The sequence below is a fragment of the Oncorhynchus gorbuscha genome, linkage group LG22 (assembly GCF_021184085.1).
Source record: "Oncorhynchus gorbuscha isolate QuinsamMale2020 ecotype Even-year linkage group LG22, OgorEven_v1.0, whole genome shotgun sequence".
Taxonomy (NCBI): Eukaryota; Metazoa; Chordata; class Actinopteri; order Salmoniformes; family Salmonidae; genus Oncorhynchus; species Oncorhynchus gorbuscha.
The window spans coordinates 14,562,687-14,692,738 of record NC_060194.1 but is presented as its reverse complement, the minus strand read 5'-3'; the positions used below and the strand labels follow the sequence as shown (position 1 = coordinate 14,692,738).

General features: G+C 44.6%; 3 protein-coding genes, 1 non-coding gene and 2 pseudogenes across 7 annotated transcripts; 1 reads left to right on the top strand and 5 right to left on the bottom strand.

Moving 5' to 3' along the window:
- Positions 1–17,749: 17,749 nt before the first annotated feature.
- Positions 17,750–83,776, top strand: LOC124009557 (chloride channel protein 2-like). The gene is given in 26 exon segments (XM_046321448.1): positions 17,750–18,325; positions 46,849–47,002; positions 62,550–62,681; positions 63,800–63,928; positions 64,460–64,593; positions 64,915–64,995; positions 65,575–65,598; positions 65,923–66,001; positions 66,220–66,345; positions 66,477–66,561; positions 66,790–66,891; positions 74,205–74,307; positions 74,606–74,761; positions 75,002–75,071; positions 75,167–75,277; positions 76,777–76,793; positions 76,795–76,991; positions 77,201–77,334; positions 77,703–77,962; positions 78,514–78,622; positions 78,677–78,726; positions 79,114–79,179; positions 79,620–79,655; positions 79,781–79,885; positions 80,588–80,674; positions 81,238–83,776. Coding segments are annotated over 26 exon segments (3,237 nt in total). The 5' UTR covers positions 17,750–18,184; the 3' UTR covers positions 81,787–83,776.
- LOC124009556 (zona pellucida sperm-binding protein 4-like) lies at positions 42,062–45,633 on the bottom strand. Its single transcript, XM_046321447.1, is given in 9 exon segments — positions 42,062–42,269; positions 42,520–42,595; positions 43,324–43,462; positions 43,651–43,843; positions 44,107–44,264; positions 44,501–44,598; positions 44,870–44,950; positions 44,952–45,058; positions 45,201–45,633. Coding segments are annotated over 9 exon segments (1,314 nt in total). The 5' UTR covers positions 45,574–45,633; the 3' UTR covers positions 42,062–42,180.
- A 131-nt stretch (positions 83,777–83,907) lies between the features above and the next one.
- On the bottom strand, positions 83,908–92,200 carry LOC124010061 (protein FAM131A-like). Of its 3 annotated transcripts, none has more exons than XM_046322393.1 (5): positions 91,945–92,200; positions 86,728–86,836; positions 86,181–86,366; positions 85,300–85,440; positions 83,908–84,882 (listed from the first exon to the last, which is right to left on the bottom strand). In XM_046322393.1, exons 2-5 carry the CDS (start codon positions 86,813–86,815, stop codon positions 84,383–84,385), a joined length of 915 nt encoding a protein of 304 aa, XP_046178349.1. In that variant the 5' UTR covers positions 86,816–86,836; positions 91,945–92,200; the 3' UTR covers positions 83,908–84,382. The 3 variants fall into 3 exon arrangements, with proteins under 3 accessions (XP_046178349.1, XP_046178350.1, XP_046178348.1); XM_046322394.1 differs by lacking the exon at positions 91,945–92,200 and adding an exon at positions 89,345–89,497 and having other exon boundaries at positions 83,908–84,910; XM_046322392.1 differs by lacking the exon at positions 91,945–92,200 and adding an exon at positions 89,345–89,497.
- A 5,409-nt stretch (positions 92,201–97,609) lies between these two features.
- On the bottom strand, positions 97,610–125,921 carry LOC124010239 (annotated as a pseudogene). The gene is made up of 32 exons (XR_006834394.1): positions 125,413–125,921; positions 123,016–123,134; positions 122,682–122,768; positions 122,457–122,489; positions 121,786–121,806; positions 120,861–121,040; positions 120,449–120,548; positions 114,008–114,162; positions 113,089–113,178; positions 112,464–112,542; positions 111,267–112,290; positions 111,045–111,133; positions 110,413–110,593; positions 109,998–110,131; positions 109,633–109,785; positions 106,815–107,207; positions 105,427–105,573; positions 104,904–105,137; positions 104,639–104,743; positions 104,022–104,381; positions 103,582–103,711; positions 103,289–103,388; positions 102,888–103,147; positions 102,624–102,748; positions 102,341–102,513; positions 102,034–102,159; positions 101,725–101,806; positions 101,512–101,610; positions 100,425–100,562; positions 100,216–100,297; positions 99,666–99,806; positions 97,610–99,168 (listed from the first exon to the last, which is right to left on the bottom strand). The product of XR_006834394.1 is annotated as a eukaryotic translation initiation factor 4 gamma 1-like (transcript).
- Positions 99,470–99,600, bottom strand: LOC124010266. The gene has a single exon (XR_006834402.1). It is a non-coding gene; the product is annotated as a small nucleolar RNA SNORA3/SNORA45 family (small nucleolar RNA).
- Positions 100,037–100,153, bottom strand: LOC124010259 (annotated as a pseudogene).
- Positions 125,922–130,052: the final 4,131 nt, after the last annotated feature.

Genomic DNA, 130,052 nt, shown 5'->3' with positions numbered 1-130,052 from the left:
TGGCGATGGCACTGACCGACAGAACAGTCAAACTGATGAGGTATGCTACTATGAACATGGCTATGGACTGGTACATCCCACACTGGTACATCCCCCATGAACGCTACACAAACAGACCGGAGAAAACAGTCAAATACTGTAGGTCTGTGTGTGTGTGTGTGTGTGTGTGTGTGCCAGCATGTTAAGTCCCCCATATTCCCCTATTTTAATGTAGTCAACAACGCCTAACATTGACAGTAATGTTAGAATTACCATGCCGGAATCCAACAGAACTGAATTTCAATACCATTTCTTTGTAACCCCAACAACAGCATCACTTTTTGTAACCATACATCCTTACGTTCCAACTTTCCAGATCTTCAACTACACAAAACGGATGCAGAGTCTGCACCATTACTACTCTTCTTGGTTGCGCCTCCTCTGTCCATTGCAATCCAACAACAATCGCAACCATTTCTGTTGAATATACAGATAAATCATTTGTCAGTCTGTTGCATAGATTAACGTCGAACTCAGGAAATACACCTGCATAAATATACCTGCTCCAGTCTTCCCATTCATGGGATCCTTTGAACAGTCTGTATACACTGCAAGACAATAATACAACTGATTACTCATTTATTGATCCACTAGTGCTCCTACATTATCTTCTTCACACCACGGTTTCTTTTCTTCGGTCAGGCTAAGATCAACATGTGGTCTTGAATAAAAGCACAATGGCACATTTCCTACTGACACAGGTGGCCTTATTACAATATCTCTGAGTCCATAATTTATCAATCCCTTTTCCAATCTCTGGGCCAGATCCCCTCTTTTGATATTGTGCATATTTCCAGCAGTCTTCCAATACTGTTAGCGTAGAAGGATCTACCATACTACCCTTCAGTCTTGCCCAGTATGCCAGGGTTACCTTAACTCTTCTAAGGGATAGTGGCATTTCCCCAGTATCTCAAATGAAAGTTTATTTGTCACGTGCGCCAAATACAACAGGTGTAGACCTTACAGTGAAATGCTTACTTACAGGCTCTAACCAATAGTGCAAAAAAAAGGTATTAGGTGAACAATAGGTAGGTAAAGAAATAAAACAACAGTAAAAAGACGGGCTATATACAGTAGCAAGGCTACATACAGACACCGGTTAGTCAGGCTGATTGAGGTAGTATGTACATGTAGATATGGTTAAAGTGACTTTGCATATATGATGAACAGATAGTAGCAGTAGCGTAAAAGGGGGGTAGGCGGGTGGTGGGACACAATGCAGATAGCCCGGTTAGCCAATGTGCGGGAGCGCTGGTTGGTCGGCCCAATTGACGTAGTATGTACATGAATGTATAGTTAAAGTGACTATGCATATATGATAATCAGAGAGTAGAGGCAGCGTAAAAACAGGGGTTGGGGGGGGGGGGGGCACACAATGCAAATAGTCCAGGTAGCCATTTGGTTACCTGTTCAGGAGTCTTATGGCTTGGGGGTAAAAACATTTTTTTTTTGTCCTAGACTTGGCACTCCGGTACCACTTGCCATGCGGTAGTAGAGAGAACAGTCTCTGACTGAGGTGTCTGGGATCTTTGACCCTTTTAGGGCCTTCCTCTGACACCACCTGGTGTAGAGGTCCTGGATGATAGGCAGCTTAGCCCCAGTGATGTAGTAAAGCCTGAACCCGTGTGGTTTTAAATGCACCATGGCACATCCTGAGTGCCCTAGCTTGCATCCTATGATGCCACAACAGCGATGTAAAAGCAGCATAACCATATACAAATAAAGGTGAAATAAATCAAATATTTAAAAAAATAAAAAGCACCCATTAAGATGTGGACAATCATCAAAGTACGATAAATATTAATGTTCAAGATAATACACCAATATGCCAACAATAACCTGTTCCACTAATTTACAGAGATTTGATGTAAGTGCAATAGGTCTATAACGAGCAGGACAGGAGGAATCTTTACCAGGCTTCACAAAAGGCAAATCCACAGCACGTTTCCATCCTGATGGTAGCCCTCCAGTCCTCGATATTTTGTTAAATAAACTCAAAATCGTTCCCAAAACTTCCGTAGGCAGATGTTTAAACATAATGTGGCATAATGGATCCTCACCTGGAACAGTACAGCCACACCCCTCATTATTTCAAACATGGTTAATCCAGCATCCAGTCATTCTCCAGAATCCCACTTCTTACGCTATACATCTTCATGCATTCTTAGATTTTCTTCCTTACATTCATCACCTAGATTGTCAACTTTAAGCACTGCTGCAAAAGCTCTTCTTCTATGATAACATGGCGGTCCGCAATCAAACGTTTAAAGTGCATGCTGCCACCTACTGTGCTGGATTGTATGATCAATCATGATCTTCCAAATTCTGTACTACAATGAAAATCAAATTAAAAACCAAATAAATCCCTAACTTCTACCACACCCTTCCTCCTCCCCAAAACCCCCTCCCCAACTCCATTAAACGTTATCTATATCATGCTGAAACAACCAGCTGTCAACAGCATGTCAACAACCGTTTCAACGGTAACACATCTGTTACCCCCAATTTCTCTTTTGCGGTCTCCACAATAACCTTCAACCTGACATTTCTGCTTTACACAACCCGAGTCGTATTGATAACCTTCCCAATAAAAGCTATGAAGTCAACTTTATTCATTATCAAAGTGTCCTTTGACACCACACATTCCTTTACACTGAACAGCTTCCATGTCCCATTCTATGGCATTTAAAACACTGCAGTGCATATGGACAAAAATTCTCTAACATTGAAACTAAGGAATCCTATCTGTACATGTCCCGGCAAGACTTTCTCAAAACCTCAGCGTCACTGATAAGCTTTCACTACTTTGACCCTCTTTCCTACTGATCAACTTTTTGGCCTCACTCTGCCTCCCTTCACATTTTCTTTAATATCATCTGTGGACATAGATAGAGACTCCAGTGATGACTCCCCTTAACCTGTCACAGTGGTTTCCAGACTTTTTAATAGTCCCGTACCCCTTCAAACATTCAACCTCCAGCTGTACCCCCTCTAGCACCAGGGTCAGCGCACCCTCAAATGTTGTTTTTTTGCCACCATTGTAAGCCTGCCACACACACACACACACACACACACACACACACACACACACACACACACACACACACACACACACACACACACACACACACACACACACACACACACACACACACACACACACACACTTATTAAACATAGGAACGAGTGCAAGTTGTCGTCACAACCCGGCTCGTAGGAAGTGACAAAGAGCCCTTATAGGACCAGGGCACAAATAACAATATAAGAATAAATCATTTTGCTCTTTATTTAACTATCTTTCATATAAAACCTTATTTGTTCATCAAAAATGGTGAATCACTCACGACAGGTTAATGAGAAGGGTGTGCTTGAAAGGATGCACATACAGTAACTCTGTAATGTTGGGTTGTATTGGAGAGAGTTTCAGCCTTTTTGCACACACAGTCTGTGCCTGTATTTAGTTTTCATGCTAGTGAGGGCCGAGAATCCACTCTCACATAGGTACATGGTTGCAAAAGGCATCAGGGTCTTAAAGGCAGGATATTCTGAGCACAGCCCAATCCAGAAGTCTGGCAGTGGCTTCTGATTAAATAACATTTTCACAGAACCGCTTGTCACAATTTCGAGGCTCTCTTTTTCAGATATCAGTAAGTGGACTGGAGGCAGGGCATGAAAGGGATAACGAATCCAGTTGTTTGTGCCATCCGTTTCGGGAAAGTACCTGCGTAATTGCGCACTCAATTCATTCAGGTGCTTCGTTAAATCACATTTGACATTGTCCGTAAGCTTGAGTTCATTTGCACACGTATCATACAATAATGGAAAGACCTGTGTGTTGTCCTTGTTAATGCAGACAGAGAAGAGCTCCAACGTCTTAATCATAGCCTCAAATTTGTCCGGCATATTGAATATAGTTGCTGAGAGTCCCTGTTATCCTACATTCAGATCCTTCAGATCATTTTTGGCAGTGAAACCAGGCTACTCATGCGAGACATTTCCTACCTTTCAGTATCACGATCTCTCTTCTTCCTATGTCTTTCCATTACAGTCCATTCAGATTCTTGAACATCATCATTCCACTCCGTATCATCAAAACAATCACCCTTAGTGATCGCACTCCAGCACAGCTGTTGCTTCTCCAAACTTCTCCAACCTTCTCTCAACCTTCTCTCCAACCTTCTCTCCATTTCTTCCATTTCTTCCATTTCTTCCATTTCATCCACACTACTTGCCACCATCCCTGCAAAAGCTCTTCCTATCTGTTAGTCTTTTATTGACCACGCCCATGTGTAACATTTTGTTGTTTATCCAACTAGTGATGGTCCCTCCTTGATCACCTCGTGACCCCAAAATTGTACAACAGCTGTTTGGTTTCAGCGAGTATTTGTATTACTTTCACTGAAGTTTAATTAAAACATTATGCGTAAAACTTGGCATTTTATGAGAAAGGATTTTTTTATAAAAATTTGAATAATTTCACACAAGTATAAGGAAATATTTATATAGCCTGATTAATGAATGAATGAAAATACAGTTTTAAAACCAATGTTATGTACAGTGAACAATATATTAAAATACTAAAAGCGGACTAGTATATGATCGCATCCAAATAAGGACTCCAATTGCTTCACACTTGTTCCAAATGCTCTGTTGGTAGGTGCCATACATTGCAAGCCATCAAATAGTCCTTCATTTCATCAATCATGATGTCATTGTGTCAACACATACATTCTTCTTATTCCTTTTGTCCTCGTAGTAGTAGTAGTGCTGCAGAAACATCCTGCAGTCCATGCTGAAGCCTGAAAGAGTGAACTCTAGTTCCAAATAATGACCAGCAGAGGGTAACGTATCTCCATGTTTCATCAAACATGTTTTCATTATCAGCCAGACAAAGGCTGCTTGCTGTGAGGCAGGGGGTTGTTTCATTTCTCCTCTCCTCTCTGAGCAGCTCCCCTCTCCCCGTCTCCTCTCCTCTCTGGGGGCATCTCAATACTCTAAAGCAGCTACCTCTTTTCGTCTACTTTGCTCTTTGGGCCCGTTTCAATACTCTAAAGCAGATCTCTCTATGTGGCTGCATCTCAATACCCTTAAGCAGCTTCCTCTCCTTGTTTCCTCTCCATCATCTTCTGGGGCACCTGTGGGCCAGATCAGCCATAAGCCACTCCAGCTTGCCAGTGAGCAGTCTGCTGAAAGTCCACAGAACAGTGCTCAGGCTGTGGGTAGTCTGAGGGGTACAGGACAACACTGGGCTCTCCACAGACCCCTGTAGGACCAGGGGGAAGAGGGACAAGGTGGGGTATAGGTAGGATGGAAAGAGCGGGAGAACGGGGGGGGGGTGGAGGAAGAGAGATAGTCAGTATAACAAAAATATAACACACCTGGGTGATTCCTCACTAAACGAGAACTAAAAAGACCTTAATATTTTAGATTTTCACTGAATGTAATCCATAGAAGTGTCCTTACACTTCTTAAGAGGAATGATTGCATCTGGTACCAGTACAGTTGAAACTGGGATTCACCCGTGGTGAGCATTTGCCCACTGAAGTCGGTTATGATGCAGAACTGCAGTCAGGTCAATGATGACGAGCACCTAGATGAGCTTCCCTGACAAGGTGTCTGACAGTTTGTGCAGAAATTCTTCGGTTGTGTAAACCCACAGTTTCATCATCTGTCTGGGTGACTGGTCTCAGACGATCCCGCAGGGGAAAAAAACAGAAGTGGAAATCCTGGGGTGGTGTGATTACACATGGTCTTGCGAGACCGGTTGGTTGTGAGACCGGTTGGACATACTGCCAAATTCCCTAAAACAATGTAGGAGGCGGCTTATGGCTTCCTCAACACTTGAGACATCTGTGGAATTGTGTTGTGTGATAAAACTGCACAGTTTAGAGCGGCCTTTTATTGTCCCCAGCACAAGGTGCACCTGTGTAATGACCATGCTGTTGAATCAGCTTCTTGATAATCCATCCACCTGACAGGTGTGGCGTATCTTGGCAATGGACAAAAATACTCACTAACAGCGATGTAAACAAATATGTGCGCAAAATTGGAAAGAAATAAGCTTTTTGTGCATTTAAAAAAATATTTGGGATCTTTTATTTCAGCTCGAGAAACATGGGACCAACAATTTACATGCTTCTTTAATATTTTTGTTCAGTGTATACTATTTCTCAATTATGTAAAGATACAGACGTCACATATAGCCTAGACAATCCTTCTTCCTTCTATGGGTTTACATTTTCAGGAATCGTCCAAATATGGAACCTGTACATTCCCAAAAGTTTCCATTACAAACGCTATTAACTTTGCCTAAGCATTTGTTGATTTAGAGCTGGAGTCTGCATTGGTAATTTGATAATACACATGAAAGCCTTTTGTTGACATTGTGTGATGAGAATGAGACACACTCAAGACACACATTGTGAATGCCAATTGGAAAGAAACAAATGTTCTGTTTTGCTCGTTTCTAGCTAGTCTTATGACAAATGTTGCTGGTGAATGGCCTGTCCCTTGCATAAGCACTCTAGGCTCGGCCTACGTGGCTGTGCCTCTGTCATGGGGAAGGTATGCCCTGCTATCTGCTTTTCTTCCTGGGGAAGGAAGAGCAGGGGTCGTCGGGGTCACAGCTACATATGAAATGAGAGGGAGTCAATGAGAGATTCCTGGAAAAAGACAGGATACTGCCTTTTCCATATGGAAACGATAGTGACTTAGCAACACTGATAGGCTAACTACGTGTGGGCGGCGAAATGGATGTGTTTGTTTACAAAATGAATCAAATTGCATGTGGGTGTGTTTGTACACACACACACACACAGTGCATTCTGAAAGTATTCAGACTGCTTGACTTGACTTACATTTTGTTACGTTACAGCCTTATTCAAAAATGGATTAAATATTTTTTCCCCTCATTAATCTACACACAATTCCCCATAATGACAAAGCAACAGTTTGACATTTTTAGTAATGTATTTTTAAAAATGGAAATATCAGACCCTTTACTCAGTACTTTGTTGAAGCACCTTTGGCAGTGATTACAGCGTTGAGTCTTGTTGGGAATGACCCTACAAGCTTGGCACACCTGTATTTGGGGAGTTTCTCCCATTCTTCTCTGCAGATCCTCTCAAGCTCTGTCAGGTTGGATGGGGAGCGTCGCTGCACAGCTATTTTCAGGTCTCCTGACATGTTCGATCTGGTTCAATCCGGCTCTGGCTGGGCCACTCAAGGACATTCACCGGCTTGTCCCGAAGCCACTCCTGCATTGTCTTGGCTGTGTGCTTAGGATCATTGTCCTGTTGGAAGGTGAACCTTCGCCCCAGTCTGAGGTCCCGAGTGCTCTGGAGCAGGTTTTCTTCAAGGATCTCTCTGTACTTTGCTCCGTTTGTCTTTCCCTCGATCCTGACTAGTCTCCCAGTCCCTGCCGCTGAAAACATCCCCACAGTATGATGCTGCCACCACCATACTTCACTGTAGGGATGGTGCCAGGTTTCCTCCAGACATGTTGCTTAGCTTTCAGGCCAAAGAGTTCAGTCTTGGTTTCATCAGACCGGAGAATCTTGTTTCTCATGGTCTGAGAGTTTTTAGGTGCCTTTTGGCAAACTAAGTGGGCTGTCAAGTGCCTTTTACTGACGAGTGGCTTCCGTCTGGCCACCCTACCATAAAGACCTTATTGGTGGAGTCCTGCAGAGATGGTTGTCCTTCTGAAAGTTTCTCCCATCTGCACAGAGGAACTCTGGAGCTCTGTCAGAGTGACCATCAGGTTCTTGATCACCTCCCTGACCTGACCAAGGCCTTTCTCCCCCAATTGCTCAGTTTGGCCGGTGGCCGGCTCGAGGAAGAGTCTTCTTCCATTTAAGAATGATGGAGGCCATTGTGTTCTTGGGGACCTTCAATGGTACAGAAATGTTTTGGTACCCTTCCCCAGATGTGTGCCTTGACACAATCCTGTCTCTGAGCTTTACGGACAATTCCTTTGACCTCATTGCTTGGTTTTTGCTCTGACATGCACTGTCAACTGTGACTTTTATATAGACAGGTGTGTGCCTTTCCAAATCATGTCCAATCAATTGAATTTACCACAGGTGGACTCCAATCAAGTTGTAAAAACATCTCAAGGATGATCAATAGAAACAGGATGCACCTGAGCTCAATTTAGAGTCCCATAGAAAAGGGTCTGAATAATTATGTGAATAAGGTATTTCTGTTTTTAATTTTTAATACATTTGCAAAAAAAATGTAACCTGTTTTGCTTTGTCATTATGGGGTATTGTGTGTAGATTGATGAGAAAAAAATATTTAATTAATTTTAGAATAAGGCTGTAATGTAACAAAATTTGCAAAAAGTGAAGGGGAATCTGAATACTTTCTGAATGCACTGTGTATATATGTATATATATATATGTCTGTGTATATATGTATATATATATATGTCTGTGTATATATGTATTCTGTGTAATATGCACTGTGTATATATGTATATATATATATATGTCTATATGTATATATATATATGTCTGTGTATATATGTATATATATATATGTCTGTGTATATATGTATATATATATATGTCTGTGTATATATGTATATATATATGTCTGTGTATATATATATATGTCTGTGTATATATGTATGTATATATATATATGTCTGTGTATATATGTATGTATATATATATATGTCTGTGTATATATGTATATATATATATGTCTGTGTATATATGTATATATATATATGTCTGTGTATATATGTATGTATATATATATGTCTGTGTATATATATATGTCTGTGTATATATGTATATATATATATGTCTGTGTATATATGTATATATATATATGTCTGTGTATATATGTATATATATATATGTCTGTGTATATATGTATGTATATATATATATGTCTGTGTATGTATTTATTATTATCTCTTACCGTGATGTCCAGGTGTGTGACTATGTGTAGGTAGTTGTTGACAGTATGCTCCAGCCTCTCCAGAAGAGTTGAGGCACAGCCAGGCTGGCTCAGTGTCCTAACAACCCTCACACTCCCAGTCAGAGCACCCAGAGACACAGCTATGTCCCTCCTCTTCTCCTGAGCCTGTGGAAAAACACACACACATAGATAACACATGCAAACACACACACACACACACACAGACACACACACACAGAGAGAGAGATACAAACATCAAATTATTGCCACAATTGGATGCTACTGAACCGAGGAAAACAAATCATCTGCCTTGAGAAGCAGAAGTTGAAGTGTTTGATAGCGTACTGATTTCCTCTCCCAAGAAGCCTTGTGAACCTTGATGCAAGGGAGCTGAATGGGGGACGGCAGGGTCTTCAAGACATCACAATCAGCCTGAAGAGAGGAGAGAAGCATACAGACATTAAAGGAGAGAGGTAAGACAGACGGACAGACGGACAGACAGACGGACAGACAGACAGACAGACAGACAGACAGACAGACAGACAGACAGACAGACAGACAGACAGACAGACAGACAGACAGACAGACAGACAGACAGACAGACAGACAGACAGACAGACAGACAGACAGACAGACAGACAGACAGACAGACAGACAGACAGACAGACAGACAGACAGACAGAGCTACTCTCTGTGTTAAAGGTAACGTATATGGCAGATTGTTTAAAACATACAGGTTTAGCCTCACCAATGCAGCCTCCATGTCTGCCACAGTGTTTAGGTCCCTCCGGGACTCTCTGTCACACACAAAGTCTATGGGCCTGGTCTCAGCATCCCACACCTCAGAGGCTACCATGCACAGCAGCAGCAGTCCTGGACACATACAGTTGAAGTCGGAAGTTTACATACACTTAGGTTGGAGTCATTAAAACTCTTTTTTTCAGCCACTACACAAATGTCTTGTGACAAACTGTAGTTTTGGAAAGTCGGTTAGGACATCTACTATGTGTATGACACAAGTAATTTTTCCAACAATTGTTTACAGACAGATTATTTCACTTATAATTCACTGTATCACAATTCCAGTGGGTCAGAAGTGTACATACACTAAGTTGACTGTGCCTTTAAACAGCTTGGAAAATTCCAGAAAATTATGTCATGGCTTTAGAAGCTTGTGATAGGCTAATTGACATAATTTGAGTAAATTGGAGGTGTACCTGTGGATGTATTTCAAGGCCTACCTTCAAACAGTGCCTCTTTATTTGGGAAAATCAAAATAAATCAGCCAAGACCTCAGAAAAAAATTGTAGACCTCCACAAGTCTGGTTCATCCTTGGGAGCAATTTCCAAACGCCTGAAGGTACCACGTTCATCTGTACAAACAATAGTACGCAAATATAAACACAATGGGACCACGCAGCCGTCATACCCCTCAGGAAGGAGATGCCTTCCGTCTCTTAGAGATGAACGTACTTTGGTGCAAAAGGTGCAAATCAATCCCAGAACAGCAGCAAAGGACCTTGTGAAGATGCTGGAGGAAACAGGTACAAAAGTATCTATGTCCACAGTAAAACGAGTCCTATATCGACATAACCTGAAATACCGCTCAGCAAAGAAGAAGCCACTGCTCCAAAACCACCATAAAAAAGCCAGATTACGGTTTGCAACTGCACATTGGGACAAAGATGGTACTTTTTGGATAAATGTCCTCTGGTCTGATGAAACAAAAATAGAACTGCTTGGCCATAATGACCATCGTTATGTTTGGAGGAAAAGGGGGAGGCTGTCAAGCCGAAGAATACCATCCCAACCGTGAAGCACGGGGGTGGCAGCATCATGTTGTGGCGGTACTTTGCTGCAGGAGGGACTGGTGCACTTCACAAAATAGATGGCATCATGAGGTAGGAAGATTATGTGGATATATTGAAGCAACATCTCAAGACATCAGTCAGGAAGTAAAAGCTTGGTCACAAATGGGTCTTCCAAATGAACAATGACCACAAGCATACTTCCAAAGTTGTTGCAAAATGGCTTAAGGACAACAAAGTCGAGGTATTGGAGTGGCCATCACAAAGCACTGACCTCAATCCTATAGAACATTTGTGGGCAGAACCGAAAAAGCGTGTGCGAGCAAGAAGGCCTACAAAACTGATTCAGTTACACCAGCTCTGTCAGGAGGAATGGGCCAAAATTCACCCAACTTATTGTGGGAAGCTTGTGGAAGGCTACCTGAAACGTTTGACACAAATTCAACAATTTAAAGGCAATGCTACCAAATACAAATTGAGTGTATGTAAACTTCTGACCCACTGGGAATGTGATGAAAGAACTAAAAGCTGAAATCAATCACACTCTCTACTATTATTCTGACATTTCACATTCTTAAAATAAAGTGGTGATCCTATCTGACCTAAGACAGGGAATTTTTACTAGGATGAAATGTCAGGAATTGTGAAAAACTGAGTTTAAAGGTGTATGTGAACTTCCGACTTCAACTGTACATACATATTAAATCCATTTAAGAAAATTGGTCAGTGGCCCTGGCTGGGCAATTCAATTCAGTCAACTTCAGTCAACTTGTATTTGTCCCCAAAGACACAGGCTCATGATAGTTTGATTTGACCCATTAGTTCAGTTAATTATGAAACCCCTGTGAATGGTCACTCTCTGAATACTCACTGCTTAACGCCATGCCCCTCTCGGTTGCTTCTGATGTCCATTCATGTGGTCCATTTAAAACAAATCTGGTTAACTGTCTTCAGTCGCAATATATCCTTGCCACTCCGAATTACCATCTGCATGTCTGAAGTACGTTGTGTCCCCTCTATCGTCCTCGCGCCCTTCCTACATTTTCATGGCCGGAAGGGCGCGCATTATCAAGTCCCAGAGCGTTACTCAACTTTCCTGTTGCACGTCATTTCCATATGCCAAAGGGTCACGAGAACGAATATCAAGGATCTCCTATTCTTTCGTCTGTCCCCTGTCATTTAGTAACTTTCTATCACTCTCTCTCTCTCTCTCTCAATGACAATGCCTCATCAACAGAAATATCATCCAATGTTCAGAGGATAATATGTTGATGGGCTACCTAGCCTACTTCAACCAGAGTTAAGGTTTATTATTGTGAAATGGTTCCATCTAATTCTTTGCTGTGCACAGCTGATCAATCAAGCGATTGGAATTCTGCTTTAGGCATGGAGTATAGAGGACCTGAAGCTTAGGATTCTATTGTATCAACTTTATATATTTTTTATCACTGACAACATCATCTTCTAATCTACAATTTACATAGTCACTCAAGTATGCAAACCATGTAAAGCACTTTCAAAGAATTTCCCTCCCAAAAATTTCTCTCTCACACACACACACACACACACACACACACACACACACACACACACACACACACACACACACACACACACACACACACACACACACACACACACACACACACACACACACACACACACACACACACACACACACACACACACACACACACACCCCTCTCTAACTCTCTCTGTCTCCCTTACTCACTCACTCACTGTCTAGGACCGGTGTTTTGTTGTTGTTTTAGCTACATGCTTAGGAGACCATCCATCTTAGGTGTGTGACCATCCAGAGAGGTACGGTACATTCGGAAAGTATTCAGACCCATTGACTTACAGCCTTATTCTAAAATTGATTCAATAAAAAATGTCCTGCTCAAAATCCAAACGGAAAATATTTACACAAGAAGCAACCTAATATAACACAGTCAAACTCTCAGTCATTTAGTAAGTTCACCATTCTGCCATTCTCACTGTTAAACATCGCACGTTGTTTCAACACGGCTCTTCAACACAACACAATAACCCAAAATGACAAAGCTAAAACAGGTTTTTAGAATTGTTTAAACTGGATTAAAAATTTTTTAAACAGAAATACTTTATTTTCACAAGTATTCAGACCCTTTGCTATGAGACTCGAAATTGAGCTCAGGTGCATCCTGTTTCCATTGATTATCCTTGAGATGTTTCTACAACTTGATTGGAGTCCACCTGTGGTAAAATTAAGTGAAAGGACTTTATTTGGAAAGGCACACACCAGTCTATATAAGGTCCCACAGTTGTCAGAGCAAAATCCAAGCCATGAGGTCGAAGGAATTATCCTTAGAGTTCCGAGACAGGATTGTGTCGAGGCACAGATCTGGAGAAGGGTATCAAAAAATGTCTGCAGCATTGAAGGTCCCCAAGAACACAGTGGCCTCCATCATTCTTAAATGGATGAAGTTTGGAATCACCAAGCCTCTTCCTAGAGCTGTGGCCACCCGGCCAAACTGAGCAATTGGGGGAGAAGGGCCTTGGTCAGGGAGGTGACCAAGAGACAGGTCAGGGAGGTGACCAAGAACCCAATGGTCACTCTGACAGAGCTCCAGAGTTCCTCTGTGGAGATGGTAGAACCTTCCAGAAGGACAACCATCTCTGCAGCACTCCACCAATCAGGCCTTTATAGTAGAGTGGCCAGACGGAAGCCACTCCTCAGTAAAAGGCACATGACAGCCCGCTTGGAGTTTGGCAAAAGGCACCTAAAGGACTCTCAGACCATGAGAAACATCTGGAGGAAACCTAGCACCATCCCATCGGTGAAGCATGGTGGTGGCAGCATCATGATGTGGGGATTTTTTACAGCGGCAGGGACTGGGAAACAAGTCAGGATCGAAGGAAAGATGAACGGAGAAAAGTATAGAGCACACAGCCAAGACAACGCAGGAGTGGCTTCGGGACAAGCCTGTGAATGTCCTTGAGTGGCTCAGCCAGAGCCCAGAATTGAACCCAATCTAACATCTCTGGATGTCAGCCCAAACTCTTCCAGTCCCAGAAGGGACTAGGCAAGTCAGTTAAGAACAAATTCTTATTTACAATAATGGCCTACCCTGGCGACGCTGGGCCAATCACGGCCGGATATGATACAGCCTGGATTTGAACCAGGGACTGTAATGACACCTCTTACACTGAGATGCAGTGCCTTAGACCGCTGCACCACTCGGGAGATTGAGTCCCAGTATCAGCCTCTAGGTTACACCGTCATCATAATCACTGCAGCCCTAGCCAAACTGAATAGACACCAAGGCCCGGCTACTGTGCAATTCGCCAGGAGAGGAAATTGCTTTAAGTAGCCTTGTTACAAAATATATTTCAGTCATAGTCCTGAGCTGAGCTGACTGCAGAGGTATCACACAGTGGGGCTGTTTAGACAGCATGCCATCAGGTGGGTCACCAACAGGACCAGTGGCAATTTTATCATGTAAAACTTGGTGGGGCAAAAAAAAAAGAAGTGGGATGGATGCCAACAAAGCCACTACACAACACTAAACAATACATTAATTGCACTATAATGTTGACAAACGGTGCCCACAAACTGTTATGGCCTCCATAAAGCTGTCTCAGCAGCAGAGTCCCAACAAATTACCACTGCTACAACTGGCTATCAGCAGAGCCTTGTCTGGCAGCGAAACAGTTAATTCTGCCTCATTTACTGCCTTTAAAAAACATAGCTGATATGGATGACTTACTTAAACAAATGTGGTTTCTAATGACAATTGGGATGCACAAACTATGCCATAAGGGGACGACAAGTGGATAAGAGGCAATCCGTAATTTCGATTAAGACATTAAGGAGCGAGCTAGGATGGACGTAGTGAATATAACTATTTGTTCAGCACTTTTGAAATGTACATCGACAGAATTCAGAACATGGGCCGTTCTTACAGTGTTCTCCCTGTACATCAAGTCACAACCAGAGGATAAATAAAGGGGGCATATAAGCAGACAATGAAAGCTCTTACAATATTAGATGTTTACATTTTTCTAAAATAGGTTATAGGCTACATGTGCACAACCAAGTCAGAACAGTAGGCAAAATTAGAGGTGAAAATAGGCTAAATTATTAGGGTGAGGCACATGGGCTACTAAAAGCTTACTACACAACATACACTTAGTATTATTTTCATAGCTACAGTATACATATGTCCCTGGCATATTACATCATTTATGCAGCAGCATACAAGACATTTTTGGACTCACCTTGTTGTGCTTTGCTCACTTGAACAGGAAGGTGGTGCGGCGGTCCTTTGTGGGCAAATTTTGTCATCAAACTTTGTCATCAAAGTCTGCATTCTCTGGATTTATGGTGCTTTCAAGACAATTGAGAACTCAAAAAACAAAAAGGTAAACTCATGATGACGTCATTGATCTTCAGGGCATAGCTCTAGAAAGAGGTCCGAGTTCCGGATTTACAATTCAAAACGTATTTTCCCGAGTTCCCAGTTGTCTTGAACTAACTAAAGTCAGATTTTGCAGTTCCGGGTTGACAGTTGTTTTAAGTGCAGCACAAATCATGCTTCATCAACAGCATGGCCAACGTTGAATGTTAATTTTAATGTCACGTTCTGACCTTTATTTCCTTTGTTTTGTCATTATTTAGTATGGTCAGGGCGTGAGTTGGGTGGGCATTCTATGTTTGTTTTTCTATGTTTTGGGTATTTCTATGTTTCGGCCTAGTATGGTTCTCAATCAGAGGCAGGTGTCATTAGTTGTCTCTGATTGAGAATCATACTTAGGTAGCCTAGGTTTCACTGTGTGTTTGTGGGTGATTGTTCCTGTCTCTGTCTTTGCACCAGATAGGACTGTTTAGGTTTTCCATGTTTATTGTTTTGTAGTGTTCATGTGTACATTTACGTATTAAAAGAACCATGGACACTTACCACGCCGCATATTGGTCCTCTGATCCTTTTCGCCTCTCCTCTTCGGAAGAAGAGGAGGAAATCCCTGACATTTAAACTAGGAAAAGAGACCCTTAAGCTTAGACTTTGTAACACACAGCCACTCCCCTGAATAGCAGGCTAATGATTCCTTTGCAATAATTAGCCACTAATTCTCGTTCCTAACCACTCATTGGGGCGGTAGGTAGCCTACTGGTTAGAGCGTTGGACTAGTAACTGAAAGGTTGCAAGATCAAATACCTGAGCTAACAAGGTAAAAATCTTTTGTTCTGCCCCTGAACAAGGCAGTTAACCCACTGTTCCTAGGCCGTCATTGAAAATAAGAATTTGTTCTTAACTGACTTGCCTAGTTTAAAAAAAAAGGTAAAATAAAAATGTGTAATTTCCAACATGTTGTGTAATGTTTATATCCGATGAGCACTGATACATTTTATCTATAATTTCTCTTCATTATTTATCTTAATATGACAAGGAATAAAAAGGATTTGCCAGTAGATTGTCGAATTGATCCATGATGATGACTGCTAGCTAAGGTTTTTCAGTCCAATCAATGCTACTATAGATATAATGTAGATATAATGTGATTTGACGTCATTTTATTTGTGGCCAATGATCTTGAGTCTTCTTGGATGGGCACTTCTAATGTAACACTATCGCAGCACCCAAGGGCCTTGAATTTTCGAGGTATACCCTTAGACTTGGCGGTGACGTAGTGTCCCCATGAGTGACAGAACACTGAGCCAATCACAGCCCAACGCGCCGTATTTCTGCTGGCTTGCCCCACCACCACAGAAAGCACTGAGCTAGGCTGAAACACCTGCATTTTGGTGCTGCCTTATTCAAGAAAACAAATTAAAAGACCATGTTTTATCAACTCAATTATATATATATATATATATATATATATACATATGCAAAACAGGCAAGCCCCACCTGCTCTGAATGACGGGTCGCCACTGAATGGGACTTACAGGATGACATTGATAGGCTAACGTGAACATTTTGACCTGCAAGGCCTATCATAAATAATGGGCAACTAATAAAAATGTGATGAATATTCATCCCACTACTATGTGTTTGAAAAGGGTGTAGGGCATCTGGATTATCATTAGAATAATGTTAAGTCTTTTCTCGAGAATACTTGACTGTTCCAGTGTTTTTCATGCCAAGGTGAATTCAAGATTTCATGAATTACACACACACACACTGGTGGCGGTCCTGCTGAAGCTTTTATAGCTCAGTAGCCAACCATTAGGTCTACTCTGTGTATTTATATTTCAGGAACAGAAGAGAACAACAAGTGTTAGTCATCACCTCGGATTCAATCTTCCACCGGGTGCTACTCGAATGCCCACGGGTCGCAGCTGTGAGAGGCAGTGACGATACAATTCGATAGGAGGGAAGAGCAAAATCTCAGGGTGGACGTTGATTGATCCCCGTATTTGTGGACAATCAAGCCAGCAAGTAGAATGATACATCGAGACGTATTGCACCCCATATTAACTGAAAGCATACAGAGATGAATCTGAGTGTAGAGTGTGTGTGTGTGTGTGTGTGTGTGTGTGTGTGTGTGTGTGTGTGTGTGTGTGTGTGTGTGTGTGTGTGTGTGTGTGTGTGTGTGTGTGTGTGTGTGTGTGTGTGTGTGTGTGTGTGTGTGTGTGTGTGTGTGTGTGTGTGTGTGTGTGTGTGTGTGTGTGTGTGTGTGTGTGTGTGTGTGTGTGTGAGAGAGAGAGAGAGAGAGAGAGAGAGAGAGAGAGAGAGAGAGAGAGAGAGAGAGAGAGAGAGAGAGAGAGAGAGAGAGAGAGAGAGAGAGAGAGAGAGAGAATGAGTAGGCTGTATGCCTGGCTTTGTGTGAAGTGTTGAGAGAGTGTTGAGTGCACACCCGTCACAGGTTGCACACGGCCAGACAGTGATAGTGATACTCCCTCCATGCCTTTATCTATCTGCAGACACCTCGATCGGCGCTCGTTAATTAAGACGAATGCGCCACCAGCTCCCGGTAATGGCAACCACGTCTGGACTTTCTTCACAAGGAGATAAGGGGAAACGTGGCACTGACAGAACCCGCATTGCATCACGAACACCCGGTAGCCTACCCCGCTGCCGATACAGCTCGAGCTTATTTATATAATACATTATTTATATAATACATAATTTGGCAAAAAATGACGTTCACAGTCACACACTCACATTTGACGGGGTAGCTCTGCTGTCGCTCCGGGGCCAGCTGCTGTCTGAATGCTTGCGCATCGACGCGGATGAACGCAGCAGTGTTCAGAAGTTTGAGGTGCTGTGTGCGCACAACCAATCAAGGCACCAGCAACAGGCCACCAGTTTTCACGTTTACCCGAGGTGCAGAAGAGTGAATGAGACAGGAGATTGGAGTGGAGCGCCTCTGCTTGTGGATGGACCACTGATCAAGAGGGAAAGTAAGCTTGGAAGTTGGAGTTTATGCACGAAACGCGCAGAGATATTCCTAATTTTTATTCACTCTGTTACACGAAGGATGGAGGGGCGCAGCTGACGGTTAGGGATCGTAGCCTCGAAGAGGATAAACACACCGAAGGAACCGAACTGCCGGACGAGGGAAATGTGAGTATGAATGAGTCCTCGGCAACCTCAAGTCCATCATGCACCCATACCGCCTCCGGTATCCTGTCTTTCCCCGGTGACGACGAAAACAATGGGTCAAATTATTTTGTCATTATTCTCCTCTTGTTTTCATCAGGTCAATAGATACTATATTGATTGATACTCTATCAATAGAGTATCAATTGAACTTCGGTAATGTGTTCATGCTCGAGGGCAAATAAATCGGTTATTGAGTCAGAGTCACATTGAATTGTCTATAGCCTGTAGGCTATAACATGTTTTTATTGCAAAAATGAAATCATGTTCAATGTAGTGATATTGGGCTATATATTTATAGGCATCCTTTATCTAGACACCGAAACTTGTTCGGAGAAGCGGTACAGGTGGTTATGTATCCTATTCCACTTTCCGCATCAAGTCGTCGTCGGGGCTCAAGGTCCTTATAAGGTCCCTCATTGCTGCGGTTCATCTTGGAAATTTACGCGCACGACGAACGGCTATTTTATTCGCTCAGAGGACTTTCCTTTCTTGTCGTTTCTGTGACGTTTAATAATAATAAAGTGTTTCTACTTCTAAGACCTGTATGTCATATTTTGACATTGAATCCACTCATTGACATGCAAAAATTGCGATGACGTCATCGAGAGAGTATGATCCAGTCTGCAGATTTGATTTAGGTTTCTTTAAATGGTTTGACCCATGTGGAAATCCTAAAATGACTCTCTTCAGTTCCCTGACTGGTACTTGTCCACCCTCCTCCTCCACGTGCATGTACATGTGTTTACACACACACACACACACACACACACACACACACACACACACACACACACACACACACACACACACACACACACACACACACACACACACACACACACACACACACACACACACACACACACACTCACACACACACACACACACACACACACACACTCTACTCTCAGATTCATCTCTGTAGGTCGTACCATTTATGAATAATTTGTTCCCATAGTGGGGTGCCAAAATAAACTCCACAGGTGTGTATTTATTCCGGATTGTTCCTGTCGAGACTGAAGGTTGAACTGGGTCAGTGTGTTGGTGCTTGGGACTGCAGAGCACCTAGTTTCACTACTGTAGGAACGACAATACAGCTGCTCAAAGACACAGCCACAGTAGTACCTGCATGGTATTCAAAGCAGAAGCACACCTACAGCAATAGATATTGCAGAGAGAGACAAAACACACGTAATAACTCCTCTTTCTCACTGAGAAGAAAGTGATATGTTTGTGCCTTTGTCAAAATAAATATGGCTTGGATTATGTGTGCACGTTTCTGCATATTTGTGAATGTGTGTGTGTGTGTGTGTGTGTGTGTGTGTGTGTGTGTGTGTGTGTGTGTGTGTGTGTGTGTGTGTGTGTGTGTGTGTGTGTGTGTGTGTGTGTGTGTGTGTGTGTGTGTGTGTGTGTGTGTGTGTGTGTGTGTGTGTGTGTGTGTGTTGGCCTATGATTTTGTTGTTCCATTACCATGAGCCAGTTCCATTACCATGCCAACAGCCTATCAACAGCCTCATCACTGCAGCGGAATTCTTCTGTCAGCCAATCAGAGGCTCTTTCTCTCAGGGGAATTCAGTCTTTTCATCATGTGTACGATGAGAGCCACTGATACTCCAAGGCCCTAAAGGCCTGGAGCGAAATGGCAAATTAGCACAGCACAACACATAAACCACAACATGTAATATTCATATGGAAACAAATTCAGTGATCAATTGCCCAATTTTGTAGGCTACGGAGTGGGTGAGGGAAAGGTCATTGTTGAGTATCTTCAAAAGTTTCCAAAGTCGGTTTTGATTATGGGGTGTGCGTGAAGCAGATTGTAGTTTTCTGTATTCTATCTTGTTCTAAGGGCAGTTCTGCCTCCAGGGCAAAACGAATGTGATTGGTTGAAAGCTCAACAGCCAGTGGACAGAGCTCATAGGTGGGAAGGTTGGTGGTGGATGTGGTGCAGGGCATCACCACAACTCTTTCACTAACCCTAAACTTAATCATTTGGAATTACTTGCCTAAATTTAACCAATCACATTTCGCGGCTGAACTTTCGCACTGACCTATACAGTATAGTCAAAGCAAGCGTTCAGATATATTTTCTTTGAAAAGACAAGTAGTTGAATATTTAAATATATTTGGCTATACTCAAATGCACTGACTCAAATACACTGGCATGCATTTAACCCAGGCATTTGAAAATAGTATTTGAAATAAGTATTAGAAAAAACTCTCAAATACAATTAGGTAGACTATTTAACCATTCAAAAACGAAAATAAAAGTATTTGTTTTGGGCTTTGTATCAGATATTCAAATACACATATATTTGAACCCAGGTCTGAAATCCTTAAGAGCGTCAATCTAAGTAACATAATAAAAAGAATCCCCATCAAAATGTGTCAGTTTAAGCCAGAGATCTCATGGGCTGCGTCTCAATTTACCACATCCACCTATGTCGGCCTTCCACATCCACCTATGTCGGCCTTCCACATCCACCTGTCGGCCTTCCACATCCACCTATGTCGGCCTTCCACATCCACCTGTCGGCCTTCCACATCCACCTATGTCGGCCTTCCACATCCACCTGTCGGCCTTCCACATCCACCTATGTCGGCCTTCCACATCCACCTGTCGGCCTTCCACATCCACCTATGTCGGCCTTCCACATCCACCTGTCGGCCTTCCACATCCACCTATGTCGGCCTTCCACATCCACCTATGTCGGCCTTCCACATCCACCTGTCGGCCTTCCACATCCACCTATGTCGGCCTTCCACATCCACCTGTCGGCCTTCCATATCCACCTATGTCGGCCTTCCACATCCACCTATGTCGGCCTTCCACATCCACCTATGTCGGCCTTCCACATCCACCTGTCGGCCTTCCACATCCACCTATGTCGGCCTTCCACATCCACCTGCCTTCCACATCCACCTATGTCGGCCTTCCACATCCACCTATGTCGGCCTTCCACATCCACCTATGTCGGCCTTCCACATCCACCTATGTCGGCCTTCCACATCTGCGATGGAAGGTGGTCAAGCTACAGCTGTGTTTGTCAGAACATCAGACGTCCTGAAAATCAGCCTTCTCACGAAAGCATCTGTAGAGTCCGAACTGTGTTCTTCGTTTTTCTTCTACGACCCCCACAAAAGTCACAGGACACGTCTGAAGGTAACCCACTCAAACGAATGGAAGCATGGAGGTCGTTTTGTGCCAACAAAAATAAGGGGTTAAATATGTGTCCAAAAAAAACCACTTATTTCTTGAGCTTTCTTATATCTCCTAGATATAGGACAGATACTTCAGAACCACATTTCTTATGATTTATAATTTGACTGCCTTTTTTTTGCCGTTTATGAATGTGTTATTCAATGCGTTTCTATGGGCTTTGGTAGTAAAGGCCAAATTCAATATGTTATCAAATATTTTGTATATATGGTCCTACAACTCTAAATTCTAAATAGCTAAATGATCCATGGTATGAGCACCCTGAAACCATTCCATATGTTACCTTAGTACCCCTTCCCCCTCCCCACATCTCTTCCATAAACATAACCCAACCCCTAACCCTAACCTTAACCAATCGCATGTCTTGCTTAAACTTAACCAATCACATTACATTTCTGCCCTTGGGGCACAGCTGGCCTCAGAAGAAGATTCAGTAAGGGAAGCTCATATGAGCATTGTTGAATGTCTTGAAACTTGCCACTAAATGAGCAATTGTCTCTTCACAATGTCCTCATGTCATGGAGCTCCGTTCGATCATCTGTCTTGCAGTCTCTTTTCCCTCTGATTGACTCGCTGACTGTGTGATGATGGAGGATAACTTATGCAAAGCGGTACTGTAAATCGATGCTGTAGCTTTACTCTGTGATTCAAAACAGTGTATGGACTCAATGGGCTAGTACTTTATGTCCCTGCATAGCAACTAGCATTTGCAGCTCTAGTCTACAATCCATTTGAATTACAGTGCTTTTAATAGGTGTAACAGAGCTGAGGGCTCTTGTTCCACCCATGGTCCCCCAAGCAGCTCTCTATTAGCCTGACGACTCACACTAAATTCTTCCGCTGCTCTGTCGTTCACCACATACTTTAGTCTGAGACCGCCATCATTGAAGTCGTTTGTGGTGACGAGGGCAAGAGGGGTGTTGTACTAAACAAAGTCATCAGCAATTGGATCGTCTCTAACCAATCAGAGTATGAAAGCCAGTTACGAGTTTTAAAACCGTGGCTTTACCCAGATGTGTTCTGGCTCCGGCCCAACCCATCAGTTTCTGGACCAATCAGACGGCCCTGGATGTGTTCACATTCGTTGAATGCTCGGGGAGGCACTCAGATCCAGACTCAATGCGGAGAAGAAACTAACATCCGTGGGCATGGCGGAGCGTTTGGGCGGAGCAAGAAGTCTGGGTAGCCAGGCAATTTATCTATTCCTATTCCCCAGAAATCCACTGTGTAAAGACACTGCTTCCATATGCTGTCTTCTTTACCCTGATCACTCAAAAGCATTTTTTTTTTAATCACTCAAAAAAAAAATCCATCAAAAGCATAGCTGTGTGATCTGTATGGCTGTTATGCATCTGAGTGATGCTTTTGTTTACAGGCCATGGTTAGTCAGTCCTTTGAGACCCGAACATTGCTCATCTGAGGTGAGATCAAATCTATACCACACATGCAGTGTATACCGGCTAAAGTGTAGCTTTAAGTATCAGGGGAAGCTGTGCATGTCACTTGAATGCAGCTATACAGCCTCCAGTGTATATCATAGGCTTACAATGAGTAATGAGTACACAGTGCATTCGCAAAGTATTCAGATCCCTTCCCCTTTTCCACATTGTGTTACTTTACAGCCTTATTCTAAAATGGATTAAATGATTATTTTCTCTCATCAATCTACACACAATACCCCATAATGACATCATTCTTAAATGGACGGAAGCAACTCCTCAGTAAACGGCACATGACAGCCCGCTTGGAGTTTGCCAAAAGGACTCTCAGACCAAGAAAAACAAGACTCTCAGGTCTGATGAAACCAAGATTGAACTCGTCTGGAGGAAACCTGGCACCATCCCTACGGTGAAGTATGGTGGTGGCAGCATCATGCTGTGGGGAGGTTATTCAGTGGCAGGGACTGGGAGACTAGTCAGGATCAAGGGAAAGAGAGATCTTTGATGAAAACCTACTCCAGAGCGCTCAGGATCTCAGACTAGGGAGAAGGTTCTCCTTCCAACAGGACAACGACCCTAAGCACACAGCCACGACAACACAGTAGTAGCTTCGGGACAAGTCTCTGAATGTCCTTGAGTGGCCCAGCCAGAGCCAGGACTGGAAACCCGATCGAATATCTCTGGAGAGACCTGAAAATAGCTGTGCAGCGACGCTCCCCATCCAACCTGATAGTGCAGAGAAGAATGGGACAAACTCCCCAAATACAGGTGTGCCAAGCTTGTAGCGTCATCAAATCAAATTGTATTAGTCACATGTGCTGAATACAACAGGTGAACCTTACAGTGAAATGCTTACTTACGAGCCCCTAACCGACAGTGCAGTTTTAAAAAATATGGATAAAAGTAAGAGATAAAAGTAACAAGTAATTAAAGAGCAACGGTAAGAAATAACAATATATACAGGGGGTGCAAGTACAGAGTCAATGTGGAGGCTATATACAGGGGGTGCAAGTACAGAGTCAATGTGGAGGCTATATACAGGGGGGTGCCAGTACAGAGTCAGTGTGCGGTGGCACCGGTTATTTGAGGTAGTATGTACATGTAGGTAGAGTTCATTAAAGAGACTATGCCTAGATTACAACAGAGAGTGGCAGTGGTGTGGAGAGGGGAGGGGGGGGGCAATGTGAATAGTCTGGGTAGCTATTTGACTAGATGTTCAGGAGTCTTATGGCTTGGGGGTAGAAGCTGTTGAGAAGCCTCTTGGACCTAGACTTAGTGCTCCGGTACCGCTTGCCGTGTGGTAGCAGAGAGAACAGTCTATGACTAGGGTTGCTGGAGTCTTTGACCATTTTTAGGGCTTTTCTCTGACACCGCCTGGTATAGAGGTCCTGGATGGCAGGAAGCTTGGCCCCAGTGATGTACTGGGCCATTCGCACTACCCTCTGTATTGCCTTGCGGTCGGATGCTGAGTAGTTGCCATACCAGGCAGTGATGCAACCAGTCAAGATGCTCTCGATGGTGCAGCTGTGGAACCTTTTGAGGATCTGAGGACCCATGCAAAATCTTTTCAGTCATGCCCAAGAAGACACAAGGCTGTAATCGCTGCCAAAGGTGTTTCAACAAAGTACATTTACATTTTACATTTAAGTCATTTAGCAAACGCTCTTATCCAGAGCGACTTACAAATTGGTGCATTCACCTTATGACATCCAGTGGAACAGCCACTTTATAATAGTGCATCTAAATCTTTTAAGGGGGGGGGGTGAGAAGGATTACTTTATCCTATCCTAGGTATTCCTTAAAGAGGTGGGGTTTCAGGTGTCTCCGGAAGGTGGTGATTGACTCCGCTGTCCTGGCGTCGTGAGGGAGTTTGTTCCACCATTGGGGGGCCAGAGCAGCGAACAGTTTTGACTGGGCTGAGCGGGAACTGTACTTCCTCAGTGGTAGGGAGGCGAGCAGGCCAAAGGTGGATGAACGCAGTGCCCTTATTTGGGTGTAGGGCCTGATCAGAGCCTGGAGGTACTGAGGTGCCGTTCCCCTCACAGCTCCGTAGGCAAGCACCATGGTCTTGTAGCGGATGCGAGCTTCAACTGGAAGCCAGTGGAGAGAGCGGAGGAGCGGGGTGACGTGAGAGAACTTGGGAAGGTTGAACACTAGACGGGCTGCGGCGTTCTGGATGAGTTGTAGGGGTTTAATGGCACAGGCAGGGAGCCCAGCCAACAGCGAGTTGCAGTAATCCAGACGGGAGATGACAAGTACTGAGTAAAGGGTCTGAATACTTATGTCAATGTGATATTTCAGTTTTTTACTTTAAATAAGTTTGCAGAAATGTTTAAAAAACATTTTTTGCTTCGTCATTATGGGTTATTATGTGTAGATTGATGAGGAATATATATATTTTTATTGAATAAGGCTGTAATGTAACAAAATGTGGAAAAAGTAAAGGGGTGTGAATACTTTCTGAATGCACTGTATGTGTGGAAGCCGTTCTCAGCAAGGACAACTGTCCAGAAGAGAGAGCATATTCCATTCTTTGTGCCGTTCTCCAGAGAGATAAGTGGTTCATGTTTTCTGTGAGAGCTCTTCCATACAGGGCAGCACTGAAGGTAGCCTAGAGGTTAGAGGGGTGGGCTAGCAATGGGGAAAATGTGGTGGGCATCCTCTGTGTTATCTTCTTCCATTGTGCCCTTGAGCAAGGCACTCGACTTTAATCTGCTCCATGGATGCTGTACTGTCTATGGATGTTGTAGTCTTGAGAGCAGTATTACAACAGTCGTACATTATATTGCCTATCTAAGTTCAAGGGAAAGGGACATGGGAACAATAGCATGTCTACTGTACCCAGCCTCACAAAACTAGCCTCAGTTGTCATGAATCTTCATCATGAGCTGTGAACTTTGTGCTGGGCGCTGTTCAGTGGCTGTGGTGCTGAAATCAACAATCAACTGTATTCTGTTTGGAACGCTTAGACCATGGTGCTGTCCATGGTGCTGAATGTCTGTGCTGTATTACATTCTTAGAAAAAATTGTTCTGGATAGAACTAAAAAGGGTTCTATGCTTGCTTCATGCACGGCGTCCCTTAAGGTTCTGTATAGAACCGACATTGGATCCATGTATATGGAAACAATTTTGGTTCAGTGAACAAGAACCCCTGGGGTTCTGATCAAATAACCCTACAAAAACCTTTAGGAGTGCCATATATGAAGCAAGCAATAGAACCCTGTTTGGTCCTATCCAGAACCATTTTTTCTAATAGTGAAGGGCACAAAAATGTATTACCGTAGGTCAATTTAGATGTCTTTGTGACTTTTCCCAGATACTGTAGTTAGTAGTTCCATCAGGCAGTTTGATTGTCCATGCATGATTAAGTCTATTCTGGATTCATTTGCTCTATCACGGCTAATAATAATTTGCTTTTAATGGGCATGTCTAAAGCTGTAAAATATTGGACTAATCTTTATCCAGGAAGTCACAGTTACTTGTATTCAGGAGTCCCTAATACATGGTTAGTTGATCATGAAATCAATTTCATCTTAATTAACTGAGCCAAAATTAGGCACTCTTGAACTGAGGTAGGACGATATCGCTTTTTGACTATGATTTAAGCTCAGTTTAGTGTTTTTCTTCAGCACATGATGTATGGTTATAGTATTTGCTTAAGATTATCCTGGATCTGTGCCATAGGGAATTTTGCACCCAGAGTGCTCATGAGTTATGTGAAACTGGCCCTTATAAACTGTAGCCTAGGCTGCTTTAGTTTATTTTACTTTAAACAAGTGTGGGTAGACTATTATTACCAAATTATGACTCATCAGTTCTCACCTGTAGACAAAAGAACACCGGTGCGCCGACGGATAGATTCAAGGAGAAACAGATAAGAGCTATTGGAACGAATACAAATCATAATTGTAAGCTCATTGTGCTTGGACACTGCACCACCCCCGCAAAACACAAAACATCAACTCCGCTCCCTTCGAACTCCGCTGGGACCGACTGTACCAACGTGTGGAGGAGGGAGGCGGCGTTTAAACAACCCGCATATGCGGCTACTCATCTGGAATAGATCGCACTAGTTCTTCAGTAGCAGCGGCGGTTTAGGCTATAATAATAACTTGCTACATTACACATGTGTAGAAGGCTATAGCTGTATAAAGGCAAGGAAATTGAGTGACAAATTAATGCGGACCGTGGATAAATCATATGGATGAGGATATTGAGACGATGCCGGCAAAGGACAAGGCCGAGAATCGGTCGCTCCAGTATCAGCAAACTTTGGTGAGTTTTTAGTGGGATAATCCCTAACCGGTCATGCTCATGTAAAAGTTATGAGTGCAAATCACTTGGGGACATGCGTCATTCATTTGAAATCCCGAGACACAGTCACTGAGCAGTGCCTTTTTTGTAGGCTTGATAGATTTTTAAGGGACTGTCAGATTTCTCAGATGTCATTCACAGAACATTAGATAACACCAGAATCTCTGGTTGCTTTTTTCCTCCGCATTATTGCTGTGACTGGGCTGCTGCGCTGCTTGCGAAAATATGTAGCAGCGAGAAAATCGATTCAAGACAAACATCCATTTCAAAAGCTGGGCACCGGCATTGTGTGTGTGTGCGCGCGTGTGCGTGCATGCGTGCACGTGTGACAGTGATTCGTGGTTTGTATTCCAGTGTGAACTGTTGTCAAGGCACAGTTATAGTGGCTGCCTGCATTTAAAGGTTGCCGTCCGTTTATCGATTACGCACTCGGTCGTGACCGTCCACCCTTTAGGGCGCTATTCTGAGGCCTGCGGGCTCTGGAGCGGAGCGTGAAAGGTGTGTGCCAGGTCAGGTCTCTACTGTAGATTACGTCACCCCATCTTCAAATATCCTCAGGTGTCTGCCTTATGACACTGCGTCAAAGCTATGCACCTGTTTCGCAGATTTATAAAAGTATGGACTGGTTGACGTTAAAAAAAAGTAGGCAGTGTGGGCACAGCTATATCACTGCAGCGGCCTACTCTCCTTTTCCCATCATTCTTTACCACTGTCTCTCTCTCCTCTCATTTTCCACCACCTTCTCACTCTCTCCAACCTATTTCCCCCACTTTCCTCTCCCCATCTACCACATTTTCTCTTCTCCTCCACCTGTCTCAACCAATATCTCCCACTGCACCTCCATTCTCTTTTCCACTTCATCCCCCTTTTCCCCTCACTCCTTCTTTGCTCACAGTGCCCCTCTATTCCTCCACCTGTCTATACTCAAAGCAACCAATATCTCCACTGCCCCTTTCCCTCTCCTTCCCCCTTTCCCTCTCCTTTTCCCTTTCCCTCCCTCCTCCACATTTCCCTGCTAAATCTGCCAATCTACACATGAACTAAAGTGGATCCGATCTGAATAATAATTGCTTCGTGCACCAGTTTTTCACACTCATGTCACTGTGTGATTGACAGATGTAGCCTGGAGCACTTCATAGGGATATCTATAGATGGGGACAGATGGAGGGACAGAGAGAGAGAGAGAGAGAGAGAGAGAGAGAGAGAGAGAGAGAGAGAGAGAGAGAGAGAGAGAGAGAGAGAGAGAGAGAGAGAGAGAGAGAGAGAGAGAGAGAGAGATCAGAACAGGATGCAGAGAGATGGACTACTTGAGAGATTGATAGATAGAGAGAGAGAGTGATCATACCAGGAAGAAGAGAGATGTACTGAGATAAATGTGTTCCTCCATAACTGTGTGTTTCTTTGACTGAAGTCCAGCTTTTAGTGTGTATCTGAGAGAGAGAGGTGGGGGGGGGGGGGTAGAATGACTGCGATCTGTTTCTCTATCTGCTTTATCAGACTGCGTTCCTTGTCAATATCAGACTGCAGTAGTTGTTTGTCTCTGTGCCTCCTATAAGCATGCACTAGTGGAAAGAGAGGGAGGAGAGGGCTCTCAGGCATTTTTAGGAGATTTTGTGCTATTTATGCTCTTCAGGAAGGCATCACGTGGCAACAACACACCCGGACAATATGCTAGTGGTGTATATGTGGGAGGGTCTGGTGGACATGTGAGAGAAACTGTGTGTATTTTTGTGCATATTTTTGTTGCTTCTGTGTCTCATTTATTTTGGTGCACATCAATGTTCAAGAGTGTGTGCATTCACTCTCGTGTGTGTGTGTGTGCATATGTGTGTGTTTGTGTGTGTGTGTGTGCATATGTGTGTGTTTGTGTGTGCGTCAAGTTCAAACTAACTTTTTGCACTCCATAATGAGCCTAAATGTCCCGATTTATTTGAACTGCAATTTGTATTTTGCCTTCTTTAAATAGCATCCGCTATTACTTGACCCTCAGCAACAGCCACGAGGACGTGACAGCGTTTACAGGGGAAACACATAACAGTAGACTAAATCAAACGATGTAGGCCTAATGGAATGATACAAATGTAGAGTACCAATTGAAGGGAACTAACACTTCATTGGCAGTTAAATATGTGTAGTAATTACTCACGGTCGCTACCGATAGAGGCTACCCACTGGGCACAGACGTCAATTTAACGTCTATCCCACGTTGGCTCAACATTATTTCATTGAAATGATGTGGCTACAACGTTGATTCAACCAGTGTGTGCCCAGTGGGTATATTTAACATATAGCCTACAAATTGAAGGAAACAGGAAAAGTTGGGTATATGATTAAAACGTTCTACAAAGCACAAACCGTTACATTTGGTGTGACTCTTTGCCTTGCCATCCAATTTGGCTTGCATCTCCAAATGTAATCCTTGCAAGTTATAAGGCCATACGATTAAGTCTGTACACCCACACTAGAGCCCGACCGAGCACGCCCCCATTCTCATCGACGGTGCTGCAGTGGAGCAGGTTGAGAGCTTCAAGTTCCTTGGTGTCCACACCACCAACAAACTAACAGGGTCCAAGCACACCAAGACAATCGTGAAGAGGGCACAACAGAACATATTCCGCCTCAGGAGAATGAAAAGATTTGGCATGGGTCCTCAGATTCTCAAAAGGTTCTACAGCTACACCATCGAGAGCATCCTGACTGGTTGCATCACTGCCTGGTATGGCAACTGCTCGGCCTCCGAACGCAAGGCACTACAGGGAGTAGTGTGAACGGCCCAGTAGATCACTGGGGCCAAGTTTCCTGCCATCAGCCTCTTTACCAGGCGGTGTCAGAGGAGGGCCCAAAAAATGGTCAAGGACTCCAGCAGCCTAGTCATAGACTGTTCTCTCTGCTACCACACGGCAAGCGGTATCGGAGCGCTAAGTCTAGGTCCAAGAGGCTTCTAAACAGCCTCTACCCCCAAACCATAAGACTCATGAAGATCTAATCAAATGGCTACCCAGACTATTTGCACCCCCCCCTCTCTCTTTTACACCGTTGCTACTCTCTGTCACTTTAATAACTCTACCTACATGTACATATTACTGCAACTAACCGGTGCCCCCACACATTGACTCTGTACGGGTACCCCCCTGTATATAGTCTCGCTATTGTTATTTTGCTGCTGCTCTTTAATTACTTGTTACTTTTATTTCTTATTCTTATCCGTATTTTTTATTTTTTAAACTGCATTGTTGGTTAGGGGCTCGTAAGGAACCACTTCACGGTAAGGTCTACTACACCTGTTGTATTCGGCGCATGTGACTAATACAATTTGATTTGATTTGATAATGGATTTTTGGGTCCAGTACGATACCGATTTTAGGGAGGCAAAAGTCACCGATTACTGATACCACCAATAAGCTACATCCTATATCTAACTATATCCTCTATAAATATTAAATTAAACACAAACACTTTTTTAGTTTACCTTCTTAGATACAACATAAAGAGTTGTCTATCCATGGCAATGGTTAATGGAGCACCACAAGCACACTAATACATGAGAAGGGATGAATTAATTCAACTTTGTCTCAAAGTAAATCTGAAACTGCACTGTTCACAACCTCTGCAGTGAAATGCAGTACCATGCAGTTCTTAATGTCTACACTAGATGTCAGCATTTGTATTGAGTAGATTCACTGCAGTGCTGTATAACATTCAAAGGTCATGTGAAGAAACATTTTATGGCATCATCTGGTGCCCAAATTGATGATATATGTTGCACAGCAAGAGTCGAGTCAAAACTAACAGATTTGGTTCAGTCACTTCAGTCAGTCGTCCTGATGAGCCCTTCCCAGGTAGCTAGTTTAGGCTTGTGGCTAGAAACTTCAGCATGAATTTGGAACTTGTCTGCCGAAGTTGGGACTAGGGAGAGTGTTCAGAATCATTCCGTTTTTATCGGTGACGTTAACGCCGTAGTGGTACATTTTCAGTGAAAATCACTACAATAAATTAGCTTTATCTGTCACGATCTGATATTGGCTAAACTATCTAGCTACTTCCCTCTGCTTACTGGGGCAATCGGGAGTGAAGGACAGTGTGCCTTGTTGCCGGCTTTGCAGCGCAAACTCACCTCATTGAGCATTAGATTGTACCACGGTGATGGTTACTACCACTATTAGATGATTTCGACCCCTCGCGCATCGAAATTAAGTTTTAACTAGCACCATGCTTCTATTGTTGCCAGTTAGCCAGTATAAACTAGCTAGGTGGGAAGGGCTCATCAGGACTACTGACTAACCAGTGTCCCCGCACATTGACTCTGTACCGGTACCCCCTGTATATAACCTCCACATTGACTCTGTACCGGTACCCCCTGTATATAGCCTCCACATTGACTCTGTACCGGTACCCCCTGTATATAGCCTCCACATTGACTCTGTACCGGTACCCCCTGTATATAGCCTCCACATTGACTCTGTACCGGTACCCCTGTATATAACCTCCACATTGACTCTGTACCCCCTGTATATAACCTATATAGCCTCCACATTGACTCTGTACCGGTACCCCACATGTATATAACCTCCACATTGACTCTGTACTGGTACCCCCTGTATATAACCTCCACATTGACTCTGTACCGGAACCCCCTGTATATAGCCTCCACATTGACTCTGTACCCCTGTATATAGGACTCTGTACCGGTACCCCTGTATATAACCTCCACATTGACTCTGTACCGGTACCCCTCCACATGTATATAGCCTCCACATTGACTCTGTACCGGTACCCCCTGTATATAACCTCCACATTGACTCTGTACCGGTACCCCTGTATATAACCTCCACATTGACTCTGTACCGGTATCCCCTGTATATAGCCTCCACATTGACTCTGTACCGGTACCCCCTGTATATAGCCTCCACATTGACTCTGTACCGGTACCCCTGTATATAACCTCCACATTGACTCTGTACCGGTACCCCCTGTATATAGCCTCCACATTGACTCTGTACCGGTACCCCCTGTATATAACCTCCACATTGACTCTGTACCGGTACCCTCTGTATATAGCCTCCACATTGACTCTGTACCGGTACCCCCTGTATATAGCCTCCACATTGACTCTGTACCGGTACCCCCTGTATATAACCTCCACATTGACTCTGTACCGGTACCCCCTGTATATAACCTCGCTTCTGTTATTTTATTGTTGCTCCTTCATTTTTAGTTTATTTATTTATTTATTTATTTTTTACTTTAGTTTATTTTAGTAAATACTTTATGAACACTTTTATTTCTTAAAACTGCACTTTTGGTTAAGGGCTTGTAAGTCAGCATTTCACTGTAAGGTCTACACCTGTTGTATTCAGAGCATGTGACAAATACAATATGATTTGATTTGAACCGAATCCATTCATCTTCAAAGCTGCCGCGACGTATGTCATCAATTTGCGCCCCCCCAGGGGTGTCCGTATAGCCTCTGCTGAGAACTTGTTATGACAAGCACACACTTGCTGTTCATTAGGACAATGTTTTCTTACTGAAACATTCGTGTAAATTACACTGTTATTCAATTCAAAATCTATACGTATTGGATGTATATTTCAACTGCAAATACAATGTCCTGATGATTTGATGTAACTGAGAACGTTTGTGCAGGAATATCCTTGCCGCTCTGGTTTTAGTCACACACGTTCTAGTTTAGCTTGCATATTTCGGGAAACTAAATAAACTCGTTAACATAATATACCCAGACAGTAGCGGTGTTATTTTTGTATCAAGTATAAGTGTTCACTTTGGCACCAGTTCAGTGTTGCAAATGTACGTAGCACAGATTGCCAGCTAGCTAGCTAGGCTAACTACCTTGCTGGCTAGATAGAGAATAACTCAATTGCTGGCTAGCTAGCCAGCTAATGTTAACTAAGTGAGAATGTGATGAGGATAGGGCTGTTTTGCTTGGTGAAGTGTACTTTTGATGATTGACTTATTCAAATATGCTGTCACTGACTGCGGCGAGCTACTCACCGTAAACTACCTCTCACGTCGTGACTTAGTGGTGAATGACGTTCAGTGAGCAGCTCGTAGAGTGCCCTCTTTAGGCAACCATTACATTTAAAATATATATATATATATTACAGCAAATGAGCAGACATATTGTTTTCATTCTATGTATATCATTTCAGTGCTTTATCTGTGGAATAAAGACTGATACAAATATTTCTCAGACCATATCAGTGCATCCGATTCATCAGCCAGGCTTTAAACGGCACAGCCTTTCATACTTCACTGTGGGAAAAGGACAGAAACACCTGTAATGTTGATATGCTTTTCAGTTTCCTGCCATATTTTAGATTTAAGTCATTTAGCAGATGCTTTTATTCAGAGTGACTTAAAGGAGCAATTGTGGTTAAATCCTTTGCTCAAGGTCACATCAACATATTTTTGACCTAAGGGATTTGATCCAGCGACCTTACGGTTACTATCCCAAAGCTCTTAACTGCGAGACATTATTATAAATATATTTTACCACATTATCCCTGGTGACTGGTTTCACATTTGTCTCCAGTGATAATGCAATAAAATATATCTAAAATAATTGTAATTTACAAACCTAGGTCTTCTCAGTAGCTCTTATCAATTTATAAATGACAGCGTGTGGACAATGCTGTTATTTCCAGCAGGGAAAAAGAAAGTCAATGTTTTTCCACATGGAACAGACAGGTTTGCCCGACATTATTCATGGTTTCCTCTCACGAAAAGGTGGTGGCAATAAGTCACCTCCATTTCTGTGGTCTCCACCCCAAGCACATAGCTGGCTGGCTCATACGTTTCCCCATTCTTAAATTCATGGTCAGAATGCATGCAGAGAGAAAAGTGTATGAAAAAATGTTCCATTTAAAAAAAAAAATCCATTTATAGGTGCATATCTCGGGTATGAATTCTTCCCTGGCTATGCACCTCCAGTTCATTACAAATAAATACATGGCCTATACAATTGTGTATGTGTGTGTGTGTGTGTGTGTGTGTGTGTGTGTGTGTGTGTGTGTGTGTGTGTGTGTGTGTGTGTGTGTGTGTGTGTGTGTGTGTGTGTGTGTGTGTGTGTGTGTGTGTGTGTGTGTGTGTGTGTGTGTGTGTGTGTGTGTGTGTGTGTGTGTGTGTGTGTGTGTGTGTGTGTGTGTCTGCATGTATGTATGTGATACATGAAACTCCCTTCATCATCTGAAATGGAGGTAGGCCTTTTTCCCCTTAGGGAGAAATGACTGACAGATGGCTCATACTCCAGATATTAACCAAACATGTGAGAGCTAGTTGACATGTACTGTGGGGCCAGAAGGCCCTGTACCTTCTGCTCTCCCAGTTAGAAATGTAATATGACTCTGCTATGTATTGGTGTTTAGACATAGCCTAGGACTCGAAGCTACAGATGGGTCTGAAACTGAAAATAGACCTTGTTTTAATCATTCAAGGGTTGGCTAATTTACCCTGTCTGGGCTTGTGTCATCTCTGATGTAGTGAAATAAATGTTCACGTTTAAAAACATCCCGCTGAAAAACGTCCCCACAGCGTGATGCTGCCACCACCACTCTTCACCATATGGATGGTGCTAGGTTTCCTCCAGATGTGATGCTTGGCATTCAGACCAAAGAGTTCCATCTTGGTTTCATAAGACCAGAGAATCTTGTTTCTCGTGGTCTGAGAGTCTATAGGTGCCTTTTTAGCAAACTCCAAGCGGGCTGTCGTGTGCCTTTTACTGAGGAGTGGCTTCTGTCTAGCCACTCTATCATAACGGCCTGATTGGTGGAGTGCTTGAGAGATTGTTGTCCTTCTGAAAGGTTCTCCCATCTCCATAGAGGAACTCTGGAACTCTGTCAGAGTGACCCTCGGGTTCTTCATCACCTCCCTGACCAAGGCCCTTCTCCCCTGATTGCTCAGTTTGGCCGGGCGGCCAGGTCTAGGAAGAGTCTTGGTGGTTCCAAACTTCTTCCATTTAAGAATGATGGAGGTAACTGTGTTCTTGGGGTCCTTCAATGCTGCAGACATTTTTTGGTACCCTTCCCCAGATCTGTGCCTCAACACAATGCTGTCTCGGAACTCTACGGACAATTCCTTCGACTTCAGGGTCGAGGTCGTGTTGTCATCTTCAGCTATTGTACTCATAAGTTATTTCTCCATTTATATGTTTTAAAGGTCCAACTCAGCCGTTTTTTTTTTATCTCAATATTAAATTATGGGTAGTAATTAAGTACCTAACTGTGATTGTTTTCAATTGAAATGGTCAAAAATAAGCTAAAATAGCTTCTTTGCCAAAAGCAATTTCTCAATCATGAATGTTGCTAGGACTGTCTGGGAGTGGTCTGAGTGGGAAGGAAAAACAGAACATGTGTTATTGGCAGAGAGGTTTAGAACTCTCTTTCTTATTGGTCTATTAACTCATTTAGGCAGGCCAAAACTCCGGCCCACCAAAATATCAGGTGGTCTTTTCAAGCAGCTCTTACACTAAAAGGGCATTATCATCAATTTTACAACTTCACAGTATTATTCCCAACACATAGTGTGGAAATATATATACAGTGGCAAGAAAAGTATGTGAACCCTTTGGAATTATCTGGAACTATGGATGAATTGGTCATACAATTACATCTGATTTCATCTAAATCACAACAACAGACAAACGCAGTCTGCTTTAACTAATAACACAAATTATTGTATTTTTCTTGTCCATATTCAATACATAATTTTAACATTCACAGTGTAGGTATATGAACACCTAGGCTAATGGCTTCTCCAAAAGCTAATTGTAGTCAGGAGTCAGCTAACCTGGAGTACAACCATTGAGACGTGATTGGAGATGCTGGTTAGAGCTTCCCTGCCTTATAATAAACACTCACAAAATTTGAGTTTGCTATTCACAAGAAGCATAGCCTGATGTGAACCATGCCTTGATCAAAAGAGTTCTCAGAAGAACCAAGATTAAGAATTGTTGACTTGCATAAAGCTGGAATGGGTTACAAAAGTATCTCTAAAAGCCTTGATGTTCATCAGTCCACAGTAAAACAAATTGTCTATAAATGGAGAAAGTTCAGCACTGTTGCTACTCTCCCTAGGAGTGGCCGTCCTGCAAAGATGACTGCAAGAGCACAGCGCAGAATGCTCAATGAGGTTAAGAAGAATCTTAGAGTGTCAGCTAAAGACTTACAAAAATCTCTGGAACATGCTAACATCTCTGACGACGAGTCTACGATACGTAAAACACAAAACAGAAAAAAGGCACAGCACACCAACATCAACACCTCATCTCAACTGTAAAATACGGTGGTGGGAGCATCGTGGTTTGAAGCTGCTTTGCTGCCTCAGGGCCTGGACAGCTTGCTATCATGGACAGAAAAATACATTCCCAAGTTTATCAAGACATTTTGCAGGAGAATGTAAGGCTATCTGTCCACGAATTGAAGCTCAACAGAAGTTGGGTGGACCAGGACAACGACCCAAAACACAGAAGTAAATCAACAATACAATGGCTTCAACAGAAGAAAATACGCCTTCTGGAGTGGCCCGGTTAGAGTCCTGACCTCAACCTGATTGAGATGCTGTGGCATGACCTCAAGAGAACGGTACACACCAGACATCCCAAGAATATTGCTGAACTGAAACAGTTTTGTAAAGAGGAATGGTCCAAAATTCCTTCTGACCGTTGTGCAGGTCTGATCCGCAACTACAGAAAACGTCTGGTTGAGGTTATTGCGGCCAAAGGAGGGTCAACCAGTTATTAAATCCAAGAGTTCATATACTTTTTCCACTCTGCACTGTGAATGTTTACACAGTGTGTTCAATAAAGACATGAAAACGTATAATTGCTTGTGTTATTAGTTCAAGCAGACTGTGTTTGTCTATTGTTGTGACTAAGATGAAGATCAGATCAAATTGTATGACCAATTTATGCAGAAATCCAGGTAATTCCACAGGGTTCACATACTTTTTATAGCCACTGTAACACACAGGGAAAAAACATTTTGGACTGCACTGGGCCTTTAACATAAAGAGCCATAAAGACTGATCGACTGCGGCTGTGGCATTGGCTTAAACAGATTTCTATTTTTACTGATTTTCAATTAACCTTTACCAGGAAGGAAGTCTCGAGCTTTGAATCCGTTTTTCGAGAGTCTTGGCAAGACATCAGTGTTCATGATAAACCAACGCAATACACACGAACAAATACAATATTTAAATGTAGTTGCATTGGTTTATGGCACATTTTGGTGAGGTGAGTTGAGATGAGGTGAGTTCCCATTGTGGACCTGCTGATAAAAGTGCTATGTAAATCCACCTATTACCCATCACCACATGGTAGGGTTAAGGTCTGTTTCCAGACAGGTGTCTGGGTCAGCGAGTTTTGGAACTCTTGTCTGGTGCAATGCATGATGGGATAGCTGGCTGCCACTGCCACCGTATTCCTCCGGTATGACTCATGGGATGAATGCATAGAGGGATGGTTAGACAGAAGGTGTTTGGGTGTCTTTAAGTATTATAACATTCCAACTGATGTCTCCTCCTTCAGAGTGTGTGTGTATGTGCATGACTGTGCGTGTGTGTGTGTGTGGGGGGGTGCTAAGCCTCTGTCAGAACAGATGTTAGACACAGCAGGCTCATGTCCTTATGGCCAGCGGGGGTTCAGGATGATTTGGCTGCTGCACAGATCAAAGTCATGATCAACCTGAACAGGAAAAGCAGCCCATGGAGAACTGCAGATGCAACCAAATATGATCCATCCCCACACCGTGTGTGTGTGTGTGTGTGTGTGTGTGTGTGTGTGTGTGTGTGTGTGTGTGTGTGTGTGTGTGTGTGTGTGTGTGTGTGTGTGTGTGTGTGTGTGTGTGTGTGTGTGTGTGTGTGTGTGTGTGTGTGTGCGTGCAAGTTTGTGTTTGTGTGTGCAAGGTGTGTGTGTGTACATGAATAGGTGTATGACAAAGAGCAAGTATGTGCAAGGTGTGTGTGTGTGTGATTGCACTCTTGCATGTGATTAGAGCGTTAGCAGAAGATGTGCCCTAGAGAGAAACGCCTCTAAATCCATGTCACACACACACAACACACACAGAGACTATTTTGCTCTTCACAGGGATGTAGCTTGTCATAGTCAGCATTCCTGTCTCTGCACACACACAGAGGTGGGCTCGGTTCCACTTTAGCTTCTGACAGAATAAAGCTACCTTCTCTCTCTCTCTCTCTCTCTCTCTCTCTTCTCTTTCGCTCCTCTCTCTCTCTCTCTCTCTCTCTCTCTCTCTCTCTCTCTCTCTCTCTCTCTCTCTCTCTCTCTCTCTCTCTCTCTCTCTCTCTCTCTCTCTCTCTCTCTCTCTCTCTCTCTCTCTCTCTCTCTCTCTCTCTCTCTCTCTCTCTCTCTCTCTCTCTCTCTCTCTCTCTCTCTCTCTCTCTGATGTTGATGATGAAATACTGCAGGTGTGAAGGAGGGACAAAGAACGGTACAATCTCTTTGGACATGTAGGATAGTGTATTGCAAAATCAGCATGTTTAAACGATACGTTTCAGTTTGACTGAGTGTCAGTTAAATTTGATACAGGGCATTGATTCCTGAAATGACTGGAATGGCCATTTCTGGCACACCACATAGGTTAGAGGTCAAATGCCTTAGGTAATTCTATGAGGTTGTGTTTTTGTTTTTGGGGGTCGCTTGTGAACGTGTGTTCTTGATATGATGGTGTGCATAGGTAACTACTCCACCAACACCAGCCTCCATGACCGACCTACTGTATATTAATGCAGATCTTCAGACAGATGAAGTCTCACGTTCCCAGCTAATTCAATTTCCCAAGCCTGTCCCATGAGCCCTGGGGGTTTTGGATAAGCTGCTCTATCACCGCTCAGAGTTTCAGTACTTTGTAATATGCAGGTGTGTGTTTTAATCATAATACTAGAGCAGATTGTGAAATGAGATTTTAGTGCCGTTACTGTTCTTTGACGCAATACGGGCACTCTTGGTGCGCGCAGGGTTTTTGTTCAAGCCCAGTTCTGACACTCCTGATTCAACTTGAGCAAGAGGTAGATAAGTACTGTAATCTGATCAAAGCAGCCTGATGAGTAGTTGAGGAGTTGAACCAGGTGTGCACAACCAGCGGTTCACAACCTTTTCCGTTCCTGGGACCAGCAAATCACCATCAAAAGCTCTAGCTCTATCCCAAAAATAATATACAGTTTATCTTGGCGATCAAATGTCGTTACTTTGAGCAGGGAACAAATGAAAGGCCTATTAGCACAAACAATTAGCATTGTTAAAAGTAATGTAACATTGCTTATAATACATTAATACTCCCAACTGTTATTATTTTTGGGAAAAAAATGTCAAACATTTTTTTTAAACATTTTTAATTTGGACCACAGGTAGTACCCCAAAGGGTGGTCCACGGACCCGGTAGTACCCCTACGGTGTGGTCCACGGACCCGGTAGTACCCCTACGGGGTGGTCCACAGACCCCAGTAGTACCCCTACGGGGTGGTCCACAGACCCCGGTAGTACCCCTACGGGGTGGTCCACGGACCCGGTAGTACCCCTACGGGGTGGTCCCCGGACCCCAGTAGTACCCCTACGGGGTGGTCCACGGACCCGGTAGTACCCCTACGGGGTGGTCCACGGACCCGGTAGTACCCCTATGGGGTGGTCCCCGGACCCCAGTAGTACCCCTACGGGGTGGTCCACGGACCCCGGTAGTACCCCTATGGGGTGGTCCACGGACCCCGGTAGTACCCCTACGGGGTGGTCCACGGACCCCGGTTTGTAAAACACTGGCCTAGTTGTAAGTAGCAGTAGAGGAAACCCTCCTGTGGTGTTGTCAGTCATCTTGTTTAAGTTGCTATTGTCATTGTTGCTTTTTCATCTGTTGACAATGTTGCAGGGAATATCTTCGGTAACCATAGTGGTGACCACAGCTCATTTAACACACAGTCCTTCAGTCCACCTGCTGCTACACCAGGGGACCGCACATGCCAGATGGTGTGTGATTGGTTTCTCACAAGCCCAGGACGAGGCCACTAACAGGCAGCATTATTACCACTGTGTGTGTGTGTGTTGGGTGGGGTTCTCCTGCACGTGATTGCGTTCATTATCATTTAGCCTACACATTTATTCAAATACAGCACCAGTCAAAAGTTGACACAGCTACTCATTCCAGGGTTTTTATTTTTTACTATTTTCTACACAGACTGTGCAAAGCGGTCAAAGCAAAGGGTGGCTACTTTGAAGCATCTCAAATATAAAATATATTTTGATTTGTTCTAACACTTTTTTGCTTACATGATTCCATGTGTTACTTCTTAGTTTTGTCTTCCATTTTATTCCACCAATGTAGCAAATAGTAAAAAATTTTAGAAAAACCCTGGAATAAGTAGCTGTCTCCAAACTTTTGACTGGTACTGTACATACCAGGTGTGTTTCCACTAACATCAGCCAGTGTACTGCCAGTGTGTGCATTTTGTCAGGATGTAGCTGGCTGCCTACACAGTAGTGTTGAGCTGGGGCGTAGTGGTTCCATGTGTTGCAGTGTCATATGTGGAGTTGCCCTAGTTAAATGGGTAGAACAGGGAGAGGCTGATGGGCTGTAAAGTGATGGGAGGTGGGCTATTGGACATCCCTCTGTCAAGACAGAAGCCACAGCTGTGCAGCTTTCCTTCTGTGCCTCACCTGCTCAAGCAAGCGGAAAGAGCAAGTCTGGAGGAATCGTGATGCCCATCTCAATGAGTGGGAGAGGGGAAATAGAGGGAAAAAAGGTAAGTGCTGGAAGCTGAAGAGAGCGGGAAAGTAGAGAGCAGAACATGTCTGGAGGCGTGATGCTCATCTCAATGCGTCTCTGGCTTCTCACACCACTGTATTTAGACAAAAGGGGACAGAGCAGAGATGGAGAATAGATGAAAGGCACTGCACTGACCCTATAAACTGGTATGTACAGAGAGCATGTCTCTAAATGTTTGATTACCAAGGACATTTTAACCAGGAAATTGAAAGGATGACCCTTGTGCCACTAGATGAGTGTATTCAGTGGTGGGTGCAGGCCTGTGTAAAAGCCAGACGTACAGGTTGGTAAATGGGGAAATAGTCCTCAGCTGGCACAGGCTCCCCGCCATAGACATCACCCGAATGTCACACTTTATAGGATCACACTCCCTAGAACTTGGCAGACATGACAGTTAACTTTCATTAGAGACACGCTGCCTCCAAGCAGTCGCCTGGAAACATGTGCCACTTTCACATCTGCGAGACAAATGTCATTCCTCTACATGGCCACATTAGAGGCATTTCCAATACAAGCACCGTTCCAGCAGCTTATTACTTCTGCTTGTTCTGGCTCAGTCTTATGCCAATCTACAGACAAGACGCAGTGCAGCTTGTGTGAAGCTACCTTCCAGAAACTGTTTCCAGAACCACCGATTTACATTTGATTCATTAGCTTGGAATTAATTCCTCAAGTAGTCAAGGCACGTGACCAATTACACTTACCTTGAAAGGCTCCAACTGCCAGTATTCAAGTATACAGTTTTTAAAAAGAAATCAAACATGGGACAACCCTTCAGAAATTTTAAGCCAATGCGTTGCTATAGTGACCCTGCATGGCTTAACATAACTCTACAACCAAACAAGGATCTAAGGTGATTGGCAGAAATCAGAACCACCATGTGCCCAAAATGTTGAACGCAATATCACTCCTCCAGTAGTCAACACATCAACAGGCATATTGAAAATCAATATTTTTATTTAGCAAGCTAGTGGATAACAAGTGAATAGGCATCTTGTATCTGCTACTAGGTCGTAGTCAGGCCCTCATCCCAAGCAGAGGTGGATCAGAAGTATTTCTCAGGCCTGGCAGGTGGTTCTGGTCAGAATCAGCTCGCCACTGGACACCACAGAAGTCTCTCCATACAAAGACACTGCCACATCTCTCCCTGGAGGAACAGAAGATTAGGTCATAATGCTTCAAGCACTAAATCCAACTAATGCAAAACAGTTGAGTATTTCCAGCTACTTTCAAACCCTGGTCAAATTAAAGTTAGGATGTATTGATGTTTGTGCAAATGTAAACCCCATAGTGCTATAGGACTAGGATTGATGGCCACCACTTAAAAATAACTAAAGCTAGATGATCAAATTTAAATCTATCCCTAGATTATTTTTTATTTTTTTTAAGCCACTTACTTTGCCTGTTGCAGCTCTGTTGACAGGAGTAGTTTCCAGTAGCGTAGCACACCTCTGTACTACAGTGAATGAATACCTGGATGGAAGGAATGTTGACATTAATTGGGATGATTCATGTACTAGAGGCAGCGCTGCAGAGTGGTCACTAGCTGGAACAGAGTCAAACCTGACCTTTACAGCCAATTTGTTTAGGAATCTCTACAACGACCAATTTTGACTTAACAGCCATCCCATCTAGTGCAAAATGCTCAGTTCTGCCTCCAGGGAAAGACTGATGATGAATGTCATCCTGCAGATGGAAAGCAAACCTTTAGCTTGCTTTCTGTAGCTCAGTTGGTAGAGCATGGCGCTTGTAACGCCAGGGTAGTGGGTTCGGTTTCCGGGACCACCCATACGTAGAATGTATGCACACATGACTGTAAGTCGCTTTGGATAAAAGCGTCTGCTAAATGGCATATACATACATATACATCATTTAGCAGACACTCTTATCCAAAGTGACTTAAAGGAGAAATTAAGGTTAAGCAGCTTGCTTAAGGGCACAGATCTCACCTACTCAACGAGTCGAACCAGCAACCTCTCAGTTACTGGCCCAACACCCTTAACTGCTAGACAGCCCCAAATAGCGACAATTATGCAAGCCATTAAAAAGCCGTCAACAGCACCGCTGGCTTTCAACTAGTGACTTGGACAGTAGTGGAGTGGACTTCCTGGCCAATCAGTCAACCATCAGGGAGAAGAGCCCAGCAGACCACGAGGCCTTGTTTGAAACACTCCTGCTGTAGTAAAGTAAAGATGCAGTACCCTGTCCTTCAGAGGGGCTAAGGTGTGCGCATCCACAAAAGAGAACATCTTGACCATAAAGCGTTTGTAGTGGGTGGGGAACACGACGCCAGACACTGGGATCACAGAGGTCAGGTAGCGGTCATCCTGAGATGGACACCTGGAGGGGGGGGGGAAAGTAATTGTTTGTACAACTCTAGGATCATCCTAAAGTTCCTAAGTTAACATTCTGGTTGGAAGAGCCCCAGTTAGTTGACATGTAAAGCACAGATTTAAAATTAAAGTCAGAAAGGCACAATACATGGAGAAAAAAAAGCAGCAAGGCAACCATCTTCGTTCTCCAGTTACCCATCAACCAGGAGGTCCCACTTGGGCAGGCTTAGAGGACTGGGGGTGGAGGTGGCCCAGCAGTGCTCCAAATTCAGGACCAGGTTAGAGTCAGTCCTCCTCTCGATGTTAACCTCAACATAAACCGGCTCCTTTAGGACCTTGACAACTGGGTAGTCTGCCTCACTGTAGTAGGAGGTGTAGGCTTCCACATCTGTGGAGACAGAGGTTAGAATTCAAACACTCAAAGTGTTAACATTTCAGAACGGTGCTGGCCAGCTTACACCACCCCTCCCCCAATAATGTTGGAACAGACATGGTTCCACCCAGGAAGCAACACATTTGAAAGTCTTGATAGACGATAAGTTAAGGAACCAGGCATGTTATGCCACAAAGCCATTTCCCCTCAGACACAACTACAAGCCATTAATGAAATAATTGTATTATTCCGTTTCCACAACCGTTTCGCCAACTCACCTTCCACACATCCCTCGTTGTAACATTGTCCTCTGGCCAGTCGCAGCCCCACGCTGATGGGGCCAGGAACAGCAACCGGAGCAGGTGGAGCAACAGTGTTCACCTCAACAATCAGTACCTCCACTGCCGTGTCAGAGTACTTACACTGGAACCGCAGCCTAGGAGAAAAACATTCCTACTGTTACAGAATGTACATTAGGACCACCAGTATTGGGTTTCTCAACATTGATTGGGCTAGCTAGCATTTGCTGGGTACGGCAAGTCGAGCGTCAAATTGGATACCAGTTAGCATCAGCTCCTTTAGTTAAATTAGTCCCCTTGAAATATCTTAGAGATGTCAAAAGAAGAAAAAAAATTGGAGCATTTAATTGAGCCTCGGGTGGAGAAGACCCACTCAAAATGGCTGTCTCTGGTGATTGAGCCACGAGGTCCAATCCCCACATCAAAGGAAGATGTCATGCTGTTCTCATAGACCACATAGCCACTGTCCTCCTGAAAAAAGGTACAAAACAAATTTAGTTGGTGTACACCAATGGGTATATAACAGCCAGGCTTTAAATGAAGAGCAACAGTTGTTCATTTTTATCCTCACATTAGATGAGGCACACTGGGTAATTACATAATTAGCCAGTTAACTACCAGGGAGAGTAGAACCCCAGCAGTGTTTCAGACCGAGATATGATTATACCCCCCCCCCCGTGGAAGCTACAATGGATTGGATTCATAGAGTCAAAGTGCATGGCACATTAAGACAGCTACCCACCATCAGAGTGGTGCCACATGCAGTGACAGGGAACTGGTATACAGCAAAGACTGTAGTGGTGCCAACAGGATTACAGGGGGGAATCCTGCCCACCAAGCAGACTAATGGAATCAAGGTCCAGGTTGGGCCGAGTGGAATCCCTGGCCACCACCACCACAAACTGACCATCTCTGCTACACTGAACAGTCACTGGGGAAGGAGATGACACAGAGAATACACTAACACTCCATAAATGAGTCTTACAAGTTAGAGCTTGGCAGGGAGAAGTACAATTAGACAAATATTTTTAAAAATACATTAAGAAAAACCTAAACTGCAGTAGTTGACTCACCTGCTTTCCCATAGTAGCACCGCCACCCATCAAAGCAGCAGTTGATCGCGTCACATTGAGCAATAGTAATCGCAGGGGTTCCACAAGAAATCCTCTCTTCCTCCTTCACTTGGCATTTCTCTATAGGAGTGGAAGCCACTGACCTCCGGATGACCTGCTGAGGCTGCGCAGCATAAGTTACAGGTCTAGGCAGATGCTGTGGACCCATTTCCCACATTAGTGCACCAAGTACATTGGTGCAGCACACGACCACTATAGCAACTTCAACCCACCCTGCCATTGTTGTACAATATTGGACTGACTCCACTGTACTTCTGTGGCTTGCTGAGGGTTTTATGCCTGAGATGTATTCATTACGGAAACCGTTTACCATTTAAGAACCAAACGCCAACAAACAGAGCAAAAGAAGAGTTTCTATTGGTCAAATTCAGGTAGGTCCGCCCCATTTTATTCAGTTTGCTTCTGTTTAAGAAAAGTTCTGCAAAGGAATCGGAGTATTGAATATACCCCTGATTGATTGTGTTGGTTTGGCGGGAGCCCCTCCTCGTTAAGAGTCAAGCCGTCGCCAGCCCTGGGTAGTTAATCAGTCAGGGCCTGGCAGGTGCAGCTCATTGACGGCTCATTTGGCTCTAGGGAGGGATCATTACCTAGGGATTGTGTCTATCAAATTGGCCAATTTAAATGCTGTGAAATTGATCAATTGTCTGGATCCATCTCAGTAGTCGAAAGTTGCTTCCTCTTCTTCTGTCATTTTCACTGATCTGACAATATAGGCTACAAAATAACCAATATTCAAATATGTCCTTTCACCAGTCTTCTCAGCACAAACGGAGGAAGGAGGACACCATTTTTGACTATTGAGATACATCCTCTATTAGTCTCCTTCACTTTCTCTCTTTCTCTCTCTCGCCTTTTTCTTGTCCCCCCTACTTCTCTCCATCTCTCTCTCCGGTGTTTAATCACAGGAGGTTGGTGGCACCTTAATTGGGGGCGAACAGGCTCATGGTATTGGCTGGAGCGGCATAAGTGGAATGGTATCAAAATACATCAGACAAATGGTTTCCATGTGTTTGATGCCGTTCCATTGATTCCGCTCCAGCCATTAATATCAGCCGTCCTCCCCTCAGCAGCCTCCACTGTGTTTAATGTATACGTTTCAAAAGGACTTAGGCACTGAAAAATGATCAAATATTCTCATTTTCTTGACTGCTCATCAGCCTCTAGGGATTGGGCAATACCATGAGCTTGTGCCTATCAAAGGGATCATTTGAGTACTTGAATAATGGGTTGCACTACCTCTTTGGGGCCTTCTCAATAGTCTGAAGATGCTTCCTCTTCTTGTCCCCTCCTTCATTTTCACCAAAAATCTATATCAGGGACACCTTTTAGCTAGTCCTTAAGACTATTGAAATGCAGCCACTATTTCTCCTTCCTTCCCCTTCCATCTCTCCCTCCCTAATTCTCTCTTGCCCTCCCCCTTCTCATCCCTCTGTCATCCTCTCTCTCTCCCATGTGTGATTAATGTATTATATTAAGCAGAACTCAGAAGCTGGTTGTGTAAGCTGAGGGTCATAAAGAATACTTAAAAATGATCTAATATTCTCTTTCTCTTCCCTTCCTGCCCCTCTCCCTCCCCCCTCTCATGTAGATGTATGGGCGTTACACACAGGAGCTCGGTGTGTACGCCAAGGAGGAGGCGGCCCGCCTGCGTGATGGCGGGGGGCTGCGGAGGGTCACCAGTGTTCGCAGTCGGTCGGCAGAGCTGCTGGAGTATGAGAAAGACCCTTGCGCTAAGTGTCATGGTGAGTGACTGACTGACGGTAACATGACCACTCATATTTACTGACCTGTGTAATGAACTCAACATGACCACTCATATTTACTGACCTGTGTAATGACCACAGAAAGACTACAGTGCCAAGTATCAGAGTGAGCGAGTACTGTGCTCCTATGACTGCACCACAACCACTGAATTGACAGCATCATCCTACGCTGCACTAACCACCTCACTGACCACAATCTCAGTTAACCCAGAACTAAAGTCTTGCGTAATTGGTCAGATGCTCGAAAAAGTTCTGGGTCCATATGTTTTAATTAAGAGAAGAGAGAGAACGGGGATCGGAACCAGAACGAAGAGCTCCACCCTCTCTCTTTGCAAGTTACGGACATGTCTATGGGCCAAATGTCCCCTCCCCTTCTTAAATTCGAAAGATGATAACACCTGCGAACTCGTGATTTGTCCAAATAACCAGTGACGGAAAACCCAAGTACCGAAACGAATGTTGCTTGTGATCTCACGCAACTCGCTATATCATGACAGATCTGCGGTACCATCTATGTTCATCCAGTCTTTCCACAAGAGATAACCCAGACCATAACCTGACCTGACCATAACCTGACCTGACCTGACCTGACCTGACCTGACCTGACCTGACCTGACCTGACCTGAACTGACCATAACCTGACCTGACCATAGCCTGACCATAACCTGACCATAGCCTGACCTGACCTGACCATAACCTGACCTGACCTGACCTGACCTGACCATAACCTGACCATAACCTGACCTGACCATAACCTGACCTGACCTGACCTGACCTGACCATAACCTTGACCTGACCTGACCTGACCTGACCTGACCTGACCTGACCTGACCTGACCTGACCATAACCTGACCTGACCTGACCATAGCCTGACCTGACCTGACCATAACCTGACCATAGCCTGACCTGACCTGACCTGACCTGACCTGACCTGACCTGACCTGACCATAACCTGACCTGACCTGACCATAGCCTGACCTGACCTGACCATAACCTGACCATAGCCTGACCTGACCTGACCATAACCTGACCTGACCTGACCTGACCATAACCTGATCTGACCATAGCCTGACCTGACCTGACCATAACCTGACCTGACCATAACCTGACCTGACCATAACCTGACCTGACCTGAACTGACCTGACCTGACCATAGCCTGACCTGACCATAACCTGACCATAGCCTGACCTGACCTGACCATAGCCTGACCTGACCTGACCATAACCTGACCATAGCCTGACCTGACCTGACCATAACCTGACCTGACCATAACCTGACCTGACCTGACCATAACCTGACCTGACCTGACCATAACCTGACCTGACCTGACCATAACCTGACCATAGCCTGACCTGACCTGACCATAACCTGACCTGACCATAACCTGACCTGACCATAACCTGACCTGACCTGACCATAACCTGACCTGACCTGACCATAACCTGACCTGATCATAACCTGACCTGACCTGACCATAACCTGACCTGACCTGACCATAACCTGACCATAACCTGACCTGACCTGACCATAACCTGACCTGACCTGACCGCTCTGCCCTATTGAACACAGAACACATTTGAAGAGAGGTTCTGTTGTTACTGGTGCATCCTATCAGCCTCTAAATGAGAGAGATGGGTAAATTTGACGCTTATGACACAGTATGATGACCGATGACCAATCCTGTGCCATGGCCTCGTGGGTGACGGCACTGCTCTTCTGCCAATGTAAAAAAAAACAGCCCCCTCTGCTGGTAATGAATGGTCACTTTGTGTGTCTGTGATGACGAGGGCTGCTGCTGTGCATGTCAATAGCTCCTCTGTCACCTTCATCTTTACTGCGTCACGCCTTTCAACCTCCTGGCTTTTCTCTCCAGAGTAGTACGACATGATGAGGGACAGGAACAAGGAGAGGATGTGCGTGTGAGTGCATGCGTGACTGAGAGAAAGAGAGAGAGAGAGAGAGGGGGGGGGGAGAGGTAGAATGAGAAATAAAAATAAAGTAGCATCACTATCTTTGTGGGTGTGATTTAGAATGCATGTGACTGTGTAGGCTGAAGTTTATGGCTGTGTTCCAACTGCTTTCTCTCCGTGTCTCCTACACACCATGCCCTTGTGGCTATTGAGCCGATTACGATTGGATAGGTGAAAGCATTATCGTAAATACTCTAGCTGACTGGGAAAGAGCTTACTGAAAAGATATGTAGCCAGAGTGGTTGGTTTTTTCCTCTGTTAATAAGATAGCAATCAGAATTAGTTGCTGATCAAGTGTAGTACCTATTGTTGTGTTCAGTGACCAATGTATTTATTCTCAGTCTATGAGAGAGAGGAGAGAGAGAGAGAGAGAGAGAGAGAGAGAGAGAGAGAGAGAGAGAGAGAGAGAGAGAGAGAGAGAGAGAGAGAGAGAGAGAGAGAGAGAGAGAGAGAGAGAGAGAGAGAATCTACAGTGACAGTATATGTGTGTTTATATTTGTACTAGGAAGCCTGGTTTCCGTTCAGGCTAGAATGAATGGCGGCTGGCGCTTAGGATAAAACGTATCTATAGAGTTAAAAGGGTACTGGCACTCAAACCTTGAAGAGGAATAACCCAATGAGGCCCGAGATGCAAAAGGCATAACAAAGGGTGACATTTCACGGGTCTGTAAAATAAAAGGACACAACTCAGCCTCTCTTCAATAAGACTCTTAAGTACCGGCGAGATCTTGCCACATTCTGGTACATGTTGCATAACTCGAGGAGAACAGAGCCCAGCCATCCTCCCCACCGGAGGAGTAGGAGGATGTGTGTCTGCCTCTGTTCTACTCCACATCCAGAGCCACGGTTTGAGAGCCCTGCCTACACACGCCGTCAAAAAGGCCGAGCTGCTCATCGTGACGGTTAGCTCTAGAGAGCGAAAGCGGCTTAGCTAAGATGGAGAGAGCGCTAACATGCAACGCTAACACTTAATCCAGCGTGACTGACTCCTCGCGCTCGCCACCATTGGCCGTCTACTGTGTTCTATGTTGAACATGTAGTTCTACTGCCTTTTATTGTGACGGTCTGCGTGCATTAACTTCCATAGGCCGGGTGTTGAAATCGTTCTTTTTTACAACCTGGGGTTGTGGGGGGAAAGAGCCCAGATGACAGGTTGTGGTTTCCGGTATTTGTTTATCCTGTGTCAGGGGTTCTTCCAGAATCCCTTTGAGATGCGCCAGTGCCTCTCATGAAATGGGCTTTTCCCATGTCGGTCACTGGTTGCCTGTGATTGTTGTGGCCCTATGCTTTGCGCTGAGGGATTTTACACTGATTGCTTTGGCCCACGTGTCACTATATCATGTCTTTTTGTACGATTCATATTACAAACAGAATAAGCTATTCATTTACGTGGGGATAAAAATGTGCATCTGGCAGACGGTGTGTGTTTTGGATTGAGAGGAAGACGTCTGTCACGCCGCTGTGGATATAAGGACGGGCCAAGTCGCCCATGCAAGCACCGGGCAGAGGGCCACCCACCACGTGCCAAACTAGTGTGTGTTTGTGTGTGTATCTGTTAGCCAGAAAGTCTTCCTGAGATGACATAGGTACCACTAGCAGTGGCGCCACTAGTCAATGGGATATCGCGGAATAGTCTGTACGACAATACTTTCCTGTGAACATTTAGTCAAACATGTCGTCCTGCACTGGGACCAACCTCTATTGTGGAAAGGTCTGTACAACAATCATTTCCAGTGAACCTTTTGGATCCCATATATTTTTTATTAAATTCAGAAAAAATGTAAATTACAAGGCCATATACATGATTAGGGGAGATAAAATGGGAGGTTTCAACGCAGGGATTAGACCCCGGTCTCCGTCGGGAACACATGTGTGTCAAGAGAGGAGAATGTTACCTCTTGATCCCGGACCTGTACACTAAACATTTTGTCTGAAAATTCAACATGCACAAAGACAAATTCCCCCAACCAACCAAACATGTAAGTTGAAATGGAATTTTATTCAAAATTCCGTCTTGTAGGGGACTCGCCTATCAAGATAACAATGAGAATATACAGTGAGCTCCAAAAGTATTGGAACAGTGACAAATGTGTTGTTGTACATTAGCAGATGTCACAAAGTGCTATACAGAAAGTACGCAGCCTAAAACCCCAAACAGCAACCACTGCAGATATAGAAGCATGATAGCTAGAAAAAACTCCGCAGAAAGGCAGGAACCGATAAAGAAACCTTTGAGGAACCAAGCTCTGAGTGGTGGCTAGTCCTCTTCTGGCTGTATCGGGTGGAGATTTATAAGAGTACATGACCAGATTGTTCTTCAAGATGTTCAAATGTTCATAGATGACCTGCAGGGTCAAATAATAATCACAGTGGTTATATAGGATGCAACAGGTCAGTACTTCAGGAGTAAACGGCAGTTGCCTTTTCATAGCCGAGCATTCAGAGGTCGAGAGGTCGAGAGGTCGAGAGAGAGAGGTCGAGAGAGAGAGGTCGAGAGGTCGAGAGAGAGAGGTCGAGAGACAGAGAGAGAGAGAGAGAGAGAGAGAGAGAGAGAGAGAGAGAGAGAGAGAGAGAGAGAGAGAGAGAGAGAGAGAGAGACAGAGAGACAGAGAGAGAGAGAGAGAGAGAGAGAGAGAGAGAGAGAGAGAGAGAGAGAGAGAGAGAGAGAGAGAGACGAAAACAGCAGGTCCGGGACAAGGTAGCATATCCGGTGAACGGGTCAGGATTCCATAGCCGCAGGCAGAACAGTTGAAACTGGAGCAGCAGCACAACCAGGTGGACTGGGGACAGCCAGGAAGTCCTGAGGCATGGTCCTAGGGCTCAGGTCCTCCAGGAGGAGAGAGAGAGAATTAGAGGGACCCTACTTAAATGAACACAGGACACCAGTTCTTGAATGTCTCCATTGATCTTCGGTCCTGGCAGTTCTGTGCAGAATCAGGACAACTGAGCTTTGGTCAGGATGATCAGGATCTATTCATCAAAGAAGTTTATGAATTCATCACTGCTGAAGTGAAAGCCATCCTCTCTTGGGGAATGCTGTTTTTTAGTTAGTTTTGCGACAGTATCAAAAATACATTTTGGATTGTTCTCATTCTCCTCAATTAGGTTTTAAAAATAGGATGATCGAGCAGCAATGAGGGCTCTTCAGTATTGCACGGTACTGTCTTTCCCACCTAGTCAGAATACTTCCATTTTGGCTTGCTTCAGGGCTCGGGTATTTTCTGCATACCGGGGAGCTAATTAACAAAACTAGGTCCAGAGTATGACTGTGGCAGTGAGTAGGTCCGGAGACATGTTAGACAAAACCCACTGAATCGATGATGCCTCTGTAAGTCTTTTGGAGTGGGTCTGTGGACTTTTCCATGTGAATATTGAAGTCACCAAAAATTGGAATATTATCTGCCATGACTACAAGGTCCGATAGGAACTCAGTGATGAATGCTGTATATGGCCCAGGAGGACTATAAAACAGTAGCTTTAAAAAGTGATTGAGTAGGCAATATAGATTTCATGACTAGAAGCTCAAAATATGAAAACACTGTCGGAAATGCTAGCAACACCTCTTCCTTTGCATAGGAGATATGGACACTAGTGTAACCAGGAGGAGATGCCTCCTTTAACACAGTAAATGTATCAGGCTTGAGCCATGTTTCAGTCAGACCAATCACATCAAGACTATGATCAGTGATTAGTTCATCGACTATGACTGCCTTGGAAGTGAGGGATCTAACATTAAGTAACCCTATTTTGAGATGTGAGATATCACAATCTTTTTCAATAATGATAGGAATGTTTAGTTTTGTCTAAACTAGATCGAGGCATGGACACAGTCTCCATGGGGATAACTGAATTAAGTGATAATGCATGAGAACTCAGTGTTTGGAGGATATATTCATTGAGGGCCAGCAAACCGTGCCAATATATCCTCCAAACATCGCTTTCGAGGGCATTATCAATTTTATATAACGAGTTACCAACATATTCAAATCATGATTGACATATGTTCATTAAAAACTTTATTTTGATTAATTTCTGTCACGCCCTGACCTTAGTTATCTTTGTTTTATTTTTCTATTTTGGTTAGGTCAGGGTGTGACGAGGGTGGTATGTGTGTTTTATCTTGTCTAGGGTTTTTTGTACATCTTTGGGGTTTTGGTTTGTCTAGGTATATATAGGTCTATGGTGGCCTGAATTGGTTCCCAATCAGACGCAGCTGTTTGTCGTTGTCTCTGATTGGGGATCCTATTTAGGTTCTATGTTTAGTTGCCTGTTCTGCACTAGCCATATAGCGTCACAGTTTGTTTTGTTGTTTTGTATAGTTTTGTTCAGTGTTCTCTCTTTCATTATTAGAGTTATGAGCGCTTACCACGCTGCGAATTGGTCTCCTCCATACAACGACCGCGACAGAATAACCCATCAAACCAGGACCAAGCAGCGTGAAAAGAAGGAACAGTGCTTAATGGGAAAATGGACCTGGGAGGAGATATTAGATGGAGCAGGACCCTGGACACAGCCGGGGGAGTATCGCCGTCCTAAGGAGGAGTTAGAGGCAGTGAAAGTGGAACGGCGATACTACGAGGAGAAATACAGGAGAATAGAGGAACAGCAAAGATATGAAGGTGCACAGCTAGCATAGAAGTCCGAGAGGCAGCCCCAAGATATTTTGGGTGGGGGGCACACGAGGAGATTGGCTGAGTCAGGTAGGAGACCTGAGCCAACTCCTCGTGCTTACCATGGGGAGCGTGTAACTGGTCAGGCACCGTGTTATGCAGACATTGGCGCGGTGTCTCCAGTGCGCTATTCTAGCCCGGTGCGCTCTATTCCAGCTCCTCGCATTTGCATGGCTAGAATGGGCATCCAGCCAGGACGTATTGAGCCAGCTCTATGTTCTGGATCTCCAATGCATCTCCACGGTCCAGTACGCCCTGTTCCTCCTCCACGCACTCGCCTTGAGGTGCGTGTCACCAGTCCGGTACCACCAGTTCCGGCACCGCGCACCAGGCCTCCAGTGCACCTCCAGGGTCCAGTACGCCCTGTTCCTGCTCCTCGCACACGCCCTGAGGTGCATGTCCCCAGCACTGTACCCCAAGTGAAGGCACAACACACCAGACCTATAGTGCACCTCGGCAGTCCAGTGCACCCTGTTCCTGCTCCTCGCACTCGCCCTGAGGTGTGTGTCCCCAGCCCGGTACCACCAGTGCCAACAGTACCCAGTCCAGAGCGTCCTGCGACAGTACCTAGTCCAGAGCGTCCGGCGACAGTACCCAGTCTGGAACCTCCAACGACAGGCCACAGTCCGGAACCTCCAACGACGGGCCACAGTCCGGAACCTCCAACGATGGGCCACAGACCGGAACCTCCAACGACGGGCCACAGACCGGAACCTCCAACGACGGGCCACAGTCCGGAGCCTCCAATGACGGGCCACAGTCCGGAGCCTCCAACGACGGGCCACAGTCCGGAGCCTCCAACGACGGGCCACAGTCCGGAACCTCCAACGACGGGCCACAGTCCGGAACCTCCAATGACGGGCCACAGTCCGGAACCTCCAACGACGGGCCACAGACCGGAGCCTCCAACGACGGGCCACAGACCGGAACCTCCAACTACGGGCCACAGTCCGGAACCTCCAACGACGGGCCACAGACCAGAACCTCCAACTACGGGCCACAGACCGGAACCTCCAACGACGGGCCACAGTCCGGGGTCTCCAACGACGGTCCCCAGTCCGGCCTCCAGCAGTTCGTTTTGTTGTTTTGTATAGTTTTGTTCAGTGTTCTCTTTTTCATTAAAGAGTTATGTACGCTTACCACGCTGCGCCTTGGTCTCCTCCATACAACGACCGCGACAATTTCTTCACTCTAATTCATCCTGCCACAAGATATAGTCCCGACACAAATCTAGGGTTGCCACCCAAGCCGGCTGGTTGTTCGTTCTGTTGGTTTGGTTGCCAGGGACACGACCCAGTCGTTCAGTCTTTTTGTTCTGTATCTATGGACGCGACACAGTCGTTCGTTCTAAATGTTCTATTGACATACTGGCTGGCGACGTTTTTATCCCTTACTTGCTAGCTAGCCAACTACGGCTAACTTAGTCACATCAAAAAGTGCAGCCAGAATAACAGCAAAGTAGCTGCATTTGTTTAAGCTGTTTTCTAGTGAAATTTATTTGGATACATACATAACAATGAGCTAATGAGGTGCGATTTCACCTGGCATAGAAAATGTGCTCTCTTGTCAGGAAACTGTTGTTCAGAGGAGCAAGCCAACAACACATAACACAATCACTTCAAACTGAAGCTGGAAAGATTGCAAACTAACTGCACTTCATTTTGTTTTACCTTTTTCAATTGACATTTCTTTGTATTTATCTATAAAAATGATGCCAGCTGATCCATGATTCCGACTGGCTGAGAAACGTTGCCTGCCTGTCGGTCTCATCCCGACTAGTTCATTACAATGGAAAGCTGGAGATCGAATTTTGAATATTGAAACAATGTTGCAAATGTCAGAGAGGTAGACAGTAAAGGTTTATACAAATCTATGCTGTTGAAAACTAAATGATAGTCTAAAAGAAATGTGAGATAATGTCTAGATGCTTTTTATAGTAGAGATCAAGTTTATAAATTGCTTGGCTGGGTTGATGGGACAGTGGGTTGCACAGTCAGATGGAACAGAGTAAATAGGCATGTCATAGATTTATCCGGTGGGAACCTTGTGGAATAGACACCGGCTGGAGTGCGTTTTTTAAATCTATTATTTTTTATATTTTACCCCCTTTTCTCCCAAATTTTGTGGTATCCAATTGTTTTGTCCAATTGCCAGCCGCACCAATGTGTTGGAGGAAACACCGTGCACCTGGCAACCTTGGTTAGCGTGCACTGCGCCCGGCCCGCCACAGGAGTCGCTGGTGCGCAATGATACAAGGACATCCCTACTGGCCAAGCCCTCCCTAACCCGGACGACGCTAGGCCAATTAACCACCCTTAACCACTGCGCCACCCGGGAGGCTGGATAACCAATCAGCATTCAGGATCAGACCCACCTATGTATAATTAAGCAATAAGGCATGAGGGGGTGTAGTGTATGGCCAATATACCATGACTGTTACGTCCGTCGTCGGAATGAGACCAAAGCGCAGCGTGGAAAGTGTACATCTTTATTTATTTTAGATGAACACTCAGAAACAACAAAAGATCAACAAACGTAAAGTTCTGCAGGGCTATACAGCAACTGTGCAAAAACAGTTGGCAAATGTCATGCGCTCGTTCTCTTTTTTTAAGTGCAACAGCAGTGCTTTCAGCCTAGCATCACCGCTATGGTGTAAAGTTCGAATATCTGCACCCATTTATTCCAACGTGTCCCGACGGAACTGGGGTCACTTTCAGTTTTAAACTGTGCGATTGATGGCGCCATTTCAATGTCCCTTTAGCTAGCTACCAGCTTGTTAGCTTGCAAGCGTTAGCGTGCTAGCCTAGGTTGCTAATCACGAGTGAAAATCCTTTACTTGCCCGAAAGTAAAATTCAGTTGAATGTTTGTTTTCTTGCTTGTAATCCATCTCGTTTTAATCCTCGTCGTCATGGTATACTTAGGATAGGATAAAGTAATCCTTCTCACCCCCCCTCCCCCCCCTTAAAATATTTAGATGCACTATTGTAAAGTGGCTGTTCCACTGGATGTCATAAGGTGAATGCACCAATTTGTAAGTCGCTCTGGATAAGAGCGTCTGCTAAATGACTTAAATGTAAAATGTAAATGTAATGGTAATACTCCATATGCATAAATAATAAAGTAATGTCCAGACACAGTTCAGTTGATGGTCGTTTATCTAGAAGCGTTGCATGGTTGACACACACATGTTCAGTGGTTGACTGACAACCATAACCTGTAGTACTATGGCTCTACCACGAGATGTCCTATTACACTAGTGTAGTCGTAAACAATGTAATCAATGTTACTGCACTGTCGGACCTAGAAAATGACATGTATGTGTGCCTGTGTGCGCGTATTCCAACTCAATGTGTTTGTGTGCATACGTGTGTGTGTGCATGCTCGCCTGAGTGTGTCTGCACGCCTGTGCGCATGGGCAAGGGAGGTGCCAGTCAGCAGGTGCCCTGGCTGGCGGTTGTCAACGGGGCCTATCATGTTGCCATGAACACAGTTGTGCCCCTGCTTCCCCACTGTTCCCTTGGGGACCTCAATGTCCCCCTGTGACCTGCCCCATCACTCTCTGTCTGTCAGCTGTTCTCTCCCGCTCTCTCTCCCGCTCTCTCTCTCGCTCTCAATTCAATTCAAAGGGCTTTATTGGCATGGGAAACATATGTTTTCATTGCCAAGTGAAGTAGATAATAAACAAAAGTGAAGTAAACAATAATATATCTCTCTCCGCCTGCTGTTAACTGCGGTTCTGTCTCTCTTGATTTATCATGCCTCTCCCTCTTATCTCTTTCCTTTTCCCCCTCTTCCTCCATCTTTCTCTCTCACTTGTCCATCTCTCCCTCCCCATGTCAATATTCCTCTCGCCATCTCTCACAAAGATAAGACCATGTTTGGATTTCAAATCAGTAGTACACGTTTATTGAAGGATAAAGTCATATTTATGTCCTTGTGGCAGTGAAGGGGCATTGGCTAAGTACAGAAGATGTCCAGCGACTGTGTCAGTAGAGCACGTTGGGTGTCTAGAGGGACACAGTCTGCGAACGCTCTAGATACGGAACATTGAGTCCCAATGGAGCCTCTTTTCACTGACCTAACTTTATCTATATATATATTTTGCATACCTGCCCATAGCCTCTCAAAGGTTATGTCCCAAATGGGACCCTATCCCCTAGTGCACGACTTTTGGGGCCCATAGGGCTCTGGTCAAAAGTAGTGCACTTTAAAGGGAATAGGGTGCCGTTTGGCACATGGCCTTTGAGAGGCTATGGGCTGATATGTCTGTGGAGTAGGACAAAGACAGACGTATAGAGCAATTGAAAGACACTTGAATGAAATAGTTTGGTCAGCTAAAAAAGGCTTCATTGGTCTCAATGTATTCTCCTTTTCCAGTATTTAGAGAATGTAAAGACTGTCCCTCAAGACACTGTGTTCTGCTGACACAGTTTGCTGTGCATTTTCTGTATTTAATGAATGTCCCTTCGTTGCCACAATGATACTAATATTACTTTACCTTACAAAAACATATACTATAGTGCAGTTTGTGTAATGCAGTTTGTATAGTGCAGTTTGATTAGTGCAATTTAAGGCGATTTTTACAGTTAACAACTATTTCACATGCTGATATTGACTTTGGCATTACTGAGTTATCATTGGCTAGAACTCGAATTGCTAGGGGCCTGGCCCACGTGGAGGAAAATGTAGGGAAAATGGCGCAGCAGAGCTTTCAAATTAGGGATTTCGTGGCTAATCGAGGTAAGACAGTAATTCTACTAATACATTATTCATGTATGAATTACACATGATACATCCAGCCCAAAGAGGGATGTTTGAAAAAATACTTAATAATCGCCAAAATTCCGGAGCATGCCTTTAAAGGAAAAATACACCCAAAACCACAAATTCCTATAATTTACAGTGTTAAGTAACGCTATGTGAGAACGACACGTTTTGTTTTTCAAGTCAAGTTTTTATTATCACATACACAAGTACAGTGACATGCCTTTCTTGCTTGCTCTTTCCCAACAATGCAGTAATAATCAATATCAGTAGTACTGTATTTTTTGTTATTAAAAAAATGAAGTAGAACAAAAACACACAGGAAATGTTAATAAGAACACGCAAAAGTAAGTAAGCTACATTTGAAGTTGGAAGTTTACATACTCCTTAGCCAAATACATTTAAACTCAGTTTTTCACAATTCCTGACATTTAATCCTAGTAAAAATTCCATGTCTTAGGTCAGTTAGGATCACCACTTTGTTTTATGCATGGGAAATGTCAGAATAACAGTAGAGAGAATGATTTATTTCAGCTTTTATTTCCTTCCCACAATAAGTTGGGTGAATTTTGGCCCATTCCTCCTGACAGAGCTGGTGTAACTGAGTCAGGTTTGTAGGCCTCCTTGCTCGCACACGCTTTTTCAGTTCTGCCCCCAAATTTTCTATAGGATTGAGGTCAGGGCTTTGTGATGGTCACTCCAACACCTTGATTTTGTTGTCCTTAAGCCATTTTGCCACAACTTTGGAAGTATGCTTGGGGTCATTGTCCATTTGTAAGACCCATTTGCGACCAAGTTTTAACTTCCCTCCTGCAGCAAAGCACTCCCACAACGTGATGCTGCCACCCCCGTGCTTCGCAGGTGGGATGGTGTTCTCCAGCTTGCAAGCCTCCTCCTCCAGATCAGGAACACCCTCCAGGAGGCAGGCGTATCTGTGTCAAAGGTCAACAATCAAGAGAAGACTTCACCAGAGTAAATACAGAGGGTTTACCACAAGATATAAACCATTAGTAAGACTCAAAAACAGGAAGACCAGATTAGAGTTTGGCAAAAAAAAACATCTAAAAGAGCACAGTGAATTCTGATTAGGGCTGTATTATTATCTGCTCAGATTCAGCCAAATGCATGAAAACTCATTGGATGGCGTTTCACAGTGCAGATGGACAATGCCCTGAAGCGTACTGAGAAAACAACCCAATACTTTTTTAAAGGCAAATAAGTGGAATGTTCTGCAATGGCCAAGTAAATCACCTTACCTGAATCCAATTGAGCATGCATTTCACTTGCTGAAGGCAAAACTGAAGGCAAAACGCCCCAAGAACAAGCAGGAACTGAAGACAGCTGCAGTAAAGGCCTGTCAGAGCATCACCAGGGAAGAAACCCAGCATCTGGTGATGTCTATGGGTTCCAGACTTCAGGCAGTCATTGAGTGGAAAGGATTTGCAACCAAGTATTAAAACTCACAATTTAATTTCTGATTATGTTAGTTTGTTCAATTACTTTTGAGCCCTTAGAACTGGGGGGCTTTGTATAAAAATTCCTGCACGGTTCATACAATAATTTTGACAAAACCCTTAAATTAAAGATGAAAGTCTACACTTAAAGCACATCTTGATTGTTCTGTTTCAAATCTATTGTGGTGACGTACAGAGCCAAAATGATGCAAATTGTGTCACTGTTCAAGTACTTATGGACCCGACTGTATAGGGGTAATGTGACTAGACATCAGAATATATGATAAACAGAGAAGCAGCAGCTTGTGTGTGTGTGTGTGTGTGTGTGTGTGTGTGTGTGTGTGTGTGTGTGTGTGTGTGTGTGTGTGTGTGTGTGTGTGTGTGTGTGTGTGTGTGTGTGTGTGTGTGTGTGTGTGTGTGTGTGTGTGTGTGTGTGTGTGTGTGTTTCGAGTCAACATGAATGTGTGTGGGTGTTATGTTAATGTGAACAAATTGTGTGTTTGTTTGAGTGTGTGTTGGTGGTCCAGTGTGAGTGAGTATGTAGAGTGTGCAGAGAGTCAGAGGCAAAAAAACAAACACAACAGAAGGATAAATGCACATAGTCTGTGTAGCCATTTTGTTAGCTATGTAGCAGTGTTATGGCTTGGAGATAGAAGCTGTTCAGGAGCCAGTTGGTGTCAGAGTTGTTGGTACGGTACCGGTTGCCATGCGGAAGCAGAGAGAACATTCTATGGCTTGGGTGGCTGGCGTCTTAAGTAGACTGCAAAACCCACAATGCAATAGCTAGCAAAGGTAGCAAACAATAATACCAAAGACAATATCAGCATGTGAAGTAGCTATAGTAGTTAGCTGTAAAATCTCCTTAACAAACTGCACTATCAATTTAGGAGTTTAGAATCTCAACATATTCAACCTGCAAACCTGGTCTTATAGACTAGACATAACATGTATGTTTTTATTTCACCAATATTTAACCAGGTAGGCCAGTTGAGAACAAGTTCTCATTTACAACTGCGACCTGGCCAAGATAAAGCCAAGCAGTGCGACAAAACAACAACATAGTCAATGTAAATCCGAGAAACTCAAATGGATATGATATGTTACGTTTGGTATGGTTACACAAGACAGATGGTTATTTACGGCAACAAAAATAAAGTAGGCTGGTTGGTCGTATTACAACACGAATGTCTAGCAACCCAAAAGTTGCGAGTTTGAATCTTATCACTGACAACTTTAGCAATTTAGCTAACTACCAACGTTTCAACTACTTAGCATGTTAGCTAACAAATGAATACATAACATATCACACTAAATGGACAATCTCAGATTTACGTACAGACTAATATGAATACGAATGCTTTGAGACCAGATTGAGCATTGTGATAATAATTTATAGAAAGATTACTTTTAGATTGTGAAAATGTCTATCACATGTCAGATGTCAGGACTGGCCAATGTAATAACTCATGATGTTATATTCTCGCTCGAATATTCTCGCTCGAATTGTTTTTTTGAGATAATCCCGACCTCGAGAAATGTGTAATTTAACAGAGGTTCACCTCCTATTTTTCTGATTCAGTCCGTGGTGTTTAGCCTAGCGCTGTTACGAACTTAAGACGTCGATCTGCAGGTGCTGGAAAGGCTTAGGGGAAAGGTAAGTTAGTTGAAAAGTCGCGAAAAAGTAGTAAGTAGTTGAAAAGGTGCTAAATTTGTCAGTGACCTTTGTGTTGCTAGACGTTCACGTTATATGCCAACCAGCCACCCACTCGAGTTTTAACACTCGATATAACATTCAAAATGGGTGAATCTTTCCTTTAATTTGACCCTCCTCACAGCAGGAAAATAATCCAGCAGCCACAGGAAATGTGAATAATTATGTGGATTTTGATTCATCTACTATATTAGTAGGAATTAATGAGGGTTTTTTCTTTTTTCTTTTTTCTTTTTTGAATTTGACTCCTTTTTCTCCCCAATTTCGTGGTATCCAATTGTTTTTAGTAGCTACTATCTTGTCTCATCGCTACAACTCCCGTATGGGCTTGGGAGAGATGAAGGTTGAAAGTCACTGCTTCTTAACACAGCGCGCATCCAACCCGGAAGCCAGCCGCACCAATGTGTCGGAGGAAACACCGTGCACCTGGCAACCTTGGTTAGCTCGCACTGCGCCCGGCCCGCCACAGGAGTCGCTGGTGCGCGATGAGACAAGGACATCCCTACCGGCCAAGCCCTCCCTAACCCAGACGATGCTAGGCCAATTGTGCGTCGCCCCACGGACCTCCCGGTCATGGCCGGTTAGGACAGAGCCTGGGCGCGAACCCAGAGTCTCTGATGGCACAGCTGGCGCTGCAGTACAGCGCCCTTAACCACTGCGCCACCCGGAAGGCCCAAGTCTCTCTCTTTCCACCCATCACTAAGTCCACTCATTCCCTTTCTCATTCATTCAGCTCAACATGTTGGAATGCATCTATCCATCCTTCCCACTGGCTTTTCACACAGTATTCCTTCTGTACACATTTCTCTTTTCTTATATTTTTTGTGCTCTCTCTCTCTCTGCCTGTTACTGTGACTATTCCTCTTGTGCTTCATTTTCCTATGGTTTTCCCTCCCTCCTTTCTCTCCCACCCATCTCTCCCTTTCCTCCTTCTCTCCTCTCACCCTCTGTCCAGTGTGTACATCTCGCTGTCAGAAGTTCCTGATCTCGCGTGTGGGCGAGGACTGGATCTTTCTCATCCTACTGGGTCTGGTCATGGCCCTGGTCAGCTGGGTGATGGACTATGCTATCGCCTTTTGTCAGCAAGGTGAGAGAGAGGGATGAAGTGGGAGAGAGAGATGGAGAGAGATGGAGAGAGATGGAGAGGGAGAGAGAGAGAGAGAGAGAGAGAGAGAGAGAGAGAGAGAGAGAGAGAGAGAGAGAGAGAGAGAGAGAGAGAGAGAGAGAGAGAGAGAGAGAGAGAGAGAGAGAGAGAGAGAGATATTATTGGGCGTAGTTATGGTCCTGGTCAGAGTGGTCAGCTACGTGATGGACTAGGCCATAGCCTAGGCTCTAAGGGTATGGAAGGAGAGAGAGAACGGGACAGAGGGAGTGAGAAAGAAAGAACGGAACAGAGGGAGGGAGAGAGAGAGAACGGGACGGAGGGGGGGAGAGAGAGAGAACGGGACGGAGGGAGGGAGAGAGAGAGAACGGGACGGGACGGAGGGAGGGAGAGAGAGAGAACGGGACGGGACGGAGGGAGGGAGAGAGAGAACGGGACGGGACGGAGGGAGGGAGAGAGAGAGAACGGGACGGGACGGAGGGAGGGAGAAAGAGAGAACGGAACAGAGGGAGGGAGAGAGAGAGAACGGGACGGAGGGAGGGAGAAAGAGAGAACGGGACGGAGGGAGGGAGAAAGAGAGAATGGGACGGAGGGAGGGAGAGAGAGAGAGAATGGGACGGGACGGAGGGAGAAAGAGAGAACGGGACGGAGGGAGGGAGAAAGAGAGAATGGGACGGGACGGAGGGAGGGAGAGAGAGAGAGAACGGGACGGGACGGAGGGAGGGAGAAAGAGAGAACGGAACAGAGGGAGGGAGAAAGAGAGAACGGGACGGAGGGAGGGAGAAAGAGAGAACGGGACGGAGGGAGGGAGAAAGAGAGAATGGGACGGGACGGAGGGAGGGAGAGAGAGAGAGAACGGGACGGGACGGAGGGAGGGAGAAAGAGAGAACGGAACAGAGGGAGGGAGAGAGAGAGAACGGGACGGAGGGAGGGAGAGAGAGAGAATGGGACGGGACGAGGGAGGGAGAAAGAGAGAACGGGACGGAGGGAGGGAGAAAGAGAGAAAGGTAGCTGGCGTGAGAGCGAGAGAGATATTCCGAGCCTCCCTAGTTTAAAAAAACGTTTATTTAATTGGTTTAATGTATCTCTGTGTGTCTGTGCAGCTCAGAAGTGGATGTACGGGGGACTGGACAGTAACATGCTCCTGCAGTACCTGGCCTGGGTCACCTACCCTGTGGTGCTCATCACTTTCTCAGCAGGGTTCACACAGATACTGTCCCCGCAGGCCGTGGGTAAGAGACACACCCACGCTCAAGTGTGACACACACACATACACACACACGCAATTACATGAACCGGCGTGCACACACACACACACACACACACACACACACACACACACACACACACACACACACACACACACACACACACACACACACACACACACACACACACACACACACACATGTACTCTCTCATTCAATTTCACCTCACACCTAAATTCATTGCTAATCATGCACACTCATATATGTAAATACCTCATTTACATACAGAATGAAACACTGTGCATGATTGTTTAAAGGTCACAGATGTATGGAGTGGACTCCGTAGTTGGCAAAGGTTATACAACTTCAGGACATCCTTGACTATATCCTTGAAACCGCTAGTACTGACAGCCTTGAATACATACATAATCTTGAAGTTGATGCATGAATATACCTTTTAATCCCCTTCCTTCTCTCTCCCTCCTCCCTCCCCCTCCTCCGGCCCTCTCCTCTCCCACCTCTGCTCTTCCTCCTTTCTCTCCTCTTCTTTCTCAGGTTCGGGTATCCCAGAGATGAAGACCATTCTGAGAGGCGTAGTGCTGAAGGAATATCTCACCTTTAAAACCTTTGTGGCCAAAGTTATTGGGCTGACCTGTGCTCTGGGCAGTGGCATGCCCCTGGGAAAGGAGGTGGGAAACCCCTAGTGGACTGTTACAGAATGAAAGGGATATGTTTGAAATTCCTGCGTTCGTGTTTATCAAGCATCCCAGAGTAGAAGTGCTGATCTAGGAACGGTTTGCCTTTAGATCATAATGAATAAGGTTATGGACACGGGGCGACCTGATCCTAGATCAGAAGTCATACTCTGAGAGGCTTTATGAATACGGGCCCTGATCTGAAATTGGTTTAGTTCTGGCTTTTTTTTCTCCCTTTCCCCCTCCCTCATCCTATAAACCCCTACCCCTCCATCTCTCTCTTTCTCTCTCTCTCTCCTCCGATCACTCTCACAGGGCCCGTTCGTTCATGTGGCCAGTCTCTGTGCAGCCCTCCTGAGCAAGTTCTTGGCTGCCTTGTTTGGTGGACTCTACAAGGTGAGAGACCCCCCCCCCCCACACACACACACATACACACACACACACACATATACCCACACCTAACCTTTAACCCTTCACACACGCTTACTCCCACTCAATTTGGTTTAGTACCTGTGTGGTACCTGTCTGACCAGCCTGCCACCCCTCCAGGACCCACTCTCACCTCCACTCACCTGAGTCCAACCCTGGGCTGGCTCCTGTCTATGGTTCTCAGTCTGCCAAGAGATTACTTTCTCTGCCATACACCACCCAAGACTTGGAGGAAGAGGAGGAAAAGGAGGAGGAGGAGAACAAGGAGAGGGAGGGAAAGGGAGATGAAGGAAGAAAGTGTCAAGTCAGCAAGAGTCAAATAAGGCTGTCTACTTTATAGAGCTTCCATATTGATCGGTGTCAGCGCTCAATCCATTTGAACCCAGTCACTATAAGAGATTGCATATACTTTCCGTCCCAAAAAAAACAACACAATGACGCATCAAAGAGAATATCCCAGAAGATTTTGGTCTCTGCTTTTGGTATCTTCTTTTGAACCCTTAGGTACTCACTCAGATTTCTGTCTTTTCCCACTTACTGCTTAAGGAAGAGCCCTTTGAGGGAAACAAGGTACGAGTGCACGTGTGTCTGAGTATGTGCACATCTGAGAGTTTCCACGTTTCATGTACACATGTTGGAGCGTCATGTGAGCATCATTCCATTTCTAATCCAGGGTTCCTATTATATTCTATGTGAATGACACATGACATCTCCCTTGACTTCATGTTAGTCTGTTCATTCTAGAATTCCTCTCTGTGACTCCATTGTATTCCAATGCCCTAGACCTTCCCTCTTTACCAGAAATGTGTATATGTGTATGTGTGTTTACATGTGTGTGTGTGTATGTACTATGGGTGCTTGCACATACGTGTGTGTGTGTTCCTATTCCTACAGAATGAGCTGAGGAACACTGAGATGCTATCAGCAGCGTGTGCAGTGGGGGTAGGCTGCTGCTTCGCTGCCCCCATTGGAGGTAATTAGAATATACTTTGGGTGAGAAATACAATAAGTGAAAGAATGGTGTTACTGCAAAAGTGTGTGTGTGTGTGTGTGTGTGTGTGTGTGTGTGTGTGTGTGTGTGTGTGTGTGTGTGTGTGTGTGTGTGTGTGTGTGTGTGTGTGTGTGTGTGTGTGTGTGTGTGTGTGTGTGTGTGTGTGTGTGTGTGTGTGTGTGTGTGTGTGTGTGTTGCAGGTGTGCTCTTCAGCATTGAGGTAACGTCTACGTTCTTTGCGGTGAGGAACTACTGGAGGGGCTTCTTCGCTGCCACCTTCAGCGCCTTCATCTTCAGAGTATTGGCTGTGTGGAACCAGGACGAAGGTGAGGAGGTGTGTGTGAGTGTGTGTAAGGGGAAGAGCTTTGGGTCTACGTCACTGAGTCAATAGTTAGTCGGTGGTGACTCATGTTATTTCTCTTTCTCTCTCTTCTCTCTATGTCTGTCTTTCACTCAGAGACCATCACAGCCCTCTTTAAGACACGTTTCCGCCTGGACTTCCCCTTTGACCTCCAGGAGCTGCCAGCCTTCGCGATCCTGGGGTACGGTTTCTTGTTTGTCTTTTGTGTCCAACACGCCCAGGTCTGACTCCTCCTCATTCTGATCACTTCAATGGCTATTGGCTTCAATGACTATTGGCGATTGACTATTGGCTTCAATGGCTGTTGGCTTCAATTGCTATTGCCTATTGGCTTCAATGGCTATTGGCTATTGGCTTCAATGGCTATTGAACTAGAATGGTGTGTGACATTGTCCCCTCTCCTCCTCAGGATTGCGTGTGGTTTTGGTGGGGCTCTCTTTGTCTACCTGAACAGACTGATAGTAGAGTGTATGAGGAAACAGAAGACAATCAATAAGTTCCTGCTCAGGAAGTGAGTCTAACACACACGCGCACACACGCGCACACACACACACACACACACACACACACACACACACACACACACACACACACACACACACACACACACACACACACACACACACACACACACACACACACACACACACACACACACACAACTTCATACACTGCTACACACATCAAACAGACACACACAGCGCCGGCTCACCCTTTACGTGGACCACACACTGCGCGTTGGCGGCTCAGACACTGTTTTAGTTCAGTGCCGTTAGAAAGCACTACCGTAGTTGCACCACTGTTTTAGTTCCGTGCCGTTAGAAAGCACTACCGCAGTTGCACCACTGTTTTAGTTCAGTGCCGTTAGAAAGCACTACCGTAGTTGCACCACTGTTTTAGTTCAGTGCCGTTAGAAAGCACTACCGTAGTTGCACCACTGTTTTAGTTCAGTGCCGTTAGAAAGCACTACCGTAGTTGCACCACTGTTTTAGTTCAGTGCCGTTAGAAAGCACTACCGTAGTTGCACCACTGTTTTAGTTCAGGGCCGTTAGAAAGCACTACCGTAGTTGCACCACTGTTTTAGTTCAGTGCCGTTAGAAAGCACTACCGTAGTTGCACCACTGTTTTAGTTCAGTGCCGTTAGAAAGCACTACCGTAGTTGCACCACTGTTTTAGTTTAGTGCCGTTAGAAAGCACTACCGTAGTTGCACCACTGTTTTAGTTCAGTGCCGTTAGAAAGCACTACCGTAGTTGCACCACTGTTTTAGTTCAGTGCCGTTAGAAAGCACTACCGTAGTTGCACCACTGTTTTAGTTCCGTGCCGTTAGAAAGCACTACCGTAGTTGCACCACTGTTTTAGTTCAGTGCCGTTAGAAAGCACTACCGTAGTTGCACCACTGTTTTAGTTCAGTGCCGTTAGAAAGCACTACCGTAGTTGCACCACTGTTTTAGTTCCGTGCCGTTAGAAAGCACTACCGTAGTTGCACCACTGTTTTAGTTCAGTGCCGTTAGAAAGCACTACCGTAGTTGCACCACTGTTTTAGTTCAGTGCCGTTAGAAAGCACTACCGTAGTTGCACCACTGTTTTAGTTCAGTGCCGTTAGAAAGCACTACCGTAGTTGCACCACTGTTTTAGTTCAGTGCCGTTAGAAAGCACTACCGTAGTTGCACCACTGTTTTAGTTCCGTGCCGTTAGAAAGCACTACCGTAGTTGCACCACTGTTTTAGTTCCGTGCCGTTAGAAAGCACTACCGTAGTTGCACCACTGTTTTAGTTCAGTGCCGTTAGAAAGCACTACCGTAGTTGCACCACTGTTTTAGTTCAGGGCCGTTAGAAAGCACTACCGTAGTTGCACCACTGTTTTAGTTCAGGGCCGTTAGAAAGCACTACCGTAGTTGCACCACTGTTTTAGTTCAGTGCCGGTAGAAAGCACTACCGTAGTTGCACCACTGTTTTAGTTCAGTGCCGTTAGAAAGCACTACCGTAGTTGCACCACTGTTTTACTTCAGTGCCGTTAGAAAGCACTACCGTAGTTGCACCACTGTTTTAGTTCAGGGCCGTTAGAAAGCACTACCGTAGTTGCACCACTGTTTTAGTTCAGTGCCGTTAGAAAGCACTACCGTAGTTGCACCACTGTTTTAGTTCAGTGCCGTTAGAAAGCACTACCGTAGTTGCACCACTGTTTTAGTTCCGTGCCGTTAGAAAGCACTACCGTAGTTGCACCATTGTTTTAGTTCAGTGCCGTTAGAAAGCACTACCGTAGTTGCACCACTGTTTTAGTTCAGTGCCGTTAGAAAGCACTACCGTAGTTGCACCACTGTTTTAGTTCAGTGCCGTTAGAAAGCACTACCGTAGTTGCACCACTGTTTTAGTTCAGTGCCGTTAGAAAGCACTACCGCAGTTGCACCACTGTTTTAGTTCAGTGCCGTTAGAAAGCACTACCGCAGTTGCACCACTGTTTTAGTTCAGTGCCGTTAGAAAGCACTACCGTAGTTGCACCACTGGTGTTGTTGTTGTTTTTTTAATGTTGTTTCATGTCAGACGGTGTTGGTCACATGGTGTTGTTACATATCATTTGAGAAGTGCGCACCACGAACAAATTCAATTTGTAATTCCACTTTTCGTGTAAGAGCCATGATGATGAGCATGAGCAGCCTCTGACTCTGCCTTCCATCAGCCTACTAAAGGTTGCACCTTTGCAGACAACTGCATGTCCGGTTGGGACCTCGCAATTGAGAAATAATCAGTAGGTCTAATATTACGTGATTAAATCTGTGTGGGGGGGGGATCCTCCTCAAACTGTGTAGAGGCATTTAACACCATTCTGCACTTTGCCATCCATTTCCCCAACATCAATCGGTTAAATACATTGTTAAAACATTTTCATTCAGTTACAAAAGTAACAGTCCTGGGTGAGCCCACCGTGGCCGCTTTGAGGTTACAATGTAGCCAATATGTATGCGCTAAATGGAAAAGCACAGGATCATTTGTTTTGTCGATAAAAACAAACAGCTCTGCTTGGCTTGGTAAGGAACAGATCGAAATTCACTGGGGGGGAGAGGGGCTGGTCCAACTCAAGATGTCATCAAAAAAATGATGCACCCCCTTCCCAAAGTCAAATATTTCCACATATAAATAAATGTAACACCCTCCCCCTCATAGAGTGAACTCAAAATCATGTTTACGACTACAAATAACAATAAATGTAGCGACCCTGTGTTTATCAATATGGATATTTTTATGAGTAGAGTCGCAGGGCTACGAGCTCACTCCCCCTGCTTGTTTCATTACACTACGATCAGCCGGCTGCAGACAATGATCAGCTAGGGGGAAATCAGATTTTTTATGATTATATAAAATATATGCAACAAATTCTCCACCAACAGGTTTCTGTACTGATGCACCACACAACCAATTAACAAAGCATACTGACTTCGGCACTTCAATATCATAGCGTTTTCAACAACACAATAAATAGACTATTTCAATCTTGACAAACAGAAAACACATCCCTCCCTACTTTGTAGGCCTAGCCAGTATAGAAGGTGTCACGCCCTAACCGTAGAGAGCTTTATATGTCTCTATTTTGGGTTGGTCAGGGTGTGATTTGGGTGGGCATTCTATGTCCCTTTTTCTATGATTTGTATTTCTGTGTGTTTGGCCGGGTGTGGTTCTCAATCAGAGGCAGCTGTCTATCGTTGTCTCTGATTGAGAACCATACTTAGGTAGCCTTTTTCTCCACCTGTATCTGTGGGTAGTTTTCCATGTATAGTTGCCTGTGAGCACTACGTTGGCATCACGGTTTTGTTTGATGTTTATTGTTTTGTTGGCGACATCTTATAATAAAGAAGCATGTACGCTCACCACGCTGCACCTTGGTCTCCTCAATATGACGACCGTGACAGAAGGCTTGGCTTGACAATCTCCGAATGTCATTCAACTTTTTGATGTTTTGTAACAGATGTATCTTTCCATTCATTAATTGGCCGCTGCACAGTTTGGATTGATTGCTTTTATTTGTACACAAAGATTTATACACAAAGATTTGTTCAAGTGACAGGGATTGCACAATAAAGTCGGGGGCGTATTTCTATTGTGACAATGACATAGATACAGACACATCCCAAAGATGGAGACATGCTCAACCTCCAGATCAGTATGAGGGGGGAGTTTAAAATACAATTATTTTAAGCTTGTTTGGCCGGTAGATAATTTTTTAGATGTTAGGAACTGCTGGTGAACCATGATGTGCAGGCATAATCATAGTGACACTGGACTAGTGCACTTGCCATAGTCTTTAGGGTGTATATAGCTAGGTTCCCATCCAATTGGCGACAGATTTCATGTGAATGTTCTAAAATCTTCACAAAAACAATATGCAATTTCAACGCTGGACAACATGACAGGCAACATTTTAATTGACCGGACATTTGAGAAATTACTTGGATGCATTCAGATCCAACCTGGCGCAGCCGGCGGCATCAATAAACGAGGGCTGTTGGCCACATTTAAGTGTCCTTTAAAACAGCCTTTATCAAATTACGAAAACACTATTCCTTGTGTTTCGATGTGTAGCATATGCAACTTTTTATCCAATTTTCTTTTTCTTTCGGTACTTTTCGAAAACAATAATTGTCCACCTCGCGGTTCAGCTGTCAGATATTTGAGCATTAAATGTATTAGGGCATTGTATGCAAAGGCTTAGGTGTCCACGGTATGATCATAGTTTAATAGGCTATATATGTCTTCACTGTTGATGTTGAGACTGGTGTTTTGCGGGTACAATTTAATGAAGCTGCCAGTTGAGGAAATGTGCTTTTCTTTCAAAAACAAGGGCATTTCCAAGTGACCCCAAACTTTTGAACGGTAGAGTATAAATATATAAAGGATGAGAAGCTTAGGCCTAACCCCAGAGAGATAGAGAGCATGCTACGACACAGACATGCATTTCTTCATGTCAGATGGCTACTACTCTGCAGAAATAGACGTACAGAAGGAGGGTCATTTGTACATTTTAGATCCAAATATTTCTATTGTTATTTGATAGGCCTGAAACAGTCTTCCTGACCTCAAGTCCAACTGTCTGAGTCAGTTGGAGCGCCCAGGGAGCATTGCCTTCAGAAGAAGAGACAATGTAAACCAGGAACCCCCCACCCCAAAGCAACAACAAAAACGTTTGACAACCCTCCCCTATTTTGGACCACACTTCCCCCACAGTACATTTTGATCTGTCCCTAAGTAATATCGACAAAATAAGCCAATTCTAATATGTATGCTGCTAAAACAAGTTCATTTAAAAAATGTTCATGGTGACATTGCTTCAGCGCCCCCCAAAAATTATGAATGTGAATGTGCTTGCTGGGAATACAATTTTTCTATTCCTCGTACTTTTTCTTCACAATTTGTTGTCAAATATGTAGCCTACTCACTGTGGTCGTTGTTCAAAAAAAATCTTAGTAGCCTAGTCCTGTAACTGCAGGCTACAGATTGGTTCAAATGTAAAACCCTTTTTTCTCTTACACCTTAAGGATCTAACCCTTTTTTTCATTTTCCTCATACAATGACATACCCAAATCTAACTGCCTGTACCATTTGAAAGGAAACACTGAAGTTTGTGGAAATGTGTAGGAGAATATAACACACTCAATCTGTTAAGAGATAATACAAACAAAAAAACATGCGTTTTCTATATTTTTTATTTTTATGAAATTTGAAATGCATGGGAAAGGCCGTAATATAATATTGCAGTTTAGGCTCAATTTAGATGTTGGCCACTAGATGGCAGCAGTGTGTGTGCAAAGTTTCAGATTGATCCAGTAAAGCATTGCAATACTGCACAGTATTTTGTATCAAGTCTACCCAAATGTGCCAAATTGGTCAATTGATACATTTTCAAGTACATAACTATAGAGAACATACAAAAATGATATGATAATACAAAATTAAAGTTTACACACTCCCAGGAATGTCATACTGTACATGATGGATTATTAGCTTATACACATCTAGATGGCCGGGCGGGGAGGGTGTGGAGCCAGAGACAGCAGGGGTTCATACTGTACATTTGAATATAAAAATAGATTTTATCAAACAAACTATGCTACATTCTATCTCTTGGACCTTCAGGATGACAAATCAGTGCAAGATTATTGAATGTAAGTACATTATTTACCTTCAGAGGTGAATGCATCAAATCAGTTGTCGTGATAAAAGTTCTTGGTTGTTGTGCACTCTCCTCAAACAAGAGCATGGTTTTTTTTTATATGGGTAGACTATGTCCTGGAAAGTTTGTTGTTACAATGTCATCCTAGTCACATTAGCGCATGTTAGCGCATGTTAGCATCAACCGTCCCGGTGTGAGGACACCGATCCCATAGAGACATGAAGGTCAGTCAATCCGGAAAATGTCAAGAACTTTGAACGTTTCTTCAAGTCCAGTCGCAAAAACCATCAAGCGCTATAATGAAACTGGCTCTCATGAGGACCGCCACAGGAAAGGAAAACCCAAATATTTTTGATTCCAACCGCCATGCCTTTGTGAGACGCATAGTAGGTGAATGGATGATCTCTGCATGTGTGGTTCCCACCGTGAAGCATGGAGGAGGAGGTGTGATGGTGTGGGTGTGCTTTGCTGGTGACACTGTCCGTGATTTATTCTTGAATTCAAGGCACACCTAACCAGCCTGGCTATCACAGCATTCTGCAGTGATACGCCATCCCATCTGGTTTGTGCTTAGTGGGACAATGCTCAACAGGACAATGACCAAAAACACATATCCAGGCTGTGTACGGGCTATTTAACCAAGAAGGAGATTGATGGAGTGCTGCATCAGACCTGGCCTCCACAATCACCCGACCTCAATCCAATTGAGATATGTTTGTGATGAGTTGGACCGCAGAGTGAAGGAAAAGCAGCCAACAAGTGCTCAGCATATGTGAGAACTCCTTCAAGACTGTTGGAAATGCATTCCAGGTGAAGCTGGGTCATATTTGAACAGTTTGGGCTAGAGCAGTGGTCTCCAACCATTTATTTCATAAAGGCTACTTCATACAAAAAGCTACTCATGTACAGCCTGCATATTTCCTTATTGTGTAGTTCTAATTCGATCAATAGAAACAAAGAACAGCACCACATACATAATATAATTGCGTTTTGGTTCTTAAAACCACACAATTTGAACAGAAAACATTCCACAGTATTCTTGAGAATGTTGCCTTTTTAATTAAAGTAATGATGGACTATCGTTTCTCTTTGCTAATTTGAGCTGTTCTTGCCATAAAATGGAATTGGTCTGTTACCAAATAGGGCTATCTTCTGTATACCACACCTACCTTCTCACAACACAACTGATTGGCTCAAACGCATTAAGAAGGAAAATAAATCCATAAAATTAACAGGCACACCTGTTAATTGAAATGCAATCCAGGTGACCACCTCATTTAGCTGGTTGAGAGATGTCAAGAGTGTTCAAAGCTTCCATCAAGGCAAAGGGTGGCTACTTTGAAGAATCTCAAAGACAAATAAAAATGTATTTTATATAACACTTTTTAGGTTACTACATGATTCCATATGTGCTTTTTCATAGTTTTGATGTCTTCACTATTATTCTACAATGTAGAAAATAGTCAAAAATAAAGAAAAGCCCTGGAATGAGTAGGTTTGTCCAAACTTTTGACTGGTAATATATATAGGGCGTTGAACAAGAACTGTCAACTTGAAAATGCAAACTTGAGTTCACATCAAAATAATATTGCAAACGTATTATTAATTTATCATAGCGGGACTCACTCACTCACTCACTCACTCACTCCAATGACCCACAGCTCCTCTCTCCATGTCAGACGTCTGGTGTATCCTGCTATGGTCACCTTGATCATCTCAACCCTCACCTTCCCCCCTGGGTTTGGACAGTTCATGGCTGGACAGGTCAGAAGTTACACTTTAAAAAATATATATCTGTGTCTGGTATCTGTCAACCACAATGTGTATGATACATTTTTCAAAATATTAAACCAAGGATGCATTTCATTTGTCTAAAACACCTTCCTTCCTTGTCCCCTTCATAGTATCTGATATGAAGGATCAGTTCTGTGTTGTCTTCACCGATCCTATTCTGTTAGATCAGATAATGGAAGGAGACGAGGAAAGGAAACCATTTGAGACTATTAACGATTGATACAGTATATCCCATGCCTAACAGTTCTGTCGCTCCTTGCCTCCTCAGCTGACGCAGCATGAGTCCCTGGTGGCGTTGTTGGACAACCGAACATGGTGTCGGCAGGGCGTTGCCGAGGAGTTTGACTACATCAGCCACTCCCACGCCTGGAAACACCCCCAGGTTAACGTCTTCATCACTCTCATCCTCTTCATCGTCATGAAGGTACGTGTTCATTGATTTGTGATCGAGAGAGTGGGTTTCTGTGTGGGCTTGGGATAGGTGAGGCTGATGTCGTTTTATTAAACCTTTATTCATCCAGGTGAGTCAATTAAGAACACATTCTTATTTACAGTGATGGCCTGTCTCGGTGTGAATCTGTGACTGTGTTGATGTCAAATGTTCTGCCCCAGTGTGTCTGTTTTCAGTTTCCTCTATTACGTCTCTATCTTTATCTCTCCTCAGTTCTGGATGTCTGCAGTAGCTACCACCATGCCTGTGCCATGTGGGGCCTTCATGCCAGTTTTCCTCATTGGTAAGTCACTTGCTGTGTGTGCGAATTTGTGTATTTAGCCATACACACTAAAAACACCTGTATGTACACTAACGCTTTATGTATGGGATGTGCAGGTGCGGCATTTGGACGTTTGGTAGGCGAGACCATGGCTATCATGTTCCCTGATGGCATCCATGCTGATGGCAGTGTCTATCCTATAGTGCCTGGCGGCTATGCTGTAGTGGGTGAGTACATCACAAGTTACATTAAAACTAACCTGTTTTTTGCTTTCAAGGCCCCATTACAGCTCTAACGTGTTCACTTATGGCTGAATCCGAACCTGAGACGACTGAATTTAACCATAGGCCCCTCCATTTTGGCTCTCTCTGATGTGATTGAATCGGCAGGCGGTGCACGACTAGTTGCACGACTAGGCACCATTACGGCTCTTACATGTCCACTTATGCTTAAAACAAAACCTGAAACTTCACTATGGGGTCTATCTTGGCTGTTTCTGTTCTCTGGTGTGATTGAAACTGCAGGCGGAACTCCACCAGTTGCACTAAAACCAACCCGTTTTTTCATCTTCAAGGCCTCATTACAGCTATTTTGTATCTACTTATGGAAGCCATCTTGGATCTTTCTGGTCTCTAACATGATTGAAAAATGCAGGAGGGTGTGATGCCGAAGCTATTTTCGTCAATTGTGCTACCTTATTGAATGTGACTGGTGAAAATATATTATGCTAAGATAAAGCAGACAAGCAGATTAAGGCTTGAAATAAAAAGTTAAATCATTTTCTGCTCTTCGTTGATCTGATAGATTATGTGGGCGGCAGGGTAGCCTAGTGGTTAGAGAGCGTTGGACTAATAACCGTAAGGTACAAGGTACAAATCTGTCGTTCTGCCCCTGAACAGGCAGTTAACCCACTGTTCCTAGGCCGTCATTGAAAATAAGAATTTTTCTTAACTGACTTGCCTAGTTAAATAAAGGTAAAATTTAAATAAAATAAAAAATAGATTAGTATAATTTTTTTATTTATCCGTTATTTTATCAGGTAAGTTGACTGAGAACACGTTCTCATTTACAGCAACGACCTGGGGAATAGTTACAGGGGAGAGGAGGGGGTTGAATGAGCCAATTGTAAACTGGGGATTATTAGGTGACCGTGATGGTTTGAGGGCCAGATTGGGAATTTAGCCAGGACACCGGTGTTTAACACCCCTACTCTTACGATAAGTGCCATGGGATCTTTAATGACCTCAGAGTCAGGACACCCGTTTAACGTCCCATCCGAAAGATGGTACCCTACACAAGGCAGTGTCACCCAAACACTGCCCTGGGGCATTGGGATATTTTTTAGACCAGAGAAAAGAGTGCCTCCTACTGGCCCTCCAACACCACTTCCAGCAGCATCTGGTGTCCCATCCAGGGACTGACCAGGACCAATATGTAAATGTAACTATTACAATCACATCGCTAGCTTGAGCTTTCATTTGTTTTGTTGTCTAAAACAGTAAAGCTAACAAATAAACAGTAGCATTGGGAACCTGTTCACCTATTGCTTATGAAACATGTTTTTTTTTTGTGGAGAGATGTAATGAATGAAATGTGGACTCACCCACTACTGATCCTGTGCTAACAGCCTTTCTGTACTCTCTGTAGTTGTAAAAAAAAAAAGTTCCACCACTTTGGGCCAAGTCATATTCATCATCATCCATACTGTGTTTCCCTCCTCCCCCAGGTGCAGCGGCGTTGTCGGGGGGCAGTGACTCACACGGTGTCGACAGCAGTCATCGTGTTTGAGCTGACGGGTCAGATCAGCCACATCCTGCCGGTGATGATAGCGGTGATCCTGGCCAACGCCGTAGCCCAGTCCCTCCAGCCCTCGCTATACGACTCTATCATCAGGATCAAGAAACTACCCTATCTCCCTGAACTGGGCATGGGGCACCACGAGTAAGTCTGTCTGTCCATCTTTCCTTTGCTTTGTTCATGTCTCTATCTCCCTTGCTTTCTGTTACTCCCTTTTCTTTATTCTCTTATGTTTTCAACTGTCTTCTTGACTGATTCTCTCTTCTTAACATTATTTCTTGTCCTCTCTTCGTCTATCTCCTCTTTCATTCTTACCCCTTCTCCTGCTCTCTTCTCCTCCTCTCCTCCTTCAGGAAGTATAACATCCGTGTGGAGGACATCATGGTTAGAGACGTGCGTTACATCACTCTCTCCTCCTCCTACCGAGAGGTACAGGAGGTCCTGATGACTGGACAGCTGAAAACACTGGCCCTGGTTGAGTCCACAGGTAAGGGTATGTGTGCAACTGCACATCTGTAGTCAGCTATGAATCCAAGATGCATCCTTCCTCCGTGACACCATGACACATGTCTCCCTCTCTACCGCTTTCCTTCTTCTCTCCCGTGTCTTTCACTTCTTCCAGCCTTTTGTTTTTGTGTCCTATTCCATCTATTCCGTACTCTGCTTATTACTCTCCCTTACTGTTCCCTTTCTCTTCTCTCCTTTCTCTCCTATTCCCTGCACCCCTTTTCTCTACCTCTATCTCCTCTCCCTTATTCTCCTTTACTCTTTTCTCCCCTATTTTGTCACTTTCCCTATCTTCCTATCCCACTCTTCCCCTCTCTCCCTCCCTCTCTCTCTCTCTCTGTCCCTCAGACTCTATGATCCTGTTGGGTTCTATAGAGCGCTCCCAGCTCCAGTCACTCCTGTCCCTCCAGCTGGGTCCAACGCGCAGGCTCGACCACCTCCGGAGGCACGCCCAGGACAACGGCACACACACACACACACTGGGTGCGCACACACACCTGACCAGCCTGGACACCATGGACAGTACCCCCAGCCCACCCTGCACACACACACACTCCTACACCTCCAACTCCTCCAATACCAGCGCACGCCATGGGGTCCGCTTCCTGGTGAGTGTAGCGGAGGTGAGTCGGACTCCCGCTCACGTGAGGAGGTAGCCCTGCGTGTGACTTAAAGTCACTGTTACCGTCCAGAGTGGGGGGTAGTTTGGCTGAAGGTTCTTATCCATACATAATGTATGGATGTGGATGTGTATGGACAGATATTGCTTACAGAAAACGTGTGAGTCAGGGTGTGTGTTAGGAAAGGTGTGTGTTAGGATAGGTGTGTGTGTATGTACAGTAAGTGTGTGGGGCTGGTTTGGTGTGTCTGGTAGGGGACGTCTGTGAAGTTTGACTTACAGTATGTGGGGCATCTTCAGTACTTCAGTATGCCTTCTGCTGTCTACAGTACCTCTAACCTGTGTGTGTGTGTGTGTGTGTGTGTGTGTGTGTGTGTGTGTGTGTGTGTGTGTGTGTGTGTGTGTGTGTGTGTGTGTGTGTGTGTGTGTGTGTGTGTGTGTGTGTGTGTGTGTGTGTGTGTGTGTGTGTGTGTGTGTGTGTGTGTGTGTGTGTGTGTGTGTGTGTGTGTGTGTGTGTGTATATTGTGTGTCTCTATCTAGATCTCAACAGAGGAGTCCTCCTTCAGTGCAGCTGTGTCCAACTCTCAGCTGCCACTCAAATCTGCAATGAAAACTGTCCCTACTATTCACAACACAGAGACACCCAACAGTATACATACTCTCTCAATTAATAGAGACACGCCGACTCCCTCTCCTCTGTCAGGCTCTCAGCAGACCCTTTCCTGTGGTGACCCTGAGAGAGAGCTACTCGAGGTGAGTGTGAGTGTAGGTGTGTGTACGTGCATGTGTTTATGTTTTTGCGTGTATGCTTGTCTCCTCATATGCCTCCTTCCTTTACGTCCACTCTGTCCTCAGAGAATCTTTAGTAACTTTAAGCCCCAGCTTTGCTGTCACATGACATTGCGCTGATGTTACGCCATTGCACCTCTCCTCCCTCTCCTTAGTAAGAGAAGCATAACAAGCGTTCTGCGTTGCAGTAACATTGCATTCATATTTACATCACCCACTATCCGTCTCCTCTCTCCTTATCAGCTGGTAAGACCATTATAGAGTATAACGTTGCTGTAACGTTGTTTTTAGGTTGTGTTAACGTTGTGCTAACGTTGTGCTATGTTACTCCCTTCTCTCCCTGGCTTTAAGAGCCCGGCAGAGCCAGAGGCTCCTGAGAGCAGGGGGTCCAAACGAGTCAGGATCTCCATGGCGGCGGTAAGACTGCCGCCCGCATTAGAGCCCGTTGCTAAGTAACCGTTGCCTAGCGACCTAGCATAGAGCAAGTGACCGACCATTATCGCTTTGGGTACTTCTACCAGCCCAAAATATACTGTGGCTTTGTAACACTTTGTAGAGAGAGAGAAATGAGAAGGAGAGAGGAAGGCACAATTGACCAAATCTGAGTTAAGTAATTTTAATGATTCAGCTGATTATTTAGCCAACAAAAGCTAAATCAGCAGTGACTCACAAAGCCAGCCGAGTAACAGCGTAGCTGCAGGGGCAGAAACATGCACTTTAGATTGTGGTTATGTGTTAGTCTCATTGTTTGGTATGTGTTGTTAGTCTTTTGCGCTCATATGTATGGTATGGATTCAGTGTATATTTGTGTTTGTGTGTATGTGGGTGTAACCACTGTCTCTCTTTGTTTTCAGGAGTCCCCTGAAGTAGAGGATGACATGACCACAAACGAAGTAAGACTGAACTCTCTCATTGGTAAACTGGTGTGTCAGTCAAAAGCTAAATGAAAATGCAGTGACTGATGTGAGAGCTTTATAGATGTTCTTTTATTGGCTGAGTTTTGAATCCACTCCCACAGATAGCAGAGTGGGAGGAGCAACAGCTGGACGAGCCAGTGGATTTCAACAACTGCAAGATAGACCCCGCCCCTTTTCAGCTTGTGGAGCGGACATCTCTGCATAAGGTGTGTCGTCATCAGTTCAACTGTCACTCAATCTACCAATCTCTTACCGGTCTACATAGTAACCCAACTGATACGTCTTAGTTGTGAAGGTTTTTCTTGTGATACTTGTTGTCGTTGTTTCACTGCCAAGGCAAACATGAGCAGAGCATCTGCTAAATGACTCAAATCTAGAAATGTAACCAGGCTACAGGTGTCCGACAAAGGCTGAGTTCCATCCCTAAAAAAATGGTTATCTTCCCTTGATGACCCCTTTGATTGATGGGGTTGGTGACAGAGATATGATAACACACAGCTCCACTAGTCAGGAGACTTTTATTACAAATAGAAGTCTCTGCACTAAACCATGGTGTTTTTCTAATAGACAATTTGTTCTCAATTATGTTTTACACTCTCTCTCTCATTCCCTCTCTCCATTCCCTCTCTCTCTCTCTCTCTCTCTCTCTCTCTCTCTCTCTCTCTCTCTCTCTCTCTCTCATTCCCCTCTCTCTCTCTCTCTCTCTCTCTCTCTCTCTCTCTCTCTCATTCCCTCTCTCAATCCCCTCTCTCTCTCCATTCAATCCCTCTCTCAATCCCCTCTCTCTCTCCATTCTCTCTCTCTCTCTCTCTCTCTCTCTCTCTCTCTCTCTCTCTCTCTCTCTCTCTCTCTCTCTCTCTCTCTCTCTCTCTCTCTCTCTCTGTCTCTCTGTCTCTCTCTCTCTCTAGACTCACACCATCTTCTCCCTGCTGGGACTGGACCATGCCTATGTGACCAGTACAGGGCGGCTGGTGGGCGTGGTCTCCCTCAGGGAGGTGGGTGTTCCCGTGCATTAGAAGAACCCTTATGTCACGGTCATGTAGTTAGTGTGTAGTTATTTATAGTTATTTATAGGATGTCATCATACTATGTTTGATTTGAGTGCACTTCACCTCAAAATCACTGCAAACACATGATATGACATCACAGGAACACGTCCTCTTTACCTTTTGGCTGTGGTTGTTTGAATATTGTCACCACCTCAGATCAGTCCTAAGGACAATGTTGTGCTTCATGAATCAGAAGCAATCAAGGCTAATCAATCTGCTCTTTACAAAAGTTGATGCAGATTAACAACCCAGTGCGCTTGGAGATGGAATCAAAAGCGTAATATGAATCACTACTCCGTGTAATCCAAAATCACATCATAATGTTCAATTCTATATCTCTGTCTCTCTCTCTCTCCAATCTTTTTTCTATCCTCTCCCCCGTTTCTTTCCATCCTCTCCCCCGTTTCTTTTCATCCTCTCCCCCGTTTCTTTCCATCCTTGCTCCCTATTTGATTCCTTTCCCTCTCCCTCCAATCTCTCTACCTCTCCTCTCTCTGTCTAACCTCTAGCTGCGTAAGGCCATAGAGGGTTCAGTGACGGTGACAGGGGTGAAAGTTCGCCCCCCTCTGGCCAGTTTCCGTGACAGCGGCAACACTACCAGCGTTTCCGAGGTGACAGAGCTGCACAAGCTTTGGAACCGCCACAGAGGCCTCTCGTTACCACGGGAACCCACCCCGCCCGACATGGAGGACCAATTGGACGTTATGGATGAGGAGACCCCTGTCCACTTCATACAGGACCAATCAGATATGGAGTTTGAAACCATCCCCACTGACAATATGGACCCACCATCGGAATTGGTTCTTCAGGAAAGCCTCTCAATAACAGAGGACCAAACAGAAGAGTTTATCTTAGAGTGCAGCCCTTCCCACACTGACGAATCAGAGCTGGCCTGTGATTTTGACCCCTCCCACCTCCCTGAGACTGACCAATTGGAGCCGGCGAAGGAACATGGAACCCCACCACATGGAACCACACCCCAGAACATAGAGCAAATGGACCAATCAGAACTGCAGTGTAAGCGAAGTCCCAACCGCACTGAGGACCAATCGGAATGACAGAAGGGGCGAGGGACAGTTAGGAGTTGCTTCGTGGTTCGTTGAAATTTCTACAACCTTAGAGGTCACGTTCACCTGAATCTGTCTGTGTCCACAATGTATTGTGTGCGCGTGTGTTGGTGTAAATGAGCTCGTATTCCTGTGTGAGTGATAGAGTAACTGAGTGAATGTGACAACATGGTTCTGTGTTTAACAAAGTGTTTTGGGTGTGTGTGTGTGTGTGTGTGTGTGTGTGTGTGTGTGTGTGTGTGTGTGTGTGTGTGTGTGTGTGTGTGTGTGTGTGTGTGTGTGTGTGTGTGTGTGTGTGTGTGTGTGTGTGTGTGTGTGTGTGTGTGTGTGTGTGTGTGTGAGACTTGGTGGAACCTTACCCATGCACCCATCTGGTGCTAACACTTCTATTCTCAGTTTGATTATCAGAGCCAAACTACATTTCCCCCCCTAAATATAGCTACAAATAACACACAGAGAGAGAGAGAGCAGATCAGAGGGATAAAGGAAAGGAGAGAGAGGGAAGAGAAGGGAGGGTCTCACTTTAGATTAAGTAGCCTATAAAATGTACGTATTTACACAGCTACATTCTAAAGGACATTCTGTAATTACAGTATAAGTGCATGTACAGTCATATCTGAAATGGGATATTAAGAGAAAGACAAGAAGTTACTACCCAAAGGCAGCTGAGAAAAGGCCAACACGTTGACATTGCTCAGTCATAAAATGGCATCCCACAGGGTAAAGAGCATTTGTGAAGCACATTGTAATTAACATGCATTTAACTCAAAGTACATATAGCCTTGTCTGGCATTAAGGTAGGAGGGCGGACGGACGTTAGAGTTTCTTGTCTTGTAACAGGGTGTTTTGGTCACAGTGTCATTTTGTATCTTACATTTCTTGAGATAGGATACGATATTCACATATCATCCTATCTACTGTACCGTGTTCCGCATGTTTCCGGAATGATGTGAATGTTTGCACAGGAAAAGTTGGTTATGTGGAGAGAGAGACGACATCAGTTGTTGTGAGCACACATATGCACATGGGCCAATAGTACACGCACAAGGGCTCGATTCAATCCGTGGCGCTGAAGATCCGCGTTGCCGTGCGATTGACATTTTGAAGGCAATGTTCCCGCACTAGCGGACACTACTACGTTCACGGTAAGTGCTGCACATGTCGTCTCAATCGGAAATGACGATTACATTTCAATTGTGCTGTGGATCTTCTGTAACGCAGATTGAATCGAGCACGAAGTAAATGAACACATTCATAAATCTACACATAGAAAATAATATCCTAGAAAATACACACCACACACACACACATTGAAAATGATTAACACAACCTGCCTGGCCTTGGAAACCAGTTTAGAAATACGTACTACCAGCTTAGAAGCACAGTTATAAGTCTCCAAGTGTACTGGCGAGCAACAGAAGCCTCTATAAAGGACTGAAACGACTGTTGTTGAGAGAGTGTGTGACTGTTCTCCACAGTCTCATTATAAAAGGAGTTCACCAAACAGATGTTATGTAATTTGTCTCTTCAATCATTTCTCTTAGCTCCGTTGACAGATTAGAGCCATTATATGTGTATATATATATATATTTCAATTCTATGTAAAAACCCTGCCATAACAACCACAATTTAACAGTTCATTTTCTTCTGTAAAAAAAAGTCAGTTGCGCAAACCATTTATTGTCGTCTTACTTTTGTATGCACATAGAATGTGAAGTAGTGCTCGCCATACAAGATATAATGTAAACTGAGTCTAATGTATAGAGTGTATAAGGTCATTAACAGCGCTAGTTAAGCAATAAGTCTGTAGTTTCTCCCTTTATATAGCTCCGGCCTGTATATGGTTTGTACATATGAAAATACATTATGACGGAAATCTACGCATTGTACATAGGAGAATATGCATTTGAGATCAACAGCCATTGTTATTTTTCAGAAAACATACTAATTGTTTTTTGTACATTAAATTTCAACAAAACTTTGAGATGTAAATCTGTTTTTCAAAACTCATTTATTCTCTGTGTGTGTGTGTGTGTGTGGGGGGGTGTATTTTCCTTCTTGTCTCATATCAGAGATGGGTAAAATGATCAAACGGTGAAAATCTCTTTTTTTTTTAATCATGTTTTATTCATCCAGGACAAACCCCATTACTTGACTTCACATCATGGTCCTGGGAAAACACGGCAATAACAATCCATAGAAAACCAGTGAAATAACAACATCAAACCTCTCCGTTTGAACAACACAGTATTCGGGAATGGAGTTTCAACTCTCAAATACAGCGTAACATCAGCAAAGAAGTGGCAAGGAAGTGAAAAAGAAGAGAAAGAGAAAAGAAACAGGGTGCAGAGGAAGCAGGGAGAGACAAGCCGAGACAAGGAAGGAAGGAAGAATTGGAGGAAAGAAAGAGAAACAGGAGGAAGGAAGGAAAGGAAGGATGGAAGATGAATAAAGGCTAGCCATCACTAAGTTACATATCTAAGAGTCGACAGACTATCCAAGGGGAACACCTACAAGATGAAAAACACAACATCCACAACATCCAATGCTCCCTCTTTTCTCCTCCTCCAACCTCCTTCTCCACCTCCTACTCTTCCTCATCAAATGACGCCACTCCCGACGAGCCTCTGTCGGAGAAGAAGCTTCTCTGGCTCTGGCAGGAGTGCCACTCTCTACCTTCCTGAAACACACTCCCTTCTTCGTCTTCCTCTTCCACTTCCTCCTCTCCAAGAGACTCAGAGTGAGAGGTTGAATAGCAGGAGTCAAACCTACTGCTTCTGATCCTTGGCCTCCAGTCAGGCTTGTGGACGATACAGACACCCCCACCGGTCTCTAGCTGTGGTACAGGCTGATCCTCGCCATCCACTAGTTCCCCCTCTCTGGGGAATGGGCTAGCCCGGTCACTCTCTAGAATAGGCTGGTCATTTTGCTGTGGAGCTGGGTCATTCTTAGATGTGGGCCTATCACAGTGCAGGCTGTTGCTGCTAGAGCCAACGGGAATGGTTGAGCTGATAGAGGGTGGAACTTTAATGCTGCCAATCTCAGCCTGGAATGACACTCGGGGCTCGTGATTGGACGTTGCGGTGTCTGAGGGAGGAGCAAAGAGTCAGAACACCTGGAGATGGATGAGAAGAGAGAGATGGAGGGATGAGAAGAGGACGAGTGAGGGACAGGGAAGGAAAGAAAGAAGAGAGTGAGGGATATTGGGGCATAGCACCGAGTCTAGGGGCTCTATTCAATCTGTAAAACTGATGCGTTACAGATCCTGCAATAGAAATGTAAAGGTCATTTCCGATTAAGCCGGCATATACCGTGTTTACCGTGAACACAGTCTCCACTAAAGCAGGAACACTGCCTTTAAATTTCAATGGCGCTGTAACGCTAAATTTCCACGATGCGGATTGAATAGAGCCCGAGCTGGAAATGATGATCGAAACACACACGATGAGATGCATGACATAGATATTGGGTGTACTGCTGCGCAAAGTGGGTGTATGTGATTACCTGAGCGGGTAGAGAGTGTGAGTGTGTTTCTGTTGTTCTGGAGAAACTCTTTGTCAGCTTCCTCCTCCTCATCATCATCATCATCCACAGAAGCCCAGGCTTTCAGCTTTGCCTCAGCGATAGCAAACTGCTCTGCCACTCCTGGAAATGGACACACAAACAAATAGGACAAATATAAACACACACAGGCTAAAAACAGGACTGTTTATTTTCACCCAAAAACCTTACAGCACACATCAAGCACGGGAGAAAGTGAGACACAGACAGACAGACAGACAGACAGAGTTGTCTCCGAAATCATTAGAAAGTGAACAGGGGAGAGGCTGTATCACCATGGGGACACTAGGAGACAGTGAAGTGACAGTTGGAAGAGAGTCTAATTGGCTACCATCTGTTAGGCTCTCATAGGACAGGCCGTCATCGCTTAGGTGACACAGGAGGAGCACAGATCTGAGCTGTGACACATGCAGGGGTTAGAGAGGAGCTGTGGGACAGGTGTAAGGATGACGGGGGGGTGCGTACGTACGAACGTACGCACACAAACACATGGTGGTGGTCCACTTTACTTTTGATCCAATTGACCCACAAATCGTCAGCGGGGACGTCATATGCTAATGACTGAAATCCAGAGTAAAGTACTGTACAGAGGACACATTCCTGATACGATCCTATCTGAGACATTGGTTATTAAACACCATTGACTGCAGATTTAGTTGGATAATAGAAACAGGTGTATACATCCTCTTGAAAAATAAACTAAAAGAGATAAGCTGAGATAAGATGCATTCAAATGTATTAAAAGAGGACAACATTAAATTGCTATAAATTGGTGTGTATCAGCGGCTCTACTTTACTGGCTATGTTGGTGGAGGGACACACACCTGCAGCGAAGCGTGCCTCCTGTTCCCCCTCAGTGAGGTGGCAGTAGGAGTTGAAGTGTGTGTGGAGGGGGTCCGTGGGGGAGTCTGTGGGTTTGGGCCAACCCTTCCACTCTATGAGGTGGGCAACCCTGCCACCCTGCAGGGACGTGGGCTTGGTCACATGGTCCTTCATCGCCTGGGATATGCCTGGAGAGAGAGAAGTATGAGGCCTGGGTTAAAGAGAGTGTGACCTCTAAAAATGATGGGTCCTGGGTCCTTCAATCTGTAGTGCTGAAGATCAGCACTATAGCGCCATTGAAATGTAAAGTTAATTTCTGATTGTGCCGACATATACAGCCTTTACCGCATATACAGCCTTTACCGCATATACAGCCTTTACCGCATATACAGCCTTTACCGCGAATGCAGTCTCCGTGAACATTGCCTTTAAATTTATATTGTGCTCCAGTGCAGGTCTTCAGCGCTATGGATTGAATCGTTGCGCAGGATTTGTATGTGTGAGATGAAAGTGAATTAGTGTGTGTGTGTCTGTCTTTCTGTCCCTTACCATTTAAAGAAGATCTGGCCAGAGCAGCAATCTCCTGGATGCTGACTGCCTTTCTCGTGTCTGAAGATTTTCTTGACTTGGGGATCATTTCAGCTTCCTGAAATTTTACCTGGAAAAAAAGCAGTCATGCTCAGTATGTCACGTACACCACAGCACTTCAAGTGTTTTCTATAGTCATGTTGTAGGCCAGGGATGGACAAGTTTGATAGGGGTGGGGGGCCACAAAACATCTGAACTCATCGTGGTGGGAGGCAGGGGCTCGTGATCCTGCGTACCCACCCACATCCATGCCCCCACCTTGTGAGCAAAACATTTTAGCGGCTTCTCTGTTGACAGTGAAGAGAAAAAAATTGACGTTTTAGAGTTCATTTCCTGCAAATCTACATATTTTGCCATTTGTCTTTGTGAAATTTTATAACTCATTTCATGCAATTGTACTTGTTTTACCATGGGGCGGAGATATTTTTCAATTTTACAGCTTATTTCCTGCAAATCTATACATTTTGCCATTTGTCTTTGGAAGATTTTGAAATGTTATAACTAATTTCATACAATTCTACACATTTTGCCATGGGGCGGAGAGAAATGTTAGCAGTTTTTAATAGGATATCAGAGTGAGAGTGACTAACAAAAAACTTGACCACCTTTACTCCACACACAGAGATGCATACAAAGCTCTCCCCCGCCCTCCATTCGGCAAATCTGACCATAATTCTATCCTCCTGATTCCTGCTTGCAAGCAAAAACTAAAGCAGGAAGTACCAGTGACTCGCTCAATACGGAAGTGGTCAGATGACACGGATGCTACACTACAAGACTGTTTTGCTTGCACAGACTGGAATATGTTCCGGGATTCATCCAATGGCATTGAGGAGTATACCACGACAGTCACCGGCTTCATCATTAAGTGCATCGACGACGTCGTCCCCACAGTGACCGTACATACATTTCCCAACCAGAAGCCATGGATTAAAGGAAACATCCGCATCGAGGCTAGAGCTGCCGCTTTCAAGGAGAGGGACACTAATCCGGACGCATACAAGAAATCCCACTTTGCCCTCAGGACAACAACCTCTCACTCAATGTAAGCAAGACAAAGGAGCAGATTATGGACCACAGGAAAAGGTGGGCCACACACGCCCCCATTAACATCAATGGGGCTGTAGTAGAGTGGGTCGAGAGTTTCAAGTTCATTGGTGTCCACATCACCAACGATCTATCACTATATATCAAACATACCAAGAGAGTCGTGAAGAGGTTACAACAAAACCTTTTCCCCCTCAAGAGACTAAAAAGATTTGGCATGGTTCCCCAGATCCTCAAAAAGTTCTACAGCTGCCCCATAAAGAGCATCCTGACTGGTTTCCTGGAATGGCAACTGCTCTGCACCACAAAGGGTAGTGCGAATGGCCCGGTACATCACTGAGGCCAAGCCTCCTGCAATCCAGGACCTATACAATAGGCGGTGTCAGAGGAAAACCCATAAAATTGTCAGAGACTCCAGTCACCAAAGTCATAGACTGTTTTCTCTGCTACCGCACGGCAAGCAGTACCGGAGCATCCAGTCTAAGACCAAAAGAATCCTAAGCAGCTTTTACCCACAAACCATAAGACTGCTGAACAATTAATCAAATGGCCACCGGACTATTTACATTGACCCCCCCACGCCCCATTTGTTTTGTACACTGGTGCTACTCGCTGTTTATTATCTATGCATAGTCACTTCACCCCTACCTACATGTACAAATTACCTCTAACCATTGTTATGTTATTGTGTTACTTTTTATTCTGTTATGCTTTGGTATTTTTTGGTAAATATTTTCTTAACTCTTCTTGAACTGCACTGTTGGTTAAGGGCTTGTAAGTAAGCATTTCACTGTAAGGTCTACACTTGTAAGTAAGCATTTCACTGTAAGGTCTACACTTGTAAGTAAGCATTTCACTGTAAGGTCTACACTTGTAAGTAAGCATTTCACTGTAAGGTCTACACTTGTAAGTAAGCATTTCACTGTAAGGTCTACACTTGTAAGTAAGCATTCCACTGTAAGGTCTACACTTGTAAGTAAGCATTTCAAGGTAAGTTCTACAGTTGCTGTATTCGGCGCACGAGACAAATAAAGTTGAAATGTATCCATGAGCCTACAAAAGGTTGGACACGAGGCAGACAGTTGCCCATCCCTGTTGCAGGTTCATGGACTCAAATATTGCTCAGAGACTAGTAAGATATCATGACATCGATTATTCAATTATGTATTTTATGAAGCTGCGGACAATGACGCATCACGTCAATGAGAACGGCGAAAAGACCAGAGACAATCCTGTGTGCGTTTCAGCACGTGGACAGCAACCGCTCCTCGGAGCGTATGATGGCGCAGGAGTTCCATGACTTTGCACTAACCATTTAAAACAATTCAAATATATTTACATATTGCCTCTATGATAGTGTATTTTACAAGCAAGCAGTAGGCTACGCACGTTGTTGCATGTTGTAAGAAAGTAGGGTCCATCATAATTTCTAGGTCAACTAACAGTAACACATGAAAAAGCGCTGCCTTTTTCCATGAAGGAACCATGGGAATCGTTGGTACGAAGTCTGCAAAGGACAACTCCACCCTACCTCCTGTCGTTGTCGCCCCCCTCTTTCTCCTCCACGAAAAGTCAACCACATATTGTACACGAAGAGACGCCGTATCACCGCGGAACAAGACAACGCATTAATCAACCCCACAGCTTGTCTCTGCGAGTTTTAACGCTGCTAATGACTATACTGCCGCGACAGATGCCAAAGAAACGGTAAGCCGGTGAAACCATTTGGCTCAAACGGTTAAACTTGAGGGAGTCCAAGAGACCGGACAAACATATGGCCCGAGGCAAGCTCAATAGTCTACAGCTGTGTAAGCAGCTCGAAACCCCGATCTGCTCAACCTGCTGTGAAAGGCTACGATCCCCATTAAAATAGAGATGCACGTGTGCGTCTGGAGTCAGGGGGTCAGCGATTTTAGCCTCCTTTATTTAGACTTCAATAACAACGTTGTTATTTGGTGCACAGTCCAATACAAAACAGAGGGCTCTGGTCTACACACGTTTATACTTCTTTGGCCCTCTAGCTCTAGGTGCAACAGGTTGACAATGAGACAAGGTCACCGACATATGATGGCGAGCTTTATTGGCCCTGGGGGACAAAGAAGACTTTAGGAATTGGCCGGAAATCAGTCGGCCCTAAACTAGGCTACACGTGGTTGACATGACCACGCTAATGCCAGACATTCCTAAGCAGATTTGCGCTTAAACAGCTAACAGGAAAGCTGCCACTTTTGAGACCATGGCACGCACAGATGCGCTGTATAATGACACCCATGCTGACAATATGTGGGTCAAATACAACGTGGACCAAGACCACCATGACCATGTTTATGTTTTTGAATATCTCTCTCTCTGCCAATGTGTGTGTGTGTGTGTGTGTGTGTGTGTGTGTGTGTGTGTGTGTGTGTGTGTGTGTGTGTGTGTGTGTGTGTGTGTGTGTGTGTGTGTGTGTGTGTGTGTGTGTGTGTGTGTGTGTTGTTTGGTTTTACTATATTTGTGGGGACCAGAAGTCCTCACAAGAATGATAAAACAAGGACAATTACGACAAGTGGGGACATTTCGCAGGTCCTCACAAGGAAAAGGGCTATTATAGGCTAAAGTGTTAGATTTAGGGCTATAATTAAGGTTATGGTTAGGGGTTATGGTTAGGAGTTAGGGAAAATAGGATTTTGATTGGAAATACATTTCTTGGTCCCCACAAGGATAGTAAAACAAAAGTGTGTATGTGTGTACACGTTTTACTATACTTGTAAGTACCAGAATTCTTCACCAGAATAGTCAAACCAACTAAAAAGGCTATTTTAGTTAGTGTTGATTTAGGGTTACAAGTAGGGTTAGGGTTTAGGTTTTGAGTTATGTTTAGGGTTAGGGGTTAAGGGTCGTGTTAGGGGTTAAGGAAAATAGGATTTTGAAAAGTAATAAATGATTGGTCCTCAAAGTCCTTACAAGTATAGCATCTGTCGTTCTGCCCCAGAACAAGGCAGTTAAACCATTGTTCCTAGGCCTTCATTGAAAATAAGAATTGGTTCTTAACTGACTTGCCTAGTTAAATAAAGGTAAAATAAAAAATAGTAAGTGTGTATGTGTGTGCGTGTGAATGGGCCTTTATAGGGCAGAACTTCAAGACAAAATTAAGAAATGGAGCATTCGAACAAATAACCTAATAGAAAAACATGCATGACTGTCCTTGTTGATAGGCAACAGCACCACTCTGTAAAGGGGATTACATGTATTCTTGGATAAACATGAGCCTAGCCATATGTTCGACTTGGCATAGTGTAAGCAGCAAGGAAAGATGGTGATATGCGAGCTCCCACGCGCCTATTCAGCACCCACGCGTCTTTTCAGTACAGGGACAGATCAATGTAGGCTAATTCCATCCATGCTATTGTTTCCTTGGGTTCGATCGTGCTAAAGACTGTATTGCTTTATTTAACCAAGGAGGACAATCATTGAGAACACATTTACAATAACGACCTATTGTAGGGTAGGCCTAGAACCCAAATGTCTATAGCTCAATTAGGTAATATGTCATGTATTCTGTTGTGTTTGGAAACCATGCTAGAAAACACGGTCGTTATAGTGCTATTACAATAATCCCATAGTATGGAATAGGGGATAGATAGGCTATATAGGACCTATGGACTAATTTTATTAGTGACACCTCGTGGTGTGTTTAATCTACCGTAGGCCTACCATAGAAAGGGATAAATAAGCATGCCGTCTCTGAGTAGAATTGATTTACCGTGAGGCCCCTGCCTGTTCACGGGTGAAGTGACATGGCTATTAACAAAACGAGGCCGACAGCGGACATGATACTGTGATTGATGGCACGGTAATTGCCAGGAGAAATGAATAACGCCGGTGCCGGTGTTGGTGTGCACCGTGTGGCTCGAGCAGAGGATGCGGCATGTCTCCAAGCAACGGGAAACAACATCTGCATATCAATGACCCTGACTCTGGAGAGGGCTTTAGTAACGGGCTCCGGTTAACGTTACAGAGACTGCCGCATTGTCATAAAAAAAAGCCAATTAAAAGGGATAGCAAGCATGTCGATCGGTAAACAAAATATTGGACTTTACTTAGGGAATAAAGGCATGCAAATAAATGTCGGTCACACACATTAGCACCTACCTGTAAACCGAATAGAGGTTGCGGCACCGTCGAGCGTCGCACATGATCACAATGAGCTTGTCTCAAATCCCATTAACAGATGCTAACGTGGTGCCCCGTGTTGTTATTTCCCACGGTTTTAAACGATTTCTCTTGTAGTCTAGCACAAAACGCCCGTCTTTCACACTACAAGCCTCAGGTTGTCGCCCCGCGATATGGGCTGCTCCAGCCTACCTATATGCGCTCTGTCCAAATTGTTGGCACGCGTCATCGGCTAAAGGCGTCATAACCAAATCTGTCCCCTCCATCCAATTATCTTCCCTCCTTTTAAAACATGTTGCGAAATATTTTTGGGAAACTATTACTGGTCTGTTGTCTGTTAATGTAGATGACGTATTTGACCAAATCTAATTGGAGACAAAAATTAGCACTAATTGTAGGCTATCGCTTTTGGAACCAACAAAACTGTGGTGGGTAGTCCATTTTTAAAAATCCCTTCACCTGGATGATCACAGAGGGGTACCAAAGCAGGTACCAAGTCAATGTGCAAGGGTACGAGGAAGTTGAGGTAATCGAGGTAATATGCACACGTAGGTAGGGGTAATGGTGACGAGGAAATCAGGATAGATAATAAACAGAGGAACAGCAGCGTATCTGAAGAGTGTGAACAACGTGTGTCTATATGTGAGTGTGTGTGTAGAGTCAATATGCATGTGTGGGTGTGTTTTGTGTATGTATGTGTTTTAGATTTAAAAGGATCCCCATGAGCCGATGCCAATGGCGACAGCAGCTAGTCTTACTGTGGTCCAACACATAACGAAAAAGACATTACAACTGACAAACATTTAAAAACATTAACATGTAGTGTGTGTGTGTGTGCATATATCAGTTACACATACATGGCAGTACATACAGTTGAATTTGGAAGTTTACATCCACCTTGGCCAAATACATTTAAACTCCGTTTTTCACCATTCCTGGCATTTAATCCAAGTAAAAATTATCTGTTTCTCTGGTCAGTTCGGATCACCACTTTATTTTAAGAATGTGAAATGTCCGAATAATAGTAGAGAGAATGATTAATTTCAGGTTTTATTTATTTCATCACATTCCCAGTGTGTCAGACGTTTACATACACTCAATTTGTATTTGGTAGCATTGCCTTTAAATTGTTTAACTTGGGTCAAACGTTCTGGGTAGCCTTCCACAAGCTTCCCACAATAAATTGGGTGAATTTTGGCCCATTCCTCATAACAGAGCTGGTGTAACTGAGTCTGGTTTGTAGGCCTCAATGCTCGCACACGCTTTTTCAGTTCTGCCCACAAATTTTCTATGGGATTGAGGTCAGGCATTTTGCCACACCTTTGGAAGTATGCTTGGGGTCATTGTCCATTTGGAAGACCCATTGCGACCAAGCTTTAACTTCCTGACTGGTGTCTTGAGATGTTGCGTCAATATATCCACATAATCTTCCTACCTTATTGATGCCATCTATTTTGTGAAGTGCACCAGTCCCTCCTGCAACAAAGCACCCCCACAACATGCTGCTGCCACCCCCGTGCTTCACGTTTAGGATGGTGTTCTTCGGCTTGCAAGCATCCCCTTTTTCTCCAAACATAACGATGGTCATTATGGCCAAACAGTTCTATTTTTGTTTCATCAGACCAGAGGACATTTCTCCAAAAAGTAAGATCTTAGTCCCCATGTGCAGTTCCAAACCGTAGTCTGGCTTTTTTGGAGCAGTGGCTTCTTCCTTGCTGAGCAGCCTTTCAGGTTATGTCAATATAGGACTCGTTTTACTGTGGATATAGATACTTTTGTACCTGTTTCCTCCAGCATCTTCACAAGGTCCTTTGCTGTTGTTCTGGGATTGATTTGCACATTTCGCACCCAAGTACATTCATCTCTAGGAGACAGAACGCATCTCCTTCCTGAGCGGTATGACAGCTGTGTGGTCCCATGGTGTTTATACTTGCGTACTGTTGTTTGTACACATGAACGTGGTACCTTCAGGCGTTTGGAAATTGCTCCCAAGGATGAACCAGACTTGTGGAGGTCTACCATTTTTTTCTGAGGTCTTGGCTGATTTCTTTTGATTTATCCATGATATCAAGCAAAGAGGCACTGAATTTGAAGGTAGGCCTTGAAATACATCCAATTGACTCAAATTATGTCAATTAGCCTATCAGAAGCTTCTAAAGCCATAACATAATTTTCTGGAATTTTCCAAGCTGTTTAAAGGTACAGTCAACTTAGTGTATGTAAACTTCTGAACCACTGGAATTGTAATACAGTGAAATAATCTGTCTGTAAACAATTGTTGGAAAAATTACTTGTGTCTGCTGTTAGAACCAGTAAAGGCCACTTTACCACTCTTGGGTAGTGGAATGACTTTGGCTTCCCTCCAGGCATGAGGACAAAGACTTTCTTCTAGGTTCAGATTAAAGATATGACAGATAGGAGTGGCTATAGTCAGCCACCATCCTCAGTAGCTTTTCATCTAAGTTGTCAATGCCAGGTTTGTCAGTATAGATCAATAATCATTTTTCAACCTCTCCCACACTAATTTTTACAAAATTCAAACTTTCAATGCATATCTTTCATTATTTGGCATGAGTGCTCACTGGCTCACTGTTCATTGTTGGCATTTCCTGCGTAAGTTTGCCAATAATTGCCAACATCAAATGGTTTTGAATTGAATAAGCCATCGGATTCAATGAAAGATGGAGATTCATTTGTGTTTCTGCCCATAATTTAAAGTACTCCAAAGTTTATATCACTGATCTTGGCTTCATAATACAGTTTCTTCTTATTTTTGTTGAGTTCAGTCACATCATTTCTCAATTTGCAGTAATTCAGCCAGTCAGATGTGCAGCCAGACTCATTAGCTACTCCTTTTGCCCCGTCTCTTTCAACCATATAGTTGTTCAATTCCTCATCAATCCATGGAGCCTTAACAGTTCTAACAGTCAGTTTCTTAAAATATGTATGTTTATCAATAATTGGTAGAAGCAATTTCATAAATGAATCAAGTGCAGGAATTTGGAATTTTGGCTTTCCTGGATATAGCCACTATATTGTGATCACTGCATCCAATGGGTACAGATACAGCTTTAGAACAAAGTTTTACAGCATTAGTAAAAATGTGATCAATACATGTGGATGATCTTGTTCCTGTAGTTTTCGTAAACACCCTGGTAAGTTGATTAATAACCTAAACCAGATTACAGGCACTGGTTACAGTGAGAAGCTTTCTCTTGAGCGGACAGCTTGATGAAAACCAGTCAATATTCAGGTCCCCATCACATACACTATCAAGCATTTCACACATATTATTTAGATACTGACTGTTAACATTTGGTGGCCTATAGTAACACTCCAAAAGAAAAGGCTTTAGATGTGCCAGGTGAACCTGCAACCATAACACTTCAATAACACTTGACATAAGATCTTCTCTAAGCATTACAGGGATATGGCTCTGAATATATACAGCAACCCCTCCCCCATAAGCATTTCTGTCTCTTCTATAGATGTTATATCCTTGTATTGCTACTGATGTATCATCAAATTAATTATCAGTTAAGTGAGTCTCAGAAATAGCTAATATACTGTATGAATGTTATCTGACGTTAGCAAGTTACTGATTTCATAAACCTTATAAGGCTACATATTGTATATTAATATGGGCTATTTTCAGCCCTTTCCTGGGTAGCTTATCAGAGATGGACATAATATAGAAAACAGCAAACAAAGCTATACATTCAGCCGTCCATTAATCAGTTGGTGTGCGTAAGTGTGTGTGTGCTGCGGGGTTGAAGCTACGAACCCATTGGCTTGGTTCGCTCAGGATGTACAATAGAGTAGCAGCAGCAGCATATGCGAAGAGTGTGAAAGTGTGTCTATGTGCAAGTGTTAGGAGTGTCACTCGACACTCTCCACTTCAGCCCCGTCGATGTGAACGGGGGTGTGCTCAGCCCTCCATTTCCTGTAGTCCACGATACGTTATTTTGTCTCGTTGATGTTGCTGCCAGGTCTCTGACCTCCCTATAGGCCGTCTCATCGTCATCAGTGATCAGGCCTACCACCGTCGTGTCGTTGGCAAACTTTATGGTGTTGGGAGTCGTACCTGGCAACGCAATCATGGGTGAACAGGGAGTACAGAAGGGGACTAAGTACGCACCCCTGAGGGGCCCCCGTGTTTTGTGTCAGCGTGGCAGATGTGTTGCCTAATCTCACCACCTCAGGAGGCCCGTCAGGAAGTTCAGGATCCAGTTGCAGAGGGAGGTGTTCAGTCCCAGGCTCCTTAGCTTTGTGATGAGCTTGGAGGGCACTATGGAGTTGATCACTGACCTGTAGTCAATTAACTAAGTCATTGTCTGAGAGATTTACATGGTTAACAAAACATCACCCCAGGGTAAGCTTGCACGATATATAACCCTTATTTAAGTGTATCTAAAATTCCAAGGGAAAAATCTATGGTGGAAAAATGATTGGAATCATTTCCGTTTGACCGCTAAGTTGTATGGATGTTATGACACCTCCACTGTGGGGTTCTATAGACAGCTACGAAAATCATAGATGAAAACCCTCTTGGTACAGTCTTCAGCTTATCATGAGGTATTCTAACTCAGGCAAGCAGAACCTCGAGACTTCCTTAATATTAGAGATTGTTAATAACTGGTGCGCAGAGAGACACACCACCCCTCCTCGAGTTTACCCGACGCTACCGTTCGTTCTGTCCTGCCGATATATAGAAAAACAGAGCTAGATTGACATTTTCCATGATCACATTGTTAGGATAGTCTTGGACAGATTGTCCCGTTTATTCTCCAGTGATTGCACGTCCGCCAATAGAACGGAGGGTAGAGGCGGTTTATCCACTCGCCGACGTAGTCTCGTCCGGCATTCTACACGCCGGCCTCTTCCCTTTTCGTGTGTCAAGGCTTTGTGCCTGGTCCGGGATGAGCAGTATGTCCGTCTCATTAAAAGTAGAAATCCTCATTCAAACACAGTGCCCGAATTGCACATGGACACCTGTTTAAATTCATAAATGTTCATGTGACATAAGGATGTCATAAGGGTTGTAGGTGTAATAAAGCCCATGTATACAGGCACCAACATGTTAGAAATAAATATGGCGGAAATTAGTAATTGGAAATACTTTTTCTTTCTTGTCTGTATAAGGTGGTGGTAATGTTCAGGATAGATAAAGTTTGTGTGAACTGAAACGACCAAACACCAGAAGAAAAGCATGAAGAAACAATATTGAACTACATATTTTAAAACGATACCATCTTTGAGGACTAACACTCAAATAACAGCTATGACCACATGTATAGAATTGCAGATAACTTGCTTCAAAACTGCAAACTTCTCTCAGCTCAACAATCTTTCATTGCTGAAAATTTGATTTACAACAGCAAAATTCTCTTCACCACCAAGTTAACACTTCCTCTTCCAAATGAACTGTGAGAAGGCAAAAATAATGAAACGGTCTAACAAATCTATTCATTTTGAAATGGATTACTTCTACCTGCCATTCTCATTCCCCTGATAATACAAGTCATTATTTTTGTTGCTATCATATGATGGGGGTCCCTGGGTTGCCGACTTTACCACGGCAAGAAAAGCCCTGTACTACAGTTCCCTTAACGCAAGACCTGGGACATGTATGTACAAACTCCGCTCAGCAACAAGTCTTTTATTTGCAATTTTCGGTTTCCTCATCTTTTCCAGTTTATGATGCAAAAAGAAGCAGTAATTCCTTAAATAATAAAGAAAGCAACAAAATATTTACAAAAGTCCAATAAAACTAATCAATGGGTGACCTAAAGCACCCCTCTCTGCATCTGGACAAACTGCCACTTCTGTTGGAAAATGATACAGCATTTTATAGTTTACATTACATCAGTAATTTATTTTTTATTATTTCTGAAAAATAAAACTGACAAAAAAACAACAACTTTAATATATATGTACAGAACGCTCCTGAAATGTGATTCCACTTAAAGTAGAAAAGGCTTTCGGATCATTTCTGTTTTTCTTATTTCATCAAGTTGATTTCTGTAGGTTTCAAGTTTTAATGGTGATTTTTGTCATTAAGGAGTCCTCTAGTTATGGGGTTTGTTTTCTCATTCGACAGGGGTCGAGAGAGAACGCGCCCAACAGTTCATCATGTAACTACAGGAGAGGTAAAAGACGCAGTATCTCAAGTCAGGATTGACTACTGGGGGAGGAAGTGAAAGGTAGGCTTTAAGGAAGCATATAGAAGACCCCCACCGTCCTCCAGTAGCCAAGGTCAGAGGCTAATGGTCAAAGGTCATAATCCACCCCCCATCTTGTTTCTCTGTCCTCAAAGTCCCAGTACTGCGGTAAACAGGAAGTGGGAAAAAGGAAAAGAACCGTCGCTCAGAAAGCCATTCAGAGCCTCTATAGTCGGCAACATACGCTTGATGTCAGCTGATCAGCAAACATACCTCGTCTACATCATTAAAAAGAAACACTTCAACCATGCTGCGCACACACACACACACAAAAAAAAAAGAGAAGACAGAGCTCTGTGTTCGATCGGACGTCACACACACGCATGGCATGATACCCCACTCCAAGGGAAAAACATGCTACATGACACCTCTACCATTGTCTCTATGCGTTTGCGTGTCATATAGTATGTTGCATAATATAATTTTTGTCTACAACCACAAAGAGCAGCGTGTTGGTTTGTCATTGTTTTCTCAAGAACAACAAGTCAAAATGGTTTTATACGCAGTGACCGTAGTAGTTATTCCACGCGTTTACACAAGCAAAATCCGTCTCAATCATTTATTTCATTTTCGGCGGACACACGCCATCACAAAAGAGGGAAAAGAGAATGAGGAAGTGAGCGAGAGAGAGAAGAGAGAAAGTGATTGCATGTCAGGTCCCTCTCTAAAAAGCCTTGCTGAGGATCGATATCAGTCCGCCACATAAAAAAAGGGCCACAGAGTCCAATTCTCTCCTCGGGCTCCCCTTTGCAATACACCTCCCTAGCCATAGAGGGCGGTGGTGGTTTTAGAGAGGCCATTCAGTCCTTGTCGGACTCCTCTTCGGCCTCGCGGAGCCAGGTGAAGAAGGCGGTGACCGACTTAAGGGCCACGCCCTTGCCGGTCTGCTCTGCGGGGTCTTTGCTGGACTCCCACCTGTAGAAGGCCTCCTCTTTGATCACGTCCTCGTCGTACAGGGCGTCAAAGAACATCCGCAGCAGATCTGGCGAAGGGAGGATGCCACAGTCAGAGAGGGTAGTTAAGATGCACAGCCATAATCAGGATTCCTGAACTATGAATCTAGCCACAACACCATCTGATAGAGAAATGTGGATAAATACATACGCCTTCAGCAAACATTTTAATTCACACAAACAATCAAAGTTCATCTTACATAAAAATTGCGAGACAGAAGACAAAGCCAGTGGGGCAGAATGTGAACGACAATCACAAAATCTACATGGAATGGGAAGCAACTGCAGTGCTGTGGATGTTCACGACAAAATGAAACATCAAAACGGAGGTTCTGTATCTGAGCGGGTGATTGGCTGGGCCACAAGAGACTACAGCCAATGAATAGGCAAAGAGGTTTACTCTGCGAGCACTCTAGCACACCAGGACAATGAGGTTGTAAAGGCGTGACTCTAGCCTCGCTACCCACAATCATACACAACCTCACAGAACTGAGGCGAAACACACACACCACAGTACTGTACTCACTGGCCGGTTGCTCCATGTGCACCATGAGGGCCTGGAGGGCGTAAAGTGCCTGCAGCTCCCTATGCTCGTCACTCAGGTACCGCTGCAGCAGCTTGGCCCTCTGGGTAATCTGCTCCACGTCCACCTTGTACGGGTTCTCACCTGGACGGAGGGAAGGAGGGAGAGCGTGTTAAGAGTGAGTGAAGGCGGAGAGAGCGGGAGAAAGGATAGATGCATGTTCCACCCCCATTCTTCTTACAACGTAGTCTCCAACCAGTCAACCCGATTCATAGGAAAATTTACCCAGACCCATAAACCTAAAGTAGCACCAAATGACCAACACTCATTCTACACCCAACTTGATGCCCCCTTTGCCAATCAGACAGATATCAGAATGTACCAGCGATTGGGCATAGAACCAGAAGTCGGGAACATTCTGGCACCGAATACATAGCACTGTCCTTGGTTTCTCTCCATCACACACACACACACACACAACAGAAAGGAGGTTGGAAGCATCTTTAAGGTATGCAAACAGAAGGGCCAGATATATGGGCTTCGCGGTACTCACATATAACAGCTGACTGGCAAATGGAGGTCATCAGAGCGCGCACAAACTGGTTGGCAGCCGCCTGCTGTTCGTCCAGGTTGGCCTGTAAGTGAGAGGGTAAATAAATAAGTAGTTCCCACACAGAGCCTGCTTTCCCAAAAGTTACATGTAGATGCGCGTTTAAACTTTCGATTGACCGGCTGATACACGAAGTTGCACATCACACACACCTCGACCCAGTCTCTGATGCGCTGGTTGTTAGCCCTGTCCTGGATCAGTCTGTCCAGATGTTTGCTAAGCTCCTCCCCGCTCATGGGCTTCTTCTGATTGGTCTCATCCGACTCCTCCCCCAGGGTAAACTCAATTTTCTGGAAAGAGCGAACACACCATAGAATTACATTAGGAACTCTACGGAAGGCACACTCCGATCACTCAGGTTGCCTGACCACGCCACAAATTGATACGCGCGCGTGTTATGGGCCAGCACGGCAGCGTGTTATGGGCCAGCACGGCAGCGTGTTATGGGCCAGCACGGCAGCGTGTTATGGGCCAGCACGGCAGCGTGTTATGGGCCAGCACGGCAGCGTGTTATGGGCCAGCACGGCAGCGTGTTATGGGCCAGCACGGCAGCGTGTTTAGCACGGCAGCGTGTTATGGGCCAGCACGGCAGCGTGTTATGGGCCAGCACGGCAGCGTGTTATGGGCCAGCACGGCAGCGTGTTATGAAACGGTCGTGTTATGGGCCAGCACGGCAGCGTGTTATGGGCCAGCACGGCAGCGTGTTATGATTCTGAAAGGTCAAATAGCCATCTGCAATGATAAGAAGCGGCCGTGTGGGGAACCGTAGGTGGCTTGTTTCAGTTAGTTGTGTCTTGTTCTTGAGATCGCGTCTCGAGGCGTTTGGACTTATGTCTATGCAAATATGGCTAAAATTAGCTAGCTAACTAACAACAACCGTGACAACGCAATTGGAGTCAACCAATGCTTTTTGTGCAATCTTATTGTACGTTATTGTACGTTATTGTACGTTTTCAATAAACATTGAGACAAAATATAGTTCACGCTGTTGTCAATGATCCTTCGATTCTAAGCCAACAAGGTCCGTTTTGCACACATTGGTTTCGTTGCTAAACACACCTATAGAGCGAGAAGGCAAACCCCCTTAACCAAAACAACAAAAATCCTCTCATTTATTTAGGTCAGTCGCATGTTCAGTCCACCGATCTTAAATCTTACATGGCATTCAGAACGAGTGGCATTAAAAATATATATATATATTTTTTTTGTGTGAAGTTTAACCCCTTCTCCCACACGGACCTGTTCAGTCACAAACTTATTGACGTCCTCATCCTCTGGCAGGAAGTCTCTCCAGTTGAGCCCTGCTTCCGTCCACAGACCACCCACCTTCTTATGAGTCTGAAAATCATTTATTTTTACAAATCATTAATAAACAATTAATTTACACACACACACAAAATATTTTATGGACATACACAAACCCCACAGAGCTGATTTCACAGAGACACTTACCATTCCTTTGCAGAGTAAGTTGAGAATCTGCACCAGCAGCAGACCAGCCTTACCCAGGGGAACCAGGGGCTTGGAGATCTCCCTGGAGAAACACACACACAGTAGCAAAAGGTTACCGAGCGTTCCTTTAAACTTCTCATTCATTCATTCTTTACATCCATCTCAAACTGTATATTTTCTTGACTAGCACTTCACTATTCATCCACAAAGTGAAGCGTCAGTCAAAGCCTTTCTGGAACCAACGCTGTTACATGCAAGTGACTGCCGGGAGTTGGGGCCTATGCAACCTATATAGAGCCTGGGCCTCACCTGAAGAGCTGTCCCATGGGGATGCCTCCGTCATGGAGCATGGGGGTGATGAGCTCAGCCAGGTATTGCCAGATGTGGGGGATGTCTATGGCCATATCCTCAGCCACCTCCAGGATCTCCTTGAGCCTTTGATTAAAACATAACCAGGCAAAGACCTTATTCAGTGCTCTCTCACCCACAAAACAAGGCAAAGTAATCACTTTCTCGTGGACAGGACTGCGTGCTTCCTCAAAACACACACTTTCTTTCACCATTTGAGAAACGCACACAACCTGGTCTTTAGGGCACTACTCTCTCTGCCTCTCACCCCTTGTAGTACTGTGTTGTGGGCAGGGTGCCGGCCTTGAGAAGTTGGTGCAGTAGCAGGCCCATCCGTTCCCTGGCGATGGCGCTGCGCTCCAGAGTGTCCTCCAGGCCGTTCCGCACAAACACAAAGAGCAGCGGGGCGCTGTTCAGCTCCCCTACACACTGCAGCGCCTCCTACAGGGCCGGACGGGGAAGGAAAGGGGTTTAGTATTACAGCAGTCGGCTATGCAATCGCCACTGTGTGTGTACCTTTGTCATGGACACAAAACTGATGGTGTGTGTACCTTCATGTCATTGAGATGGAGATACTCCTCGATGATGGCGCTGGACTTCTTGTCCAGCTCCTCCTCGGTCATGGCCGGTTTGGCCGGAGCAGCGGGGGGAAGGGTGGGGCCTGTCTCACGCTTCACTGTACAGATACAACACAGTTACACACACAATTGTACACAAAAACATATTTTACACTACGGTGTGTGCACATGTATCCAGCGTGTGTGTGTGTGAATGATGTATGTGTTGGCAGTAGAAGTGTGTGTATAGTCTCTTACCAACAGCCTCCTTGCTAGGAGCCCTGTCCCGGCTACCGCTGCCTCCCCGGTCACGGCTGCCTCTGTTCCGGTCGTCAGACATGCTAGCTACGCGCCGGACGGGGGGTTCCGTAGGGGTGCGACTATCGCTCCTACGCTCCTCTGTCTCGCGGCTGAAGCTGCGCTTGGTGATAGGCGGGCGGGCGTCGCGACTACCGTCGCGCCGCTCGAAGCGGTCGAACCTGTCCCGGTCCCCGCCGCGGTCACGACTGGAGCTGGACCTACGGAGAAGGAGAGAGATATTGGAGAGCGGAGAGAGGGGGTAGAAAATGAAGGTGTGTAAGCGAGAATCGGGGGGCAGAGAGAAAGATCAGGAAGAATGAGGGGAAACAGAAAGCAAAAACAGCAACAGAGGTACTGACCTCTGGGGTACCCTGCGGTCAGCATCCGAGGACGCTGGTGGAGCAGACTGCTGCAAGGCAGAGAAACGGTTGCCAGTGGCCGGACGGCCAGTCTCCGCTGCTAGAGAACAAAAGGAAGGAAGGAATGAGCGAGAGATCAATACACTCATATCACACAAATGACAAGTGTGTATAGTACAATGTGACACATTTGTTGGGTATTTTGCACTTGTGTGAGGGATGTCGGTGTGTGTTTGTATGAAGTAGGCTTCCACCCGACTCTCTGTGTTCGGCATGCGCCCATGTGGCCCTACCCGGTTCAGCTCCGGCAGCAGGCTTGGCTCCCGTGGTGCCTCCACTGCTGCCCTTGCCCCAGCTGCCCCACATGCCCTTACCCCCGAGCTGGGGCGCAAGGAGCTGGTTGTTGAAGTCCAGAGCACCAGGCTAGTGGGGGGAGAGGTCAAAAGGTTGAGAGCAGAGGTGATGACATAAGTATATCCATCTCAATGGGGACTCGACTTGGTAAAACAAAATGACGAAAAATGGCTACTTAAGTGACAAGTGAAATACCCGAGAACACAAACTCTTCACCTGGTCATGTGATCGCAAAAAAGCATCCTTATGAGCTACTGAAATACAATCAATACACACTATTGCTTACCTTCCCCCTCATAATTAGGAACCCGATTTGTGTTGGTTTAGTAATTAAAAACACGTTTCTTTATTAGTTGCAAACTTTAAAACCACCACTCACCTTGGTGATCTTGCTGAGCCGGCTGGTATCGATGGGTCTGTTCTTGGTGGAGATGGGCACTGTGTTCCAGCCTTCGTCCTGGGGCTGGCTGCCCCTAGCCCCCTGGCCGCCGTGCTGGCCCCCACGGCCCCCCTGATCCCTTCCTCCTCTGTCTCGGTCTCCCCCCCTGCCGTCTCTTCCTCCACCACCACCACCTCCTCTTCCACCACCACCCCCTCCTCCTCCACCACCACTGTCATTCCTTGACATAAGCTGCTGTTGGACCTTGACCAGCTGCATTTGCTCCTCTCGCTCAGCATCCTTGTGGATCTGGTCTATGGTCTTCGGGCCTTGTTCCCCTCGCCGGGGCACCCAGCCACTCTGGTGGAGGGAAAGAACTCTTTTAAAGTGATGAATTAGAGTATGGTCATTGCTGTGACGCCATGACTGTAATGATACTATTGCAGAGAAGACAGAGGAAAGAAGAAGTGAAAGAGAGCGCTGAAGAGGAGAGAGAGAGAGGAGGGGATGGCGTGAAGGACAGAAAGAGAGAGGAAGATACAGAAAGCTGGAGGGAGAGAAAATGAGAAATGGAGAGAACATTGCACAGAGAGGGATGGAGGGAGGTGTAGTTGTACCCGTCTGAGGTCGATGACGTCCTGCAGCATGAAGCGGATCCTGGACGAGGTCTTCTTCTCCTTGATGATCTTGTCCATCTGGGCAAAGTACTGGTCCATACGGGGCTGTAGGGACAAACAGAGGGACACTCAGACTGGTGTGTGTGTGGCCATTCACATTTCTGCAGAGGAAATATGTCAGGTATCAGTATATGTGTGTGTGTGTGTCCCTGTGCATTGGCATGCGTACATGCCTTTATGTGTCTGTATCTCGCTCTTTGCATACCTTGGCCTTCTCAAAGTCCAGGTCCTTGCCGATTGTGGACAGCAGTCTACAGAGGCACTCCAGCGACTCCTCGTCGTGGTTCTTCAGCAGCTTGACGATGCAGTCGTGCATGATGGCCTCCGTCAGCATCTTCAGCTTGAACAGCTCGCCGATGAACTTGATGTTGCCCAGCGACCGCCGGCGCGCCTTGTCCTTCGCCTCCTCCAGCTCCGCCTTCAGACCGGCTTTCTCCTCCTGGGAGGTGAGAGGTCAAAAGGTCATTTGAAAGTAAAGAAAGCTGTATTGCCCAAAATGCACCCACTATTTGAGGGTCCGGGACGGAACAGAATGTGATTCTATCTTGGCTAGTTCAACCACAGACCTCGGCAAAAGTGAAAAACAGCAAATCAAATGAATAGTCAAATACATGGATTTAGAATTTATGAGGATAGAGACCAATCTTGTGATATTGGCAATATGAACATGGGTTAGATATGAATATAACAGAACGCATCTGTTGTGTAGACAGGATGTGATGTCGTACCTCTTTTGCGGCCTCCATCTCCTTCTGTTTGGCCTCAAAGATCACGTCGTCGTCCTGGTCCTTCTCAAACTCCTTCTGACAGCGGTTCAGCAGCAGCTTACGGAAGTTCACAGTCACTCCCGGCTTGTCTGTGGTGGGCACTTTCAACTGGGAGGACACAAGGAAAGGAAACAAGTCATGTTTAGTTCAAGGTCAGTTTCGTTTATGTTCAGTGGCTTAGAAAAGTACACTCAAACAAATGGATGAAGACAGAATTAAAACAGAGGGGGAGAAAAGGAACGAAAGAGGGCTTCTCAGCTCCTCGAGTTCTTCATTTCCATCCCTATACTGCAGTGTATGGATGTGCAGCTTTCCCTTTCAAGACGACACCATACACACCTAGACACACGGGCCCCGAAATGATACATTTTAGTTTGAAACGATTCGGTGTGATTCAGTTTGATGCAATAACATTTGTTGCAATAGAAACATTAATTTTCCATTCTAAATTCAAATCTGTTAGGGCCTCCCAAGTGGCGCAGCGGTGGAAGGCAATGCATCGTAGTGCTTGAGGTGTCACTACAGACCCGGCCTCGATCCCAGGCTGTCACACAACCGACCATGACCGGGAGTCCCATAGGGCAGCATACAATTGGCCCGGTGTTGTCAGTGTTAGGGGAGTGTTTGGCCCGGGGGGGGGGCTTTACTTGGCTCATAGCGCTCTGGCGACTCCTTGCTGCGGGCCCGAGCGCCTGCAGGCTGACTTCGGTAATCAGTTGAACGGTGTTTCCTAAGGCACATTGGTGCAGCTGGCTTTCGGGTGAAGCACGAGGGTGTTAAGAAGAGCGGCTAGGCGGGTCATGTTTCGGAGGACGTAAAAGTCTGCTGCTGATAGAGCTCATGAGCTGGGCCTCTCAACTGGACCTGTCTGAGCTGACTTCCGTGTGTGTGTGTGTGTGTGTGTGTGTGTGTAATGATGTACGTAGGCACCTGATCTGAGCCATAAAGGAGATAAGGCATCTACCACCCCACTACAAGAACTTGTCATGTATTTTTTGCACATTAACTGTTTGAGCTAGTAATGTATCAATAGTTATCATTTACAAAATGAGCAATGACATTGAGCAATGAACAGCACAACTCGGTTGTCAAACTATGAGGTATTTTCAGAAGGCAGAATGTAATGAGCAACATTTATTTTAGTTAACCAGCGATTTGTAATGGTTCAATCAACTTTCTGACTGATGCACTTGTATCTTTAACATTTGAATCGGGTACCAAGGCGTACTGGTGACGCGTTACCTCCCTACTGCACTGGTCCAAACACATGGCTCAAAGTAGAGGAAGAGAGAACGAAAGAAAAAAAGACAAACACAAAATTCCCAAACGTCGTCAGTCACGTCACTCACCCCCATAAGGCAGCGGCACATGTTGGCGTAGGCCACGGAGAAGTTGGGCTCGGAGATGGCCTTCTCAAAGATGAGGTCGATCACTCCCTTCAGCCGCTCCTCCGTGTCGATGGTCAGCTCCGTGACCTGTTTCATCAGTTGCTGGAACATCTGAGGGGTCAGCTTGTTAAGGATGGAGCGGACCCTCTTGAACAGCTCCTGGGTCTTGGCCTGCTCGGGGTCGTCGCTCTCCTCCTCCTCGGGGGCGGCCCCGCGGCTCCCCGCCATCTTCACCGCGGGCTTCCAGGCTTTCTCTGCCTTGTTGAGCTCCACGTCGCCGCCTAGCGATGAGGAGATGATGATCTTGCGGGGCTCCTTGCGCTGGCCCTGCTGGGAGCGCCGGGGTCCTGGGGGCTGGGGGGGGAGAGGAGAGAGAGCGAAGGGGGGGGAAAGCAAGATGGGTGAGGGGTAGAGGGATAAAACATGTAGAGATGAGAGGGAAATGATGTCTATGAACTTCAAACAAACTGGGCTGTCAATCTATTCAACTTGAGCCCAGCTTTAGACATAAACAAGGTAGAGAGCAGCACCAGTTCCAGTCAATGGCAGTCTTAGAACACTATTCAAATGGTCATCTTTAAATGCTCACAATAAATTACTGGTTGTTGACCAATTCATCCATTTGTTTTCAAGCAATGTGTGACAAATGATTGATTTCTATCATGTGGAGAGTGAGGTAATGACATACTTTGAACTGTGACTAATGCTTTCCAAGAGACAACAGCCCACACGTGACCAAAACAAATGGTCGATCTTGGTCTTGAATTATAGGATCTCTACGCACTTACAACAGAGGCATCTGGATGGATATAACCCGTTTTAGCAAAGATGTGTACTCGGTTTTATACACCTGTCAGAAATGGGTGTGGCTGAAATAGCCGAATCCACATACTTGTGTGTGTGTGTGTGTATATATGTATATATATATATATGTATATATATATATATATAAATATAAAGATATCTTAAAAATAATATATACAGTGCCTTGCGAAAGTATTCGGCCCCCTTGAACTTCGTGAACTTTGCCACATTTCAGGCTTCAAACATAAATATATAAAACTTTTTTTTGTGAAGAATCAACAACAAGTGAGATGCAATCATGAAGTGGAAAGACATTTATTGGATATTTCAAACTTTTTTAACAAATCAAAAACTGAAAAATTGGGCGTGCAAAATTATTCAGGCCCTTTACTTTCAGTGCAGCTTACTCTCTCCAGAAGTTCAGTGAGGATCTCTGAATGATCCAATGTTGACCTATATGACTAATGATGATAAATACAATCCACCTGTGTGTAATCAAGTCTCCGTATAAATGCACCTGCACTGTGATCGTCTCAGAGGTCCGTTAAAAGCGCAGAGAGCATCATGAAGAACAAGTAACACACCAGGCAGGTCCGAGATACTGTTGTGAAGAAGTTTAAAGCCGGATTTGGATACAAAAAGATTTCCCAAGCTTTAAAACATCCCAAGGAGCACTGTGCAAGCGATAATATTGAAATGGAAGGAGTATCAGACCACTGCAAATCTACCAAGACCTGACCGTCCCTCTAAACTTTCAGCTCATACAAGGAGAAGACTGATCAGAGATGCAGCCAAGAGGCCCATGATCACTCTGAATGAACTGCAGAGATCTACAGCTGAGGTGGGAGACTCTGTCCATAGGACAACAATCAGTCGTATATTGCACAAATCTGGCCTTTATGGAAGAGTGGCAAGAAGAAAGTCATTTCTTAAAGATATCCATAAAAAGTGTCATTTAAAGTTTGCCACAAGCCACCTGGGAGACACACCAAACATGTGGAAGAAGGTGCTCTGGTCAGATGAAACCAAAATGGAACTTTTTGGCAACAATGCAAAACGTTATGTTTGGCGTAAAAGCAACACAGCTCATCACCCTGAACACACCATCCCCACTGTCAAACATGGTGGTGGCAGCATCATGGTTTGCGCCTGCTTTTCTTCAGCAGGGACAGGGAAGATGGTTAAAATTGATGGGAAGATGGATGGAGCCAAATACAGGACCATTCTGGAAGAAAACCTGATGGAGTCTGCAAAAGACCTGAGACTGGGACGGAGATTTGTCTTCCAACAAGACAATGATCCAAAACATAAAGCAAAATCTACAATGGAATGGTTCAAAAATAAACATATCCAGGTGTTAGAATGGCCAAGTCAAAGTCCAGACCTGAATCCAATCGAGAATCTGTGGAAAGAACTGAAAACTGCTGTTCACAAATGCTCTCCATCCAACCTCACTGAGCTCGAGCTGTTTTGCAAGGAGGAATGGGAAAAAATGTCAGTCTCTCGATGTGCAAAACTGATAGACATACCCCAAGCGACTTACAGCTGTAATCGCAGCAAAAGGTGGCGCTACAAAGTATTAACTTAAGGGGGCTGAATAATTTTGCAAGCCCAATTTTTCAGTTTTTGATTTGTTAAAAAAGTTTGAAATATCCAATAAATGTCATTCCACTTCATGATTGTGTCACACTTGTTGTTGATTCTTCACAAAAAAATATAGTTTTATATCTTTATGTTTGAAGCCTGAAATGTGGCAAAAGGTCGCAAAGTTCAAGGGGGCCGAATACTTTCGCAAGGCACTGTATATTTACAAAGAAAAGGATATGGGGGATTGGAAATGGAGAACAATTTTTCCACTTAAGCCTCCATCCATCTGACGTATTAAATATGATCTACCCCATAAAAAAAATATATATATTTTTTTTTAAGTGTCCACTATATAACTCCATACATGGACCCACACTGCGATACTCACTCCCATATGGTCCCTTCCAGGGCCCCGTGGTCCCCCTCCCCCACCTCCGGAGGACTGTCTGCCCAGGTTACCCATGAAGGCGGGGGTGAAGTCTGGCCCGGCGTTCATCATGTTGCGACCCGGCTCCGCTGGGCGCATGGGGGTCTTATTGGCCTACAGAGAGGAGAGGATTAAGAACCTATGAATTTGACTTTGAAATTAGTATTCGGGACAGACTCGAAAAGCACATGAATGAACTACGGGAGCATAATCACGTCACTTAGTTGTGAATAATACACTTCAAACTGGATGCCTATAAAAAATAATAATAATACCCATATTGGCTCATTAAATTGTTATTTCTTTCCTTCAATGACATAGTTTACCTTATCCAACACCACATCGCAGATAAGAGGCAGGCCCTCAGGCTTGTTCATGCTGGCACCAATGTACCGGAAGCCCAGCAGGAACTCCCTGTCGTACCTCTTCTTATCCTCCGGGTCGATAGGCTTCCATTGCTCTTTTGGGAGGAAAGGGTGGAGGAGTGGGAGAGTTTGAACGGGCGACGGACTCTTTCATACTGCTTAACCGTTGCTGGGACACATTCAACCAAATCTATCAGACTGCTCCTGAAGAGACATGCATCTCGGGAGGGATAACGCTGGCCATACGCCTGCATAATGTGGTCGTTGACCATTCGTTGACCATTCACGATGAGACATTTCACATAGGAGATAGTCAGCGTCAACTAAGATGAATTGGGTCACCTAAAGACACATTTATTTCTAGGGGGCCACCCACCTCCTTTGTACTGGTACTTGAGGTCGCCTGGTTTGAGCGGGGGCGTGTCGGCGTTCTGCTTGTCCTCCTTCTCCTCCCACGTCTCGTCTGGCGCGTCGGCTGTCACCAAAGGGGGAGGGGCAACAGGGCTGGGCTCCACCAGAGTGGACAAGGGCTCGGGGGCAGCCGCCGCCTCCTTCTCCTGTATGGATGAGAGAGTTGGGAGAAGGAACAGGACAATTGGAGGGGTAAGACGGAGTAGAAAGAATTTCAGACCCCTACAATGCCGTCAGGATTTGGGGTGACAATCTTTTTTGATACATTTTATTTTGTTGTTGTGAGAGAATACAAGTTTCAAATTCGCATACGGGAAGTTTGACGAAAACTTGCTGGGAAGTGAAATGATTGTCTCGACAGATATACCAGGACTCCAGGCACAAAGACCAACGGTGCCATATGCCAAGTTGCTCTTGCACTGACCAAACCGGAGTAGCAGCTGGACTGCAGTGCTGGGAGTAACAATCTTACACATTTTTCAAGGTTTACCACTGGTGCACCTTCAAGTGGTCACGGACAACTGTTCAGAATAGCTCAAGACTTTAGAAGGCCGCTCTGCTCTATGCAAGCAGGCACATGAGTAGATACAAACGCACCTCTTTGAAGGCATCCAGCATGTCTCCTATGGCCTCCTTCTTGTTCAGCTCCTTCATGTTCCTCTTCTTCTTTGGCACAGACACAGCAGCTAGGAGAGGAGTTCAGAAATTGTTACGTCAAAACCTGAAGCCACACCATCCAGAACCCGTCTGCACCAGCCAAACCCTTGGTGCACACAGTACTTCCTGTGATCCCGACCAGTAAAAACCTTCCCCTCTCACCTTGCATAGACGTGTCCTCTGAAGGGCTACTGGCCAAGGGCACCGTGGCTGCATCTTCCTCTTTCTCACCCTCCTCTGCCACGGCAGCATCTGCAAGGGTAGCAGTTTCCTGAGGTGTGGGAACGGCAGGCTCGGTGTTGGGCATTGCAGTTCGCTCTTGTGCAGGCACGGGGGCGTCTACCTCGTCGGGGTACTCCTGGGGGAGGCCGTTGGACAGGGGCGTCTGCGCCTCGCTCTTCTGGGCCATGGCGGGCTCTGCCTCCGGGACAGAGGGGGTGACGGCAGGAACGGGCACAGCAGCTTCCTGTTTCGGCGCTGTCGGCTCGACCACGCTCTCAGTTTTAGTGGGAGCTTCCACAGACACCACCGGCTTCACGGCCGGGGCAGAGTGTTTGATCGTTGCTGTGGCAACGGGAGTCAAAGGTCGTGGAGCGGGCTTAGTGTGTTCTTTAGCGACCGCCACCGTAACAGGCGCCACTACCTCTGGCTTGGTGGTAAGCACAGGCTCCTCCTTTACCTTCTCTACAATCTCCTCCTCCACCACCACTACTACTTCTTCTTCTTCCTTTTTATTCTCTGCCTCCTCTTTCTCCGCTACCAGAGCAGGAGGCTTCTCGACGGCTGCTAGGGCGGCCGAAGGCTCTTCCTCAATGGGAGGAGCTTCAGGAGTCACTGCCTTTCCCGCCAGGGTCACACCGGCATCCACCGTGTCACTGACCTGAGCGATGGTGGTGATGGGGGGGTGGTGTCTGCACCTCTGCAGGGGGAGGGGAGGTAGGAGCTGCCGGGGGCGAGGGGGATGGGGGAGGGGCCTGGTTTTCCTCTGGCGGAATGGCCTCCTCGGCCTTCCCCGCAGCCGTGGGGACAGCCGATTGGCTGACGACCTGTTCGGTAGGTGGGGCTGCTTGGCTATCTTTTTCCTGCTTGGCCTCAGTTGAGACGGTGGCGGTGGCAGGCTCTGGGGTCACCAACACAGGAGGCGGGGTCATGGCGGCCATTGTTTCTGCAGGTTCCATGTTGTCATCTGAAAAAATACATAATAATCAGTTCAGAACAGTTTTGGAACTATTACGTAATATCATTCTATCATTGAAGATCAAATTCATTGTTTACTTCATGCTGTTCTACTCTATGTAATGTGGCAAATATCACCATGTAAAGACATTGTAGTACAACAAGACCTGGGAGGACGCTCACCTGTTCTCGTCATCATGGTGACGGGCTTTGTAACTTCTCCGTTGGTCTGGGAAGGACCTTCTCCCTCTGAAGTGGAGGACTAGTGGCAGAAAACGAGGAGCACCGTAAAAACTAGCGTACACTAGATTTTAAAAAAATAATCACAAATATGTTGCACAGTGTTTTTTAACGCTATCCTATTGCCTTGATCAAAACCAGTCGAGTTGGAGACGAGACACAACAACCTAAAAGTAAACACTAACTGAATGGAACCGTTCTGGAACAGTTGGCTTCCATTCCAAACTTCCTGGTCTCCTCTATGACATCATCTCTGTGGAATCATCTCAAAGACAAGATTACAAGCTTGCATTGTGAGCTCATCACTGGGAACGATCCCAAGGAGGTGGCGAAACCAGGGGATGTATTGAGGGATGTGAAACAATTAGAGTTGAATGTATAGAACTAGAATGTATAGAGCTTACACCCCCCCCATAGTTTATTTGATGTCCTCATATGATAAATACCAATCACAAAGTTTCAGGATGTGAACAGCAAGAGTTTTAATCATTGGACAACAACGTTTCTGAATGGTCTGTGAGGTTACATTGTCCTGAACAGGCAGGCCCCAGTGGGTAGCGAGGCATACCTGTGATGGGGGGGTGGAGGTGGCCCTTCCCCCGGACATGATCTCCTCTGTGATATCGCGGCCCCCTTGGTTGGGGTCTCGTATTCTGATCTGAAGAGAAGGAGGAAGTTGAACAACAGACAGTCAGACTACTTCACATTAAAAATTTACTAGCCTGGGCAGTATTCACTAGACGCCAACAGATGAAAAACGCACCGAAACCGGGAGGGACTGGCTATCCGTTCTCTTTTCCCCATTGCGAAACGTTTTGCTACGGTATATGCTGATGAATACAACCCTAGTTAAATAGGCCTAAATAAATAAGTGCCCTTTTCTCTTCTCCAGTCATCCCTCCTACCGTCTAAACTAATCTATACTTCTTGCCCGCTGTTCAATCTCCATCTGTGTCATGAGGTGAGTTGCCTTTAATCACATATCTAGGGTCACATTACCCTGAGGCCAATTCTGATATAGGAACAGATTACCACCCCCCCCGATTCTATCTTTAACCATAAGGGGGGAGGGAAAGAAGGTATCCGTGTCTGACCCCGTATAAGCGGTAAGGGGCAAGATGTACTACTCCTGCACTGCATTGAACTCAGCAGCGAGGTCATAGTATACCAGCTGCCCTCTGACCTTTATAGGGCTTTTCCACTCCTAATATATACCCTGGTATTATACTAGAGAAAGTGTTCAACAGTGTGGGCTGACACTAACGACTTGTTAAAAGCAGCATCAACAACTTCTGAATCCCCTGAACAGTTGCTTTTTATAAGGAAAAGGCCCAATTGATATGCTAACAGTCAAACGTTGCCATGTTCACGCACCCAGAAAAGTCCCAGTCTGGCCCCATGTCAGGGTCAAAAGCCTGCGTCTCCAGGCCAAACACCAGGGGTACAGTCTTAAAGTGGAAAAGCAAGATTAGTTTGAGGTACAGTACCGCTTTGCGCTCCCTCTTGGGTGCCAGTGGTTGGATCGGCGGCGGCTGAGGGGGCAGGGCCTGCTGTTGGGGCTGGGCGGGGCTTATCATGACAGGCGCGGTTTGGACAGGGGGTGTATGGCTGTACTGGGGCTGGGCCGGGTAGTAGGCACCTGCTGTAGGGGGGGCAAGTCAAACACAGCACGAAAAGCAACACACAATCACACACTAAAATGACCAAACATACCATACAGACTAAACAAGCATTGAAATAACCACACACTGAAATAGAACATGTTAAAATAACCACAACAGGGCCTTAAAAAAATAAAAAGTAGATTGGCATTGGCGGGTAAGACGTCTATTCCCCCAGCCACGTTGGCAGTGCAAGCACTCGCATTTACGAATAAGAAGAGAGTTAGAAGTGAAGAACGAGCACATTTACAGCAATTTAAAGAGCTGGCAGCTAAATCGCACAAAGAACGACCAACCCTAAAACATGCCAGCTCCCACACTGCCTGGCTGGGGAGCTGTGCGCACTGGGATTGAAGTGCTGAAGTAAGACTGATTTTAGAAGCGCTGAGCACAGGCATAAATATTGGTCTAATTCACTCTTAAGTCTACTACAGTGAGACTGTGTTCCTTGGCTATTATAATGTATTGTTCAATGTTCACAAGCCAGGTTGTTTCCAATATGTCTGCTTCAACTGCTAGCGAAGACCTGAGATATTTTAAGATGTAGCTGATGTCACAAATAATGAAATAGCATTGAGCAATATACCACATCACTGATTACTAGTAATACATTTGTTTGAGAAACATTACAAAGCATGCTCCTCCAGGTTTGGGGGGAGGTGGGGGGAAGTGGCTGGGAGACCAAAAGGTTTGTTTCAAGCCCTGACCCACATGCACCCGGAGCAAAATAAAACTAAGGGTGGGTGGGGGGTGGGGGGGTAGCTAGAAACCAAACAAACACACAAAACTACAAACCAAACATGCAGATAAAGATGCAGCCCCGCACACACCGTGCAACACACACTTACTCACCGGGGTAGCGCTGGGAGGTGAGAGGAGCGCCGTGGAGAGAGAGACGCCCGTTCTCTCGCCCACCCCCTCTCCCCCAACCCCCCCGCCTTTCCCTCGCAGCCAGAGAGGGCTCTGAACACGACAGGGGGAGGAGAGGAAGGAAGCGAGGGAAAGGAAGAGAGAAAAAGGAGAGAGAGAGGACAGGAAGAGAGATGCAGAGTGAGTGAATGAGAAGGGAACCAGAGGTAAGCAGGGTGTTAAGGCAGTAAGAGGCAGCAGGTGAGAAGACAGAACAGACTGATAGAGCCGAACCAAAGCCAGAAAAAAAAAAAAAAAAAAACAGCCTTGGTCCTAAGAGAAACAAAGACCACCATACACACAAACACCTGCCAGGCAAAACCACTACAAACAACCAGCAAAGCCACACGGTAAAGAACCTAAGATCAACTGACTGACCAACTGTAAGATCAACTAAGATCAGGCCCTAAAATTAACACCCGCCACCTGCCACATACGGGTAGATTTGGGCATTGGCAGGTAAGACTCCACCAGCCACGTTGGTCAGGGCTCAACAGGGCAAACCATTTCACTCGCATTTGTTAAGAAACATAGTCAAGTGTGAAAACTTTTTAAGTAAAATTAATTCTGCTGTAGCTGTTTTCAAACTATAGCTGGAAAATGTAATCGCACCAAGTCAAAGAACGACGAAGCCTATAAAACAGTTGAAGTCGGAAGTTTACATACACTTAGGTAGGAGTCATTAAAACTCGTTTTTCAACCACTCCACAAATTTCTTGTTAACAAACTTTAGTTTTGGCAAGTCGGTTAGGACATCTACTTTGTGCATGACAAGTAATTGTTCCAACAATTGTTTACAGACGGATTATTTCCCTTATCATTCACTGCATCACAACTCCAGTGGATCAGAAGTTTACATACACTAAGTTGACTGTGCATTTAAACAGCTTGGGAAATTCCAAAAAATGTCATGAATTTAGAAGCTTCCGATAGGCTAATTGACATCATTTGAGTCAATGGAGGTGAACCTGTGGATGTATTTCAAAGCCTTTTCAAACTCAGTGCCTCTTTGCTTGACATCATGGGAAAATCAAAAGAAATCAGCCAAGACCTCAGAAAACAAATTGTAGACCTCCACAAGTCTGGTTCATCCTTGGGAGCAATTTCCAAACGCCTGAAGGTACCACGTTTATCAGTATGCAAATAAACACCATGGGACCATGCAGCCGTCATACCGCTCAGAAAGGAGACACGTTCCGTCTCCTAGAAATGAACGTACTTTGTGCAAATCAATCCCAGAACAACAGCGAAGGACCTTGTGAAGATGCTGGAGGAAACCGATACAAAACTATCTATATCCACGAATCCTATGTCGATAGAACCTGAACCACTCAGCAAGGAAGAAGCCACTGCTCCAAAACCGCCATTAAAAAAAGACAGACTACTGTTTGCAACTGCACATGGGGACAAAGATCGTGCTTTTTGGAGAAATGTCCTCTGGTCTGATGAAATGAAAATAGAACTGTTTGGCCATAATGACCATCGTTATGTTTGGAGGAAAAAGGGAGAGGCTTGCAAGCAGAAGAAAACCACCCCAACCGTGAAGCATGGGGGTTGAAGCATCATGTTGTGGGGGTGCTTTGCTGTAGGAGGGACTGGTGCACTTCACAAAATAGATAGCATCATAAGGAAGGGAAATTATGTGGATATATTGAAGCAAAATCTCAAGACATCAGTCAGGAAGTTAAAGCTTGGTCGCAAATGGGTCTTTCAAATGAACAATGACCACAACCATACTTCCAAAGTGGTTGCAAAATGGCTTAAGGACAACAAAGTCAAGGTATTGAGTGGCCATCACAAAGCCCTGACCTCAATCCTATAGAAAATTTGCCTTGCTGTGGCCCTCTGTGCATGTGAAGATCTGAGTCAAAGATTAATTTTTAGATGCCTACCCACAGGCATAAAAATTGGTCTAATTTACTTGAAACTAAAGTCCACCGAAGTGAGACTGCCCTTGTTTCTTCACTATTTACATTGTTTTGTTCACAAGCTAGGTTGTTTCTCTCTCATTGAGTTTCAACTGCTAGGAAAGAGAAAAACACTTCTACTAGTCAGACTCAATCTCACAGGCACAAACATGACGAGTTGCGCTACCACGGTAACTTCCCTCCCTTAAAGGGGCAGGTGAGCATTTGTCTCATCTGTGATACAGTATTTTGGTTAAAAGACCCAAGTCACAGGCTCCCGAGTGGCAGATGCCGCAGTGTTGCAGCATCACTACAGCCTGGGGTTCGATCCCAGGCTGTTGAAAGGTGTTTCCTCCGACACATTGGTGCTGCTGGCTTCCGGGTCAAGCGATCGGGTGTTAACAAGTGCGGTTTGACGGGTCATGTTCCAGGGGAAAAATTAAGGGCTCAGGTGACAAAATATGATTTAATATACCACATTAGTTACTTTTTACTATTAATTAGGGATGCAATGAGACAGTATTTTGTCGAACCGTTCAGTACGTCCCCTACAGTTCAATACGCACATGTGAACCGCAGAATTACAATATGCCTGTCATTTTCCTATAATTTCCAAATGTAATTATTGCGCTGCAGACTACATGCACTTTGTACATTTAGATCCACAGAACCAGACGCACAACTTGAGAACAGGCTTGGCAGGCAACTGCTTGGGGCCACAGGACATTAGGGGACCCCTGAGGGCTGACAAACTTTACCTCACAGAAATGGCTCAAAATGTGGCAACCGTAGTGACCGCAACCCCCTCCCCCTTAAAACAACCAACGGACGATTTGCAATGACATGTCAGTAGGAAACCTCCCCATGAAGAGAGAGGAAACAAATATTCTCTCAGCTCCAATGTGACAATGGCGAGCGCTAGCGAAACAGAGAAGCAAATTTGAAGAGGCACAGCAGTCTTTCAAATCCGCTGTGAGGGAACATTTTGGCGTTCAATACAATGATGAGGGTAAGAAGAACGTAAACGAAGTACAATCCGCATGCATTGCCTTGCCACTGTCGGCAACTCAAGTGGAAACACTTCTAACATGTGTAATTTAAGTCGCCATCACCTGGCCGTATCCCTTGCAGGTGGAGTTGGAGCAAGGAGAGTCCACTCGTTAGCAAAAACACAACAACCTCTTGCTGCTGCCTTCCAACAACAATTTGTGACAAATTCGGAAAAATAAAGAAATAACGAAAGCAGTGGGAGTATTGACAGCCAAAGATTTGCAGCCTTATTTTGTGGTTACTGACTCGAGATTTCGTCACCTGATGAAAAATGTAGCATGTAATGTCAGCAGCAAAGTAATTCCCAAACTCCATGAATCATTAGAGAGAAATTGGATAGGAATTGACAGACACCCTATCTTAACTCTCTCCACTGATAGTTGGACTTCCAGAGCAACTCAAGGCTACCTCACTGTGACGGTTCACTATGTACTGGATTGGGTTGACGAAGGGGTAGCCCTTGAACTATTGAACGCTGTGACAGAGTGGAAGCAAGAAAGACCAAATAGCACAATCCCAGCCACTACAGATAACGCACAAAAGATAGTGAATTCCATCCATGAAGCTGATGGGTTTGGGCCCCCACATTGGATGTTTTGCACACATCCTGAACCTTGCAGCCAAGAGGGCAGTCTCTCTCTCTCTTCAAAGGCAGTGTTCCACCTCCTGGCGAAGGTCACAAAAACACCACCGCTCACCAAGTTGACAGTCAAGCAAGAGATGCTAGATATATCAAAGCATAAATGAATCCATGACACCCAATCCATCACAACCTGTTGGAATACCATTCATGACATGCTGGAACGTTGTGGAACAGCAACCGGCCAGCTACTCTGCTGTATTGGAGTAGGCGGTGAAGAAGTCGGTCAAAGACTGACTGACAGTGAACCATGCTGACTGACAGTGAACTGAAGCTGGCAGAAGAACTCATTTTGGCTACTCAACCCCCTGAAAACAATGACAACTCTCATGAGCAGTGAAACCTCATCAATGATCCCTCTAAAGACAATGATTATCAAATCCATGGCACTGGGTCGTGAGGACAGTGCAACCATCAGGGAGGACCAAGGCAGCCATCACTCAGGACTCGGAGAGAAGATACACAGACCGGGATCCTCTGGACTACCTTCAAAGATCTACAGCCCTTGATCCAAGGTTTAAACCCCTGCCCAGCCTGCTGCGACAGTCGACAAGGACCTCAAAGAAATTGTGACTTTTAAACGATTTCTCATGATATTGCTTTTATCATGTGCGTTAATGTGATGAGATAGGTTTCACTTAACAATAATTGTATTATTATTACTAGCCATTTTTCTTGCCGTTTCAAGCAGGGCCATCCACAGAGGAAGAACATCCATCATTATCCCCTCCTCAATAGAAGATCGCCATGGCAGAGTTATCTGGGGAGCTTTTCAAAGCAGAGGAACAGACCAAGCCCTTTCCGAAAATGATTGAGGTGGTAACCTCATACAAGGCAGCAGATTTCCTTCATGTGGATGCTGATCCTTTTGTGTGGTGGAAAACAAACCAGTCAAAGTTCCCCCATGTTACAAAACTTGCACAACAGTCTCGGTGTCCCGGGAACCTCTGTTGTAAGTGAGAGCGTTTTCTCCGCCGCAGGGGACATTGTCAGTACAAGCCGTTCTCGTCTTGCTTCAGAGAATGTTGGACGTGCTTATCTTCTCACAGAAGAACCTAAAAAAGAACCTTAACATAAAGGAACAGATATCTCATACAGGGTACCAACTTGATGTTGCACTTTTGTTATTTTTACTTTTAAATATTGCCTATACAAGTATGTACCCTGTTTATTTAAAATGGAGAAGGCAAAGAACCTACAGGTCGTCAAAGCCAAGAAGCCATTTTAATTTGAAGGTTTTTCTCCCCTTGACTTCATACAGTAGAGACAGAAACCAGGCCTCGTCAGTCATACTGCCATTTTTCCGAATGGAAAGTTCTATGTCTATAGGAAAAATAAAGAGTTCATTGTTTAAACGGTGCTGTGTTATGTTTCTTAAATATAAAGATACCGAAACCGTACCGTGGGCCCACTGTCCGTTGCATCTCTACTAGTAATGTATTGTATTGTTGTATGTATTGTTCTAGAAACATTACAAAGCATGCTTGTTTGTTTTTGTGTTTTGCTGGTGTAATTTTAGCAGGCCAAAAAATATTTTGGCTGGTAAAATCTATTGTTTTTTTATCTACCTGCCACAGTGGCTGGTGGACCAAAAAGTTACATTTATGCCCTGACAAAGAGCATCTGATTGCAGTTCAACACTAGGTTTTGGTTCGAGTTCCAGCTGCTGATCCAGTCATGCCTGTGGTTCAAATCCAGATTGTGGTTGTGGTCATGGTTGTGCTTGGCTGTTGGGCCATGGCCCAGAGTGGAGCCCCTTACCATAGGTGGGGTATTCAGCCGGGCTGGTTCCTGGGTAGAAGCCTGCCGTGCCACTGGTCACGGGGTATTGTGGACTGGGTGGCATGTAGGGAGCCCGGTACTACAGAGAGAGAGAGAGGGGGGGGGGGCAGACTGGACACTTAGAACTGTTTAAAGGTATAGGACTGCGAGTTACCTGTCCTAAAGGGGTCAAGCTTCTTGTTTGCTGCGTTTCGGTATAGCTACAACACTATGTTGATTTTAGACTTTTTGGTGCTGGAATACTGTACGAGAGGTGTTATACGATTTACATTTTAAAATTCCCAAAACTTCCACGACATTCCAGAAAGCTGTGAATTTTACGGAATCTTGCAACCCTATATTCAAGTGAAGTTAACCATTAACATAAAGTCATCATGACCGGTTGTGGCACCTGTCCAGGGGGGATGAAGTAGCCCTGAGGGGAGCCAGCAAAGGACAGCTGCTGCCCAGGGATCATCATCATCTGGGAGCTGGGCTGGTAGACGTGGGTGGGACCCACCGGACGAGGCCCGCTGCTGGTCTGGACCCGGGGGGCACTGGTGGACATGGTGGCCCTGTTGGCATAGTAGGGCTAGAGAGATGGAGGGGAGAGAGAAACTGTCAGTATATTTCGACATATTTCGATATTTGAGTGTGTGTATGAGCCAAATGGTGAGCTGTGTGTACTGCGGTGTTAAAATGTCACATGTTGAAACTAAAATGTCACATGTTGAAACTGTCAAGATGGTCGGTCGAGACTCCAGAGAGCTGAACACACTGCACACACAATGACTGCCATGGGGGGGTTTAGTTTGGGATTTACAAGCCTGTGTTGTGAATTACTGGACACCTCATGGGTGCATGTTCATAGAGTTGCGAGTATGAGAATCCCCCATGACTAACAGGGAGGCGCTATATCCATCCTGGCCCAGTATTTACAAAGCGTCTCAGAGTAGGAGTGCTGATCTAGGATCCGTTTGGCTTTTTCAATAATATTGAATACGATTCTATGGACAAATCCTAGATCAGGACTCCTAGTCAAAAGACACTTTGTGGACACAGGCTCTGGTTAGTATTTCAAAAGGTGGTCAAACTGGGAACTAGGCTATAATAGGACGGAGCAGGATTAAACTGAAGCAGGATCAGCTACAAGTTTCGACAATGATCATAGCTAGCATCTCACCAACAAAAGTATTTTGCCAATGATCACTGATTATTGTCAGCCCTTGGGCAAGGGTCGAGAGTAAACTTTTGGACGTTAGTTCTATAGACTCAGACTAAACTACAGCTAGGTTCGACAGACCAAGAGGAGGGTGAGAAGGAAAGGAAGCTGTTACCTGCAGTGCCCTGTATCCGCCCTTCAGCCGCACAACACACGGGCAGAGAGCAAGAGGGGGGTGAGAGGAGGAGGACAAGAGAAGAGAGAGCAGAAGGAACGAGAGAATGAGAAGAAGCAGTATATCACTCAGCCACTAACAGTTTGCTGCTGACTACCAGAAAATATGAAGCCATCAAGGAAAAATAAAGCTAGAGAGTTAAATCCACAAGGAACTACCGTTGATCGTAGGCCTGGCTGATGTGTTGGCTGGCACTTTTGCCTGATTAGGGAAAGTAATTTATACATGAACAGGTGAAATGTAAAAACCGATGGACCCTGGTGCCTAGGAACTTTACCGTATAGTCCTACAGTGGGTGGAATCAGGTGTAACCAAGGGCAACCTATGTAATTAGCAGCCTGAACACATCACTACTGGAATCCTTGGTCCTGGAGAGCCACAAAAGGGCTGAGGATTATAGCACGGCACTCTACTCATGGCCTGAATTGATACTTTTTGAAATATTTCACTCAAAATTAGGTGGTTTTACATCTAGTTACAGCTGGGTCTGATCAGAACTAGAATGGCTGTTTAGCCTCATCTTTCTCTGAAGTTAAATTGCATTCACGCACAGCGGTCTACTTTCAGGTCGAGATGACAGACATTTCGGGGAAGGTGAGGGGAGTTAGTACCTGTTGGTGTAAAGCACGAGGCCCTGCAGCGAACTGGGAGGGAGGACAGCAAAAGAGAGTAAGAGATCAAGGTTGGTAGCCAGAGACACTTAAACACAAACAGGTTGGACCAAAGCGTTACAGTTGAGCAAGAGTTAGAGTTAACAGCGTAACAGAAGCTTGGACATTTAGAGAGCGTGAGCAAAAGAGCAGGAAATAGAATGAGAGAGATGGAGAGGGCAATACCTGTCGCGGTTGCGGTGAAGAGTTCATTTGTTGAGGTGGTGGGGTGGCGAAGACGAGAGAAGGGGGCTGACCTGGGGCATAGGCAGCCTGGGAGAGAAGGGAGGGAGAGAAACACAACTGCATTAGTTAGATAATTTCCTGCCAGAGATGGGTTGTGTTCAATAGGGTACAATGTAATAAAACAAAAATGTGCATCCTTATTGTTCAGGTAGCATCCTTATTGGACAAGTTCAGGTAGCAATGTCCCAGTTTCAAAACGTTCTCACGTGTTTTTGTCCTAATGAACGCTACCCTGACCAGTCCACACACACTGGGTCTTGTCAATGGCTCTCACCTGTGTCAGTCCAGGGGAGGGGGAGGGGTGTGGGACAGAGGTGGGTCCCGTTATAGGCTGCGGTGGTTTGTTCATTTCACTTGGTTCTGCATTAGGGTGGCGCTGACTTGCCAGCCGATCTGAGGAGAAGGAGGAAGAGTTAGCAAAACAACAACAAAAAATATAAATCAACAAAAAAACATGGAAGACTACAATCTACATTCTGATACTGGGTAGGTCAGACTAGCTTGAGTAGACTAGATATACAATAATAACCTGGACACCATGCCCACTGACCGATGATCGAGCAGCCTCAAGTTAACTCCCTATGAAGTTCATGGGCTTCCACTAACAGGGATGTCAGAACTTGTGACAGCATTGTTGTTGAGGCGAGTCCCAAAATTGGAAATGGGTTAGTGGGTTTGTCTGCGCTATAGAAAGGTTGTCCCGCCAAGCAGCAAGGGTGGTGTTTACTGACCCTGCCCTGATAACAGTAATGCCTCCTCCCTGTACCCTTGCGCCAATACACACTTAATTTCACCTCCCTATATCCCTCCTTCACGTTCCACTTAGTCTTCTAGGTTTAGCCTATTTCAGCTGGGGAAAGTTGCATATACCTCTTAACCACTATTTAGGCCTGAAACAAGAGAGATCACATCCCTCCTGGGGTTGAATTGGGTTACGGGTAATTACCATATCTCCACTTTAGGGGCAATTGAACCATCTATTGATCCTCCTGGCAGATGATAACAATTTAAAAAACACGTTGCACCATGACTATCGTCAACTAATGATGGGGAGATGAATTTGACATGACACATGGATGCGGATTAGAAATGGCGAAAAACCAGTTAATGGGGTCATGGGGTCCAAGTGGCGCAGCGGTCTAAGGCACTGCATCTCAGTACTAGAGGACGTGATCGGGAGTCCCATTGGGCGGTACACAATTAGCCAAGCGTTGTCCGGGTTCGGGAATGGTTTAGCCGGGGTAGGCCGTCATTGTGAAATAAGAATTTGTTCTTAACGTGCCTTGTTAAAGGTTAAATAAAAATCTCAAATATATATTCACTTCTCTGCATCCGTTCTTGGGGATTAGGCTCACGCTGGCCTGAGCTGGTACATTCACTCACGCTCAATTGAACTAACTGGTTAGCTAGTTTCAGAGAATGTATTGTTTCTGGTCAAAGTTCACTTGCCAGTAGCCTCTGATTGTTACAGATTTTCCCCATTTTTTTAATAGATATGTGCTGGTTAGTGGTTACAATGTTTGAGATTCTCTATATTTTCTGTATACTTTTACTGTTAAGCAATATATTCCACATTTGAGTGGTGTGGGTTGTAAGACAGGCATGGGTCTACTGAGACATGTAAGAGGTTCCGCAAATTCCCATTACTTATTGCTACAGTGTTGCCATTAATTCAAACATGAAAAGAAGTAGTGTCAAACTGTTATCACATGGTCTAAAGAGGCGATCCCACATTAGGAAGACGTGTCATATGGCTAGCTAACTGCTAGCTAGCAAGTACCCGGTGTTAGCCATGTTATCCCATCTGTGACTAGCTCATTATTTGGTAAACACATTTTAGGCACTAAATACAAATAAAGACCATGAAATAACCCTATGATAACACGATCGGTTTGTGGTTTGATTCGGTACAACTAACATTACTGATGGGTCAAATTGCAGGGAAGGCCTTCTAGCATGCCAATGATGGTGGATGTCAAACACACCCCACTAGCTAGCGCGCGCTAGCCAGCCTGTTCTACGTGTCTCTCATAGTAATGTCGAGTGACTGATACATTCTGCAGTGACATGTCGACACATCATTTATGCATCGCAATATTAAAGACATTACGTTCTTGGTATCCAATTGAAATAGTTGATACACTTTCATATGTTAATTGGTATGCTAGTCTTGCGATCAGAATTAATTCGTTGTAGGCCCAACCAAGCCTCACACATAGAAAAACCAGCATGACAATTGCCTTACCTAGATTTAGCTATGTTGACAGGTCGGATTAACCAACGTTAGATATTTTAAAAGTGTGATTTAAGAAACTCAAGAGTAAATCGCCAGACCGGCATTGAAGTAAACAGGTTAACGAAATGGTTTAGATAGTTAGTCAATTTGTTTCGATGGAAACTGTCATATTGAACGTTCACAAGAGGGAAGATTAGAAAGCTAGAAACATTCCAGGTTCATTCCAGGCTCGCTAACTAATTTACCAATACCTTCACCCACTTAAAACACCGATATGAACTGGCATTAGTTTCAACTCAAAATGTTAGCTTATCAAGCTCGTTTTGACGAGCACAGACAGCCAAAGCCAATATTCAATTCTAGCTCGCCAGTGGTTTTACATGTAGCTAGCCAACATTAGCTACTCTTCTAAACTAGCTAGCTAGGTTAGCTAACCTTGTAAATGGACTGACAAGAGCAGGGCCTTCATCCAATTGTCTTTCAAAGATCGATAGCAGGTATTGCAGACTGGATTCTTACCGGTTATGAATTGTGTCTGTGAGGGATATGAGCGAAAACTGGAATCAACAGTGGAAAATATATATTACACCCGATCGTCCGTTACTTAAAAATTGTAGTGTAGTTTCTTGTCCTCTCCTCCAAATGGAAAGTGGTGCCCTTATTGGGGTGAGTGCTATTGCTGTCACTTGTTCTTTAAATCCATGGAGCGTGCAAAAGTGAGTAGGGTATAAAATGTATTAATATAGCACTTGAAGATTATTATTCACAACTCCAATGCCTCCGGAAAAAGCCTCTGGACCGGAGGTCCATGATCAAGGCGCCGATGGTGACGGATTGCCGGTCAAATACACAATCTACTGGGGTTTCGCTCGGTTTACAGCGAGGCCATGTTGCGATGCATTCTCGTCCGCTGGAGCCGGCCGGACGGTGCGCCTGGTAAGTCGCATGGGTACTTCCGGGAAAATCATTATTTGATGACGCATCCTCCGTCATGTGACAGTGTACGCGAACATTAGCGTTTTTCCGCTTCTGTACACAAACTTCATATGCGTGTTGTATAAATTATTTTTAAGAGCTATTATTGCATAATGTTGTATTCTTTTGTCACTTACACCCCCGAGATTATTGTGAGAAAACAAGGAAATGACAATCTTAATAGTAGACATTTGTTTGTAATTGATCAAGGCCAATAACTTGACATGTCTGATACATTCTATAAGAATATGTCATTTAGTCAATACGTTATCAATTGATATAATACAGGAGTTTTTCAATGAAGAGGTGGCACAATGCAGAAGTAAATAGTGATAAGAATGTGTCAATGAATGGTGGTTGATGTATATCCTTCAATCTTTCTCAGGGGTCACACAAACCTGTGAAGCCAAATGGATTTCCAACTGCAGTATTGAAATAATAAAGGTCATTTAACTTGACTGTACCCACTTAGCCTCTGGAGAACAAAATAAGTAGCACTTGCCTAGTTGCTTTTGACCTGAAGATTTTAAAATGATTTCCTCTCATACTGTGCTCTCGAATGGCTCTGTGGATTGGAGCATGGTGCTTCAAACACGTGAGAAACTCCAGAAGCTGTATGTATCAAAGTGTCTCAGAATAGGAGCACTGATCTAGGATCATGTATCCCCTTGTCCATGTAATCTTATTAATTGTGGATGAATCTAAAAGGCATTCCTTCGTTGACAGGCTTGATAAATATGGCCCCAGAGCACACACAACAGTTCTTGAGACACCCATACAGGTTTGGTTCTTCAGTCACAATCACATTCATCATCTTCAGAGGAATTTGTTCAACGTTCAGAGATTATGAGTCAGATTGGTATTATTTATTTTGACAGGGAAGACATATTGAGACCTAGGTCTCTTTTCCAAATGCGCCCTGTATAATACAATATAAAATACACATTAAACACAAAATAAATACAAATATATATACACATTAGAATACAAAAACACAGTCATGGTAAGCACAAATAAAAGATCACAAATTACCCAGAAAAACTGTTACATTCATTCACAAATAAAGAGGGGAGGGGGACCAAAGGTTTAAGAGTAGTAGCAGCTGCACTTTGATGAATAATATCGCCATAATCAAGAGCAGATAAAAAGGTTGACTGAATAATCTGCTTCCTACTGATTTGAGAAAAGGCACAATCTGTTTCTGTAGAAAAAGCTAACTTTAAAGCTTACCTTCTTAACCAGCTCATCAATATATTTTTTAAACATCAAATCCATATCAATCCAAATGCTGAAGTATTTATATGCGGGAACACGTTAGATTGGAGAACCATCTAATGAGTGAACATGTAATTCATCGGAAACATTCTTACAAGAGTTTAAAAACATGTATTTTGTTTAGCCTGTATTAAGCACAAGTTTTAAATCAGCAAGGGATTCCTGCATTGCTCTAAAATCTGCATTGCTCTAAGATCAACAGTCAGGGCAATAGCATACATAATAGTATCATCTAAATACAGATGACATTTTTTTAAATTGAACAGATTGACCAATGGTGTTTATATAAATAGTGAAGAGAGCAGGTCCAAAAATTGACCCCTGTGGTACACCTTTATGTACTTCAAGAAATTCAGACTTAACCCCATCCATCATGATGGCCTGAGTTCTGTCACAAAGATAATCATGAAACCATGAACAGGTGTTAGAACTCCGGCCTATTGAGGACAACTTAATCAATAAAATAGCATCATCAACCGTATCAAAAGCTTTGGACAGGTCCACAAACAGAGCAGCACATTTCATTTTAGTGTCTAAAGCATTGACAAGATCAACAACTGAAGGGGTTTCTGAAATAGTGGTATGCCCAGGCATAAACCCTGATTGATTCACACACAAAAAATATGAGCAAATTTGTACATTTACCAAGGATTCAAGAAGCCTAGCTAAACAATGAAGCCTTGAAATGGGACTATCGTTATTAAGAGCTGTAACAGCTGTCGTAGGAAGAAGGTGAGGACCAAAGCGCAGCAAGTATTCATCTTATTTAATGAAAACTGAACAACCGGCACAGTTCTGTCTGGTGTAGACACACAAAGACTGAAAACAACCACCCACAAAACACAATCTAAAACAGGCTACCTAAATATGCTTCTCAATCAGGGACAACGATTGACAGCTGCCTCTGATTAAGAATGAGACCAGGCCAAACACAGAAGTAGAAAATCAGAAAAACTAACATAGACAACCCACCCAACTCACACCCTGACCATACTAAAACAAAAGACAAAACAAAGGAACTAAGGTCAGAATGTGACAAGATGTCTACTATCCCCGTCCTTATGGAGTGGCAGGCAGATGATTTCCATACTTTTGGAATATTTCCTGATAACAATGTTAAATAAAAAATGTGGGTTATTGAGGCATCAATGATAGGCGCGGAACACTTAAGCAGACCAGGATGCAATTTGTTGGCCCATTGTTGTCTATTGCTAGCCAAGCATCCAGGACTTATTTTCCTGTAAATAGCCTTAAAGAAAAGCTTTGACTATAATTTCTCTGATTATTCATCAAGTTTCCCGTGTCAGCATCCAGCCCAATATCGTTGTGAATAGGCTTAGAAGTTATTTCAAAGAGATAGCCTGCAGAAATAAAATGGTGATTAAATGCATCAATGATGCCAGTGTCTGAATTAATTTGTTGTGACAGAGAGGAGGAAGTCAAACCCTTCAAGGATTTGACAGTTTTCCAGAATTTAGCCAGGTTCTCATTACAATCTGAAAGAGCAGTGACATAATTAGCAGATTTAGCCTCTCATTTGTTTTACAATGATTCCTCAGTTGCTTAAAAGCTTGCCAGTCTGGGCCTAAGTCTGTGTTCCTGGCCTTGACCAAAGCATCATCTCTTTGGTGAATGACTTCTGATCATTCCGGAGTGTACCAAGCATTCAATCTACATTTAACCCTTAATTTTTTAAAGGGAGCGTGTTTATCCACAATAGTATTCAAGACATCTGTAAAAAGGGTCAAAGATAAATCAGGTTCAGGGATAACTGAAATACAAATCACTAAAATCACTAAAATAAAATCACTAAAATAAACGATTGTCTTTGTGATGACAAGAGGCTTGGATTTTTGTATTCTCACATCTCCAACACAAACAACTGGGCAATGGTCACTAATATCTTGGGCGAAGACACCGGTAGAAACATATTTCTTTGGTTTATTCGTTAAAATAAGTTCAATCAGAGATGACATTTAAGGATCTCTAGGGTTGGGCCATGTAGACTTAGTCACCAGCTGGCTTAGGTTTAGATCATTACACATGTATTTTAGATTGTCTGAAGCCTGCATTTCCCAATCATAATTTAGGTCACCCAGGATAATAACTTCTGATTTAGTAAAAGAAGACAACAAGCTAGTTAACTCCTTGAGTGCATAAAAGGTTAGCCGATGGAGGATGGTAAGACCCCTGTAACAGTTATGGATAAAAGTTTCCCCAGAGAAAAGCTTAAAGATAGTAGTTATATATTTTTGGGGGGCAAGAGAAAGAGAAATTATTTTAAATAAATATAGCCACTCCGCCACCTCTACCCTGTCTGTCAGCTCTGAACACATGATAGCCCTCAATATTAATATCAGAGTCCAGAACGTCCCCAGAGAGCCAAGTTTCAGTCGATACCAGAATATCCAGATTCATCTGCATAGCCCAGATCTTGATGTAATCCAGTTTAGGAAGTACAGTGCCTTGCGAAAGTATTCGGCCCCCTTGAACTTTGCGACCTTTTGCCACATTTCAGGCTTCAAACATAAAGATATAAAACTGTATTTTTTTGTGAAGAATCAACAACAAGTGGGACACAATCATGAAGTGGAACAACATTTATTGGATATTTCAAACTTTTTGAACAAATCAAAAACAGAATAATTGGGCGTGCAAAATTATTCAGCCCCCTTAAGTTAATACTTTGTAGCGCCACCTTTTGCTGTGATTACAGCTGTAAGTCGCTTGGGGTATGTCTCTATCAGTTTTGCACATTGAGAGACTGAATTTTTTTCCCATTCCTCCTTGCAAAACAGCTCGAGCTCAGTGAGGTTGGATGGAGA

Coding starts and splice junctions, on each gene's coding strand:
- LOC124010061 (XM_046322392.1), bottom strand. CDS start 89,395: ATGTGGTTGACTTTTCGTGGAGGAGAAAGAGGGGGGCGACAACGACAG. Junction 86,367..86,727: donor GGCCAGATCTTCTTTAAATG/GTAAGGGACAGA, acceptor CTCTCTCTCCAG/GCATATCCCAGGCGATGAAG. Junction 85,441..86,180: donor GGAGGCACGCTTCGCTGCAG/GTGTGTGTCCCT, acceptor GTCCATTTCCAG/GAGTGGCAGAGCAGTTTGCT.